The sequence below is a fragment of the Pelecanus crispus genome, chromosome 8 (assembly GCF_030463565.1).
Source record: "Pelecanus crispus isolate bPelCri1 chromosome 8, bPelCri1.pri, whole genome shotgun sequence".
NCBI lineage: Eukaryota > Metazoa > Chordata > Aves > Pelecaniformes > Pelecanidae > Pelecanus > Pelecanus crispus.
In genome coordinates, this window is record NC_134650.1 from 10,834,587 (window position 1) to 10,971,372 (window position 136,786).

The 136,786-nt window shown below is 50.8% G+C and overlaps 12 protein-coding genes across 15 annotated transcripts; 6 read left to right on the plus strand and 6 right to left on the minus strand.

The window, feature by feature from the left end:
• Window positions 1–3,912: 3,912 nt before the first annotated feature.
• Window positions 3,913–4,941, minus strand: LOC142594138 (alpha-2Da adrenergic receptor-like). Its single transcript, XM_075715494.1, has one exon. The coding sequence runs from the start codon at window positions 4,939–4,941 to the stop codon at window positions 3,913–3,915; it is 1,029 nt and encodes a 342-aa protein (XP_075571609.1).
• Window positions 4,942–5,925: 984 nt separating this feature from the next.
• Window positions 5,926–10,033, minus strand: SLC34A1 (solute carrier family 34 member 1). The gene is made up of 12 exons (XM_075715322.1): window positions 9,931–10,033; window positions 9,601–9,783; window positions 9,021–9,149; window positions 8,802–8,945; window positions 8,581–8,692; window positions 8,298–8,493; window positions 7,989–8,084; window positions 7,774–7,873; window positions 7,362–7,529; window positions 6,860–6,976; window positions 6,587–6,711; window positions 5,926–6,480 (listed from the first exon to the last, which is right to left on the minus strand). Exons 1-12 carry the CDS (start codon window positions 10,031–10,033, stop codon window positions 5,926–5,928), a joined length of 2,028 nt encoding a protein of 675 aa, XP_075571437.1.
• A 3,270-nt stretch (window positions 10,034–13,303) lies between these two features.
• Window positions 13,304–20,422, minus strand: RGS14 (regulator of G protein signaling 14). Its single transcript, XM_075715541.1, is given in 16 exon segments — window positions 13,304–13,539; window positions 13,846–13,960; window positions 14,177–14,235; window positions 14,423–14,504; window positions 14,837–14,963; window positions 15,143–15,219; window positions 15,322–15,525; window positions 15,602–15,726; window positions 15,815–15,935; window positions 16,125–16,274; window positions 16,442–16,585; window positions 17,161–17,253; window positions 17,361–17,515; window positions 18,696–18,717; window positions 20,224–20,346; window positions 20,348–20,422. Coding segments are annotated over 16 exon segments (1,908 nt in total).
• A 2,213-nt stretch (window positions 20,423–22,635) lies between these two features.
• LOC104037622 (ADP-ribosylation factor-like protein 3) lies at window positions 22,636–24,887 on the plus strand. Of its 2 annotated transcripts, none has more exons than XM_009491643.2 (6): window positions 22,636–22,803; window positions 23,119–23,319; window positions 23,408–23,524; window positions 23,693–23,743; window positions 24,555–24,740; window positions 24,840–24,887. In XM_009491643.2, the coding sequence occupies exons 1-6, from the start codon at window positions 22,636–22,638 to the stop codon at window positions 24,885–24,887; spliced, it is 771 nt and encodes a 256-aa protein (XP_009489918.2). The 2 variants fall into 2 exon arrangements, with proteins under 2 accessions (XP_009489918.2, XP_009489919.2); XM_009491644.2 differs by having other exon boundaries at window positions 22,786–22,803; window positions 23,176–23,319.
• Window positions 24,888–26,391: 1,504 nt separating this feature from the next.
• LMAN2 (lectin, mannose binding 2) lies at window positions 26,392–30,070 on the plus strand. The gene is made up of 8 exons (XM_075715089.1): window positions 26,392–26,533; window positions 26,610–26,728; window positions 26,852–26,969; window positions 27,293–27,372; window positions 28,519–28,680; window positions 28,877–28,991; window positions 29,296–29,415; window positions 29,569–30,070. The coding sequence occupies exons 1-8, from the start codon at window positions 26,392–26,394 to the stop codon at window positions 29,727–29,729; spliced, it is 1,017 nt and encodes a 338-aa protein (XP_075571204.1). The 3' UTR covers window positions 29,730–30,070.
• A 449-nt stretch (window positions 30,071–30,519) lies between these two features.
• On the plus strand, window positions 30,520–33,080 carry B4GALT7 (beta-1,4-galactosyltransferase 7). Its single transcript, XM_075715572.1, has 6 exons — window positions 30,520–30,566; window positions 30,686–31,042; window positions 31,744–31,969; window positions 32,243–32,326; window positions 32,506–32,610; window positions 32,788–33,080. Exons 1-6 carry the CDS (start codon window positions 30,520–30,522, stop codon window positions 32,941–32,943), a joined length of 975 nt encoding a protein of 324 aa, XP_075571687.1. The 3' UTR covers window positions 32,944–33,080.
• Window positions 33,081–40,275: 7,195 nt separating this feature from the next.
• On the plus strand, window positions 40,276–42,749 carry N4BP3 (NEDD4 binding protein 3). The gene is made up of 4 exons (XM_075714961.1): window positions 40,276–40,689; window positions 40,905–41,459; window positions 41,693–41,950; window positions 42,177–42,749. Exons 1-4 carry the CDS (start codon window positions 40,276–40,278, stop codon window positions 42,747–42,749), a joined length of 1,800 nt encoding a protein of 599 aa, XP_075571076.1.
• Window positions 42,750–44,269: 1,520 nt separating this feature from the next.
• On the minus strand, window positions 44,270–45,693 carry NHP2 (NHP2 ribonucleoprotein). Its single transcript, XM_075715063.1, has 4 exons — window positions 45,549–45,693; window positions 45,389–45,458; window positions 45,208–45,313; window positions 44,270–44,474 (listed from the first exon to the last, which is right to left on the minus strand). The coding sequence occupies exons 1-4, from the start codon at window positions 45,691–45,693 to the stop codon at window positions 44,349–44,351; spliced, it is 447 nt and encodes a 148-aa protein (XP_075571178.1). The 3' UTR covers window positions 44,270–44,348.
• Window positions 45,694–55,277: 9,584 nt separating this feature from the next.
• On the minus strand, window positions 55,278–71,660 carry BRD8 (bromodomain containing 8). Of its 3 annotated transcripts, XM_075715059.1 has the most exons (22): window positions 71,642–71,660; window positions 71,197–71,293; window positions 70,436–70,505; window positions 69,375–69,424; window positions 67,823–67,945; window positions 67,598–67,678; window positions 67,071–67,135; window positions 66,322–66,458; window positions 65,698–65,913; window positions 64,284–64,428; window positions 62,995–63,204; window positions 62,296–62,576; window positions 61,334–61,789; window positions 60,883–60,976; window positions 60,630–60,676; window positions 60,044–60,258; window positions 59,646–59,738; window positions 59,374–59,442; window positions 58,470–58,647; window positions 57,707–57,811; window positions 56,822–56,866; window positions 55,278–55,673 (listed from the first exon to the last, which is right to left on the minus strand). In XM_075715059.1, exons 1-22 carry the CDS (start codon window positions 71,658–71,660, stop codon window positions 55,614–55,616), a joined length of 2,856 nt encoding a protein of 951 aa, XP_075571174.1. In that variant the 3' UTR covers window positions 55,278–55,613. The 3 variants fall into 3 exon arrangements, with proteins under 3 accessions (XP_075571174.1, XP_075571175.1, XP_075571177.1); XM_075715060.1 differs by lacking the exon at window positions 65,698–65,913; XM_075715062.1 differs by lacking the exons at window positions 56,822–56,866; window positions 62,995–63,204.
• An 832-nt stretch (window positions 71,661–72,492) lies between these two features.
• KIF20A (kinesin family member 20A) lies at window positions 72,493–81,199 on the plus strand. The gene is made up of 18 exons (XM_009486990.2): window positions 72,493–72,651; window positions 73,140–73,229; window positions 73,361–73,480; window positions 73,949–74,087; window positions 74,174–74,361; window positions 74,452–74,596; window positions 75,320–75,520; window positions 75,781–75,892; window positions 75,992–76,063; window positions 76,655–76,798; window positions 76,880–77,045; window positions 77,300–77,464; window positions 78,143–78,282; window positions 78,372–78,474; window positions 79,133–79,340; window positions 79,733–79,824; window positions 80,115–80,252; window positions 80,923–81,199. The coding sequence occupies exons 1-18, from the start codon at window positions 72,493–72,495 to the stop codon at window positions 81,193–81,195; spliced, it is 2,655 nt and encodes an 884-aa protein (XP_009485265.1). The 3' UTR covers window positions 81,196–81,199.
• Window positions 81,200–81,317: 118 nt separating this feature from the next.
• Window positions 81,318–109,005, minus strand: SFXN1 (sideroflexin 1). Its single transcript, XM_009486989.2, has 11 exons — window positions 108,778–109,005; window positions 97,012–97,186; window positions 96,217–96,387; window positions 93,466–93,564; window positions 92,222–92,297; window positions 91,058–91,143; window positions 89,674–89,801; window positions 89,103–89,152; window positions 83,811–83,860; window positions 83,096–83,143; window positions 81,318–81,636 (listed from the first exon to the last, which is right to left on the minus strand). The coding sequence occupies exons 1-11, from the start codon at window positions 108,896–108,898 to the stop codon at window positions 81,540–81,542; spliced, it is 1,101 nt and encodes a 366-aa protein (XP_009485264.2). The 5' UTR covers window positions 108,899–109,005; the 3' UTR covers window positions 81,318–81,539.
• A 14,476-nt stretch (window positions 109,006–123,481) lies between these two features.
• On the plus strand, window positions 123,482–126,532 carry DRD1 (dopamine receptor D1). Its single transcript, XM_009486383.2, has 2 exons — window positions 123,482–123,521; window positions 124,248–126,532. Exon 2 carries the CDS (start codon window positions 124,256–124,258, stop codon window positions 125,609–125,611), a length of 1,356 nt encoding a protein of 451 aa, XP_009484658.1. The 5' UTR covers window positions 123,482–123,521; window positions 124,248–124,255; the 3' UTR covers window positions 125,612–126,532.
• Window positions 126,533–136,786: the final 10,254 nt, after the last annotated feature.

Genomic DNA, 136,786 nt, shown 5'->3' on the forward strand with positions numbered 1-136,786 from the left:
ATTGGAGGGCGAGGTGTCACTCAGGGAGAGCAGCCGCCGCTCGGGAAACGGATTGGGCGAGTGTCAACGGCGCCCACCACAGCTCGGGATCCGCCCCTTGCGGCATCTGACTGGGAGAAGAGCTGCCACTCCGCTGCTGACTGGGTCGTGATAGGGGAGTTTCGGGGGGGGTGGGGCCGAGCGGCTCCTTATAAAGGGGCGCTGGCGCAGGGGCGCCACAGAGCGTGTGGGCGTCGGGAGGTGTTGATTGTGCGGCTCGGCCTGGCTGCCGGTGGGGCGAGGGCGGGCTGGCGGCCCACGGTCCTCTCTGAGCTGTCCTGCGCTCCTCTTAAAAGCGGTTATGTGCTTAGGGGAGCCTCCCCCTCTTTGCAGCTTGGCCCTGTGTTTGTGGTGGCATCAATAAAGTCTTTCAAGCACCTGCGTGTCCGGTGTTGGTCAATTCCTGTGTCATGGGGCAGGTGACGCAAGCTCCGGTGCTGCGCCTGGGTGCTGCTGTGGTGGAGGTTTGGGGTTTCCTCATCCCCCAGTGCCCTTGGTGTGGCGGGGTTTGGCACCGCCAGCCTCGTCCTGCTGGGGCTGAACCTAGAGGCTGCTCGTCTGCCATTCTGATGTTTGAGCTCCTCTTGCTGCTCCTGCAGGCTTCTTCCCTCCATTGATTTGCTCTGAAAGCCTTTTTTTACTACAATTAGCAGCAGCCTTACCCTGTCTGAAGACCAGCTCCCTGCCTGCTCCCCAACAAATAAGTCACTGATTTCTCTGCAGAGCTCTGTCCTCCTCGAGCACTCCTTGGTGGTCTATCAGCCCTGCAGATGACCTTCCCAGCTTCCTGCTTCACCAGGTTTACACCTGGGTTTACACTGCTCATTAACCCTCTTACCCATTAGCAAATTGTGCCTGTCCCGCTTTCTGCTTCTGGCTTTCAGGTGAGGACATCACCTCTGCCTTCTGACAGCTCCCATCTCTTGCTCTGGCCCACAGGTGATGCCTCCCTCCTGCCTTGCATGCTGTGGCTGGTGGCAGTGGGGCTGCCCCGGGTGTGAGGTTGGTGGTGGCTGGGGCATGGAGGAGCACGTGGTGATGGGCAGGTCCCTCCACCAGCCTCTGTCAATGGTGACCTGGTGGTGGGGCCATGCTGGACCCCCCCCCAAGCACTGCTTGACTGGGCCGTGCTAGTAAGCCAGAGGGAAGAGGTTCATGTCCTCAGGCTGTGGCGAAGCTAATAATAACACTAATTATTCCAAGCACTCATTGCCCATGCAATCGGTACTGTGGTCCACCATGCCCTTCAGCATCTGCTGGAGATCAGGCATCGCATCTTCTGGTTACAAACCCACAGCCATAATGAGGAGGAGGATGCTTTGCCCTGCCATACCTCGGAGGTGATCTCCCATGTCACTCTGCCATGAAGCATGAGCTCACACTGCCAGCTTTCTTCTTTTAGAGCTGCTTTCCTTTTAAAGGTGGCACGCACTTATTTTGAGCTTCAGATGCGATGACTTTGTTTCCATGCATTTGCACACTTAACTCTTAGGTTGCTGCTTTCAGTTTCCTCCCAGCTGGCATTTTGCAGCACCGTTCCCCGCACTGGCAAGAGTCATTGGCCACGCTGCCGGAGCAGCACGAGTGTCCCGGCGTTGTGGTGTCCCCAACAGAGCCAAGGTGGTGGCAGCCAAGGTAGTGGAACCGGTGCTCTGCTTTTTAGCTCTGCAGAGGAGTTGTGGCTGGAGAGGGCTCCAAACCCAAGCCTATCAGGGGAGTCATTCAAAATAATCTTGAGAAATTGAAGAAACAGCCTGAAAATGCAGGATGCAATTCCAGGCAGATGAGTGCAGGTGCTGCAGTTGGGCAGGGGTAATCAGCGCTTTGAGGGGAGCCGCTTTCCCAGCAGTACTGGGGTCACAGCAGCTTGCAAGAGGGGCAGGAATAAGAGTCATGCTGTGGCAGATAGAGCAGGTTTTGTACAAACTTGGAATGGAAAGGGCTGCTGCAGAGAGATGGAGCGACCTGCTGGACCCCTCTGCTGCGGGCAGGACATTGTGCTGGATGGCAATGCAGCAGGAGATGCTCAGTGGGGGAGCTCTCCCCAGAGTGCCCCAGCACCCTGGTAGTGCCTGGGGCTAAGGGGGGTCTGGGCGCTCCCAGACCCCATCCATCCCTCGGGATTTGGTGTTTTGGACATCAGCCTGAAACTCCCTTTGGTGGCTCGGATGTTGCCCTGATGCCAGCACAGGCTGTATGTGCCGGCGTCTCCTTGCCCAAGCAGGGGGGTCCCTGTGTGCCCCTACTCCAGCTGGTCCCTGGCCCCTCCTGCCCTGTGAGCATCCCAGAGCTGTGTCCTCATGCCCAGGAGGAGGGACAGTGCCTGGTCCCCTGGTTGGCCCCAGCGGTGCCAGGCAAGGGTGAGGGCAGGGCTGGGCAAGGGTGAGGGCAGGGTGCATGAGCCAGGGTGCCGCAGGGCCCTGGGGTGCTGCCCAGGGGCTGGTGCCCCTCGGGCAGAGGTCCTCTGCCCGACTGAGCTGGCTTCACCGAGTCCCCATCAGACGCCCTCATCTCCCTGGGTATTTTTAGAAGCAAAATGCTGTTTAATTGTGAAAAGGCAAAAGGCGGTCTCTGGAGGGGAAGCCAGGCGGCAGCGATAGGGCAGCTCCTTCCGCAGACAGTGCCAGTGAGGCTCAAACCACTGGGGCTGGCTGCCTCTGGGGGGTCAACACCGGGCCCCCGACCCAGCACGATCACCGCCGGGAGCCTCCGCTGGTCCCAAAGCTCATGCCACGAGCCTCCACACACAGGGCCAGTGGGCACAGGGGATGGCCTGGGGGTCCTCACCACTGTGAGTACCCCCGTCCCTTTCAGACCCCCAGACCCTGTGGCTGAGCTACACCCACCCCGGTGGGGGTTGGTGGGGGCTGGTGGGGGCTGACGGGGGCCAGCGTTCTTTGGGCTCTAGCTCCCAGGCGCCAGCGGCTGTTTTTAGCCAAGTGAAAATCCGATGTTTTGAGATTTTCTATTTTGAGCAGCAAAGCTGGAGAAGTGGAGCGGCCCCTGACCCCTGGGTGTCTGCGCGGAGCAGGGCAGGGAGCTGGGCAGGGCGGGCACGGGGCGGCTGCTGCCCCCGGGGGGATGTGGTTGCCCCCAGGTCTTCACCCCATGGTTGCCCTCGTGGCCCCTTGCGCCTTGGACTGTGCCAGAGCCTGTTCCCACACGGTCCCATCTGCCACGCTCTCCCAAGGGAAGACGGCCTTTCCAGCACTGGGATGCCATTCCTTCTTTCCCTCCTGCAGCAAGATCCCAGTGAAGCCCCTGAGCAGGATATGGGGTGTCCAGCCCCAGCCCCACGCCCCTCATACTCCACCATGAGGTACGTACGTGCCTCTACGGAGCCCCCATGGCACAGCACAGCTATGTGCTGACGGGCAGCTGGAGGGGACAGCCCCAGCAGAGAGGCACAGGGCTCGGACTGGGCTGCTGTGGTGGCACGGCCAGCTCAGCCTGGTGCCGGTGATGCTGCCACATGGGGGCTTCCACCCCCGCCCCCAGCAGCCGTGGGGTCTGTCCCCTGGCAAGAGGATGCTGGGGGCCAAGGGCGTGCAGAGGAGCTGGGGTTCGCCTGGCAGCGGGGTGGGCTGGTGCTCATTGGAGCTGCCATGGCAAGTTGTCACCACCAGTGGGTCACCCACGCTGCAAGGGGGGTGGGTGTAGTGATCCGGGTAACGACGGGTGCCGGCAATGGGTGCCAACGAGAGGCAGATGCCAGCCCAAGGCGCAGGCTTTGGTCTTGTTTTATTCAACCCCACGTTTCCAAAAGTACCTCGAGATGCACACCAGCATGGCAGTCCAGGATCTGTGGTGGGGCCGGGCACTGCCAGCGACAAGTGGGGCTGGGGGCTGCGTCCCCCGTGTCCTGGTGGGGTCCTAGGTGTGGTGCTGGCGGGGGACGGCGAGGAGCCGGCAGAAGGCAGCGCGGAAGTCCCGGTTGAAGAGGGTGTAGATGAGGGGGTTGAGGCTGCTGTTGCAGTAGCCGATCCAGAAGAAGAAGCTGAAGAGGGGCTTGGAGACGCGGCAGCCCTCCCCACAGACAGCCCCCAGGCTGTAGGTGAAGAAGAAGGGGAACCAGCACAGCACGAAGGCCCCCATCACCACGGCCAGCACGATGATGAAGCGCCGCTCCTGCGCCCGCACCAGCCGCCGGCGGCACAGTAACACGCTCTGGTGCTGGCTCCGGCGCCGCCATCCCACCATCCCAACCCCCGGCCCCTTCTTGCTGGTGCCGGCGGGGCGCGGGGTGCGGGCGGCGAGGAGGGCCGCCGTCCGCCGGGCGGTCAGGTGGTAGATGCGGCAGTAGACGGCGACCATGACGAGGCAGGGGGCGAAGAAGGAGGCGGCGCAGGAGGCCAGCACGTACCAGGTCTCCTGGCTCAGCTGGCATTCCCGTCCCCCTGGCCGGGCCCGCAGGAGCGGTGGCAGTGCCACCAGGGCCGCCGCCGCCCAGACCACCCCGATCATCCCCTTCACCCGCCCGGGGCTGCGGCGCAGGTTGAGCCGGGCCGCCCGGGTGACGGCCCAGTAGCGGTCGAGGCTGATGGCGCAGAGGTGCCCGATGGAGGCGGTGCAGAGCAGCACGTCCAGCGCCAGGTACAGGCTGCACCACAGGCCACCGAAATACCAGTAGCCCATCACCTCGTTGGCCAGCGAGAAGGGCAGAACAAGGATGGCCACCAGGATGTCCGCCGAGGCCAGGGACACCAGGAAGAGGTTCTGCGGGGCCCGCAGGGCCCGGCTGGTGGAGATGGCCACCACCACCAGCGTGTTGCCCACCAGCGTGGCCAGCAGGACGGCCAGGGCGGCCAGCAGGATGAGCCCCGTGGCCGCGGGGGAGTGCGGGGCGCCACTGGCGCCACTGCCATTACTGGAGGTGTTGGAGAGGGCGCCGGCTGGCTCCATGCTGGCCTGGCCCCTCAGGCAGACAAAGCCCCATGGGGCTGCCCCCCGCCGCACGCCCCCTGCTCACCGGCCCCGCCGCATCTCGTGGCGCAGCCCCAGCATTGCTGAGTCCCCAGGGGAGCGTCCCAGCTGCCACCACTCCTGTACTGACCCGGTCTGATGGCAAGGCGGAGGTCGTCGCGGCCTGGTGGTCGCCTGGCCAGGCACGCAGGGCAGCGGCAGTGCCAGGAGCCCCAGAGCGGCTCCCGCGGCAGCCCCGCTGGCTCTGCTGGTCCCAGCCTGGGAGGAGGGCGGGCGGGAAGGAGGGAGGGAGGGACAGGCTGATATCGCTGGCAGGAGCCCAAGCATCTGTGGGCAGTGGGAGAAGCGGTTATTGCCAACACTTAAAGGGCTCCTGCCAGGGTCACCACAGTGGGTGGGCTCCTGCTGTGGGCATTGGGGTCCCGGGCAGGCCAGGGGCACTGCCTGACCATGCCAAGTTGACATCTTGCTGAGCCCCAGCCCAGCAGCACTGTAGCACCTCGCCAGCTGCCCCATGCTGTGCCCGGTTCACCGGCACACTGCCGTGATACCGCGCGGTGCAGCACGGACCCTGCCAGCTCAGCCCTCCGGGGACGAGGCGAGTGGAGGAAGATGCTGCCTGTGGTATGTGGGTACAGGCTGGCTGCAAACCGCAGGCGCAGGGTTCGGCTGCAGCATTGTCAGCGTGTACCCCTGCGGTCCCAGCAGCACATTTGGTACATCCCCAGTGCCAGGCACCTGTACGGGGCCAGGCTGTGCAGTGGCGGTGTATGGATGTGGGGGCGGATGGTGGGCGTCTGGAACCTGCGGCTCCGGCTGCAGCTCTGGCAGGGTTTGCAGGGAAAGGAGCCAAAGAGATGAGCACCCGGGGCATGGGCGCTTGGCATTTATTAGACACCAGCTGAGCGGGGATGGCAGAAACTGGGCGGCCATGGGAGCGGCAGCCTGGGCATCTGGTGCTGGCTAGAGCCGGGTGGCACCATGCAAGGGTGGGCGAGGGGAGCCCACCCGGATGACTGGGCTGGGCACCTCCTCGGGGTAGGAGAGCGCGGGGTTGTCCAGCCCCAGCCTGGCCTTGTCGCGTGGAGGGGCCTCGCACTCCTCCCAGCCCTCGGGGCTGCGGCAGCGGTCAGTACAGCAGAGGGTGGCCCGGGTGATGAGCCGGTCGAGGGGCTGCAGCGAGTGCATCCAGGTGGGGAGGAAGTCCCAGGTCTGCAGCCATTTGGGCAGGCGGCCGGGGCTGCGTGTCTGCAGTGCGTTCACCAGCCCCACGAAGAAGAGGAGGCCAAGGAAGGGTGCGCCCACCCCCACCAGCGCCTGCCAGCCCGCCATGGAGATGCCAAAGATGAGGGAGGGCAGGAGGAGGAAGCAGACGATGAGGTACAGCACGGCGAACCAGCGGTACTTGGCCGTGCGCTCGCCCAGCGCCTTGGCCATGCGGATGGGCAGGCGGGTGAAGGGCAGCGGGTACCACAGCAGGATGCCAGAGATGTTGAAGAAGAAGTGGCAGAGGGCGATCTGCAGGGATGCCATCCCCATTGGGCCAGGCACGCAGGCTTTCCCCAGCTCCTGCCTTGCCCGGTGCCCCCCCACCAGCCTGGCCATGGCCCCAGGCAGCCCATACCTGGAAGGAGCTAGCCAGCTTGTCCCCAGGGCTGGCCAGGGCAGCCAGGATTGCAGTGGTGGTGGTGCCGATGTTGGAGCCCAGAGTCAGTGGGTAGGCGCGCTCTATGCTGATCACCCCCAGGCCTGTGGGAGAGGCAGTCCATCCCATCCCATTGCTCCTTGCCAGTGCTGTCCCCACGCTCTTCCAGGGAGGCGCGGCTCCAAGCACCCCTCTGAGCACCCCAGCACCCACAGGCCATCACTGGGGGGACGAGGCTTAGCCGGGACTCACCGATCAGGGGTGTGATGGCCGAGGTGAAGACAGAGCTGCTCTGCACCACGAAGGTCATCCCAGCGCCCACCACCATGGCGAAGTACCCAGTGAGCCAGCTGAGCGGGTGTGGGAGGTCTGCCACGGCATGGCCATGGGCACAGGCATGGACACAAGCAAGCACACAGGCATGGATACATCAGCTGGGAGCAGCCCAGAGCTCCTCCATGGAGCTGGGGAGAGGGCTGTGGGTCCAGGCTCTGGGTATGGGGTCAGGCTGTGGGTATGGGGCCAGCCTGGTGGCCAGGATGGCTGGGGAGGGAGGATGTGGACACCAGGCCATGACAGTCATAAGAAGAGTGGGGATCAGGGGCAGGCAGGGGACATGGGAGTCCAAACAAGGATGGAGGTTAGGGCCAGACAGGGATGGGTCTGAGGAAGGCAGGTGGGGATGGGGCTGGGTGGCCATGGGGCCGGCAGGGTCCCATCCCACTCACCCCACAGCAGTCCCCGTCCCACTTACCAGTGTTGATGACCTTCTGGATGGCTTTGGCCACCTGCCCCTTGAGCAGGGAGTTGAGGAGTTTGACCAGGAGGATGAGGCAGGTGCAGAGCACGACGAGGGACCCGGCCAGCAGCACCAGCCCCACGACCAGGTCGGGCAGTGGCGTGTTGGTGAAGAGGTGCTCGCCTGCCCCACAGCACAGCTGGGCAAGGGGCTGGGGCCGGCCCAGCCCTGCTCACAAACCTGCCCCCCCGAGACAGCCCCCCACCTGGACCCCAGCCCCAAAATCTCCCAGCCCTGCCCCACATCATGACTCTAGCCCCATGCCCAGCACCCCTCCATCCCACATAAAGACCCCAGCCCCACCTGCACTTCCCCAGCCCCATGCCCCGTGCCCCCAGCCCTGCCCAAGTGCCCCACACCTACTCACACTTCTGCCTGGTGATGTTGTGGAGGCTCTCGATGCCCTTAGTGCTGCAGTGGCTGGGGGCCGTGCAGTTTGGGGGGGACCCAAGCCCCACAGCAGCCGTCTGCAGGGAAGGGATGGGCTGCAGCCGGCTCCACAGTGTCCTTGGCCAGTCCCTTCCCACCACCCACCCTCTGTGGGATTGTTTGGTGGCCCCAGCAGGGCCATGGGCCCCTCACCTGTGGGGGTGCGGGGCCACACCAGACACGGATGAGGCTCCGGTTGCGCAGGCTCTCGTCCCCCATTGCAATGCCTGTGATCACGGACTTGTCCAGCTGCAACAACACAGATGTTGGAGAGGGCCCTTGGGGGCTGATAGCACCCCTGGCTTGGGGACATCTTTGCTGGGATGGAGACACCACTACCAGCCTAGGGACATTTGGACATGACCACCATCAAAGGGAAACCAGCACTGGGGACATCACCACCAGCACAGGGACACCAATGCTGGGGGACCACCACCAGTCTGGGGACACCACTGAGGAGACCTGGATGATGAGCTTGGTGAAGGGCTCTGTGATGATCTTCAGCAGGTCAGGGGCGTCCTTCCCACTGCGGATGTTGAAGGTGGCCACGACCAGGCGAGTGATGTGGTGCAGGTACCCGCTCACCACCTCCAGCGGCAGCAGGACCAGCACTGACAGCCAGTTGAAGCAGTCGTGCACCGTGGCTCCGGCAAAAGCCCTGTGCGGAGGAGCCTGTTGGCATGGGGTGGCCCCCAGGGAGCAGCCCCAGGCCCCCTGAGTCCCCTCTGCCCCGACCAGCTCTCACCGTTTGAACTCACTGCGGTCACCAGCCTGCATGAGGGCCACGATGGTGTTGGTGACAGAGGTGCCAATGTTGGAGCCCATGATGATGGGGATGGCAGAGCGCACCTCCAGCACTGGGGACAGAGACACCCACTAGCCCTGCATGGCCCAGCTCAGGGTGACTCTGTCCAGCCACCCCATCCCCCAGCCTCAGGTCCTGGGGAGCCCCACGGGCGCACTCACGCCCCGAGGAGACCATGCTGACGATGATGGAGGTGGAGGTGGAGGAGCTCTGCACCAGCACAGTCACCAGGATGCCCACCACCAGCCCGGCCACGGGGTTGGAGAGGATTGCGTTGTCCTTGAAGATGTCCCCGGCCACCTTGCCTGTGAGAGAGCGTGAGCGGCAGGATGCCGGCACAGTGGGTGCCACCAGCCCCCCAGGTGCCCCTGCCACCCTACCTCCGGCCAGCTGGAAGGCAGAGCTGAGCACGTCCAGGGAGCACACAAAGAGGTACAGGAACCCGAACATCAGGGGCACCTTGAGAAGGGAGACACAGATGGACTGGACCCTGGCCCAGCACCCCAGCTCTGCGCAAGACAAGAGAGAGTGTTAAATGCTGGCCACGGCACGGCCCTGGCTCCCCAGGCTCCTGCAGCCCCATGCCATCCTCCTGTGCCCCTGGTGGGATGGGGCTCGTGTTCCCAGCCATGCCACCACTCCCTGGGCCCTCTCCACATCCTCCCACCCTGGAGTGCCTTGTGACGACTGCGCCTGTTGCCCCTCGGCTCTGCCCATGGCACCCCGGGGAGCTGAGGGTCTCCCCTGCCGACAGGCAGCCCACCACGCTGGGGGTCCAACTGGGGTGCCAGCGTGAGGACTGGCACAGATGGACAGCGGGGAGGAATTGCTGCCAGTCCCAGGGGAAAAGCTTGGGCTCTCCTGGCACCCATGTCCCCCCTGGGTGCCTCCAGCAGGTCTCCAGGGTACTCCCCAACCTGGGTGCATCGTGCCTTGGGGAGCACTGTCCGGGGGTCTCACCTGGCTTCTGCAGCTCGTCCAAGCCCAGCCGGGGCCCCTGCCAGGGCAGCGCCTCCAGCTCGTACCGCTCCCTGCCCTCGCCCAGGCGCCCCGGGGAGCCGGGGCAGGGGAAGCCATGGTCAGGGCAAGGCACCGCACTGACGGTGAAGGGGCAGGCGTGGGTGCCCGGCAGCCGGTGCAGAGCTGGGGAAGGGGGCACCCGTGTTACAGCCCCATCCTCGCAGGGACCCCCCTGCAGAGGAGAGCTGGGCACTGCCCAGGCCAGGGTCTGGCCAGAAGCCTGGTGGGGTGAGGAAGAGGAGGAGGAGGAGGAGGGCTGGGGGCACCTACCTTGGGGGCTGGGGCAGTAGGCGAACTGGGGCCCGTGCACCACCCTTCCTCCCCGCACTGGGCAGCGGGGCAGGGCCGGGCTCTCCCTCCGGTAGGGCAGCATCGCTCCTGCTGAGGCTGAGCAGAGGCGGTCGCACGTCACCACAGTGGAGCCACGGCTGTGCCGCGCCAACCACCACCAGCCCCCAGAATCCCCGTGGTCCTGGCATCACTGAGGAGGACCATCCCATCACCTGATGGTCCCCTGGGCCACTGGCCACCGCTGTGCCATCCCAGTGAGCTCCTGCAAGGGCAGGCGGCCTGGGTGGAGGGGACACGGGGAGGGGACCCCTCCTGCCCAGGGCCCTGCTCACCTGGGGCTGGCTGGGCACTCAGGGCAGTGCCATGTCCACATGCCACATTCACGCGTCCCTCCAGCAAAGTGTCCTGCTGGGCACCGCAGCCCTTTATATGCACGCCAAGAGCAAAGTCTAAGGAGCCCCGCGTTGCCCCTCGCCTCCGCTCGCCACTCACCTCCTCCCCAGAAATTCCTGCAGTTAATGGGTAACCCCGCGGCATCCCGCGTCAGCTGCGGCCCTGGGGCGGGATGGGGCACGCACCCCCGGGGTACTGCGCTGCTGGCACAGCCCGCCTCGCCTGCCCGAGGCTTGGCATCACCCCGGGGCAAGCAGCAGCCGGGCGGTGGGGAGTGAAGACAGGGCGGTGCTGGAGCACAGTGCCCGAGGGGAGATGCTGGAGCAGCCTCTGCTCTCTATCACTTGCTGCTGGGTGCTTTATCCCCTGCACGAGAGGAAGAGGAGGAGGAGAAGGGCTCAGTGCTGGCACTGCTGGGGTGTCCCAAACCAGAGGTGAGGCCACATACACATCCACCATCCTCAGAGCCATCTAAGCATCGGCTGTGAAGGACCTGGCTCTGCCCAGGGCACATGCTGTCCTTGCTGCCAGGGCGTTGGTGGTGGGTTACATCAGCACTGGCGCGGTCCCTGTGTCCTGTCACGGGCGGTGACGGTGGCACGCAGCCCGGCTCAGCCCAGAACAGCCAGCGGCGCTGCAAAGGCTGCGTGGGGCAGAGCCCATGTCTTCCCAGCGTATGCGATGCCGGGGCGGGCAGGAGCGGAGCGACGCCAGTGTTGCCGTCACCACCTCCTCAACACCGTTTATCATTACCCGCTGTTTACACACCTCTGGCCAAGTTTCCATCCGCCCACGAGGTGCCTGGCCAGCTTGTGTCCATGTCTGTCCAGGGGAGAGCCAGGGGCGAGCCAGGGGCAAAGGCTCCTCCAGCCCCAGCGCCTGTGGGGAGTGGGGCATGGAGGGGCTGCACAGCTGTTGCGTACCCGCTCCTCTGGGTCCAGGCACTCCTGGGTCCCACCACCACGGACAAGCCAGCTACGATTGTATGTGGGGAGCAAGTGGAGATCCCTTGGGTACCCCAGGGTGCTCAGGGACAGCCTGGGGACATGCCAGCCTGAGGACCTCCCTGCCACTGCTGGAGCATCGTGGAGCCTCTGCCAAGTCACAAACCGATGGAGCTGAATGCTCAGGAGGTGCCATGGCAGGGGACATGTCCTGCCTCTGCGGGGGCCCGGGGACCCTTCTGACCCTTCTGTCTGCGGACAGTGGCACCCACAGAGCCCTGTACCAGGCTGCAGCGGGCAGGAGGCCAGTGTCCACGCTTGCCTCGTGCCCAGAGCCTCTTGGCCAGCTGCCCCCGCAATCATTAACCCAGCGAGGCCCTGGCAGCTCCGGCTGTCACTCATTGACAGGGTCGGGGCTGAAGTCCTTGGCCGTGCCGGCCCCGCAGCTTCTCCTACACCATCAGCAGTGCCGGGAAAACAAGTTCCTGGCACTGCCCCTTGCTGCCAGGTAGGGTGGCACCGGGGCCGAGGGCTGGCTCCAGCCCTGCCCTGGCCCCACGGGCTCCACACAGTGTTGGGGGGGCTGGGGGGACATTGCTGCCGGGAAAAGCACCGTCCAGCCTCAGCATCGGCGGAAGGAGAGGGACACGCATCCAGGCAATGCTCTTTATTTCCCCCGGTTTCACACCACAGATGGGACTGAGCAGCACCACGGAGACACAGGGGAGCTCTGACCGGGGCTGCGGGGCCGCAGCAGCGTGGAGCTGGGTGGACATGCCCCCCGTCCCTGGGTGAGCCCTGGGCCTGCCCTGGGCCACTCCTCTGCCTCTGGCTGGGCAGTGGTGACAGAGTAGTGACCCAGGGAAAGGCCCTGGCACACGTGGACAACGGAGGGATCTCCTGGCTGCTGTCAGGGGGCTGCCTCCATCGCAGACTGGGTCTGGGACCTCTGGGGACAAGGGGCTGCCAGGCATGGGGACCCACAAGGCACAGCCAGGTCTGGAAGAGCTGTGCTCAGGGTTACAGCCCAGCACAGCCGCCGGCAGGGATGCCAGGCTGGGCACACGCTGGGTACCCGCACACCAGGCTGAGATGCTCAGCACCCAGGGGTGCTGCATTCATCTGCCACCAGGCAGGCCTGTCCCCAAGGGCCAAGCTCCCACAGCCCCAGCCAGGCCAGGGCATGGGACCTATGGGGACCTGCTCCTGTGGGTCACTTCAGCAGCCGCCCATGCAGGGTCTCCCTGCAGGGAGGAGGAAGGCTTTTTTGGCACTACCTGCTGGCTCTGCCTCTGTCTACTAGGGGCAGGAACCAGGTGCCCTGCTCCACAACGGCAGTGCTATCGTGGCAGGATCAGGCCCAGCCACACTCATGCAACGCAGACGGTAACAACCCGCCTGGGGCACAGGCCGGCAGGGCCATGCTCACCCTCCCCGGGAAGGGTAGACCCGCACATCAAGAGTGGGGGAAGCCCTGTTCCTGCGGGGTCAGGAACCAGATCCGGCCCTCAGCTCTGGACACACGTTCTCCTGACCCTGCCTGCCCACAGCACCGGGGTTCGGGGCTGGAGCCTGCCTTGCCACCCCACCCACCCTCTCTATCCCGCACGCCCTTCGCTTGGAAGGGTACTTTCCCCACCTGAACAGTCAGTGGGGCTGTGCCAGCCCGGCACAGGCAGGATTTGCTGGGGAGGCAGCTCTACCACAGGCAGAGCGGGCAGAGGCACTGGGCAGGACAGTGCCAGGCATGCGTGGGATGTTGAAAAGTGCTTTGTAACAAGGGTTCAAACTATGTACAGGACTCCCTTGACGTGCACCAGGATGTGACCCCACCGAGGGGCATGGCAGCTGCTCAACCACTCACAGCGACACGACACGACAGTTTGGGACAGGACGTGGACGAATCTGCGGTCTGGGCAGTGTCGGCGGTGCAGGGCAGGGGCCGGTCGGGCCCCATGTTGAACCCCGGCATGGCCCGGGGGTACCACGCGCCAGGTGCGGACGTGCAGCAGGACTCATCGGAGCTCATGGTCGACTGGAGGCTGAGCCAGCACGGGCTCTGTGGGCTGAGGATGGCCGCTTCCCTCGGAGCCTGGGTGAGGGGTGCGGGGTTGATCTGACCCTTCACAGGTGCTGTCGTCCTCCCTGGGGAGCTGGAGAAAGTCAGGCAGGACCAGGTCCTCCTTGGAGAGCAGCCCACGCTGGTCATTGGCCCGGCAGCTCTGGGCACGGTTCAGCAGCTCCACCAGCCCTGGGGGAAATGCAGGTCATGCACTTGAGCCCAGCACTTGGGCTCTTGTCCTAACACCTCGGCTGCCCTCTCCACCTGATGTGACCCTGAACATGCCCCAGGCACACACTGGCACCTTCTCCCTACTCCATGCTAGCACCCATGGGACCCTGCACCCATCCCCAGCACACTAGGGGACCCCAAGTCCCCCATAGCCCATCCCCAGCTTCACAGGACCCTGCACCCACGCCAGCAGACTGGGGGCCCTGTGTCCCTCAGCCCATGTTTTGCCTCAGCCCCTCAGGTTTCAGACATGCCAGGTCTCACCTTCCAGGTCGTATGTGCGGCGGTTCAGGTTCTTGGCAGCTGAAGAGCGGGGCCGGGAGAAGGAGGAGGGCATCTCCCACAGCGTGTCAGGCTCTGCTCCTGTCGGGCTTCCCTCCTGCAATGAGCAGCCCAGGCCTCAGCTACAGGGCAAGGAGGCAGCGCTCCCACAGCCAACATCCCCATTGCCCTCCCGCAGCCTGGCTCCTGCCTCGGCACCCGCTGCCCAGCCCCATGGCATGTGCCGGGGTCACAGCAGGGCACACCATCCCCACAGACCACGGCAGGAGCGGTGGGGGCATCTCCAACTGGGGCAGTGGGATATTGAGCTCACCTCGCTCCGGAGTGGGGAGGGGGCAGCTGCAGCCTCAGTGCTCTCCATCACTCGCACGTCTGCAAGATAAGTGATGCTCAGTGCCCCGTGCCAGTGCCACAGTCCTGGCCTGGCCAGTGACAAGTTGGAGCCCAGCCCAGGGAGCGGGAGCCATGGCCAGCAGAAAGCAGCCTGGCCCTGTGAGTGCTCTGGCAGGGGGACACAGCCTCGGGGGGGGGACATGGCTTGGAGGGGAGGGCACTTTACCTGCCAGCGTTTCCAGGACAAGTTTCTGAGCAGCCACCGTGCTGACCAGCTTCTCCAGGTCCAGGGCGGCTGGTTCACCTTGCTGCAATGGGAAGAGTCAGCCAGTGTCACTGTGGCACGGCAAAGGCAGCCAGGCTGAGGAGCTGTGAGCTCCCAGCCAGACCCTGCTGGGTCATGGGCTGCACAGCGCAGAGCACACCCACCGGGCCCTCCTGGCCCACGGCAGGGTGCCACGGCCCATCTCAAACACTGGTGACTCTCCACAAGCCCGCAGGCTGACCCAGCACAGACCCCTGCTCCCCACCACCTGGTCACTGCCAGCAGCCCCTGGCCCAAGTCCCAAACCCACTCCCCCACCACAGCATCCTGGCCGCAGGAGGCTGGGGCCGTGCCCACCGAGGTGCGAGCCCTCACCCGCCGCAGCAGCACCAGCTCCATGCTCATGCCATACTTCCCCAGCACGGGCTGCAGCGCTTCCCGGATGCGCTTGGTTGACTTCGCTGTGATGCGGATGGTCTTATTGAGGGAGGAGATTTCCAGCCTGCAGAGGGGGGAGAAGAGGCTGTCTGCAGGCAAACACAGACAGGCAGGAGAGGCAGGGGCAGAGCCGGCGCGTTTGGGACTGCCTAGGAGGTTGGGTGTGGGGCACCATCGGTAGCCATGCGTGATGTGGACCGGACACATGTGGGCAACAGCATCAGTCCTGAAGCTCCCACTCACTCAAAGCTTATCCTGTTCTCCAGCTTCACCTCCTGGTCTGCCAGCACGGAGCACTCCTGGTCCAGCACCAGCGCTTTCTGCAAGAGCCAAACAATCAGGAGAGAGCAAAGAGTGGCACGTGGTCCCAGCCTGGGGATGTCCAGCTGGCAGGAGCCCCCTCTCCCTGCTGCCCACCCTACCTGCTCATTCCCCACCAGGTAGACTTTGATGTCAGGGAGGCTGAAGCCACGCTTCTCGCATATCCCCGCCAACATGTCACGGATGGAATGGCCGGGCCGGATGGAGGCCAGTGAGGCTGTGCCGTCGGGCAGGTACACACAGCAATACTTCATGGGCTTGGCGGACAGCTCTGCCTCGCTGCCCCCCAGGCTCTTCCGATGGCCCTGTGGGAGGGATGCGGTGGGATGAGCATGGCCAGTGGCAGTGTGATGCCATGGGACTGGCGCGGCGACGACTCACCTCCGTCCAGGGGCTGCTGGCCGTGCTGGCTGAGGACAGGAAGCCCAGGTCCAGGCTGGCTGAGGAGTTGAGCGAGCCCTGGGACTCCCGCCACAGCATGGCGCTCCCACCGCCTTCTCCCCCCTCTAGGACAGACAGAGGGACGGTGGTGGGGACCATGGGCACCCTTCAGGGGTAGCATGGCCCCTCTGCCCCACTTGGCACAGCACCTACCTGCCCAGGAGGGCTCCCGCCGCTCTCCCTTCCGGAAGGACCGTCGGGGGCTGCGGTTGCTACTACTGCCTGCTGTCTCCACCCCCAGTGGCAGGGACTTGCCCAGCTTCAGCTTTGACTTCTGGGGCAAACAGAGAAGCATCTCAGCATGGGGACATCCAAGGCTGCCCCTTCCCTTTCCCCGGTCCCCTGAACCGCTTGTCCATCCTCAGCCTGGGGCTGGGTTTGCTCTGAGCAGCGGGGAAGGGACCCATCACCATTTTCTCAGGCCAAAGGACAGGTCCCTGTCCCCCCTTCCCACCCCGCTCACCTTGCTGAGGTCAGGTGGGGGGCTGCTGCTGCGGGAGTGGGGCCGCAGGTCGGGCAGGGGCTGCCCCTGGCTCTCTGCCTGCAAGCAGGCCTGGTAGAGCGGGGATTTCACAAAGCGCGTGTAGCTGTCAAACTTCATCAGGTTAAAGATCTGCAAAGGGAGGATGCATGTGCTTAAGACCCCTGCCCACCTACAGCTCGGTCTGGCCACTGCCCCGTGGCACAGCCCCACGGTGACAGCAGCAATGCTGGGTGATTCGCAGGGTGGTCCTGCAGCCCCCATCCTGTGGGTGGGGTGGAGCAGGGTGCTGCTCATACCTGGAGCTGCTGGATGCGAAACATATCTGGGGAGGGGGTGGCCAGCATGTCCTCCCCAATCCAGGCCTGCTTGTCGATGTTCACGGGACTGACTGAGTGGCTGGAGAGGAACTCATCGTAGATTCGCCGTGCCTCCTGGGCCAACTGGGGTAGCAGAGGGGTCAGGCTGGGACTAGGAACCCCCTCCTCACTGCTTCCCTGTGGGGACCCCCTGGCTCACCCCATGGAGCCACCTGAGCCAAGTCCCCCCTGGGACCAGCTCGGTACCTGGGCTTCAGGATGGACATCGGAGCCAGCTGCCCCCACCCAGCACCAAGCTCTGGACACAACACGCCGGTCTCTCCATGGAGTTACAGCCCGAGGTAGGAACTGTCCCCCCGCAGCCGTGTGGCTCTGTCCCCATGACTCCCCGTCTAGCTCTCCACCCTTGCTCTCTTGCCCTCCCAGCAGCACTCTTCACCCACTGGCCGGCCTGGGCTGGAGAAGCACCTCCTGCTCCATGGGGCAGGCAGTCCCGGCTGCAGCTTTTCAAATGCACATCACATCCGTCTCCTTATCACTCTCACAAGACACCCCAGCAAGCTCAGCCTCCCAGAACAGGGGTCTGCCAGGACCCTGGGACATGCAGACACGACAGCCACCGCCACCTCTGCTCATGTCCCTCCCAGCAGCTGTGTGACCCAGGCTCAGCTGCACTGTGCCTGCGCAGAGACTGGTACCTGCTGCGTGTCGCTGGCTGGGATCTGCTGGAAGCGCTCGCATGCCTGCCAGAAGTAGACGTTTTCGGCGCTGAACTCCTTCTTGAGGAACTCCTGTGGGGCAGAGAGAGTTGCTGGCCTGGCCGGCACCGCGGCTGTGGGACAGCCAGTTGCCAACAGTGGACGGGAGCGGGGACTGAGGTCTGGGCTGTGGCACTCACAGTGAAGTAGGTGACGGCCACACGGTCCTGCAGCAGTGTCTCAAAGGACTCGGCCCAGCTGACCACAGACCCCTGTGCAGAGCCACTGGCGGCCGGTGGTCCCGGCAGGCTGTTCACGCTGTGGTTGCTGCCACGGGCCCTGGAGGCGTTTAATTCTGAGAGAGAAAAAGGGTCAGTTCTGGCTGCCTGGGTGTCACTGAGTATCACCCCCCTGTTATCCCTCAGTATCCGCAGTAAGTTCATCTGCCCCATCCCAGTCGGAACTGGCGAGCCCTCGGGTAGGGAACGTGAGGAGCATCACAGCAGCATTCTCAGCAGATCGGGCGTTGTGATGCCACAGCTGGCACCTTCCAGCGTGGCGGCCCTCCCTGCCAGCGCTGGCTGTCCTCCCCTCCCCGGGGTGTCACCGTGACTCCACCTGTGACTCATCTCCCAGGGGAACAAAGCCGATATGTGGGGATGGCACCCAGCGGGGGAGGGAAAGCAGAGTGGAAGGAGACACAGGGGCACATGGCATGGAAGAAAGCTTGCAGGATGGGTAGAGGTGCCTGAACTTACCTTCTGTGCTCCTCTGGCCATGACAAGGAACAAACCCAGTGAGAGGAGGGCACAGAAAGCATCATCCCCAGCTCCCAACCCCAAGGAAACCCTCCCTTCGTGAAACCCAAGGTGACCTTGCATTCAAATAGAGTGCCTCTGTCAAAAAGACAGAAGTTCCCAGGGACAACCCCAGCTTTTGAACTGGTTTGGCTGGTGAGCAACTGGGAGCAGAGGGTCATTTGCAAGAGAAGGTAAGGGTATGCAAGCAGGGATCTCCCGGCAAAGCCAGTGGGAACAGAGGAGGTGGCAGGCTGCCGCTTTGCCGGGCTCCTTGCCCTTCTCCTGCTGTCCAAAATACAGGGTAAATGTGCACACCCTGTGCATGCAGGTGGGAACAGCAGCCACCAAGATGGGCGAATGGGCCATCTGAGATATCCAATGCACAATGAGACAGATGGACAGACAGACAGACAGACTCCCTCAGGGAACCTGGGGCTGACTAGTACCCAGGTTCTACTTGCCCCAGGAAGCCCCTCAGCCCCCAGCACCCAATGGTGCCAGCTGAGCAGCCAGAAGGGAGGGAAAGGCGACACGGGGCCATGTGGGAGGGATGGGGGGATATGGGGAGTCTCTGGCACAGGGGCCCGACCATGCACCCGCCCACAGCACAGCCTGTGCTGACACAGGGCCTGGCCGTCTGCCGGCTCCTTGCCCCTGGCACCAGGCTGGCTGTGGTCTTCCCCCTCCCCTGAAGATGATGCCAGCCTCCGGTCCCAGAGCAAAGAGCAGCCTTACCTCCATCCGACACAGCTGGGCCCTGCGGGGGTGGAGAGAAGAGAGGTGAGAGGGGGCACACAGCATCTGCCAGCCCAGTGGAGCGGTACCCAGGCAGGCGGCAGTGTCAGGGCAAGCCCAGTCTGAACCCAGGAGCAAACAAACGGGCTCCCAGCAAACACCACTCTGGTGTTAGCTGCAACCAGGATGGCTGCCCCACAGCAGGGGCAGGACATGGGGCTCCCAGCCCGGGGGTAGCAAGTGGGGGTGGGGGGTTACGGGGGATGCGCAGCTTTTCTCTCACCTCCCCGTGCATCTACTGCCCTGAGGCCAGGCCAGCAATTGGGAAAGGACAGATGCTATCAGATGTAACCCTGCCACCGCTGCCTGGGGAGGAGAGAAGCAGCCTCCCCAGCACAGGAAGAGGAGGGGAGGAGGGGAGGGGAGGGGAGGGAAGGAAGGACAACCACAGCCCTAGGCAGTGAAGAGCTTGCTCCCTCCTTCCTTAGGGCCTGGGGCAGATGCCCAAAAAAGAGGACCAGGTCCTGCCAGAGCTGCCAGCCCAGGGCACAGCAGGACAGGGTACCCTGCAGCATCCCCTGGGCCACCCCAGATACCTGCCGTGGGGATGTGGTACCCCAGGACCCACAGCAAGTAGGCAGATGGGCAGAGCCTCCACAGTCAAAGCCCAGCCAAGCACTCCCTGCACGGCACTGCCTCTCATTGCCCTCCTTGGGCCACGTTGAAGTGGTGCCCTTGACCCGGCTGGCCATGCCCCCCACCCTGCCAGCCCCACACACCCCAGCCTGCCCTGCATGCCCTTGCCTGTCCCCAGCCCAGCCCCACACACCCCAGCCTGCCCTGCATGCCCTTGCCTGTCCCCCCCCCAGCCCCACACACCCCTGTCTCTCCTGCCTCCTACCCCAGCCCCACTATCCCACCCTGCCTGTCCCTGCTACCCCACCCCACATGCCGCTGCCATGCCCCTTACCCCAGGCCCACACACCCCCGCCCTGCCTGCCCACTACCCCAGCCCCACACACCCCTATCTCGTCATCTGCTTGCTCTTCCCCATCCATCCCTGTTGCCCACACCCACATAGCTCTGCCCTGCCTGTGTCACGCAGTCCCATGCACCCCAGCGCTGCTGACTCCTGTTTACCCCAGCCCCATGCATCGCTGCTTGCCCGTCGCCCCCGTGCCATACATCCCCACTTACATCGCTGTCTCAGCCTCACAGACCCCCGCCTCCTCATTACCCCAGCCCCATATGTCCCTGCCTGCCCGTTACCCAGCCCCATACACCTTTGCCTGCCCTAATACCCCTCTGCAGCTCTGCCTGCTGTGGATACCCAAGCCCCATGCACCCCCGTCTGCACGATCCCAGCCCCACAGCCCCTGCCTGCCTGCTACCCGGCCCCACACATCCCTCCGCCTGCCCGTTATCCGCTCCACACCCCCCCGCCTGCCCGGTACCCGGCCCCGCGCCGTGCCGCCGGGCGGGGCCGCCCGAGGGTGGGGACGGGCGCCCGGGCCGGGCCGGCACTCACCATGCGGCCGTTGTGGACCAGCAGCAGCTTGGCCTTGCCCTGCATGCCTGGCACCGCCCGGCCCAGCGCGCTACCGCCGCGGCCCGCGGCCCCGCAGCATCCCCGGCCGGCGGCGCGGCGCGGCGCGGCTCTCCCGGCCCGGCCCGGCCCGGCGCTCCCCGGCACTACCGCTTTCGGCTGCCACAGGAAGTGTCGCCATGGGAACCGAGACCGCAGCGGGGGGAGCGGAGCCGCCCTCCCGCCCCGCGCCGCCGCCACCACCGGCCCCGGCCCCGGCGCCGCCCCGGTGGGCACCGGCTCCGGCTCCGCGCCAGCGGGCGCCGCGGCCCCGCCAGCATCCCCGTCCCCATCCCAATCCCCATCCCACCCCCATCACTGTTTCCATCTGCATCTGTGACCCCATCCACATCCCCGTCCCCATCCACATCCCCCCCTCGTCCCTGTTTCCATCTGCATCTGAGACCCCATCCCCATCTGCATCCCCATCCCAATCCCTATCCCTACCCACATCCCCATCCCCACCCCTATCCCTGTCTCCATCTCCATCTGCATCTGTGACACAATCCCCGTCTGCATCCCCATTGCCATCTGCATCCACATCCCCGTCTTCATCCCAATCCCTATCCCCACCCACATCCCCATCCCCACCCCTATCCCCGTCTCCATCTGCGTCCACATCTGTGACCCCATCCCTACCTGCATCCCCATCCCCATCTGCATCCCCGTCCAATCCCCATCCCACTCAGTCCCCACCACCAGCATGGCCTGCGCTGCCTCGGGGTCACCACCCCACGGCCACCACTCCCAGCAGCCTGGGCAGCTCGAGGGGGCTCCTCCCGGGCACCACGTCACCCCAGGGAAAGGGGTGCTGGGGCAGGGGGGCATCAGCACACCCAATGCACCCCTCCACCAGCCCGGTGCTGCTTGCCCCAGTTGCAGCCGGCCGGGCACACAGCTGCCTCCCGGCCCCATGCCAAGCAGTGGGTCTGGGGGTGGCCCCCAGGACCCTGCTGCTGCTGCTGCCGTCAGTGGCCGGCGATGGGGCAGAGCTGCCTGCGCCATGGATGCCGGCAGAGCCTGGCAGAGAGGAGTGGTGGACGTGCAGCCTGGAGTCACCAAACTGATGCCTAAGCAGTTTTGCCCATCTCCTAGGTCGGGGTTCCATGTTCATCAGCAACCACAAACCAGTCAAGGATATTTTAGGATATTTGTTAGGAAATATAAGTAACTAACAGTTACAGGATAAACCGCAGAGCACCATGGCAACCCACTCATGGAAATGCTAATAACTGGGACGTAAGGTGGGTGATTAACCTATCAAAAGCAGAACCCTAACATTAAGTTGGGTGCAGATCTATGCAGAGAAAAATGAAGTGTTCCCACCGTGAACATGCACAAAAGCAGTGCGGCATTAGCAGCTGCAGCCCTGGCATGGTCTGCGGGCAGGGGGTGGCAGAAGGTGGCTCCCGCTGCTGCCCCTCTGCCCCCCACCGCAGCACAGAGCAGCAATGGGGTGGGGGGCGATCCTGCTTCTCCCCTTCCCTTTGTCGGAGCGTAGCTGTGTTGTTTGGCTTGGCTTTGCAACGGGAGTTATAAATAAAAATGTCTCACCAAGAGTGCGTGACTCATGGTCCTCACCACAAGGATAACCTCTCTGCTAGGAAACCTGATCTGAGGACCGAGCTGCGGCATGCAAGAATCAAAGGCATTGCTTAATTAATATATTAAATCCAAATGGTGAATGGACAAGCCCCTCACCCCACCTGGGCTGGGGTGGGCTGCTGGGGAAGGTGCCTGTGCCCCTCTGACCCCTGTCCTGTGCCATCCCCAACCTCCGGCTGCCGACAGCCCAGCCCTCGACCTGCTCCAGGGCCTGGTGGTTTCCCTCGGACGGCAGCGGGGAGCTGCGGCAGTAGCTGACGTGGCCTCGAGCAGCTCCATCCTCAGCGTCACCTCCTGCCACCCTCCGAGGGGGCAGCTCGTGGGTGCCGGTGTCGCCTCACCCTGCTCGGGTGGGGGGGACGTGGGGATGTGCTGAGGGATCACCCCTCGCACAGAAGACTGCGTCAGCCCTGTGCACCAGGACACGGCCATGACTGTGGCCTGCCTCCGCTGCCTGGGCAGCAGGCAGCGGCCCCTTCGGAGGCTGGGTCTGCAGTGCCTCTCCCAGGACCACACGCTGGCTGCACGGCTCCGTCCCACTGCCACTCTCTGCCCACGGTGGTGCCAGGGGTGCCTGGGTACCGCATCCTCCCACTGTGCTGCCATCCCCGAGCTGGAGCCTGGCCCCGTGGGGAGAGGGACGCCCCGTGCCCCAGCCCGGCAGGACCTGGTTTATCCCGGGGGTAGGCGACGGCGGGGCGACAGCTGGCTGGGGGATTTGCCGAGGGCATTATTTAATGCTGTGGGTAAATGGAGAAACAACAGCTAATTCTGGAGCCCGTAATCCTCTTCCTCCCCCGGGGATGGGGAGTGTGCCAGTCACGCAGCCACCAGTCGGCCCTGGGGACAAGCCCCTGGCAGGTCCCCAGGTGTGCCGCGGGCCGGAGTGACTCCCAGACCATGGGTGATGCACAGAAGGTGAGCGGGGTCCGCTGACAGCCCCCCTGCACCGGGGTGGGTGTGCCGGCACAAGCTCCCGGCTGCGGTGTCAAGCAGCCTGGCAGAGCAGGACCAGGGCTTTACCCTGGGCTTGTCCCCCCAGGACACCCGGGAGCTGGCAGAGCTCCCAGGGCAGGGACAGCACACCCAGGGAGGGGATTGGGGCTGGGCGGATCTGCCGTGGGGCCACCCCGAGCCTGGACACCTTGGGAGCCAAGCCCTGCCGCTCGCTCAGGCCATAGACACAGGGTACCCATGGCCAACAGTGCACCCAGCTCCCCTCTCCAAAACGAGGGTGCTCTGCAGCCACCGAGCACCCCGCAGGGCTCCCCCAGCGCCCTGCGCCCCCAGGGGCTGCTCTCCGTCATCCAGAAGCTGAAGGGTTCCTCGGAGCAGGAGCTCCGCATTGTCCTGCTGGGGCTGGACAACGCGGGGAAGACCACGCTGCTGAAACGCCTGGCGTCGGAGGAGGTCAGCACCGTCACCCCCACCCAGGTAGGTGCTGCTGGGGGCCACGGGCAGCGGGAGGGTGGCAGGTCCTACCCTCCCCTTGGGTGATGCTGGGGTCTGTGTCCCCGCGCAGGGCTTCAACATAAAGAGCATCCACTCGCACGGCTTCAAGCTAAACGTCTGGGATATCGGCGGGCAGCGCTCCATCCGTCCATACTGGAGGAAGTATCTGGGCAGCACCGACCTGCTGGTGAGTGGGGCAGCCACCTGCAGCCCACCGCAGCCCCGCATGGGGAGAGCTGTGCCCTCTGCGCAGGGCCCTGTGCCCCAGCAGAGCCCTGCAGCCCCCGCAGAAGGCAGAGGGCTGTGCAGCCAGGCGAGGAGGAGCTGCTGACTGTCCCTTTTGTCCCCATGGCAGATTTATGTCATTGACAGTGCAGACCAGAAGCGTTTCGAGGAGACTGGGCAGGTATGAGAGGTCTGGTTAGGGGGTGGCTGTGGGGTCCTGGGGCTCAGACCTGGCTGGCACCAGCTCTTTTAGGACTGAAGAGGGGAGCAAGGCTGCTCTCTACTGTGGGGCAGCACTGCTGTGGGGGCCATGCTGTCCCCAGTGCTGTGTAGGAAGAGCTCATGATCAGGGTCTCAGCACCCAGAGCCACCCAACCCCATGGCAGATCTGTGTCCAGCAGCTCCCCCCGAGCTGGGTGTGATGCCCCAGGGGTACCCAACACGGGGGTGACTCTGCCCCTGGTGAGAGCAACCCCTCAGTCGCCAGCCTCACGCCCTCCTCCCACCTCCCCAGCACCAGGTTAGTGATATGACCAAGCAAAGGTTTACGAGTAGCAAATTCAGAGTTACAAACCCTGGGAAAGAAGCCGGAGAGGAGAAGGTGAGACTCTGAGTGCCAGTCTCGGCTGTACCGGCACCAGACGGCAGCGTGGGTGTGCCAGACAGCACGGGGCTGACAGCAGCCGCCTGTAGCTGCCCTTTGCCCAAGGCTCTCGGTGCTGGGAGTGCTTCAGCCCTCAGGTAGCACTGCGTGCGGCTCCTGGGCTCTCTTCAGGGCAGATGGAGCTTCAGGGGTGCATGTCTGTCCCTCAGGATGTTGAGACCTCACAGCTTTTTTGGCTGCAATAAGAGCACCAGAGAGGGGGGAGTGAGGTACTTTGGGGACTGAGGTGCCTCAGCCCGCCCTGGGCAGCTCAGGCAAGCGGCCGGGCAGCTCTGTGGAAGAGGGCAGCAGTGGGCAGCAGCCCTGGGAGATGGTTCTCTCTTGGCAGGAGCTGGCAGAGCTCACCGAGGAGGAGTCCCTCACAGGGGTCCCGCTGCTGGTGTTTGCCAACAAGCAGGACCTAGTGACTGCAGCACCCGCAGCCGAAATAGCAGAAGGGCTGAGCCTCCACACCTACCGGGATCGAGAATGGCAGATCCAGGCCTGCTCAGCCTTGTCTGGGGAAGGAGTGCAGGTAGGGAGACGGGGGCTTGTGGGCTCTGCAGAGGTGGGAGAGGACCCAAGGACCTGCCATGCTCTTGGGGCTGTGCTCATGTCTCCCTCTTCCCTCCAGGATGGGATGAACTGGATTTCCAGCCAGATCATGAACAGGAAGAAGTGAGAGCTGTGAAGTGCCAGACTGGACTGAGCTGCAGGTCCCTAAGCCATGGCCAACCCCCCTGGTCCCTAGACTCCCCTCGAGGGCTCGGCTGGGTCCTGAGCCTCAGTCTGCCGTGGGCTTCCTACCCAGTCTTTCACTAAGCAGTCGGCTTCCCCTCTCCCTGCCTCCTGGGCTTCCAGGGGCTCCTCGTACCCAACCAATCCTCCTGCAGTTGCAGTGCTGTCGGAGGGAAGCACATGTCCTATAGTGTCAAGGGCTTGCACAGCTCCAGAACGAGAACCTGCTCAGGACTTGTCCATCCGCACTGCTGGCACACCCCGCAGAGGCTGCTGCAGCATGCACACTGCCCAGGGCACGCCAGACACCCCACCATGGCACCGGCTACACCCTCAGATACGTCACGTACAGACAGCCAAATGGTGTGTATTCCCCTCCGCTCCCGTAGGATGTGACTGGTGCTGCCTCAGCCCCAGCAGCTGGCTTGGGAAGGCCTCGGTTCAGTATCTTTCGCTGGCCAGAGGAGCTCCCATGTGTGCACAGAACCTGGGACAAGCACAAAGACACAGAGGACCTGGCCATGCAGTCACCAATGGAGGGGTTTAATCGCCTGCTGACAGCCTTGGTTGCAGCCACGCTGTGCATGCCACCAAGAGGGGCTGCTCTGCAAGAGCCCCTGGGAAGCGCATTGCCCTAAACACACCCAAACTGGGGCTTCTGTCGCTGTGCTGAAGCTGCCCATCCCGAGGGCTGGATGATGCAGCTCCCTGGCCACCACAGCCACCATGGCTGAGTGCCCGTGCCACTCGGGACGGGTGGGAGACAAGCTGCAGCAGGGCTGGGGCCCTTCTGCTGTGCCAGGCCCTGGGCTGCAGCCCTGCCTGCCCACAGGCGGCCCTATGGCCCTGAATAAAGCTGCCTGTGAGCTCCGCGCTGCCTCGGCCCGTCCTTCCCGCGGTGCTGGGACACCACTTCTCCCCCGCCCCACCGCTCTGCGGCCCGGCGAGGCCTGCGGAGCCGCGCGCTGGGGCCCTTCCCGGGGCCGGGCCCCCCGGGTGGGCTGGGGCCGAACCCCATCCCCAGCTCCCGGCGCCATCTTGCATGGCGTTGCCATGACGACGGGCTGCCCGGGACCGCCGCGTCAGCGCCGCCGGAGCGGGTCACGTGTCCCGCGGGCGGCACGAGCCGCGCACGTTCCCGCGCGCACGTGACTGGCACGAGGAGGGAGAGCGGACTGCAGCTCCCGGCGTGCCGCGCGCCGCCGCGCCCGCGCAGTGCACGCCGGGAGGCGCGCTGCCGCTCCTCCCCCTTCCCAGCGCCCGCCCAAAGCACGGCGGCAGCCGCGAGCCTCCCCGGCCCCGCCCCCTTCTCTTCCATAGGCGGGCAGGAGCGACGCTTGCCCGCGGAGGCGGGAACGCGGTGGTGTGGGCGTTTCTGATTGGCGGCGCGGGCTGCCGTTCCTGGGCGGGGCCGGGGGGAGCGGCGCGCCGGAAGGCGGAAGCGGAGGATGGCGGCGGGTGCGGGCGGGCTGCTGGCGGCGGCGGCGCTGCTGGTGGCGGCGGCCGGGCCGCGCCCGGCGCCCGCCGAGCTCACGGACGGCAACAGTGAGCACCTGAAGCGGGAGCACTCGCTGATGAAGCCGTATCAGGGTGAGCGCGGAGGGGGGCGGGCGGGACGGATGCCCCGCGGCGGCCCGGGCTGAGCCGCGCTCTCTGCCCGCTGCAGGTGCGGGCTCCGCCGCGATGCCGCTGTGGGACTTCCAGGGCAGCACCATGGTCACCAGCCAGTACGTCCGCCTGACGCCCGACGAGCGCAGCCGGGAGGGCTCCATCTGGAACCGCGTGGTGAGAGCCCGGGGGGAGCCGCCGCGGGGGCCGGGGCTGGGGGGAGGCCGACGGGGGCCCGGGGCGGCCCTAGCGCCTCTCCCAGCTCTTGCCCTGACGCCGCTGGGCGGTCTCTCCACACAGCCCTGCTTCCTCAAGGACTGGGAGCTCCACGTCCACTTCAAGATCCACGGAGCCGGCAAGAAGAACCTGCACGGGGACGGCCTGGCCCTGTGGTACACGCAGGAGCGCCTGGTGCCAGGTACGGTGCCCAGCTGGGGGCCGCCTGGCCGGGCTGAGACCTTGTCAGCACTCGCACGTGCCCTGGGGCAGCCCAGGCAGATGCTGCCGTTGGAGCTGCCCCTGTCTGGGAAGGTTTCTTGCCAGGGAGGGCGTTTGAGCTCCCCTCTGTCTGGTTCCATTAGATTGGAATGGTGTGTCCTGCACGTTCCGCCCTGGAAACAGGCACGCACCCTTGGTCATCTGCCTGGCAATAAACAGCTCTCACAGCTCTTCTCAATAGAAGTCTCTGAGCACAAATTCCTTCTGAGAGCCTTCTGTTCCCTATGTTCTGCCCTGTTCCAGGTCCTGTCTTTGGCAGCAAGGACAACTTTCATGGACTGGCTATCTTCCTTGATACATATCCCAACGATGAAGCGACAGAGGTGAGTAGTTCAGGGAGCTTGTTCAGTGCCAAAGAGGCTGTTGCCTCACGGCTCCGTGCCCCGAGTGCTTAATGCCTGGACCAAGGAAAAGTTGCCTCTGTCATGGGAGTGGGCTGCTCTTCCTGTCATGGGAGCTGGTAGAGTTTGTACGTGCATTAATGGAGATAAGAAGGTCCTTGCTTTCCCTTCTGCTGTTGTTGACCACACAGATGTTTCCAAGGCCTTTTCCCCTCAGGATGAGAGGGCAGCATAGAGCTGCTGTAAACTATGCACCACATATTAAGTTAAATTTGAGGAATCCACCTGAAAGTATATTCATCCTGACTTTCATTTCTTGAACTTCTCTGTGCTTTGGTTGATCATTCTGCATTGTTTCTGGCCTTATTCTCTGTTTCTAACCTGGGTGTCTCTAGAAGAGAAACTCCTGGGCTGGCTTTTTGCTCCAGAATTCCCCATGGCTGAAATACAGATCAGTCCCTTGGGGACTGTTGGTCCTTTTCTTCTCTCTTGTTCCGTGTTTGTGGATGTTGTTACCGCACGGTCAGAAAACATAACTGTGTTAGTGAGATCTATTAAACCAAAAACATGTCACTTGAGTCATAAAGCACCTGGAAATGACCCCATCCCCCTCTTGTCTTGATGCTCACCGAGAGCTGAATTCTTGCCTCCAGTTGGCCTCTTCCAGTGTATGTAATGTGCTGACTACAAAGCCCTGAGTTGTGGTTCTGCTGCTCATGTGATATTTCTGCCCGTTCTGAGTCCTGTGCTGCTCTGTTCTTACACTTCTTACCTGGTCTGGTGCTTACTCAGCAAATCTGGGGCGGTCTCATTGCACTGGCCACGTGGTGGTGTGGGCTCATGGGGGGCCTTGGTACAGAAGGTCAGAAATGGCCGCTCTGCTTTAGCGAGACCAAGCTCTTGCTCAGTTTAGAAGCAGCTTTACATAGAAAATGAGCCTTGATTTCATTGTTCTGCCCTCTGTACACCCAACTGTGTGGCAGAGCTGTGGCTCTGTTGCTGTGCCTGGCTGAGATCCTGCTCTCGCTGAGGAGGATCTTCCCCCTGACCAGGCAGGGGAAGGTGGCTCTTGGTCTGCAGCTCAAAGGCTCCTGCAGACTGAAAGCACCAGCGCTCTCCTCCCTGCAGCGCGTGTTCCCCTATATCTCTGCGATGGTGAACAACGGCTCCCTGACGTACGACCACAGTAAGGACGGGCGCTGGACGGAGCTGGCAGGGTGCACCGCTGACCTTCGGAACCAGAACCATGACACTTTCCTGGCAATCCGGTATTCCCGAGGCCGCCTGACGGTGAGATATGGCAGACACCTGCCAGGTGTCTCACACGTTAGGCAGGGCAGTGCTGAGGTGTGGGTGTTGCTGTGTCAGTAGGTGACCTGGAGATGGTTTTCCAGGCTTGACCACCTGTGCCTCCAGTTCTGAAGTAGCTGCAGGTGGGCAGGATGGCAGTATGCGTTCTTGGTGTGATGCTCCCCTGGTCTTACAGGTGATGACCGATGTGGAAGACAAGAACGAATGGAAGAACTGCATTGACATTGCAGGGGTGCAGCTGCCAACCGGCTACTTCTTCGGTGCTTCTGCTGGCACTGGAGATTTGTCTGGTGAGAGGGGGTTTTGCTTGCAGGAATACCTGCTGTTTGGAGCCTGGAATATAATGCTATGGATTCATTGGATGGCTTCGTTTGCCTGAATTGTTAAAATCTTGAAACCCTGTTGGGTAGGGACCCGTGGCCTGAGAAAGGAGGCACCTAAGAGCTAAGGAACATCTCAAATTGCATCTGGGGTGTGAGGGTGGCTTGAGAGGGAAGGAGACCTGGACCTGGCAGAGCACAGACCGAAGGTGCTCTGAGCGTGTGGCCACTTCTCAGAGCTTCTGAGAGTTTGGTGCTGGTGGTTGTTTCCTAGACAATCATGACATTATCTCGATGAAGCTATTCCAGCTCATGGTGGAGCACCCTATAGAAGATGAGTCTGTTGACTGGACCAAGATTGAGCCTAGCGTCAGCCTCCTTAAATCACCCAAAGGTGAGTCTCGGCTTCAGCGAGCTTTGGTAGAGCATTGGGATGCTGGGGCTGGACTCTTAAAGGCCTGTCAAAAGCTATCGGAGCTGTGAGTCCCTGCGAGACCCCACAGCAGTGAGGCTGGGTCGGTCTCTGTAGCTGTTCTTGTCCTTGCAGACAACGTGGATGACCCGACGGGGAATTTCCGAAGCGGGCCCCTGACAGGCTGGAAGGTGTTCCTGCTCCTGCTCTGCGCACTGCTGGGCATCATCGTCTGCGCTGTGGTGGGAGCTGTGGTCTTCCAGAAACGCCAGGAGCGGAACAAGCGTTTCTACTAGCGGAAGACCTGGGCTGTGACCTGTGCCCAAACCCATCTTTTCTATGAGGAGCTGTAAAAACTGTGGTTTCTAAAAGCTGTTTCTGAGAAATATCAGAAGTATTTTCTTATCTGTCTGTTTGGCTGTAACCCCTGTCTGGCCCTCGGCCTCCGGCAGGTTTGGACCGAGGGGGATGATGCCTGCTGGGGCCCCTGGGGCTGTGGTGGGGGAGCCCGGAGGTCGCTCCCCCTGTTTTTTCCGGTGCTTCCCCCCCCACCAGATGAGACCTACTGTGCTGCCCGTGGCGGGGGGGGGGGGTGACTGGCTGTGGCTGTGAATGTGAGGGGGCTGTGAGCGGGGCATTAAAGGACTGACACCACCCGCGGCTCTGGCTCTGTCTGGGGGGGAAGGGGGGCTCTGCTGGAGAGGGGTAGGAAGCCCCAGGGGGGCTGAGGGAGCAGGGGGGTGTTGCCCCCGGGGGGTCCTGGTTCGGTGGTGGGTTGTCCCTGGGGCCGGGGGGCGGCAATCCCTGGAGGGTCCCAGAGGAATTGGGAGTGGGTGCGCCCCTGTGGGGGGGTGGGCACTACGGAAGGTGTGTGGGGAGGGTGTCCCGGTGGAGGGGAGGCCCCGGCCGGCGGTGGGGGGGTGTGTGTGTCCCCGCAGGCCCGGGCCCGCCCCCGGCCCGCCCCGCCGGGCGGAAGGGAGCGGGGCGGAACGGCGGGGCCGGGCCGCGTTTCCGGGCGGGGGGGAGCGGCGGGGCACAGCCAGCGTGTCCCGCGGCGGGGCCGGGTGGCGGGGCCGGCCGAGCGCCATGGGCCCGGCCCGCCGCAGGGCCGCGCTCCGCCTGCGCGACGGCGGGTGAGCGGGGCGGCAGCGGGCGGGGGCCGGCGGCTCGGAGGGGACGAGGGGGGCGGCCCGGGGGTCCCGGCGGGCGGGGGTCCCCGCCGGCCGCTGACTCCCCCCGCGCTGTGCCCCAGGTCCCCGCCGCTCCTGGGCCTGCTGCCCGGCCGGTTCTCCGTCTTCCCGCTCTTCTTCCTGGCGCTGCTCCTGGGCCTCGCCTCGCTGCTCTGGCTCCAGCTCAGCTGCTCGGGCGAGGGGCCGGCCCCGGGCAGCGGGCAGAGCCGGGGGGGTCCCCGCCAGCCCTGCCCGCCCCAGGCCCCCCTCCTGCCGGCGGAGGACGAGCCGTCGTGGGGTCCCCACCGCCTGGCGCTGCTCGTCCCTTTCCGGGAGCGCTTCGAGGAACTGCTGGCCTTCGTGCCCTACATGCACCGCTTTCTGAGCAAGAAGAGGATCCGCCATCACATCTTCATCCTCAACCAGGTGGATCATTTCAGGTAGCGTCTCCCCTCGCCGCAGCGAGCAAAGGCAGTGAGGGGACACTTCTCCGAAACTCTGTCCCCGCCGTGAGCGCTGAGAGGGTCTCTCGCTTGCCTCTGGCAGTGTGGAGAAGCATAGGGCCTGGGCAGTGGGGAGTCAGGGCTGGCGTGTGATGCTCTCCCTGAATTTACTCAAGAGCTTATAGAAGGACAAAGCGGTATTTTGCTTCTTTCTTCCTAAATAAGAAGAAAATTATCTACCCCCAGATATTTCAGCTTTCTCCTCAGTGTTGCAGGGCCATGGCTACAAACATCTGGAAGTGCTGAAATTGAAAGAAATACCGTGGGGTGTTTGGAAATGTAGTCACTCACCCCCTGCTTGCTGTCCGGTATCTGCGTGCAGCTCCAGCCGGTGCTGTGCAGCTCCCAGGCCGGCCTCGGGCAGGATGGGGTTTGCTGTAGCCCCTTGCTGTCTGCAGTGGCCAAACCCCTGCGCACTGCAATCGTGCTCAGCGTGTGCTGCCTGCGTAGGGAGAAGCAGGGGTGCAGTTTCAGGACGGGCAGCTGTGGCACCTGGCGCTGTGAAGCCAGGGAATGCTGTGTCTGTGTGTGTCCCTCTTTGGGGACCAGTTGAACATTTAGCGTTGAGGAGCATGGGAGATGGACGTGAAGGGACAGTGGCTGCTGTGCATGGCACTGAGTCCCTGGTCTTGTGACAGGTTTAACAGGGCGTCCCTAATCAACGTGGGCTTCCTGGAGAGTGGCAACGACACTGACTACATTGCGATGCATGATGTCGATCTCCTGCCGCTCAACGAGCAGCTGGACTACGGCTTCCCAGAGACAGGGCCCTTCCATGTGGCATCCCCAGAGCTGCACCCGCTCTACCACTATAAGACCTACGTGGGTGGCATCCTGCTGCTCACCAAGCAGCACTATGAGATGGTGAGTGAGTGGGTGGGACATCCCAGCCAGTTTGGGGCAGGGGCTATGACATTGTCTTGGCGAACAGTTGTACATTTTGTGCTCCATGCTTGGGAAGTCGGGAAAGGAGTCAAAATGGTTTGGGGACAGAGCCTGCGGCATGAGCTGGTGGGGGGCAGGAGAGGGGAGGCTGCGCTGGTGCTCAGGGCTTGTGACGCTGGCGTCTGCTCCTCTGCGGCACGTGGAGTTGTGCTGGACCAGACCTTGGCCGGTACGATGTCCCTCTCATTTCAGTGCAACGGCATGTCCAACCGCTTCTGGGGCTGGGGACGGGAGGACGACGAGTTTTATCGACGTATCAAAGGAGCCGGTCTCCAGGTAAGGCGTGCTCCATGGCCTCCTAGGTTGAAATTGCCCTTTTTTGTCTCCTCACCTGGCCCCTGGCCATAGCTGCCCAGGTCAGGACCCAGGGAAGGCAGCCCTTCTGCACTCCCCATTCCAGTAGCAGGCACAGCAGGTTTTCCAGTAGCTTTACAGAAGCTTTGCTCTCCTTCCAGGTTCGCCGTCCTTCTGGAATCACGACTGGATACGAGACTTTCCAGCACCTGCATGACCCAGCCTGGAGGAAGAGAGACCAAAAGCGCATCGCTGCGCAGAAGCAGGTGAGGCCTCTGTGTGGTTGAGGGGAACCACGGGAGATTCGAGTTGTGATCACCACATGCTCTGAGCCCTCCTTTGTCGTGTCCTCCCCTGCCAGCTCTGTGCTCCCTCCCCGGGCACTGGGTGCTTCCCCCTCTGCTGGAAGCCAGCGCGAGCTGAGTGGTCTTTCTCTTCCTCAGGAACAGTTTAAGGTGGATCGGGAGGGAGGTCTGAACAACGTGAGGTACCGGATCGAGTCACGGACAGCTCTGAGTGTGGCAGGAGCCCCTTGCACCGTCCTTAATATCTTGCTGGACTGTGACACAAGCGAGACCCCCTGGTGCATGTTTGGCTGAGCCCGTCTCCCGTGTGCCAGTCGTGTGCGCTGTGCTTGTGCCGAGATGCCGGGGCTGCCGCCAAGCTGCTTGGAGTGGAGCAGGTGGGATTTTTGCAGCAGACAAGCATGGCGGTGCTGGCAAGACGGAGAGGAACAGAAAGGGCTGGGAACTGGGCTTTGCTGGGACCAGTAGAAGAGGCTGAGAGCGGAACTCTGTGGCGTTGCTGCGGACACTGGTGCTGCCTCCCCAGGCAGGTGCAGGAGGCAGTTTTCCTGCGCTGGACATGGCTGAGCTGCCACTGAGCTCAGAGGACAATAAAGAACTATCAGGGCACCTGTGAGTTGTAAATGCCCTGGGCCACGCCGTGCCACTCCTTTGTCCTGCTCCCTTCACCTTACTGGCTTCAGTGTACCCGTTTCTGGCTTGGCCCCAGCTACACTCTGTCTGGACAGGCGATCTGCTCTGGTTTGGAGGCCAAGCCAGTCTGAAACAGGTTCCAAGTGAGACGGTGCCTGTCTTTCAGCTGCCACGTACCCCCAGGGCTGTGCTGTGGTCGCTTTGTTGCAGGAAGCGGTTGTGGTTGAGCCGTGCCCCAAGCCCCAGCATCTGCAGCTCTGCTGGATGTCAGCAGTTGAGGTAGCCCAGGACTTCTCTCTCTGTGGAGTAAGGAGGAGAGTTTTGGCCGAGCTGCTCCCTTCCTTGCCTGCTTTTTGTGGCATGTGCTGCCTCACCCTTTTTCAGGAGGTGTTGGAGAGCCCTGATGTCCCCCCAGCAGCGCTGAGGAGAACTGGGATCTGCTCTGGCCCTGCATGAGGTGTCCAGGGAAAGACTTGGCAGCCAGGCTCACCAGAGAGCTGGTGGAGCCGGGGCAGTGGTGTGGGTGAAGTGCAGGAATTAGGAATAACCCGCCTGAGTTGAGGGGAAGAAGAGTTTCCTTGGGCAAGGTAGGGGCTGGGATGCTCTCCTCGAGGTGGGAGCAGGAGGGTTTGGCTTGATGAGGGAGAGGCAAGGCTGTGCGGGGCCCAGGCTGCAGGTCTCACCTGCTTGCTCTAGCTGCCCGGCCCTGCCTTGCCACCAGGCCAGTTTCTCCCATGGTGTGGCAGGACGAGGACCTGGGCTGCCCCTTCCAGCAGAGCGGGGGGTATTTAGTAGCTGAAGGTATCACAGCGCTGGTCCCCTGGTGCTGGCAGGGCCTGCAAGGGCTCTGCTGTGGGTCAAGCCCCCCACTGTGGATGTGGCTTGACTGGGTCAGTGAACGGCTCAGGGAAGGTGCCCGGGCAAAGGGCTGTGTCAGCATTGGGGTGCTGGTGAGCAGGAGGTGGTCCGGGCAATGCACCCTGCAAACCCCAGGTCCCCAGGAGCCCAACCGGTGCGGTGACCTGGGGACCTGCTGCTGTCAGAGCAAGAGCAGCCCGTGGGAGGTGGCCGAAGCACTGACACTGCGTGCTGGGGGAGTGCCCTGGGACAGGAGACAGGAGGAGGAGGAGGTGAATGTCCTCTGGCTGCTGGGAATGTGCCTGGGTGCTCTGCAGTGCCGGATCAGGAGGTGGGGAAGCTGGGAAGGTCCCAACAGCTGAGGAAGGGCCCTGGGGGTTGCCAGTTCGTAGAATGCTTTGGGTTGAAGGGACCTTTAGAGATTGTCCAGCCCAACCCCCCTGCAGTGAGCAGGGACAGCTTTAACCAGACCAGGTTGCTCAGAGTCCCGTCCACCCTGACCTTGAATGTTTCCAGGGATGGGGCCTCCACCACCTCTCTTGGCAACCTGTGCCAGTGCTTCACCACCCTCATTGTAAAAAATTTCTTCCTTATATCCAGTCTAAATCTACCCTCCTTTAGTTTAAATCCATTACTCCTTGTCCTGTCACAACAGACCTGGCTAAAAAGATTGTCCCCATCTTTCCTGTAGGCCCCCTTTAAGTACTGAAGGCTGCACTAAGGTCTCCTCGCAGCCTTCTCTTCTCCAGGCTGAACAACCCCAGCTCCCTCAGCCTGGCCTCGTAGGAGAGGTGCTCCAGCCCTCGGATCATTTTTGTGGCCCAGTTGTTTGGGTTTGGTAGAAATCGGCCACACCAGCACCTTTTGCTGGGGAGTGGGATGTGCAGAGCTGGGCAGCGGGGCCACGTGCCCTGCTCGGCACCGGGCTCTTGAGCCCCAGGCAGGAGCAGCGGCCATGGAGCAGCGCCTGGTCCGTGCCTGCTCATGCTGGGAGCGAACAGGCGCTGTGACCCCTAGGATGCTGCCGCTCACCCTGATCTGCCGAGGGGTGGCAGAGACGCCCACTGACTCTCAGGGGAGACCCCCACCAGTGCCGGGCTCCTCTCCTCTCCTTGATCACCATCCTCTCCTGGCCGCCTGCTCGGGCTGCTGGGTGCAATGGTGCTGTGCTGCTCCAGAGCGGAGGGTGCTTGGGCTGGCTCACAGACGGTGCCACGTGTGGGACTGTACCGTGCGGGCTCTGGGATCTTGGCATGCATTTTGGGTGCTGCTGCCTCCTCAAGCTGGGCAGACCCAGCCAAGCAGCCGGTGCCCTGGCATTTACAAGCGCTGTCACAAGGCCCTCCATGTTTCCTGGCCCCTTCTGTCCTTGTCCCCTGCCTGGTGCTTCCTGGAGCAGTCGCTTTGCCGGGTGCCTGCAGACGTCCCCAGACAGAAACTGTCGCCATCCTGGGAAGCTGAGTGGCCCTGGGGATGTGGCATCTCCGGGGAGGAGCGCTGGGATGAGGGAGGCAAAAGCATCAGAGCCAAGTGTGGGGGTCATGTACTGAGTAGGGGCAGCGGGACAGGGAGTCTGGAGAGATCTGGCACCGTCTGGTCTCCATGCTGCTCTAGAGCTGGGTGAGGAGTCGAGCCCTGCAGACTGGGGTGCGAGGGGGGCTGCCTCCCGAGGAAGGGGTCAAGGTGGCAGTGCAGGGCAGTGAGGATCAGGCCGTGGTGCTTTGCATCGTCCAGGGCGCAGGCAGGCCCAGCACGTCTTCCTCCCCAGCTCGGGGCCTCTCCTTGCCCCAGGGTGACGCAGGGACGCGCTCCCAGCGGCCTCTCCAGCCTGGCAGCCCCAAAGCAGCACTGGTATCTGGCACGAGGATTGCAGGCAGGCTCGCACACATGGTGCACTGCTCCAGAGGTGTTCCCAGGACCCATCATGTCCCTTGCTGGGGTCGGCATGAGGGAGATGTCAGCCTAGCAGCCCTGCTCCTGTCTCTCCATTGCACAGGTTTTGGGATTGACAACCTGTATGCCAGCCACTTACCAGTACCTGAACCACAGCCAGGGCTGGCGGAAGCAGATCAAAGTATTTCTCTGCACCGTTCAAAATAGATGACACAGTTTTGGGCAGGTTTCATGAAGACGTAGATGTGCAGAAACAGAGAGCATATGTGCACCTCGCACTTCGCTCAGCGCTAAAGGCTCCTCTCCCGCTGCCTGGCAGCTATTTCTCAGCTCTGCTTGCAGCCCCCTCATCCTCCGGTTGCTTTTGTGGAAGAGGCGCCGTGCTGGAGACCCGGCTTCCTTTTATAGCCCTGAATGTGACTCGGGAGGTCGCTCGGCTCTGTTCTCCCCCCACGCACTTCATTATTAGCAATGGCCCAGTGGGAGGGGACGAGGTTTTTCCCCATCGCCTTTCTGCAGATGGATAACAGCCTGCCTGCTGCCCCGGGAGCCCTGCGGAGCCAAGCCGGAGGCCTCCCAGCGTTCCCGTGCTCTCAGCAATCCTGAGGAGGGGGTCAGGATGCTCGGGGGCAGAGAGAGCCCGTGGAGTCCCAGCCCTGCCCCTCTGCGACCCCCTTCTGCGGCCCAAATTGCAGTCAGCGAGGCCGTGCGGGGGCTGCCGTGGGCACGGCAATCGGCTGGCTTTTATTGCCAGGTTGTTTTAAAAGGGGTGGTGCCTGGAGCGATTTGCTGGTGGCCACATGAAATCGCTGTAGTATCGTGATGTGGGGGGACTGAGGTGAGCGGCGAGAGGGGGCTCGGGAAAAGCCGACGATGAGGCAGGAGCAAGTCTGCCCAAGGAATGGGGCATCCCTGGCCGCTGGAGTGTGCTGGGTAGGGCCGAGCCCCAGGGCCTGCGGGAGCTGCTGTCCCATGGAGATGTGCTCGGGGGAGCGCAGCCCGCGGTGGAGACGTGGCGGCAGGAAGCGGGGCAGACAGAAAGGAGGGATGAGGCTGTGACCAGCACCCGTTGAAGTCAGCCCGGCATCATTGCAACCTGCCCGGACGGAGGCCCCGGCGGGGTGCCCTTACTGCCTGCCGCCGCAGGCGTGTGCCCATCCCTCTGGCAGAGACCCAGCGGCCCCACGCGTGGCCGAGCTCCAGGCAGAGGGCCGGGGCATCGCAGACGCATTCCCCGTGCCAGCAGGTTGGGAAACAACGGCACTGTTGCGAAGGCCCCCCTATTCAGAGGCCACGTGTGCTGCCGCTCCGGCATGCAGCTGGGGGATGAAAAGGAGCCAAGGGGAACAGGGAGGCCGGGGACAGAGGGAGCGGCTGTGTGCCTTGGCACTGCACCGAGGATAATGCAAGCATGTGAGCCTGACGAGCAGGGACCGGGGACAGTGTGTGTGTGTGGGTGAGCACTGGCGGCACAGCTTGAGGACTCTGGTGTGCATCGGGGGGAGCTGGCAGCGAGCAGGGTGCCGGTGCGTGAGCATGCCGGATGCATGTGTCCCCAAACCCAGGCTGGGGATGGTGCGGGTGCAGTTACTCCCCAGGGAGAGATGAGCGCCACGCACAGGCTCTCATGGGGACGGAGCAGGGTTGCTGCAGGTGTCCCACTCCCCTGAGGAGGCCAGGACGCCTGGTGACCAGGTCCGGTCCGTGCTGGGATCCCTGTGGCTGGCACGCTGCAGGGGTGGTGAGTGACAAAACCGGCTGGCGGCCAGGATGTGGCAGGGCTGGTTGAGAGGATTGAAGCGTGTCGTGTCACACGGGCGCCAGGCCAGGTGCTGGGGCAGGTGGCAGCCCCACGGGGGGTACCCCATGCCCCCCGTGTGTGCCACGGCCCAGAGAGCTGTGGTGGGGGGATACGGGGCTGTTTTGCAAGAGGAGGGTGCAGAGAGCATCCCACAGAGCTGAGACCCTTCTCCCCTCCGCAGGGGCTGGGTGCAGCCAACGAGGCTGAGCAAAACGCTTCTCTCCAGCCCCGGCGGCCCAGCCTGTGCCTGGGGTGGGCGATATGGCCTGTTCCTACCAGCCCCCTCCGCCACGGTGAGGGTCACCGGGGGTCGGCTGGCGCCGCTGCTGCCGGTCCCGGGTCTGTAGCTGATGGGTTTGGGGGGGGGGGGGGGGGGGGGGGGTGTCTCCCCACGCTGGAGGTTTGCGCAAGGGGTGCTCGGCGCTGCACACAGCCTGCCCGCCCCGCCCTGCCCCGCCTCGCCGGTGGAGCACGGCCGGGCCGTCCCCCTTCTTCCTCCTCCTCCTCCTCCTCCTCCTCCCGCCCCACCGTGCCGCCGCCGCCCGCCTCCGCGCCGCGATTTGCCGGTGCCGGCTCCGCCCGCTACCCGCGCGTCCGCGGCCGAGGGGCGCGTTCAAACACGGCGAGGGAAGGAACGGGGAGAGGAGCCGAGCAGGATCGCAGAGCCGCCGGCATGGTGAGTGCGGGCCCGGTGCGGCTCCCGGTCAGCCCCTCCCCTTCCCCGCTACTCTCCGCCGGGTTCTGCTTTGTCCCGGGTTGCAGCGGGCGCGGCCCCGGGGCCCGGCCTCCCCCTCCGCCTTCTCCGTGCCGGAAATTCCGGCCGGGCTCGGTGGGGGCTGCGGGGAAGCGCGGGGGGGGGGCTGCGGGGAGGCGTCCGCTTCCCCGCAGCCCCCCCCCCGGTTGACCCCCGGAGGGGATGGGAGAGGGTTTGTGGCCGTATCCTGCCCGGGCAGGGTTCGACGGGGGCACGTCTGGGATTGGGACCAGATCTCCGCCACCCTGGGAAGGAGCCAGGCTGGCCGGACCGGTGTTTTGCCGCCTGGGGGGTGACACCCTTCCCGCCGCAGGCAGGACACCTTTGGGTTCCCCCGGCGCTTCCCAAACCTCCCACAACCTGACCTACTTCCTTGGCCGCCTGTGCCGGGAGGAGCTGCTGCGGGGCTCGGCCGAGCTGCTCCCAGCGGGTGCCCCAGTGCTGGGGGCTGGGTGCTGCAAGCTTAACCCCATGGGGACATCTGTGTCCCCCATCCCTGTGCACGCCTGGTGGCATCGCACGCAGCCCGGACTCTCCCAGAGGGTCCATCCCTGCTGCCCTTCGTGGGGTGCCGATGCCCGGAGCAGGTGCTGGGCTCATGGAGGGAGGTGACAGCGCAGGCCGGGAGCTGTCAGACAGGTTTGTGCGTGGCAGCAATTAAAAGCGGGGTGTTTGTTTACCTGGAGCGTGGTGCTGAGAACCAGGGCAGCTTCCTGGGTGTAACCCGGCCCGCGAGCCCTCGGCGAGGCTGGGAGCCGCGGAGGGGGGCTCTGCCTCACCCCTGCCACGCTCACCGCGTCCCCTCTGCCGGGGCTGCCCGTGAAGGGCTGCGAGGGTCATCGTCCCCTTCCCCGGCGCTGAGGAGCGGGAGCCAAGGCCGAAGGCATCCTCGTGTCCTTCCTTCCCCGGCCACCTGCGCAGGAAGCTGCATTGTCCCCGTCGCCATCCTGCCCCTTCCCGCCTCCCTCCCGCCGTGTCCGGCCACGGGGTTCCCTGCACGCACGCAGCAGCTGGGCTGCGGCCACCTCGTCCCTGCCTGGCGTTGGGGTGGGAGCACCTGCGGAGGGAGTGGGGCCGTGGGGAGGGTGCGGGAGCTCGCCCTGCGTGGTGTGGAAGCCCGTGCCGCGCGGGAGGACTCCCTGTGAGGCAGGAGAGGTGCCCGTCCCCTGCGCACCCTGGGGAGCCTGAGCCAACGACCCCCGGGACTGGGCATCCCCCGGCTCATTTTGGGGAGGTCTCCGGAGGGCGTCCGGACCCTGAGGTCCCGGCGGGGTGGCTCGGTGCCGCCAGGCCGGGGCTGGCGCCAGGCCCGGGCAGGTGCTGCCGGCTCCCGAACTCGCCTGCCTGGCTGGGCGGCAGGTGCCTGTTTTGGTGGCGGCCCGGGCCGCAGGCGGGAGGTGGGGCTGGGTGTGGGAGGGAGGCGCTGCACCGGGGGGGGGGGGGCAGCAGTGGGGAGCCCCCGCCCCGGTGCATGCTGCGTGCTGGCGCCCTGCTTGCTCCGCTCCCGGCTTCCCCAGGGAGCTGCCTGGGACCTGGCGGGTCTCTGCCAGCACCAGGAGTCCAGGTCAGTCCTTTGCGCCAGCTGGGAAAGAGGGTGCCGGGCAGGGTTTGAAGTCCCGGCTGCCTGGCGTTGCTGACTTTGTCTCTCCTTCGGCAGTGCTGGTACCGGGCTTTTCTCTAATTCTCCATGGCAGCAGCACAGGGTCCTGTGACCTGTGAGCCCGACACCCGCGTCCTCGGCACCTACCTCTCCTCAGAGCCCGTCGGCGTCGTCGGCAGCATGGGCAGCGTGGGCAGCCTGGTGGAGAAGCAGGATCTGTCCCCCCTGGAGCTGCGGGCCCCGCTGGGGGGCTCGCGGGGGCTTCGGCAGCCCGACGGCTTGCTGCGGAAGGGGCTGAGCCAGCGGGAGCTCTTTGGCTACCTGCACGGGGCCAAGAAGGAGACGCGGTCGGAGCGGAAGCACCAGACGTCGGGCGCCTGCTACAAGCGGGACTACGAGAGTGACCGTGAAAACCGGTCCCCCGAGCGCTGCTCCCGGGAACATCACCGCGGGGCCGACTTCTCCAAGAGCTCCCTGCCTGAGAGGGGCCGCTTTGACAAGGTGAGGCTGTGGCTATGGGCACCATGCTGGGCCCCGAAATACATCTGCGTGAGGATGGGGCTGGAGCAGAACGGTCTGTGCCAGGGATGGGATGTGGGGATTTGAGATGTCCAGGGATCTGGGGCTGGGAGTGAGTGGGTTCTTCCTGGCTCCAGGTTCCTGTGTGCGCTGGTGGGGGCTGTTGGTCTCATCCTGACCCCGCTGTTGTTTTTCAGTGCCGTATCAGGCCCTCGGCCTTCAAGGCGGTGGCTGGGAAGGGGCTGGTCTCCATGCAAGGCCTGTCCTCGTCCAAGGGGCAGAAGCTGTCCAAGAGCAATGGGAGCCTGCATACGCTGCTGTCGCAGAGCAGCACGGCACCCTCGCAGCACGGCCCGCTCCGCACCCACCTGCTCCACGCCATCAGCCTGGATGAGGCCTCCGATTCCAGCCACAACTCCATCCAGAGCTTCCCTTCCTACGGCTCCCGCCTCAAGCCTGCCCAGAACCAGTTCAGTGCCTCCATGGGCCACATCAACCACATCGGGGGCTCCTTGGACAGGGTCTCCCGGAGCCCCAGGGACCCCCTGGCCCCCGAGAAGGCACCCCTGTCCTGCAAAAGTATGGCCACGCTGAGCCGGCTGCAGAGCCCCGGGGAGCCCCCGCCGCCCTACGAGTTCACCTACTCGCTGGAGGATGCGGTGAAGCAGCTGGAGGACCGGCTGCAGGAGACGGGAGGAGAGCTGCGGCAGCTCAAGAGGAGCCTCAGCGAGACCGAAGACCCCTTCACGCAGGTGAGCCGTGGGGCTGGGGCTGTGTTGGGTGCCCTGGGCAGGGGTGTGGGGCCACGGTGCTTGGGTGTAAGAAGCGGTGAAGGAGCTGGTGTCCTGCCATGGTGGGCGATGGGCTGGGCCTGTCCAAGTGCGAGAGGACCCAAAATCACGGGACCTTCTGGGATCCCTCCCTGGGGCTGCCTCGCGCAGGGGCAGGCTACGGACCCTCACCAGCGTCTACCTGTGCTGGGCAGGTGTTTGAGGACAAGCAGCGGCTGTGGCTGGACGAGCTGGAGGATCTGAAGCAGATGTACATGGCCCGGCTGCAGCAGGTGACGCAGCAGGCGCAGCGCGGGCAGCGGGCGCTGCAGCTGCAGCTCTACAAGGCGCAGCAGGAGAAGAAGCGGCTGCAGGAGGAGCTGAGCATGCAGCAGTGCCAGTGCGAGGAGCCCAAGCTCCGGCAGCCCCAGGGCGAGCGCATCAGCCCCAAGCTGGAGGAGACCAAGTGGGAGGTGAGTCCCCTTCCTTCCCTCCCTGTTGCCACCTTCCTGGCCATGGAGCCAGGACGGGGGCAGCGTTTCCCTGCTCTGGTGTCACTCGTGGCCACAGGATGGGGGGCAGCGAGCCAGGTGTGATGCTCGTGGTCTCCCAGGGATGCTGTGATGACAGCTTGGGGTGCTGCCACCCCTGGGGTCCTGCTCCTCCAACCCTGCTTCACCACTTGCCCGTGCCCTGCAGGTGTGCCAGAAAGCAGCGGAGATCTCCCTGCTGAAGCAGCAGCTCCGGGACACCCAGGAGGAGATGGCTCAGAAGCTGGGTGAGATCTTCAGCCTGAAGACGCAGCTGCGGGAGGCCAAGGCGGAGGTCCAGGCCAGGGACTCCCAGCTGGCACAACTGGCAGACTCCTTCCAGAGCCCCCCGGAGCCCGGCGCCTTGCTGCCGCTGGGCGATGACCCCATGCCGGTGTGCCAGGAATTCCCTGGCTGCGAAACTGATGACTCCAAGTGCCGGGGCCTTCACAGCGACACGGCGGAGCCCCTGGAGCGGCAAGTGGAGTGGCTGTGGGCAGAGTTGCTGCGGGAGCGGCGCCAAGGTCAGCTGCAGGCTGTGAACTTTGAGTTGGAGAGGAAAACCTGGCAGGAGGAGAAGGAGAAGGTGCTGCGGTACCAGCGGGAGCTCCAGGCCAGCTACATGGAGATGTACCACCGGAGCCAGGCGCTGGAGCGGGAACTGCGGCAGCTGCGGTCAGAGCCCAGGGACGTCGGGGCCGACTCGCCGTGGATTGAGCGGGTGGAGTCCTCGAAGATCTGAGCGGCGGGATGCTGGTGGGACCGTGAAGGGGGAAGGTCTCTTGCTGCTGCAACGGGACGATCTCGGGGTTGGCACGAGGACCAGCCGCTTGGCGCTGCCCTGGGGAGAAGGACTGATTGCAACAAGGGAGCTTTTCCTTCTTGCAGTGCTTCAGGCCCTTCTGGGGGGTCTCTGGAGACAGGGGGGGTCATCTGTACCAGGGTGGGGGTCTTGCATGCACCCCATGCTCTGACTCCAGGAGCATTTGCCCTGTGATTCCTTCTGCCATGGGGCAGAAACCAAGCGCCCTGTGAGACATTCCCTGTCCCTCCTGCTCTGCCGCTCCTGTTCCCTACAACCCAGTAACTTAATGTCTTGCTAAGGAGAGGCTCAAGCCCTGTCCCCAGCCCCAGTGCCTTGCTGTGGGGGTTCCAGCTGCTGCTCGCAGCGGCTGCCCTGTCAGTGGGACCCTGGAGCTGGTGGTGCCCTGAGCCTGCACCGGTCTGCGTTGCTGCCACTGGGAAGGCAGAGGAGGAAAGCCTGACAAGTGCTGGTGCTGCTGGGGGCGGGGGGGCAGCTGCCCCAACACCTCTGTTGGGCTTTCCATGTCACCAGCATTGGGGCTGCTCTGCAATGGAGGGGGGTTAATGCAGCTTCCCTGCAGGGAGCCCTGGAGCAGGGAAGGGCGAGTGCCTTGTGCACAGGGATGGGAACCCGGTGCCCTGCCACACTGGGAGGCCTTTGGGGCAGGGAAAGAGGACTGGGGGATGTGGGCAGGGGGCTGGGATGCTCCCCGAGCGGGGGAAGAGGCTGGGGTATCCCCCCCATCGCCCTTCCCAGGGTGGGCGAGGAGTAGCCGAGGAGCTGGCCCGGTGCTGGCCGCAGCCCCGCGCCGTGCCTGTAACAGCGGAGCCGCGCTAAGGCCGGGCCCGGCCCCGCTCTCCTCGGCCTTCCCTGCAATAAACCCGGACTCCATTCTTCTGGCCCCTGTCTTTGCTTTCGTCTGGGGCGGCGGGGGGCACCGGGGCTCCCAGCCCCGCGGGGGGGTGCGGGCCGGCCCGGGCCCTGCTGTGCCGGGGGGGGGGGGGGGGGCAGGGGCCTCCTTCCCCCGGGGGTCCCCCCCCGCCCCGGCTGCGCTGCCAGACCCAGCGCCCGCCCGGGCTGCCGGGAGCCGCCGCGCCGGGGAGGGAGGCGGCCCGGGGCTGGCGGTACAACCAGTCGGGCCACGGCGCCGGCTGAGTCACGGCCGGGCCCCGCGGGGGCGGCCCGACAGGCTCCCGGGGCGCTGCCGCCGGGACGGGCCTCACCCCCCCCGCGCCCCCGGAATGGTTTGCCCGGCCCCATCTGGCTCAACGACGCCCGCAGGTGCCCGCCGCCCCCCCCCCCCCCCCCCCCCCCGCAATGGCTGTCTCCCGCGGGCCGGAGCGCGGACGCCCCCTGGCGGCGCGGCGGCCCCCAGCCGTGCGCCCCCCGCCCCCCCCGCACAGAGGGCCGGGAGCGCGTCCTACAAACGTCCGGCACCTTTATTCACCCCACAGCGCTCACCGCCCCCCGGCAGCGCCCCACAAACAGGGGGACACAGCCCCGCAGGCAGCGGGGCGAGGACCCGTCCCTGGCTCTTCACAGCGGCAGAGGCAGAGCCTCCACCTCCTCCAAACACTCATTGTAGGTCTCCTGGTACTCCTCGTGCGGCTTGATCATGATAACGCAGGTCGGGCGCTTTGAGCCGGCTGCGGCTCCTAGGTCCTGCGGGAACAAAGCAAGGCCGTGGGGGAGGCTGGGGGTGCTAGGTCCCCCCGGGAGGGGAGGCCCTGACACCCAGCCAACACCCTTCACACCCTGATCTAGCACAGGGCAGACGTCTCTGCCAGCCCCTCAAGCCCAAGCCCTCTGGACTCATGCTGGGTTTAAGAACCCTTTTCTCAGCTTCTGTCCTACATCCTGGAAGCCAAACGCTGGGGTGGCCCACACCACAAGAGGCTGGCCCCTGCCGCATGCCTTCCCCAGGGCGGGGAGCCAGGGTCTGCAGAGCTGCCTGCACTGGGGGGGTGGGGTGGGGAAGGGAAGTCCCAAAGACACCAACTCCCCCAGAACTTCCAATCTACAAAGGGGAAGATGTCCCACCAACACCACACCTTGGCCAGTGTCTTGTTTCTGCAAGCAGCCAGGTCCCAGCTCACAATTTAGGGGGAAAAATGTGTCCTGGCTCCATCCCAGAGAGCTCCGAGCCCCAAGTGCTGCAGGGATTGAACTTGGACAAACGGTTCTGCGGTCCCACAGTGAAACACTCCTACATCTGTGCCATGACCGCTTGGCCCTCTTGTGCCCTGGCCACGGACAAGCACTGGGTGCCTTAACTCAGGCACCAGATCTGCACCTCCCCGGGAAGGTTCTTGTCACAGCCCGGGCCAGGTGCTGCTCATCGGCTTCCCTCTCACTGAGGCCGGTTCCTCCAGGCTGCGCAGCCCCTGCCCCTTACCGATTTGGACGGGACGTATGCATAAGGAAGGCTCCTGTCCTCGCACATGATGGGGATGTGGCAGTACACATCGATAGGCTGCGTGTCGCCAGCCAGCACCGTGATCCTGCAAAGAAAGCCCTTGTCAGCGGCTGGGCAGGGCCGGGCCATGCCGGGGCAGCGGGGCCAGGGCAGGGCTTACCCCTTCTCGCCCTTGTTGATGAACTTCTGGACCTCCTTCACGCCGCGACGGATCTGCTTGTGCTTGGCCGCTGCAAGAGAATCACACCGTGAGGGGGCTGCGCCGCCACGGCCCGGTCTCTCCCGCCTCGGCCGCTGCCATGCCCCGGCGCCAGCCAGACCTTTCCTGATACACTTGTAGAGCTTGCGCGTCAGCTTGCGGGAGGCGAGGGGCTGGGCGATGGGGTTCAGGTAGTCGAGCTGCTCCCGGTACGAGCGCTCGGGGGTTCCCTCTGCCTCCACCTCCGCCTGCTTTTCTCGCGCCATGGCCGCGCCGCCGCGCGCCGCCGCTTCCGCTTCCGGGGCACGCGCGGCCAGCGAGGCGGGACGGACGGCTCCCAGTTCTGTGCCAGCCAATCGGCAACCCCCTCAGGCACCGCCCGCCCACCAGGCCGGCCAATGGGGAGCGGCGCCTTCCCGCCCCCCGGCCCCGCAGGTCTCCTGCCGCCCACCCCCCCCCTCACGCCCCGCGGGCGCCCTCCTCGCCGCCCCCTGGCCGGGGTGTCGAAGACGCGGGGCCAGGCTTTCAACACGGGCCTTTACTGGGGTGCGGCGGCAGCCCCGCGGGGCCGGGGCTGCCCTCACAGCCTGAGGCGACACGGGGCGGTAACGCGCAACGCAGGCCCAACCCCGACACGGCAACGCCGCAAGCGGACGGGGAAGGCAGCGGAGGACGGGGCTCGCCTGCGGCACCCCGGGGGCACAGCCGGCCGCTTTCGCAGGGCTGGGCCTGGATTCACCCCAACTGGGCACAAAGATAATTTTCTCCTTTTTTTTTTTTCATCCCGGGGAACCTTTTCTCACTGCAGGGCTACGCTGCTGCTTTTCCCAGGGAAGCAAGGAGGTTTCCCTTCTGGTGCCCCTCCTAGAAACCACTTTGTTCCTTATCCCATCAACCTGGCAGGCACTGCCAGGATAACCAGGTCTGCTGAAGGCCACGGCTGCAGTGTCAGCACATTCCGCGAGCCCCAGCAGACCTCTTGAGCCAGGGAGACAGCACTGCTCCAAAAGAAACAGGCCTCAGACATGGCTTGTTACCTTCTCCCCCACTCCAGCCTGTCCCTTGAGCACAGGAGGGCTTCACCCAACATCTGCAGCTGCTCCAAGACCTCTTGCTGCATCTCAGTGGCCATGTGGTGCACTTGGTGGTTGAAGCTGTTGTACATCACCGCGTTCTGGAACATGAGCATGAGGTCACGCTGGAACTGGACCATGGACTGAATGTGCCCCTTTGACAGTCTTCTCTTTATGCTAGTTAAATCCATGGGTCTACAAAAGCCAGAAGAATAATTAAATTGCATCCCAGGGCCAGGCATTCTTCAGGCTCTGCATGAACATGCTTATTCTCATTTCAGGGTGGCCCTAATGCACAGCTATTTTCAGTCAATTTTATTGCTCACGACAAAGAGGGGGAGCGAGAATGTTTTTCTTCTAAGTCAGACAAAAGTAAGTTTAGCCAATGCAACACTTGCTATCCAATCACCTTGGCAGGTCATTAGCAGTCACCTCTAAAAAAACTTTGATGTTGAGCTCCGGAGAAGGCAAGCAGAGTGATTCTCCTAATTAGTCTTCATGAAGTCAGTCCAGGTCTTAGCAGAGAAAGAAAAGTTACTAAAATAGGTATCTATTAAAACCCCTTAAAATCGAATGGTGCCACTAGCAAAAATAGCAGTGCTGATCAGGGGAACATGGTGGAGAATAAATATTACTTCCCTTATTTTGACAGAATGAGAAAATGAATGGCTGCAGAGAGGACAACTGTGACCAGAATAGAGTATGATTCAGCTCTGAAAAATGCCCTTAAATCTCTCTGGAAAATATTCTTATGACCCACTTCTCCACTGAGAATAAAACGTCTGGGGAACAAGCAGTGGATGAGGAGACGGTATTGCCTGAGGCAAATGCTTCCAACATGGGGAGAAGGGACTCCTGAGCTGCAGAAGCTAAATCCCCTGCTCAAGCAGGGCTTACAGCTGCATGGACTGTGCCTGGAGTAAGTCAGCCATGCAATGCCAGCAAAGGGCAGGCACAATTCCTACCAGCACCAGAGTCAGTGCAAGCTTCCAGATTCTCACCACCCGGAAGGGAGTTTTAATAAAAGAAATCACTGGGAGACACTGGTGACAGCCAAACTCTGGAAAAGGAGGAAGGAAACCGTCCCACTGGCCCTTTGGAAACCAGAGAAGACAGAAAAAAGAGAGAAACCAACTAGCGAGCACTTCCTCCATGAACTCACCTCTTTACCACATCCCCGTATCCAGGGGCTTGTTTCTCTGACACTGCCTTCAGGAATGGGCTACTGTACCTACAGGGACAAGCACAAAGAATTACCTTTGTCTGCCTCTCTGCTAAAGACAACACCGCAACATAGACCAGTGCTTGCCTCTCCCTGCTTGCCGTGAGGGCCACGGCTGATCAGCAACAGCCAGTATTCAGTGGCTGTCAAGACTTGGCATGGGAGGAGGCTGAGCCCCTCGCTGAAGCTGGCTGTGCCAGCTGTGTAGGAAGCAACATTTGGGCTCTGCCACATTAAGCAGAGGAAATAAATATGCAGTGTTCTCTCCAGCTTTGCAGCACGCAGCTGTTCTTGCTGTGGGGACAGCCAGAAGCAAAGCCATGGAGAGACAAGCCAGCCTGTGGTGGCTGTTGTGGAGGGGAGGACAAGGTCTGGTGACACAGGAGCTGGAATTCAGGGCAATGTGTTCAGGAGCCACGTCAATCCAACCCTTTGCCCCCATATACCTGTGACTGGCTATCGTCTTCCAGATGGACAGGAGAGTTCTTTTGAAGAGCGAATGCTGCAGGGGGTTTTCCCAGCTCAGCTGCACCCTGTGGATATATATTAGGATATACTGCCAGATCATCACACTCAAGTAGGAGGTGGCAATTCTGCTAGCACCCACCACATCCAGGTGGATGAAGCGCAGAGATCCTTTGCTGTAGCTACGCAAAGCCTCGCAGGGTGGGATGGTGGAAGCGTTCTGCATCTGAATGCACAACTAAACATCCAGAACGCAGGAAGATGCCAGGCAATAGGTAGAAACAAGATCTGAGCTAAGCAGCTCTAAAGGGCAGAATCAAGTTGGACAGAAAAGCTCATGCGACTCTGAAGTTCATAACTTTACTGAGGTGTTTTTTATTCAGTTTCTCATCCCAGTAAATTATGGTTTTCCTTCGAAAGGCAGCCCAGGTGATCATGCATGTGGCAGAGCCTGCATGTGACTGACACGCCTGCACCTGCCTAAAGGGGGCCAGTAATGCCTCTCTTAGGAGCTGGACCGGACATTGCCTGACAAAGCACGATGCCCAGCTCACACAAGGCGTAGCTGCCTTGTGGAAACATGTATTTCCTATTTAATCTCTTATTTAATCTCTACTCTTCTCACTTCAGCTTAGGATCAATGCCCAAAAATGCTGGCAGATCCACAGAGATAGCACAAGTTACCTCCTTCCCTCCTGTTCTCCTTGGCTGTCTCACCTTCCTGGAGGTGACCTGTGCCATACGCTTGTTCTCATGTGAGACAAGGGAAACAACTGTGTTCTGCTGCGCCTGCAAGAGAGCAGAACGAACTACTTACAGCTGCGTGTTGGCAGGGCTTGTGGAGTCCAGCACAGGGGCTGCAGAGGTGCTATCACTATTGTCTTGATCCTGGGCCTGATTACTCATCTCCTGTGGATGTGGCTCATCTAAAGCTTGTTCCCCAGGCATCACTGGAGTCTTGGCCTGAGGAGCACAGAGGAAGATACATCTAAAATGGCAGCCCATCACCTGAATCCTTTATCTAGAAGCCAGCCTGCTGCGCATCCTTTTACTGCATCCATTACTCTCAACCGGGAGCTAGCTTGCTCTCTTATTGTGGAGGATGATGTTTGACCTTATTCAGACCTTCACTGTGCTGCCCAGCACTCCAGTAACAGCGGGGTCTGATCTTTTGGATGATAACCACCTCTGGCTAACACAAACACTGTGGAGCTGACTGGTGCCCAGTGTTGCATCTGTCTGCTTTTCTGGGAAGAGTCATGGGATGTGAGAGGGCAATCAGGAGCTGAGGTCAGATTGCCTCAGGCTTGTTAAAGCTCAAGAAACAGATAACAGGATCCCCTAGAGTGCAACAAGGTTGTTTCCTCACAAACTCCCACATGAATATGAGAATAGACTCAGCCAGGAAGAATAGTGTTGCTGGTGCTGTAGTGATTTGCCAATAAAATGTTGAGAGTGACACGTGCAGGGAGAGAGGCTTTTTGGAGTCCAGAAGTGGGATTATGTGCAGGGGCACCTGAGAATCCTCAACAGATCTGAAGCACGGAGCAGACTCTTCAGGAAGAAAGCACACACTGTGCTGTGTTTGGCTTTGACCACTGCTAGGGAGTGCTGGGAATAACACCGTCATGGCTGAACAGGTGATGTGCGAGAACCCTGAAAGTTATTTCTGTCTCCAGTGTCTAAGTTTGCAAGGGAACAAATCTGAGTGTGGAAAAACGGCACTGTTCTTCCACTGCTATGTTACCTGTCCCAGCAACACCTTGCAGGCTGGTGAGAGCCCACAGCCCCCCTAGACACAGGACTGATGTAAACCCAGGCTAGACAGTGCCTGTTTCCAAGACATGACGGTCTCCAGGGGCAGATGGTTATTGCTATCACAGCCACGTGGGCCTGAAACCAGTCAAGCTGTGTGCTGCACAGCACAGCAATTAGAACAAGGCAAGTATTCCAGTCTTGCCTTAAACCTGAGAGCAGACTGCCAGCTCTCATGAGTCACCTTTACACTGCCAAGGAGCAATTCCTCCAACTCACATCTGAGGGTTTGATCTATAACAAGCTTCCTGTTCATAAAGATACATACCCATATATAAAAAACATCCTTCCCCTCATACATTTCTTTTGCATTCCCCTCCCTGATGTCTCCTCCGTGTCCCCATCTCCCCACTCGGAACCTGGGACTTCCACACCTCTTCTAGAGCTGATTTCCTTCACTGTCTCTCATCTCTCATCCAGGACCAGAGGCTCTCTTAGGACCACCTCTCCCCTACCTCTCTTCCTGGGAAGTGTTCTTTCTCATCTGCCAGGACATGTAGTTGACTTTTGTCTGCTCCTGAGACTGCTGTCCCTGTGGTCTTTTCCTGGCACCTCACATCTTCCCCATCATCCTGCTTCCCACAGTCACAATAATCCCACTGAGCCTGTGATGACTCTGTGCTGCTAATGCAGAGAGGTTCCATCATCTGGGTTACCTGCAACACAGAGATCTATTGCTTCAAATTGTGAAGGCAAAAGGAAGAAGAAATAAGCAGCACAGATGCTATTTTTGCTTTCACTCACGAACGCCTTTCCATTTTTAGGAATCCTTGCAAAATCTTCTGATGAAGCCCTGTGTTATTATTACAGTGTCAGTTCACTGACATCTCTGTGCTTTAGGGTGAGCTGTGTTTTGGCAAAGCAGCTGCCTGGTTGCGGTGCCAGCTTTAAATGGGAGGAAGGGCTAGGCTTGGGACAGGGAGCAACTGAACTCAGGGCATCTGCTCCTCCCCCAGACTGTTTCTGTGTGTAGGGATGGTGGAGGCCTTGAAAACCCTAAAGTTTTAGGAGGGCCTGAACTATGCCGCCCACTTTCCTGTCATCCAAACAGCCCTACCTCTGAGAAGAACTGGAGAAAATTCTCATCTTCACATGGTTTCTCTGCCTTTTGGTAGTCTTCACTATCATCGCCCCAGAGAGGCTCACTGAACTCCAGCTCACGGTCTGCCTCTTGGCTGCTCTCCTCTAGCTTCTCCATGGCCACCTCTTCAGTATTCCTCCAGCTCCCCATGTCCGGATCCAAGCTTGAATCCCAGCTGAGAAGCGACTGGAAGTCACTGTTCTTCTCTGACTCGCTGGGAGACTCCATCTCAGACTTCCACCACATCCAGGCATTGCCTGCCTGCAAACCAACAGAAAGAGAGAGAGAGCAGTTTCTTCGTACCCGGACCCAGAACTGCAAAGCCCAGCTCATTTCCTGACACAGTCAGAGAGCTGAAGCATGGGAAGGACTCCGTGAGGCGAGGAGCCTACACCTGAGCCCACACTTGACAGCACGTGGCAGGGCTGTAGCTCTGCAACACAAACTGTCATTTCAGAGCAACTGAAGTTCAGGTTTTCTGATGCTTTTGCTGTGCTGCCCAGGGGCTGGTGGGTTACCGTGCTTGGGGGATGCTGAGCTGGTTAGAAGCATGCGGCTTTGTCAGATACTAGACATTTAAGGTGCCAAAGGCAGCCAGCAGCAAGCTCAAAACCAAGTCATGCCGGGGCTCCTGAGCTGCTGACAGTTGTGAAAAACTGGTGACTCTGAGGACAACTCATTGAAATTCCCTTTTCTGCCCCGTGAGAACTTCTTATACTGGAAATAACTTACTACAAATACCACAGAAACTTTGTTTTGAAAGTGACAGATGTGATTTAGCTGGATGGTGATACATTGTGTACCTCAGCCAGAAGAATTACAACCATGCACAGTCACACACTGACAGGGGACAGTTCTACACATTTCAGAAAATAAAAGTTCTCTTGAGAAGGAAGAAACCATTCGTTTCATCTCTGTTCATTAGTCCATTCCTAAGTATCTTCTACTGCCTGAGTCCACTATGATTTCTCTAAGTCTGGGGAATTGCTTGCAGAGTCATAGGAACAACAGTAAACAGCTGTTAGAAAAATCTGTATCTTGCCACTGAACTCAGCTGCCTGGATGTTGTACCTATGGAGAATTCTATGCATTAATTAGCAGTGTCTTTAGAGTTTTCAGTTAATTATGTACAACCTAATTTTTCCAGAATTTTGAACAAGCACATTTCTCACTGACTTCCTTTTGTGTTCCCAGGACTGCTAGCACAGCTACAAATAAAACTTACGGTGCACACTAGGGAGAAATCAGGAATCCACTGCGTTTGGGATGAGAAACTTGTTTGCTTATTTTACGAACTTAGAAGCAGAGCTAGGATCCGAAAGGCGGTCCTTCTGAAACCTCTTTCAAAGTTAACTTAAGCAGAAGCAGATAAAATTTGATGAGGTAAGAGATAACATTACCTGCTCTCAGCTTGCAGCTAAAGGAGTTGGGCAAACCGTGATTTCATCTGAAGAGTGCCTAAAGCGCTTTCTGCACCATCAGCAGAGCTGGCCGCACATGTAGAACCAGCCACCGCAGCTCAGCTGAAGAACAGAAAAGCCTTAGCCTAGGGTAATCCAATCACTTGTGATCATCTTTCTGTACTCCAGTTGAGAGGAAGCCCAGGGAACTTGGGCATAAGCACCGATTAAAAAGATCTTCGGCCTTATGTTCAGTTTTACTACATCTTGGAAGACTCAGGACACCAGAGCGGAACAGTAGCATTAGTGCAAGACAAGCAGGATGAGTGAAACAATTACAGACTGCTTAGTTCCATACCAATTCTGTACAAAAAATAAGGGACAAAAAGATACAGACTTCAACTTTTAATTAAGAACTGCCTGACAGTTCTTAATTATGTTGGCTACATAAGTCACCAGCAACGAATCATTATTGAATTGGAAAGTTTTAGTTCACTTTGCAGAGATCAGACACTGCGCAACCCTCGCCGGTATGAGAAAAAGCTGTTAGAAATAAATAAGACAGCCTTTAGAAGGAACTTACATGTCAAAACAAGAAAAATGATAAAAGCCTGAACTCTAGTAAATGAAATGTAGAATCCACAAAAAAGTAGGCAAAAAAAAAAAAGAAGAAAAAACTGAGGAACAATTTGCTAAAGACATAAAAGCAAGTAACAACAACAAACCTCATCAAAAACATCAGAAGCAGAGAGCTGCCAGATGATCAGTGGGAATGACGCATGATCAGTGCCAAACGTCTCAGCAGAAAATAGGGCCAGTTGGAAAAACCAAATTAATCATCATTATCGGCAGTTGCCACAGAGGAGATCACATGAGACTTTCTCTTGGGATGGGTCTGAGAGACTGTTTCTAATTAAAATGTCAGTGGGGAGGTTTTAGAACAATTTGAAGGCTGGAGTAAACCTTAGAACCAGTTGGGATTCACTTGTGAGTCCTAAAGAAGCTTAAATATAACATGACCAAGCCTATGTGTGTAACCTGTCATTTAAACTAGCCACAGCACAAGAAAAACAGAAAGATGCAATTGTTATATGTCTGTAAAAGGGTGCATGTTGGGATAGACAGCACAGTAAGCCTGAGCTCTGCACTAGACAGATTAGAACAAAGGAAGAACAGAATTAGGAGTCAGATCATGAGATGATGAATTGGGAAAGAGGCCACGGGGCTCTGTACTATCTTAGATTTTTAAAGGTCTTAAACATCATTAAAGGCTATTAAAATGTCATGGGACAAGAGAAAAAGCTCTTTGAGGGAAAAATTCCTGGTTAAGAGAAGAAACCAAGAGTAGGAACAGCAGTGCCTTCCATACTGAAAGTGAGTTACTAGTGGGCATGATAAAGGTCCTCCCACGTGCTGCAACTTCAGCTGTTCAACACAGACAAAGACAGGGCAGAGGTATTACAGAGGAGACAGAGCCAGACTCTTCTCAGTGGCCAACAGCGAAAGGAGAGGAGGCAGTGACACCAAGCTGCACTGAAGGAAATTCAGACTCAATATAAGGTAGATGTTTACTCCATGGGGGTGGGTAAGCACTGAAACAACTTGTCCAGAGGGGGTTAGGGAATCTCCATCCTTGGAGATTTTCAAAACTTGACTAGACAAGGCTCCGAGCTACCCGATCTACCTCTGAAGCTGGCCCTGCTTTGAGCAGCAGGCTGGACTAGATAAATGCTCAGAGGTCCCTTCCAACTTAAATTATTCCATAAAATACCAGTAACCAAAAGAAACATGTAACTTTTTGTGCTATGAACTTACCCTGTAATCTCTGGAAACTGAGGCCATAAAAATTCAAATCAGAAATTTGCTGCCAATTTGAGTAGCAAAGGACAATTAACCAGTAAGCAAACCAAATGATTCTACATTTCTCCATCAAATGTAGAGTGATTCTTGGTGGAAATACACCTCAGCCAAACATGGGACTCAACACAGCACACACAACCAATTTCAACACAAAACTTGTGAAAATCAAGGTAAGGTCTGGTCCTAATGGCAGTGACTCAGTTTCCTGCAACTTCTATGTCAGAAAGCTGTGCCCTGTACAGGCTGCACAAGGAAGTGTAGACGACTCCCAGCAGCTGCAAGCATCAGGAAGCATAATGTGTTTTGTGGTTTCTTTTTCCCCTGGAAGGTCATGGGGGCAGAAAATATGCACATTTCATCTCACAGGTCACATGAGCAGAAAATAAGAAGGTGACTTGAAAATTGTCAGAAAGAACTTAAAACTCAGTTAAGCATCCATGTTGCTGAGGGAAAGAACTGCAATTTCCAGTAGAGAAACAGTTCAAAAGCTCCAGCATGAAACCAGGTACTAGCATGCCTACAGCTGCTGGAATGACAGATTTTCACTCTGACTAGCATACCCTTTACAAATCTCTGGGGAAGGAATGTAAGGTACATTTCAATACATTGGTCTCTTAAGGAAAGCTCCAACACGACTTTACTTCTCATGGTGAGATCTCCTGTTTCATCACAGCAGTACCATATTCTCACACACTCAAGCAGAGAATCTTCCCCTCCATCCAAGCACTATGCAACATTCCCATGATTAATGGATTGCCTCTAACGTCAAAGCTCTGCCACGCTTGTGTGCTGTATGGATAACTGGAAGAGAGTTATATTTGGAGATATTCAAGACAGGTAAGCACCCTTGTACAAAACCAGGGTTCCTCACTGCAGAGAGCTGTGATGCTCGGTACACTGCACACTGTACACTGGATTTGTTCCCAGACTTTAATATACATACACATTTACACATCACTAGTAAAAATCTGTACACTTCACATTACAGTACATACGAGCCACCAGTTGCTAGCTAACACCAGAACACTGATGAAGCCCAAGACGACTGCCCTAAAACAGGCAGGGGGGCCAGTCTTCCCCTCCAGGGAAGTTTCTTTGGGTTACACATTCCGATGAGATACTGCTTTCCAGAGGGGCAAGTGAAGAAGGTGGACCAGGTCCCAGAAATGGACCTGCAGCTTTTCTTCCTCCTCCAACAGCTGTTAACAGCATCTTGCTTGCACTCCAGCTCTGGATGCTAGGTGCTGGGATTTTCTGTCTGCCTGCAGCATCATTTCTTCATCTTCATGTCTGCCTCAATGGCACAGCGACGCCCTCTGGTGCCACCATCCTAGTCACAAGGCAAACAAAAAAAGAGAGTTACGCAACCTGAAACACAAAACTCTTCCTCCAGCACTCGGGGAGGTAAGGAATTGTGCATCTGCTAACAACTTTTCACGCCTTCCAAAGAGGAGAAAGGGAAGCTGCCCTAAGAAGGCCTGGGGAGGCCTGCCTGCAGACCTACCTAAAATTCACTCTGGTCACAGCACAGGTGCTGGGATTTGCAGCATCTCTGTGCACTGCTGGCAGCCAGGGCAGAAAGAGGCAATAAGGCTCTCGCCCAGACAGTGCTTTTGGAGTCTGTACAGTGCAGGCTTTCTCCTAAGCGGCAGATTCTAGCTTGGCTCTTAAGATGGGAAGAGGAAACTGCTGACTAACCTACCTTATCAGCTGCTGATCCCTATGGGAAGTGCTCCTCCAGTTGAGTGACCCTGGCACTAGCTCCCTAGTTTCTCCGCACAGCTCCTTTCCAGGAGTAGAAGGCGAGCTGAGAGCTTCCTTTGATCCGCTGCCCTCTCTCTCTGGCTGACATGCTGACTCTCCCGGAGTACTCCTCTGTCTTTAGATATATGCGAGAGAAAAAAACAACTCTCCATCTTCCTCCCCTCTCTCCTCCCCGAAACTCAGAGACTTGGGGTTTCCTGGAGGGAATATTTTTCCAAACACTTCCAGATCACCACAGGCACAGAGCAAGGTATTTCTGCAGAGTATCTTATTTCCCTTCTGGACCATGAATGATAAAGGAGTACACAGCTGACTCCTCACCTTCCCAAGACCCTTCGCACTGTCTCGAACGTGCGGAAGGGCAGCTGTATAAGCATGAGAGATGTTAAGAACTATAGTACTGCACCACATGGTCTGTCTTCCCACTTACATGGAAAGAAAGCAGGAGAGAAGTTGTGGAAAAAAGCAAAGGCAGATGACAAAACGAGAACACTTGGAACCAGAAGAAAAGACTGAAGCCCCACCCACTCACCCACGCTAATAAGAAGGGACCGACATGTTTCTTCTCTAATGATCATGGTTGTACAGCCCCTAAGTTAAACACACACCGCTGCAATGCTAAGGATGCTGTGACAGTGCAGTGATCACCCAGACAAGGAGCAGAGCACACCGCCAGCAGTACTGCAGTACCTGCTGGAGCCTTTCAATACTTACAAAGAGAGAGAGAAGGAAGGCAGGAGAGCCCATTGGGACACTGTCCTGTTAAAAGGCCAAACAGAAGGACTTATCAGATATCAGATACGGAAATGCACACACCACATAGAAGCACTGAGCCCACACACGAGCATAGAGAAACATGTGCCCCACTCCCCTTCCCGCATGGCATCAGTCTTATGCAGCAGGAACATAAAAACGGACAAAAGAGGGATACTGCAAGAGTCAGAATGCTAGGAAAGGGATATTCCCTCCTCAGCCATGGCAAGGCCTGGTCTACCAAACAATCTCTGCACTGTGCAGTTGCCACTAGAACTGAGCAGGCAGTCCTTGCTGTCACAATGTTGTGTGCATCAGCTGAGAGCACTTGAGATCATTTAATCAAGTCTGGATGTGTCTTTACAGAAGGAAAAAAAAAAAATCTACACTGCTGTTAGTTCAGATCAGTGTGGAAGTCAAAGGTTCTCTAGTGTGTTTTACAGACTGAAGTGATTCCCTGGTTCTAAAAATCTGAGTAGGAAGTGAAGAACATGGCAGAGGCTAGTCTTCCAATTCTCTACACCTTCACCTTCCTGCCACATCACGCCTCTTCCAATAGTCTGTTCATTTCCCTACAGTTTTCACCACTTGTTTTTAAAAAAAGGGAACAGAAGTATTGGGATTACAGAAATATTTTGTAAGACCTGCCTCTGGGATGATGTACAGCTCCAGAGCTAAAATCTAATCAATGGACACATTTAAAGAAAAATCTGTTCACAAGAAGTTGCTGGAGCCATTGCAATCTCAAAAAACACTCTGCCTATCTTTGGTATGGGAACTTCACGCAGTATCTTGGGATTCTCCAAAAGATACCAAGTGCCCTTCCACAGGGTGCAGGATTCTCACCTTCTCTGAAGCATCTTGCTTGCGAGTGGAGTCTCGCCCACGCAGGCTCTTTGCACTGATCCCCGACTCCGATGTTTGCATGATCAGTTGTGTGGCCAGAAATTGCTGCAAGAAAACCACACTGTTAAGATTCACAGGCAAAACAAGCTCAGTTAGTGCACGTCAGTTAACTATCACAAACCACAGGCTGGGAATGATTGGGTCAGAGGCAGTTTCAGTTCCTTGTTTGCTGCTCAGAATAAGTTCCCCCATCTACCTCAGAAGCCACAAGTCCTGAGGAACTATAAAACCCCAGTTCAAACTCCGTTAGCCCTGCCAGTTGGGACATTCTACTTCACAAGAAATTTTAAATGGCATATATTCACAGGACACAGCTTCATGTACACTTCAAACCAGCATAAACCAGTACAGCCACCAAAAGAAGCAATCGCGTCCCCTGTCATTCACCATTCTTGTTGCTTGTTTCTGTTCCTGAACCACACCCTGGTTCTTGCTGGCCTAAGCATTTCCCTGAAGGAAATTAGATTTGAAATTGGTCTGGGCTGAACCTAAAAAAACATTTTGCTGTGTTAGTTTTAAATTATCCACAATCTAGTTCACCACAAACACCTGAGCTACAACAAGAGAGATACAGGGAAAGATGAGACTACTTCATTCAAAGACACTGTGAGTGAAACTGTGATCTTACATCCAGAAGTCCTTCCCATACCTATGGACCAAGGCAGATGCTCTGTCCTGCACTGGCCCCAGCTCAGTACTTTACCTGGATCTGCTCCAGGACATCTCGCTGCATCTCCACAGCCATGTGGTACACATCATGGTCAGAGCTGTTGTACATAACTGCATTTTGAAACATCAGCATAATATCACGCTGGAACTCAGCTGTGGTTCGTATCAGCCCATTCTCAATGTTCTTTTTGATGGTAGATAAATCCATTGGTCTATGAAGGAAATGCAGTCAAAATAGCAACAGAAATATTTAACTCTTTTCCCTTCTCTTTTGCAAACAGCCCCAGGTCTGCAACATGCCTAGTTAGACCATCTACTTAATTTAGCCAAATAGGTTCTCCAGCACACAGGCTGTGTTCCTGAGTACCAATGCCTTGGGGTCGGAAGACAGAAGCTGTCCACCAGTTACCATGAATGGTAACAATGGTGTGACAGATGCCTCAGGAGAGGCATTTGCCTTCTGCAGGCATCACTGGAGGAGACACTAAGGAGCTAGAGCTGCAGCCACTGAACTGTTTAGGAGATTTTGGGGGCTAGCAGGGGATTCTGGTAATTTTTCCAGAGGAGTCCACTATTTGGGACAGTAAAAAAATGCTGATTAAAGAACATAGGTCTTTGGAATTTCAAAGATTAAATCCCACCCTTGGATAGAAATCGGGAGAAGCAGATCAGTCACATACCACCTTACTGATTAAAAGTGTTCTGTGTAAGTCAGTGTACTTCATTCAAAGACAGGGCTGCATAAACACATGTATCTGTTACTGAAGATGACCCTTTTCCTGGGGACACCTGTTTCTGACTGAATCATGCCAGAAAAAAAGAATTTTCAAAGTCTTGAGTCTGCATGGCAGCCAAAAACTACATTGCTCCTGCCAGAAATCCCTACACAAATATGCAAATATACCGAGTTCTAATGACAGAAGACTGCTGAGACTCACCTCTGCACAATACTGTGGTAGCCTGGTGCTATATCGTCAGTTACAGGCTGTAGGAAGACATTGGCGTACCTGCAGAGAGAAGGAGTCCACTTACTGCCCTGTCCTTGCTGGTAAATATTTGTTTCATGTCTCATGTTTATTTGTCTGCTACCAGTAACAATATGATTCATCATCTCCCGGTACCAAGGCAGATGAGCCTCCGAGATGGGAGAGCAGAGACTTGTCTAGGATTAGTCACTTCTTTCTGCCAGTTCTCAAGACATTAAACTCACCTGTGATTAGCTGCTGCTCTCCAAACTAACATGATGGCTTTCTTCCAGATCTTCTGGGCCTGTATTGCTTCCTGGTCCTCACTGCACACTGAGCTGGGAAGAAAAGAATAGGACTTTCTTCAGGAGTCTGCATACTGCCTCGCAGCAGAAACCTTATAGTTTATTTTGCCTTTGACATGCCTACACTAATCCATACCACAGACAGAAAGAAAACAATGGGACCTGGTACTATGGTGCTGTCTGCACACTTGCACTGGTAAGCAAGGAGAACCAGACAAATCATCAACAAATTTCCCCTTTGGACCCACTCAGCAAAACAGAAATGAGAATCCTACACTCCCTCCACAAAATAGCCTGGCATTTACACCTGCGTGCCCGAGAGCTTCACTGATACTCACAACTGTGAGGAGGCTGGGCTGCTGGGGATGGAGTCGGCTAGCGTGTGAGACTGTAAAGGTGCATTATGGACACTGAAGCCATCATCGCTCTCACTCACAGGGGGTTCGTTATCCATCTCTGATAGATATCCCTCACCCTGATCTTCTTCTTTGGGTTCCTCCAAACTGGCAGCCTCACTGGCACCATCCTCATCATCCTCTTCACCCTGCCCATCCTGAAACACAGAGAATTCATGAGTCTGCACAGCTAGCTACAGCAACAACTGACAGCCTCCAAAGCAACTACGGTTCAGCAAGCAAAGTGATTTTCTTGCTATGGCTGCTGACAACTGTACAGGCACTTTCACAAAATCCTAGTCACTCTGTCTTGCCCTGCCTCCCCCTGCAGAAACAGAAATACACATACACACAGCTTTATAGTGCCTGAAGCAATCTCCCCTTTAGCTCCAACTGCAGACTGCCCAATTCTCTTCGCAGTGCAGAAAGCTGAAAGCAAGCTTTGCTCTTCAGCAGATGGGAGCCAGGAAGCGGCAGCAGTGAGATGTTACTAATGAACTCAAGATGACTACAACCAATCCAGAATTACCTTCATCTGACTCCTGAACAGGGCTTGGGCCTCCTCCTTCATTGACTCTGTTAAAGAAAAGCAGAAAGGTTGATTCTCTAAAGCAGTCTTTCCTACAAAAGCTCCTGCACCAATGCCTACTGTCCTGCAGTAATTACCACTGTTCCTACACATATCTTTTCTCCCTCCTCCCCAAAAAACCTGAACCAGATCACTGACATCTATCCAGCTAATAATGTTGCATGTAAAAGATTTCCTAGCTGAATTAAGTTACCTGACAGCTCAAATTTGTGCTGAACATCAGCCTGTGAGGAGTCTTCACTCACATTTGGGACTTGTGGAGGGGATGAATCATCATCAGGTGGGGTCTGGAGGGAAGAGAAATGCACAAATCTAGATGTTTGTGTCAGCTTACTTCAGTGAAGGTGTGGGCACATCTCACTCACCCTAACCTAACTGAAGGCAATGAAGTTCACTGAGCACCTTCCCAACAGCAATTCTGCACATGGGCGGGGAGGAGATACATAAAAGTGCTGCCTAAAGCAGAGAGCTTCTCTGCAGATCGAACAGATCAGCAGCATGACTCCCAAGAAAACAGTCAGTCACATTCATTGAAGGGTCACTTCAACCCAGCAGTCATCCTTCCTCTAAACTTCTCTCCTACCTGCCACAACTGCTCCTTTCTTTCCCCACACCAGTTCCAGACAGCCTCTCCGCTCACATACCTCTGTCTTCACTGTATTGTGCACTGTGTCTTCTCCCTTGGACAATTCTATCTCAGTTTCAGAAGACTCTCCTGCTGCTACAGCTGCTCTTTGATCCTCTTCTATATCTTGACTTCTAAGCTCTGGTGATTCTGTCACTCTTGCAGTTGCTGGTATGGTTTCCTCAGGGCCCAGCTGATTCTGCTCCTGCTCTGCAGGTTCTGTCTTTACTTCTGATCCCAGCTCGCCAATGCCCATTAGGTCTCGAATTCCCTTTGCCTCTGGCTCCTCACACTCCAGTCTCTCCTGCTTCACAGTCACAGACACTTGGGGTATCTGGGCCTGTTTCTCGTGCTCCTGATGAATTGAGTGTTCCCATGGGCCAGGCAGGGTCTGAGGGTCATCGGTATCTTCACAGAAAGAAGACAGAGCAGCTTCAACAACTGCTGCATCCAGGACTTCAGGGTGGTCGTCTACCTTTATTGCCAAAACAAACACACAGCAGTGCAGGCCAAGGTCAGAAAGAGGGATTAAAAAAATGTTCGTGTTATTTGGTAATGAGACAATTGTGGAAAACCCGGTGTACTAGGTTTACAAAGTTGCCTTTCGCAGCCAGACTCGTATCACTCCCTGTGGAGTCTCCCGCGGAGCTTCAGTTTCAGAAATACAACACTCCTGGAAAGTATGCTGCAAGCAGCACTCATCTGTCTGCCAGAGATGTGACCCAAACCCTACCCAACATGAGGAAGAAAGGTTCCTTTCTGCACTCTGAAGAGGAGCACCAGGCTAAATGTGGCAGACTAGCAGCAGTGGTGTCACAGGGTCATTTCCTATTGATCTGGACAACGATGGTGAGAACGTGTGTTTTGGAAGAGTTATTTCTTGCTTGTTTAAACTATCTAAATTGGTGAACAGTAATCACTTGAAATTAACCTAACTGGATACGGAGCAAAAGGCACTGGCACTCTGCTTTGCCCATTTACCTTGTCCTCAATGATGGCTATAATATTTCCAACAGTATCGAAGTCCAGCTCTTCCCCCGTGTAGGACACTGCAATATCCATTTTCTCAGCCAAATCCAGGTCTTCTTTCCCATCCATGCAGTGATCTTTGGAAGACCCTGCAGTGCTGCCAGCCCCAGAACCCAGGCACTCTTTCTTGATGGAATCAATGATCATGGATATTTCACTGCTGTCCATGGACACTGTCACGGTATGGGAATCAGACACTGCCTCCATGGAAACACAGGCTTCTGGCTGGCTCACTGCACAAGGATGAGAGTGACAATCAGAGACCAATCTGGAGAAGTCAAGCCCACATAAACGAATACTGCAGCGGATAAGACCAAGCACCAACTGCAAGTATCCCAGGTCCACCCACAACAGCATGACTTAGAAAAATGAAAGACAAATACAGGTTTGCTTTCCCACAGTAGAGACAAAGTGAGATTCCAGCCCTTGAACCACAATCCAGCAACATACCATTAGCACCCCCACCCCCACCCAGCAAATCCAGTTTAAAACCATCTGTTTACTCCAGAACCCAGCCATAAGTGTCCTTTCATCAAGGACAGCAAATCTCAGGTGATAAAGGCCAGCTGAGAGCTCACTGGGTGCTGATCCCACGGGAATTTCTGTTTTCCAGCAGTGCATGACCTACGAGTGCGTAGTTCAGGAACGCACCTGTGGGTACGCTTTCTGGAGCTGCAGCTGGTGGCACAACGGATGGTGCTGACAGCGTGGGCATCATGACAATGGTTGCCTGGGACACAGGCTCTACGGGGGGTGGCAGGAGCTTAGCTGGAGGTTCGCTGGCAACAGCGGAGAAGGAAGCAAGAGGTGAGGTGAACTGTGCAGGACCAGCTTCTAAAAGCCGGGAAAGCGTAGGAGCACCTAACAGAGAGTAGAAGGGAAAAGCACATGAGCAAGAAGCAGCCACCACTGAAGTCCACAAAGCCACCACTGGGCTCTTCATTGTCTGGTGGCTTCTTCTGGGAAAAGACACTGAGAGGTACCTATAAATGGTCCCAAAAGCTGCACCAAAAACACATGACTCCTTTGTGTGTGCAGTCTGAGACAGAATCATGCAAGACTATGGGACACTGTGTTCAGTGTAAGGGCTGGACAGGCTAAGCCACACATGCAGAGAGATGCCCTTCCAAAAACTCATCCCAATACAATTACGGGAAATCCGAAAAACAGTGCTGAGAGCGCCACACAAGGTAAGCCAAGACAGTCAGTCATCACAATAGCTGGAAGGGAGCAGAGGGGATCTCTTTGCAGGTCTTTCATGGAAAATTCCTCTTTATATCAAAGGTTGCCACTCATCTTAGCTGTAATTTCCAGTCTGAATTTACTGAACTGTCTAGACCAAATTAACAGGTCTTAAAGAACAGGTTAGCATGAGCTGAGAAGAAACTTCACCTTAGTCAGGTTGCTCTGACAAGGTCCAATGCAAAGACTCTTGCACTGTCCCTCTCACCCCGCTCTGTGGAACTTACTCTGGAGTCCACTGTGGTCTAATCCTCAACAGACCTCTAAGCTAAAGCAGAGGCAAGACACATGAGTTCTCCAGATTCATAGGAAGCTGCAGTTTGAAACATTGGGAATCAGATACTGGACCATTTTTTCCCCAACTCCCTGTCAACTAGCCCTTTCTTTCTACACTGAAATGCCTGCTATTAGCCTGTGTCAAAACCAGAAAACTAGACTGCATGGACCAGGATCGAATCAAGTCTAATTGTTTTGGTCATTTTAGATCAAGGCAGCACACTTTTTTCTGTAAGGATTAGAGTCTTCTTAAAAAAAAGTAGGGGTGAGAGGGACGTGGGTACAGAAATAGCAATACAACTCATAAAGAAGCCCCAAAGCCAGCCAGGCTAGATGTCCTTCATCTCTCTCTAAAGAGAATTCACAGAACAGTCTGAAGGTACATCTGAAGGGAGAACTGTACAGGCAGAGTCCTGAGTTACCTGAAGCAGCAGGAGATGCAGGGACAGCACCAGGTGCCGACTGCATTTCCCCACTGTGCAGCACTGGAAGGACGCTTCCTACCTCCAGCAGGACTCCTGAGCTGTTCATGTGACCAGAAGCCACTGCCATTTCGTTTTCACCGACCTGCCAAAGGAGGACAGAACTGAAGTTCCTGGAGATACCATCACATCAGCGACTCACTGCCAGATATGCACCTCCATGAATATGTCCATCATTTGCTGTCTCAGGATTTTTTTGTGCTTTTTGTCCAGTCTAGTACCTGCTTGAGGCCTCTTATGCAAGTGCACAACATGACAGTCTGAAACTAGTTGTTTTCTTCAGCTACAATACAGCTGCAGTGCCACTTCCCTTTGAAGTTAGGCCAAATACATCATTTGCTATACCTTAGTTCCTCTGTTCAAGGACCTCACAGTCCTTTACAGGTACCAGTCTCCCTACCCCCCTGAGATGGCACGGAATTATCCCTTATTTTGGGTTGAGGGAAACTGAAGCACCAAGACGGAAAGTAACTCTATCAAGGTCACATAACAAACCTATGACGGACCTTGAAGCAGATTTAAAACAGTCCTGTTGATACAAAGAAAACCCAGTCTTTGACAGCCATTATCTTTCCTTGCTCCACCCTATGTTACATTGCACCCTGCAAACACAGAACCCAGGGAACATTTACCCAGGCTAACAAATAGAAAAGACCCCAACTCTGAATATTAAAAAAAGTAAGTCAAGAGCAATACACCTATTCCATCACACAAGCACTAACACAGGGAATCCGTGCCATGGGCAGGCTGATGGCTGCTATTTTCAGACTGGACTCGTTGCCCTTGTAAGACTTCCAGAGTCACTAACACCAGAATGGTCAAAGTGTCTTGTCATCACAGCAATTTTAATAACTGTCTACAACTATGAGAAGACTGAAGCGCTTCAATATTGGTCATGAACCCCATCAAAGGACTCCCTACGCCTATGCTAAGACCCAATACAAATACTGAAACTCAACTTCCTGCCAAGATGTAAATAATTGTGAGCCCAAAGCAGAAATCACCAAGAACACCTCCATGGAGACTGATCGGGATGATGCTACCATGCCCCCTCCCCTGGGGAAAACGATCTTCTCTAGCAAAGCCTGCAACTCCAGCTCCTTATGACTGAGGGGAGATAGCCAGTCCTGTGTGCTGAATAATACCTGCAGTCCTGCACCCACAGTACTGCCGGGAAAGGGTCCCACATCTGTGGCTCACAGGGGTAATTATATCTCTCAGATATCACTTCTGTTGGGACTCTTAAACAAAAACTGTATGTTTTTAAAAAGCCTTTGCAGCTCCCCCTTTTTCAGTGGGAGAGTCTGGAGCTAATTGTTTGTGTGCTTGCATATATGAGCAGAGAGCTCCATACCAGCCTGGGGCTTGTGGGCAGGAGACTGCCCTTCTTCAGCAGCTCTGAGAGCAGAGGGGAAGGAGGCGGAGTTGCTTTTTGTCCTAGCATCTTTTTCTGGGGTGAATCATCAGTGACTGGGGTCATGGGGGCATCCAGGGGAGCAGAGCCTGGAGGGGTGTCAGGGATTCCAATGAAGGAGGCAACTGGGGTGCTGGGCAATGTCCCTGGAATGACCTGAGAAAGAGAAAAACCACACTGTTCAAAGCCACACTCCACCACACGGACTAGCCCCACTTGCTCCTTCCCCCAAGAGCATTGATCCAGCACACCACAGACACCTACTCCATTCACTCGCTACACCTACTCCAGGCATATGCTTTCACCCTTTCCCTGCCCTGTAGTGCCATTTCCCAGGCACACACAGAAGACTGCCTGGCCAACCCACTGATGCCCCTACATAGCCTTTGATCCAGGCACCTGATCATCACAGACATGGAAGAGGACAACCACACTACAGCACTACCACAGAGAAAAGTCTGCAAAACAAGGTAAGGGCTTCTCCCCAGGCTCCTGTTCCATGACGGACACAAAGCCCCATGTCCCAAGTTGGTCTTTCCCTCTTACCATGGGAAGCATCCTTACCCCTGGACTGGCCTCGTCCACAGCAGGCTGAGACAGATCTCCCAGAGCATACTCTCCCCCTGGGGAGGTTGAGCCTGCAGGGGAGCGAACCATCACACCCGTTAATCGTCGTGGCGGATTCTTAATGGCCTGACGAGCTGGAGGAGAACAGAAAAAAAGGTGAGATTCCATGACTCTATCTTGGACAGCCCCTGAGAGTTACCTCTGACTTTGGGATAAAGAACCCTAAAAAACCAATTTACATTGTAGGCATTTCTTGCACCACACTAGACTCAGTTCATAAATACTACTAGCACTGGGTAATGCACTTTAATTTTAGACTTCCCTAGCAGTTGGGTATTCACCACCTCCCACCACTGGTAGGTTAGTTCACTGAATTGCCCCAGGAATTATAAATGAATTAAACATTCAGACCAAATCTCTTTTCCTTTTATCTTCAGACAATGGTAAAACTATAGGGAAAACTAAAGGGGTGAAAAGCCTGACATTCTAACACAGAGCTCCTTGCTAATCCTGCTTCCTCTTAGATATACCTTTTCTACAGAATTTGTTCCCTTCTCAGAAGTCTCTGCATTTTGCCCTGTTACAAATACAGTGCTGGAAAGAGAATATAATCTTTCTTTCCAGCTCCTAGGGTCACAGAATTCCTCCTGAACAGGTCTTAACAAGACTTAAATACTTTCCAAATGTCCTTATGAACATATGCATCTGTCTCTGAGGAAGAGTGAGGAAGCTCATTTCCAGCTTACCCTGGTAAGCAGCATCTGTAGCCTTCCTCTTGACTTCTGCCTCCTCCTCCTCCATTTTCTTCTTTCTGTATACAGAACCAAAACCTACTGTCACACAATGTGTCGCTTCCCCTTAGTTCCTCCTGCAGCTTACCTACCCCCACCCCATTATCTCCAGACAACGATGACCTGCCTCTGCAGACTCGGGCTCAAATCCTCTAAGGAGGGAAGCAGAGTCAGAGGCCAGTCAGAGAATGACACACTTGGTAGGAAACTTCACTTCCAGCTGATTATCAAAACAGAGGAGGCAAGCATGATGTTGCAAGCCATCACCGAGCTCTTCACTGAGAAACTCCAAAAGATGTTCCACACAAGCTGGTGCCCCCCAATCTAAACTAAGTCCACTCTCAGAGGCCAAAGCATCTGCCCAGCTACCCTGTTTCTCTTAACCCAATGTACATGGAGCAAGAGGTGTCTGACAAACACACAGTGTGAGGCAACTACAATCTCAGAAGAAAGCATAACATCGAAATAATTAAATAACCCACATCATAATCTCATTGCACAGCTCCTCCAGTCTGTTATCCATGTGTCCAGCCTGGATCAGCTCTGCATCCTTCTTGAGTTGCCTGTAATCAGAAAATCTTCTTAATTACTTATCACTGAACAATAAGCCCTAAGCAGCATTTTCACCCCAAGCACCATCCCAGTTAGGCCACTTTTTCAAGACAGCACTGTCAGGTGCACCACAGCTTCATGCCTCCGCCACATACCTGTATTTCTCCTGTGTTTCTTTAATAATTTTCTTCAACTCCTCAACTCGTTCTGCAGTCAGTTTCCGCACAATAACATCTTCCACAGTTTCCACAACTTCTCCCTTCTCACCACGTTTTCTCCTATAGAGTAAGAGAAAAACAAAACAGTTCAGACATGAAACACAGAAAACCCCAGTTCTCCTTGCATAAATGGCTGCTGTCTGTCATTCCTGACACAAACATGCACAAAAAAAAAAATCAACCTCCTGTTCCAATGTCTCTTAAATGATACTGGACAGCACAATGTTCCAACAATCTCTTCTGAAAAGTTTATCTAATTCTTAAATGTGTCCAGTGTTAAAGACTTTAGGAATAGATCAAAGATGCAAGCCCACTGCAAATTCTTAACCTGAAAAAAAATCAGTCATTCAACTTGTCCCTGCTCACTGCAGGGGTGTTGGGCTAGATGACCTCTAAAGGTCCCTTCCAACCCAAAGCATTCTATGATTCTATGATTCTATGAACTTCAGAGAAGATTCGTACTACCCACGAAGAAACATCTATTTTTTTTCCTCAATAACTCTACTAAGTCTTTTGTCTTTGCAACTCTAATGCTGAATGATCTTCAGCATTAATCACAAAGAAAGACTACTTTTAGACATCCTGTCTTTAATTTAATTTGATGTGAAGTCTCAAAACAAAATGCCTGGATATAGGAGTGAGATCTGAGACCACAAAGCTGTAGTGATAGCATTGATAAGAAAACTATAAGAAACCATTGCAAAACAGAGACCAGTACAAAACGTTTCCCCTTCTGACTCTTGCTGTCTTTTCTACCTCTAGTCTGAATGATAATTTTATGTGTAAAGCTTCTGATCAATAAGACTAATATGTACTGTTTTCTTCCAGCCAAATAAATGCTTCTTTTTGCTGCATTAAGTCCCCAAATATGCACTGCAACTATTACAAAAAGAGCTGTGGCAAAGAGGCCCCAATTACCCTGCCATGTATTGTAACAACAGTAGGCGCATATAGAAGACACTAACAAGTACACAGCAACCAGTTTTAGAACCATGTAATACTGAAATACTTCGGTCTTACGAAAAACAAGGATAGAAGATAAGGAGACATGGGAAGCATTTCTTCACGGAAAGGGTAGTCAAGCATTGGAACACGCTGCCCAGAGAGGTGGTGGAGTCACCATCCCTGGAAGCGTTCAAAAAACGGGTAGATGTGGCACTTTGGGACACGGTTTTGTCTATTCTACCCTTGATTGGTTTAGTGTGGACTTGGTAGTGTAGGTTAATGGTTGGACTGGATGATCTTAAAGGTCTTTTCCAACCTAAATGATTCTATGATTCTATGATTCTAAGAAATACCTTGGGTTTGCCAATCTTCCCTATCTGCCATATCCTGATCCCACTGCCCACCCATGCCAGCTATCACAAGTGAATTTCCTCATTCCTGTATGCTCCTTTTGGGAGGAGCACTATCGAGTCCTTTGCTGTAAGAACCGACAAGTCCACCCAAAATTGCTGCAGACTACACTTGCTTCAGAATTCGTACTCACTTAGGGGTCTCCGTAGTTTCCAAGAGCTCTGAATACTGAGATGCACAGTGCTAAGGAGAAACAAAGAAAGTCAGAGGACACCAAAGAATCAGCATCAGCAAACGCCTATCAACAAAGCCTACAGGGCACTTACTCCTACTTCTTCAGAGGTCTAACACTTTATGAACATATCTGACAGTCTTTTCCAGAGTTTCTCCCATGGCTATAATAGTGTAGTGCAAAGTGAGGAAGCATATTCACTCTTCTACTCTAGCCCTGCCCAGGCTGATCTCCAAATCAAAGCTAAAGAACCCATGCTCCCAACTAACAACTTAGAAATCAAAGCAAGCAGCATGATTAGGAAAACTGCAACTGTAACGTTTCTGTCTATGAACATGAACCAAAAATATTTCAGTGGAGAAAACAAAATAACATTGTATCAAGGCCAGTTTCATAGCTTAACAGAAACAGTAAGCAACAACCCCCAACTTCTCCTCCCTTGATTCTCTTAGTCTCTCTGGCTCTTATACAACAAAAATCTCAGGTGCTTGCCCAAACAGCAGGACGCACCACAATACATGGGCATCCACAAATTCTTGGGGCAATGAATTCCACAGCTTAATTATATGTCTGGTGAAGAACAATCTCTGCCTTGCTTTGAACTTGCCTCCTGTTAGTCTGTCTTACTAGCCTCTAAATCTTGTACTGGACAAAGCACTAACAATTAATGCTTATTCATCTTCAACTTCATGCTACTTCTGATTATGCAGACATCTGTTCTATCTCCCATTACTCATCTCTTTTTTATGTTGAGAGGTTCTACCTCACTTAGCCATCCTTTACAAGGAAGCTGTTTCATGTCTTTGATCATCCTTGTCTTTTCCTGAACCTTATCTAACTGTATTGTAAGCTCAAATTTAATTTCAGAAACAGAAATATTTAATCTGATTTATACAAAATTGATTTTTTAAAATTAATTTTGCTATCTTTTTCAAAAACAAGAAATATGTTATCTCAGGCAGCTGTCTTATATATCCTCTGCAGAATCCATTTTTTCCAAGACTCAAATGCCAGTATCTTACCTTCTGGGAAAACCAGTCAGGTGGGCGTCCTGGCTCTGCAAAAGGTTTGATAGCTCTGCTGACTGAGACCCTACAGGAGAGAAATGGCGAGTCACCGTCAACTTACTTTCTTCCCCAACCAACATGCAGAGAAAAGATGCTGACCTGTCTTGACGTTCATCACTGAATCCCCCATAAACACAAAGAACTTGCCAATGAGTTGTTACGTTTGGGAATTATCGCAGTACAGCCCTTGGACTCAGAAATACTTGCCTACTCCCAAACAAACAACAGCTTCCCTCCCTTGCTTTGAAAAGCAAGTTTCTAGCTTCGGAAGACACCATTGCATTTCCACAAAAGCTTTACTTTGGTGAGGTCAAAAAGGTAGCAAAGCAGACCTGCAAATGCAGAAGCAATGCACAGGAGTCTGTTATCAAATATCCTCCTTGACCACAACTCACCTCTTCCAAGTTATGTTGGAAGGACGTTACTCTATTCTCATTAACATAATTCTGTTTTCACACAGTACTTATGACAGAAGCAAAAAGATTTTCAAGGTACATGTCTAATGCGTCCACCTTTAATAGCCCAACTTTGTTTTGAACAGGAAGGGCACAGAAAGCAGAAGTGTTTATGACTAGCTGTTGCACAACGAACCAGCACAGAGAAAAGCCACGCACCAGTACAGCGCACAACGCGTGCTCTGCCCCGGGAGCCCAGTGCCTTTGCACACCCAAAGGCAGAGCAGTGCACGTAACCCTCGCCAAGCCCCGCTCCCTTACCAGTTCTGGTCCCCGCTCCGCATGACGGACGAGGCCAGGCAGAGCTTCTCGCGGATGGACCAGGGCTCCGTGGGGCCGGCGCTCAGCAGCTTGTGCTCTGCCGGGAGAGGGCAAGGGCTGCACCGACCCACCCGCCCCCCGCCGCGCAGCCCCGGAGGCGTCGCCGGGGACCCCAGACCTGGAACCCCGCCCCCGCCCGCTGGCCCCGCCCCCGCGGCGGTGACCCCGCCCCCGTGAACGCCCCGCCCACAGCCCCCCTCCCCCGGGCCGTTGGCCCCGCCCTCCTCGCGCCACCGTTGGCCCCGCCCCCTCCCTTCGGAACTGCTCAATTCTCCTCGGGCCGTACCCCTACCCCCTTCCCGCCCCAGCCCCGCTGCCGCCGCTCCCTCGCCGCCGCCGCCCCCCCCCGATCCCCGCCGCCTCTCCCGACAGGCCCCGCACTCACTGCCCGTCCCCGCCGCCATCTTCCCCGCCCGGCCCGAGGGAGGCAGGGCGGCGCCGCGCGCAAAGCCCGCCGGGAGGCGCGCGCGCGCCCCCAGCCGTCCCCGGGCGCGCGGGCGGCCGAGCGCTCCGGCCCCGCCCCTGCAGCCCCACGGCCGGCGCTGATTGGTGGCCGGGCGGGCGCGGGCCCCCATTGGCGGAGCGGGCGGGCAGCGAGGTTTGAAACCCCAACAGTAGGCGCCGCGCGGACGCGAGGTGGGTGCGCGGCGGCGTCTGTGTCGGGGTCCGTGTCGGGAGCGGGGGGGCCTTCGCGGTCTGCCAGCGCGGGGGGTGAGTGAGGGGGTCAGTGGGGAGCAGTGGTGGCGATTCCGTGTGTGTGTGCCTGTGTGGGCAGGCCCCGTGCGGTGGTATTTGGGGGGGGGGGGGGGGGGGGGGGTGTTGTGGGGGCGGCCTGTGTGGAGCTGTGCGTGGTTTGCGCGTGGGGGGGTCCTGTGTGGTGGTCTGTGTAGGTGCGAAGTCTGTCGGCTCCGTGTGGTGGGGGTGTCTCTTACGTGGTGGTCTGTGTGGAGGGGTCCAGTGTGGAGGGGTGCGTGTGTAGGTGGTGTGCCTGTGGTCTTGTGTGGTGGTGAGGGGTGTGTGCGCATTTGCAGTGGCATCCTGTGTGTCAGCGTGTGTGGAGGGAGGGTTCCGTGTGGCAGTCTGTGTTTGTGGGGAACGGATGGATATGGCAATGGTGGCAGACTGTGTGTAATGGGGTGTATCCGTGGGCAGCAAAGCTCGGACTCCCAGAAGACTGCTGCGACATCACCCTATCCTCACTGTGCCCCCTTTTCTCCAGGAGCCGTGTGAGACGCCATGGCGCAAGCACTTGCCTCCCCAGGGCTGCTCTCTGATGATGATGTTGCAGCCTCCCCTGTTCTTGAATCCACAGCAACAGGGTTTGGGGCTGATGTGCGCAAGGACCTGCTGTCGGAGTTCTCTGCCATCTCGCCAAATCTGGAGGGGTCCCAGCAGGTGAGGTTGGAGCTCTTCTGCCACAAACAGGGCAGTGTTTTGACTTGTGACTGCTGTGTCCCTGCACAAAGGTGTTGTGATGCAGGGCCAGCAGAGACTCTTCAGAGGAGGCTAGAACAAAATGTTGCATTGGGGGGGAGCAGTTCCTGTTATGAGTAGTGTACTACAAAGGCACAGTCAGTAAGTGCCTCTTAACATGATGCTGCTTAGTGTGGTGCTTGGTCTGGGGGCTGGTTTTGGTGTCAGGTCTTCAGGTTCTTGGTCTGATTCACTAGATAAACAAAAGAAATGCTGGTGTGCCTGGAAATGACTAAGAAAGGTTCTGGCATTGTTGGGGATTTTGGGATTGGGGAAGTGTCCATTAGTTACTGAGCACAAGTCAGGGCAGCCACGCGTGTATTCCATGCTGTGGTTCTTGTTAGTGTTCTGATAGATGGTTGTGTACTGCCTCTCTGGCTACCATGTTTAACCTGTCCTGATTTTTGCAGGCTGTAGCTGAAGACAATAATGGAAAACTAAAGGTCTATCTGAGAGTTCGACCTCTGAAATCTACAGAAGTGGAAAAAGGGGAAGACCAGGTGAGACACTGAATGAAGCAGTCTCTGAGCTGGTTGCCTGTGTGCCTGCTGGGAGATGCTATTATCCTTTGCTGTCTATGCTATGGCCTCTTGTAAGCCACTGTGATAATGGGGTTTTATGTGTTCTGTAGGGCTGTGTCTGCATTGAGAATTCAGAGACCATTCTTCTAAAAGCCCCTAAGGACTCCTTCACCATGCGGAGCACAGAACGTGGAGTGGGACAAGCGGCACACAGATTCACTTTCACTCAGGTAGGTAACTGGGACAAACAATCCATCTGGAAGTTTTTCAAGCTTAAGCCAGCCTTACAGCTTGAAAAGCTGGCTTACTAATGCACACTGATTCCAATGCACTGTGTGAACTATGTAGTCTCGTACAATCGTCTCTACTTAAGTTTGTTTCTATTGCTGTTTCCTTAGTTTTTCTCTTTTTAAGGTGATCCTGACAACTTCTTTGGCAGCAAATGGCCAAACTCTTGTTTTGTTCATGGGGCTCTAAACACATTAGAGGCTGTAGTGATATCAGATGTTACTGGATTAAGCAACGGAACAGCTTATTTTTGTAGGGGGCTTGGACTGGAATTACTGGTGGGTCTCTTGCTCATGATGCGGGGCTAGCAGAGGGAACAAAGGACTACGTAATAGCACTTGAACAACCAATTGCAGTCAAAAGATAGGGAAGATCTACATGAGGCCATTTTTCATATGTCTTGTTTGCAGATCTTTGGACCAAATGTGGGGCAGAAATTGTTCTTTGATGAGACAATGAAGCAGGTGGTAAAGGATGTACTGAATGGGCAGAACTGGCTGGTTTACACCTATGGCATCACCAATTCAGGGAAGACTCACACTATTCAGGGTAAGGAAAGCACTAGGTGTTAGTAGCCCATTGAAGGAGTTGTCTGCTTCTACACGTGAATCCTCAGCTTGCCGTTCTCGCTTCAGGCAGCAACAAAGATGGGGGGATTCTGCCTCGCTCCTTAGCAGTCATTTTCAACAGCGTCGGGGACCGGCTGTACCAAGCCATGGATCTGAAGCCTTCCCTCTCCAATGAGGTGGTCTGGCTGGACAGCAGGCAGGTGCGACAGGAAGAGACCAAGAAGCAGACCATGCTGCGGGGGGGTCTGTGGGAGGTAAGCATGCAGCTTCTCGGAGGTTTAATAATAACAGGGAAAGGATGGTGTCATACTACATACATGCTCACGTTCTTTGTTTCCTTCCAGGAGGAGCTGTTAACGCCACTGAAGAGGAGTCATAGTGCTGAATCTCAGCTCCAGGCCACGACCAGTGGCAGTTTTGACAGCGGAGTTGCTGGCCTCTCTTCATCTAGCCAACTCACCAACCATTCAGACATCAGCCAGACAGAAGGTATGTCTAGAAGCCTGTTGTGTACTACCTGCTGCTTGTTGTTGAGGACGGGGAAGAAAAGGGTGATGGGTTTTTGGATGCTGTGTTGTGGGTAGGGGAGCAAAGGTGCTGTAGTCTCACAATTTTCCCTTTGAAAGATGATGTCGGGGGCTGAAGAACTTTGTATGTATATCTTGCCAACATATGAAGAACTTGCTGCTGCATAAGAACTTGAGCCTTGTGAAATGAAGTTACTTGATACCCATTTACTTCATTCAAGGGATGGTTATTGAGCAGCTGAATGCCATGTGATGGCAATAGCAGGAAAGCAGGGTGCTAAAGTGACATGTTGCACTGAGCACTTTGCCCAGAGTTTCAAACCTAGGAACTACTAGCTGATTAGGTATCCAGAAGCATGGAGTGATTGAGGTAACAAGGACTATAACACTTATACTGGGAAGAGTTCATGTTTGAAATACCCTATACTTCTGGAGTCAGGATCCAGTGTATAAAAAGTTCTTACACAGAAAGGAGTATACTGTTAAGGGAATCTTAGGCTGTCTGACTGGGGAGAGGCATTAGTGTGGGCTCAAATGGGAGGAGGTACATAGAATAGCTTTGAGTCTGGGAAAGTGTTCCTGCTGAAGAAAGATATCTCAGTCTATAGCTAAACCATTCAGGTTGGACCCATTAAAAGCTGCAATCATGATTTTTTCACTTTTTCTTTCCTTATCTTTTCCCCAGAACTAGGCCCTCGCTGGGCTGACTTGGATTGCATTTCACTCACCAACACGGGAGATGTGCAGTTCTCCATCTGGGTCTCCTTCTTTGAGATTTACAATGAGCTAATCTATGACTTGTTAGAACCAGCTTTACCTGTCCAGAACCGCAAGAGGCAGACACTGCGGCTCTGTGAAGACCAGACTGGCAATCCCTATGTGAAAGGTAGATTTATGTGAAAGGTAGATTTATCTGAAAGATATTTTTAGTGGCCTGCTAGGGAGACTTGACGACTGAGTGGGTGGGTGGCTTAGCAGTGATGTGTTGGGGAGCATGTCGTCTTCTATGGCCTCTCAGATGTCTGGATTACAGGAATGTTAAGTTTGTTAATGTCAAGGAAATGCAATGGTGAAGTTGGGGCTGAGATAATTAAGTCTTCTGCCAGTCTCCTAACTGCCTTGCCCAATGCGTGCCTGCTTTTCCAGATCTGAACTGGATCAATGTCCGGGATGCTGATGAGGCCTGGAAGCTCCTGAAACTGGGTCGGAAAAACCAGAGTTTTGCTAGCACCCACATGAACCAGAACTCCAGTCGCAGGTCTGAAGGGGGAGGGGGGTTGTTTAGGCAGACATACAATCCTGAGGGGCTTTTAAAGGTTGCATTTCCCTTTTAAAATATCTGCATGTTTCTTTACAGTCACAGTGTCTTCTCCATTCGGATTCTGCACTTGCAAAGAGGTGGCAGTGAAATAGTTCCAAAAATCAGCGAGTAAGTTTCATGCTCTCTAGGATTTGGGGGTGTTCTCTGTGGACTCAACTTTCCTGTCTCTTTTGTTGTGGATCTGAGGTATGGGAAGTATCCTGGGGAAGGTCTTGTTGAAAAGTCCTTGGAAGGAGTAAATGTTCCTACTCTGAAGTCTTGGAACAGACTGAGGAGTTTGTAAGGAGTACTGCAAACTACAGCTTGAGGTAGTTCTCAGTTTTTTTTGAATGGAGGTAAACGTGCGTAACCTACCCTTGCAGCACGGCTGATCTGAGTGCTGCCAAGGCCTGTTCCTGGGATGTAGTTATCTGGAAATGGGTTGTCTCAGTACGGGAAGTGGCTGTCCTGAGGACTGGCAAAGTATCTTTGAACTTGATGCTGCACAGCTCATGTTGTTGTTATCTTGTGTAACACCTACACTTAGGGTAGGCCCTTCTGTCCAGCAATAGCCCATATACCCCAAAAGCTTTCTGTGCCCTGATGGTGAAACTGGGAAGGCGAGCAGGGTAGGCAATCACAGTGTGTCTGAATTGTAAACCTGGCTAGAACAGGACAAACCTAGTTAGGTCATGTGAATATCGCCTGTGTTTTCTTCAGGCTATCCCTGTGTGACCTTGCGGGGTCAGAACGCTGCAAAGACCAGAAAAGTGGGGACCGAATGAAAGAAGCAAACAACATCAATACCTCCCTCCACACGCTGGGTCGCTGCATTGCTGCCCTGCGCCAGAACCAGCAGTCCAAGTGAGTATCCAGAACTCCATAGGAAGTGTGTGGGCAAGCTGTTTTGCTTTCCCATGGGCTCACTCTTGTCTTTCCCCCTAGATTGAAGCAGACTGTGGTTCCCTTCCGGGACAGCAAGCTAACCCGTGTGTTCCAGGGTTTCTTCACTGGACATGGGCGCTCTTGCATGATTGTCAACATTAACCAGTGTGCATCCACATATGATGAAACTCTGTATGTAGCCAAGTTCTCAGCCATTGCCAGCCAGGTAAGTAGCACACACCAGGATCACAGCATGGTCAGGATACATCCTGCTTCTGTGGCAATGGGCCCCTTTCCATCACAAGGCAGGGGGAATCCTTGCACATCTTCTCTATGCTTCTCCAGTGGATTATTACCTTTACGGTATTTCCAGATTCTGCTAAACTGAAAGGGTTTATAGGTTGCAGAGAAGTGCCACATTTAAAGACTACGCAACTTCCAGGCTTTGTGGACTAGTAACGATGGCCTTTTCCCCTTCAGCTTGTTCAGGCGCCTCCCACAAAGATGGGACTTCCATCCATACAATCAATTATCAAAGAGCACAACAGGCGAACCAGCCAGGGTCCGGAGGTGGCGGCAAAGGAAGAAGTGGAATCAGAAGACGACAGTGAGGATGAAGCAGATGTCTCCATGTATGAGAAGGAGGTGGGTGGCAATTTGTTTTGCAGCCTTTATGGATACAGGGGTAGGAACATGACTGTTAGCTTTGGCCTGGGAGGTGGGGCTGGAGCTCAGCACTATACCAAGAGATGATAGAGAACCTCAGAAGGATATGGGACCCAGGAAATCGGGAATCCATGAGGAAAACGTTCCACAGGTGGTCTTAAATCTGAAGCACATGCTTAATGTGGAAACACTTTGTCATCTGTGGAATAGGGACAGTAAGAGCTTGGGTGCAGACCTATAATCCCTACTATGCAAGGGAAATCTAGAGATCAGAAAACATGCAAAACAGATGGCTAAATTGAGGAAAAATAATCAAACTTCCTAGGTACTCAAAGCGAGCACCTGGAATAGCTGAAAGATCAAGATGGAAGTCATATACTACAGAGACTTGAGTTGTAGTGTGTCAAGGTAGCAAATGCAGGTGCAGCCCTGGGCAATGCAGTAGGGGAAGCTGCTCTGGAGATAGCTCCACCTGGAGTGCAGTGTTGTTTAAGCTATCTCGTGGGAATTAAAAGCAAACCTGGCAACTGCTCTTTCCAAGTGACTAAAAGAATCTTAAACCCAGATCACCCCAGCCTACAGATATGGGACCACCTAGTTTATTCTAGGTCTTAATTCTGTTGCGCAGTGTGGGCAATGGAGTTTGTGTTCTTGCAGGACTTGTTGCGTGTAGTGGAAGCTGCACGAGAACTGCTGGTGCAAGAGCGGCAGGAGAAGCTGCAACTAGAAATGCGCCTCCGTGAGGAGATCTGCAATGAGATGCTGGAGCACATGCAACAGAAGGAGCAATGGTGCAGGTACAGCTTATGCTCATCTCCCTCCCTTTGTGAGCTACAGTACCAAGAACTGCCAGACCCTAACACGTAGTTGTTTGCTCTCTCTGTAGCCAACATGTAGATGCTCAGAAGGAGCTGCTGGAGGAACTGTATGAGGATAAACTGAATAACCTGAAGGAGTCACTGACTGACTATTACCAGGAAGAGATCCAGGTTTGTTCAGGGCAATGAAATGACATCAGGGAAGTGGCAGTGTGTTGGGAGGGGACTTGGGATACTTGGGTCCAGGAAGGTGACTTACACAAACTGAAAGATTTTGCTTTTTGTGGTATTTTTGTGATATTATTTGATAGCTTGATCCACAATTTTTGCTTCTTGTCTACTGCTTTATGTAGTTCACTAGGCTTTCTAATTCTCAGCCATTAATCTGGAAGCTAATGTGCAACCATTCTGACTACTCTTTGTTCAACATGATTCTCTCCCCCCCTTACTCTTTTTGCTAGTGGCTTGCTTTGCACTCTTCAGATTAACACAAGGTCTGTGAATTTCTCTTCTTACTCTTAGTTGTGATGATGGATATGTGCCTGTCTATATTTTTCATGCCACGGCATTTGAGCGGCCTCTGGGACTTGTTGCAGACCTCTCTGAAGATGCCAGCTCTCAAAAAATCCCTTGTCTTTAGAGGCTGTAAGAAAGTGGTTTAGGCTCCCAGGAAATGGGTTCAGTGTTTTCACTTAAAGGACATTAAAAGCTAGGTCCAACATGTGAAGTGTGTGATTGAGAAACTTTTCTGGAAGAAAGACATTGAAAGTTTCAGAAAAGCTGTGTTAAGAAAATTCTGTTGAATATTTGAACAAACTTGCTTTCTAAGGAACGTGATGAGAAGATTGAGGAGCTCCAAGCTGCTCTGCAGGAGGCAAAACAAAAATTGGAGAGCCTGGATACTAAGCAAAAGGACTCAGGGCAAGGCTTGCGTCGATCAAAGCGAGTGGCTACTTCATGTGCTCTGCAACAGGAGCTGGTGGATACTAAAGCCAAACTGGAACAGTGTCAAATGGAGCTAAATACCACAACAGCAGGTAAGGCAGCAACGGTGTGCTGGTTCTGAACTACGCCTAAGCAATCTTTGTAGAGGGTTAGAGATACCTTTTTCAGTAGGGTACACTGGATTCAGACATCCCGAAACCACTATTCTGAGTTGTAGATGATAGGAATAATGTGCTGGATGGACAAGGTTTCACATCATTTTCACATGAAAAAGGACCTTACGGCAGGATCTTCTCACTGTTCAAATTCTAAAGTCCCTTTGTGTAACTGAAAGGGAGAAGCCTGGAATGTTTATGCATGTCTGCACAAACTGAAAGCTTTTCTCAGTTTGCATGTGGCAGCTTGTCTCAAGGGAAGTCCTGACTTCAGAAAAACTGAAAGCTTATGAATGTACTGTTGCTCACTACTTCTTGTCTCTTCCTAGAGTTGCGGAAGTACCAGAAATTACTGGAGCCACCTCCCTCTGCCAAACCCATTACTGCGGATGTAGACAGGAAGCTAGAGGATGGACAGAAGGTAACTCCATCTGTGTGTTACAGAAAGGAATGCTTGCAAGGCAAGGTGGTTGCCAGTTTAAATGGTTTTTGGAGCTGCTGTTTCCAGGTTTTTAAACAAATGGTTGAAGTTGAAATGGGTCTGTTGAAAACAATCCTTTACTATAGATGTGGAAGGTGATCTGTGATCCCAGTGTACCTCACTCAGATGGGATCCTTCCTCAGTACTGCATGTCTGAATTACTTTGGAGTGGCTTTGTTTGCAGAGCAATGCCAAAGCTAGCTGTTGTATTAAATCTCTTTCTCCTGTAGAATGTCAGATTGCTGCGTTCAGAATTACAAAAACTTGGGGAGTCTCTTCAGTCTGCAGAGAGGGCGTGCTGCCACAGTACAAGTGCAGGGAAACTTCGAGAAGCCCTCTGTACATGTGATGACATTCTGGCAAGACAGGTAATGTGTCTGTTTTGTTCTGGATTGGAAGGGGATTTAGTCTATCTGCTCTGGCATAATCAGTAGAATAATCGAGGTTCTTGCAGCTGCAAATTAAAATTACTCATTCTCTAGACACATACTGTCTGTTACATTGAGAGCGCTATATTGCTAACTCTTTTCAATGGCTGAGTCAGACTGCATATTTAACTCTCCAAAGGAGACCCAAATTGTTCCTCTTCAGTTAACTGACAGCCTGCACTTAAAGTAGGAGAATTTGGAGTTCTTATTTCCTTATCCACTTCACTCTATCAGTTGCTATGGCAGCATGTTTGCAGCAGGATGGATTCAGCTTTTTCATAGAATCATAGAATGCTTTGGGTTGGAAGGGACCTTAAGAGATCATCGAGCCCAACCCCCCTGCAGTGAGCAGGGATTCAACCTGTGACCTTGGTGTTATTAGTACCACACTCTAACCAACTGAGCTAACCCTGCTGGTCACTAGCCTTACTGTTCCTATTTTTTTTTATCGAACTGCTACACTGTTCACAGCAGAAGCTTTTATGCATGGCCTTATCTAGCACACCAGTTAGTAAATTTTGGCAAAGGCAGTTTATCGTCATCAGTTCATAGTAACCAGGGAGTTGGGCAACTTGTCATATCTTTATATGTATTGCCTTCCCTTTCTCAGGACCAAACGCTGGCAGAACTGCAGAACAACATGATGCTGGTAAAACTAGACCTGCGGAAGAAAGCAGCTTGTATTGCTGAACAGTACCACACCGTGCAGAAACTTCAGGCTCCTCCAACATCTACCTTAAAGAAACGGTTCTGTGCCAACAGGGAAAACCTACAACCTAATCAACCTCCTGGTAAAAAGCCCCTCCTGCACAATCTTCTGTCACGTTCAGCTATCCGTTCTGCTGCTGGCAGAGGGTGGCAACTTCGTTCAGTTGCTCTATGACTTTTCACAAAGAGATCCCTGCCCCGCTATTACTGGAACAGGTGGCAAATCCAATATAATAGCATCTATTTTTCTTTGTGTGCTTGTTTATTATTGTAGCTGCTTGAGAGCTTATGTAAACATTTTTTGGATATGTATGGTTAGACTTTTAATTGATACCAAAGTGGACAAAATGACCTTCTGTAATTTAAACACTACAACGAGGAAAGTCTTTAAATATAAAATAATGCGGATGATCAAAGTTGTTTAACAAAAGGAAAAATTATCATCTTCAACTATGTTGGCACATAATTCAAAAATAAGTTCACAAGGTTGTCCTTGAAAGATATTTTCCCTTCCTTGAATTATAATCCTTTATTAAAATATACACGTTCTAGTTCAGGGCTGTTCTCTCGGATCTTGGCTTGCAATTCTGGCTCCAAGCGTGTTACAGACATAGAACTAAGCAAAAGAAACAGTAAAATGGTTATATATAACAAGCACTTGAATGTGAAATAAGATGGACATTGCATCTGGTTAAACTTCCTGGACTGTCAAAAGAGTTTTCAGATTTTTTTTTTTTAACTTACGAAAGAATCATGCCCACAGACCAGGGGCAAATCAATCCCTGCTTAAAAGGCAATAAGATAGTATACAGAGTCAAGAAATGGCTGTTGCTACTACCATGAGGACAGGAATCTACTTAGTGGCTTGAGGTTGTTTGCTGGCAATAGAAACTTACCTTCCTAAAGGTGTTTTTATTAAATATAATGTATTTGCCTATTTAACCTACTGCCTGATTTTATTCAGTTGAATAAAAGGTTTATTTTTACAAGAACCATCTCACAATAAAGTGAATTAAGCTGCCAGGTCATTTAAGCAGCTGCAACTTCTTAAATACAGTTTAACGTCTAGTCTTCATATGAAATGGAGAGCCCTGGTTAAAATCAAGAACTGTACCACACTTGCTATGCTAGTTTGTAAAGTCATCTTCAGGTAGCCTAGTGACACTTATTTACCACAATTCTCTGTTCTGTGCCAGGCAGGGAAACAGATGGTGTCAGACTGCTTTGCTGTACTCAACCAATTGCATTGGATGAGAATTAGGTACTGTTTTCTGGAAGTCAAAAACTACTTTAGTTGCTCAGTATTTTAACAGATTCAGCTCCAGCTTGCATTGTTTAAGCTACATTTGGCTGCTTGTCAAGTTTAGATAACCACTAATAATATGAGAGGGACAGCTTAGTTGAATTTAAGACCCTGTTCAAACTACATACTGCCAGTTGAGCTAGCTTTATTTGTAGGTAACCCATCCAGGTTTCATTATTATTTCAGCTATAATGAATATTGTTTCTAAGGCAGTTTTCAGTACTGAGCTATTTGTGTATTGATGAAGAATTCCTTCTGGAATATACTAATTAAATGACAAATAAGCACATATAGTCAAGTGCTGTTCTGTATAACCAGAGGTGTTTCCAGCTGAAAATGAACTGGGCTCTGACTGTATTTAATGAAGCCATAACCTTACTGGACATGAATATGTTGTTTGGACCACATTAGCCTTTTTTTATGAATCATTCCAGTGATTCCTAACTCTGTATTATCAAGCTCAAACTTCTCAGCATGAAATAGCATGGTTAAACTCCTCACACAAACCTGTTGTTTGCTATCCCTACGTAGCTGCATCTCAAGCTGCTAGGAGTTTGTAAACAAAGGAGCCCAATTCAACTATTATATATTACTCATGAGTAACATAATTATTACTTTTCTGAATATTCTCATGTTTATCACACTTGTTATATGGGAATTAAGACTGTATGCTCTAGGAGGCAATGACCACTTGTTTCTGTCTTTTTGCAGTACCTTGCATGCATCTGGGAGTATAACATTAAAGTAAGAATAATGTAATAGGAATACGTACCTTTTCTGAGGAAACAGTGCACAACACAGGGGTGTTGCAAACACAAGACTAGAGGAGACAAAAATGGGTTTACGATATTTAGGGTGCTGAAAGAAAATTCAAAACCCTTAGGTATTGCCTTCTAGGCAGAAAGTGGCTTTTTTTTTTTTCATACAGTGAGGTGAAGTTCTGTGAAGTGCTATGTAATCTTTATTTCTCACTGCATTATACCTTATGAAATCATTTACCTACTATGTAGTACTAAATGCGTCAATACCATGCTTACAAATGTGTATAAAACTATCATTTTATGTCATTTCAGTGTTTTGCATTGGTGTACATGACAATATAAAATGCTAGACAACAGCAAATGAAACTCTCCGTTAACCAAATGTTTCAAGAATTCATCAACCTACAGGATTAGATTCCAATTATTGTTTATGGAGGTAGCAGCCAAAAGCATGTTTTCTAATCAGGCTGCTACATGCCTTTGCCACTCTTTCTTTCTCCCTCCCTCGGCTGTTCTTGGCAGCTTCTTCATTACTAACAGCTTTTTGTTTTTTTTTTTTAAAATATGATATTATCAGTTACAGATGTGGAAGTGAAATAACTCTGTGGCCTCATTAACTCTCTCAAGTTTTTTCTTCTTTAAACAAAGTGCAAATATTGCCACTTCCTCCAAAAAACCTACAAGTATCTCTTAAAATAGCAGACACAACCCAAAGAAATCACTTACCAGAATCCGACTAGTCCAACTTGAATGGGAGCACTCATCCATGGAAATCTCTGTTAAAAATAAACCACACACAGTGAGTACGGCATCTTTTCTCCTCTCTCTTCCCACCTTCCTGGAATTCTTGTAAGAGACAGATTGCACCTAAAAGACTCTTGGACGTAAATGAAAGCAAAACAGTGACCAGCAAACCTGAAAGCTGAGCTCCAGTTTGAGAGCCCAATCCCTTTGAAAAGTAATAAAAAAATTCCCAGTGATATCAATGTATGCTGTTATCCTGAGCAAGCGTCCCTTAGAAACTACAATAGGTGGTTGACTGTTTTACTTATGACCTGATCCTGAGTATGTGGGCCATTTCTTTGAGTCACACAAGCCCACAGTAGCTAGTGCCACAGTCAAAGTTTGGAGCAGTGCTGCAGGTGCAAGGTGCTGCCACACCTCCTAGGGGCACAGTGAATTTTGCCTAGGCATCCCTAAGAAGAGCTAGGTCTCATTACAGCTCCTGTCTCTTCAAGTGACATAAATGGTTTTAACTTACAAGTGGAGATTTACTTTGTGAGCAACAGCAACTGCAGCCACCAACCATAGGTAAGGGAGGTGTCAAGGAAAAATGTAAGTCTGCTGCTCTTAGCCCTTTCTCTTGTCTTATAATTTGCTTTGATGTGTTGGAACTTGCCCCTGTAGCAGTCTGGTAGACTCTAGTTCTGCAAGAGCACCTTTTATTAACGGGAAAAAGGGTAGAAGAATTGGGGGAAACAAGGCTGAGAAAGCAACGCACAACCTATGGATGCATTTTTAGCATATTCCTTATTACTGTAACTTTTGCAGAACTTGAACATATGCCAAGAAATAGGATAGTTTTCTTGTAGGCCTTTAAATGACTTAGGAATCCACTCCCCCCATGTTAGAATTTTAGTTGACATTAATTACTAATGAAATAAAACTAGACCTGTTTAAATGATACTGCTGCTATAATATAATCAGTTGTCTCCAGTAAGTAGGACATACACAACTGCTATGATAACAGGAAGTTGATTCTAAAGCAAAACAGCTAATGAGTTAAAAATCACACATTACAGTAGATCATATTTTCAACAAAGATTTTTTTTTTCTGCAAGAAGCAGTTCTCAAGATGTAGAAGTTAGAGGGGAAACTGGTCAACAAAAGATGGGCACTATTTGAAAGCAGAAAAAAAAATTAGAAAGCTCAGTAGGACAAAGCTTGGTGCTAAGGAAGGTCACAGCAGCGTAAGAGGCATGGAAAACAAGCCTGTGTAGATTAAACTTTCTCCAGAGCCTGAGGGAGAAGAAATGATGTAGAAGATTGCTTCTTTTTCTTTTTTTTTTTTTCCTGGGGTCAATCTGTAATCCAGAAATGAGTGCAGGAAGAACTGTGCAATTCAGCAATAACCTGCAACAACAGATAACAAATGGAAAAGGACAGCAATAGCAAGAAGGATAAAGAGTGAATGCAGCAGTGCTCCACTATTATGGCATTCCACTAAACACACCTTCATTTGACTCTCAGCTGAGATAAATTCACTCAAAATGCTTTACATTTTATACATTGGGAGAATTCATGACAAGAGATGGTGTGACTGACAGCAGAAGGGGTGTAGGACTGTGGCATTGGTAAATATTACACATATTTGGGAACACAAGTCAAATTCTGTACTGCAAATGACTTCAGCCTCTGAGGAGGATTAAAGGAGAGGGATGCTATGCATTGCAGTATGAGTGTGGGACCTGAGATACATAACGTAAGATCATTTGGGGCTTTTCTAACTGAAAAAACTGTTGGAGGGTGTCATGAGAGTAATAGATGGTTTCATGCCTTTATTAGAGTTGGTCATTAATCTGAGGGGGGGGTGGGGTCTACGAGTATAGACAATATAAGCAACATTTCATGCGGTAGAACATTTTTTGCCAAGGTACTTGACCTGAGTTACAGACTTTATTTTTCAAGAATATTACCAGGCTGCACTAATCAAGAAAGATGGTGAGGTAAAACTCTAACACTGGGAGGTCAATATTAAGAATTGGAGTTGCCCAGGGAACAATGTAAAACAATAAAGCAAAACTCAAATGCAGGCTGTACTTCCCTATAAAGAGATAAAACGGAGAAGTACAAGACTGCAGGAGAATTTACTGTGTTAGAGAACTATAATTTAATTCTGGAAGAAGGCAGTTCCCAATGAATTAGGATGTAATTTCCAGATGTTTTTATGGCATCTTTAGTGGTTAGTGCAAACAGAAAATGGAGAAATCATAATTAAGCCAACAAAAGCCATAAGGAGACTCAGCTTTTTTCTAACTGCTTCCTTTCATTGTTGTATCTCAAAATCTGTCAGCTTTCCCGGGCTAGGTATGCCTGTTCTCAAAAAAAATGAATAAATGAAATGACAGTTAAATTAGGAATGCATGGAGGACTCTAAGGCATTAGACACTCAAGAACAATGCTTAAAAAAAAAAAACAAACCCAAACCTCTCTGTTCTAGTTTTGTAACAGTTTTGAATGCATATTTTACTTGCAGACTAAGAGACCCTAAGGAGCTTGTTTTAAGGATATATGTGGAAGTTTCTGGAATCAAATGTTGATACAGTATGCAGAACAGGAGAGACACAGTAGCTGCAGCTGTAAGAGTAGTAATACAAATTAAAACTTCAGTGTTGATTCGAATTTTCAGAAGTTTCTCTGGAAAAAACCAATTTATTTCCTTAGGAGAAAGGTTACCTGTAACTAAAACAAATCAATAAACGCTGTGCCGCAGAGCAAGGTTGTTTATGGATCTTCCAGCTGCAGCAGATAAAATAACTTGGTTCTGCACGGAGCTAGTCAAGTGTATGCCAGTAGGGATAATGAACAGAGACATTATACAGCCTAATCAAGAACTACTACACTGCGTAATTGCATAAAAGGCAGCCAAAGCCACTACTGAAACCTACAGCAAAAGCACATATATATAATTTTTTTTTTTCCAAGTCAAGAAATAATTAGATTCTTTTTCAAGCAGTAAGTATGCACTTGTGTTCTAAAAACATTCTTGAGTCATTTTCTAGCAATAACTTTTGGGAATATTGTTAATTCATACTAATGTTACTACCAAAATGTCCTTGTGCAAAACAATGTCAGAATATGGGGGATGAACAGTGCTATATAACCTACATCTTATTTCGAACATCAGAGGATGATAGCCTGCTATCACTGAGACCAGCATTCCAGAAGCATTTCCTTCTCTCCGTCTTACTGCAGAACATCAGTCTATTTTCCTCAGCATTTCACACCATTTGACAATTTTCTGGCCTTGTGTGTTGCTTAATAGGCTTTGGCAAGCATACAAGAGTTATTTTCAAGAGTGATGGTGTACAAAGCAAAGGCTAAGGAAAATGAGTTAGTAAAGCATCGTGTGGATGGTGTTGGAGTACTGCAAATGGGATGGTGCTTCTGAAACCTCAAGAGAACATGCAGAAGCTGCTTGTTAAAAATGCAGCCCATTCCTTAATGGTTTTAATACTAATCTCTACAATGTGTTACCACTGACTACCTGCAGAGCAGTGTTTCACCTGAACTCACAGTCTTTGAGGCTGAGGGGGAGGAACAGGTGAGCATAAACGGTCATGAAGGTAGCAAAGACCACTGAGTAGTCACTGAAGAAATCGCTCATTTTTGCTGATCTGAAAAATTCACAACACCCTTATATTGATTATACCACACAAAAACAATAGATATTTGTCTCCAAACTCTGAGAATTGTTGCAACTTCTTCACAAATGTCATGTATTTGCCAGTTAAGTTGATAGCATTTGTGACATTTCTCCCATGTCAAATACATATAAAATAATCTTTGTTCTAGATTTATTTTTTTTTTTTTTTTTAAACAGTGGTGTTAGTGTTCCAGGTAATACGTTCTCAAGAACATAACAACAGTATCACAAGCTGCTTAAAGCTACTCTGCAAACAGGGTATGGGTCAAAAGAAATGAGCAATTAAGAATTAGCCAAATCGGTATAGGGCTCTTTATACTGCAGACAAATAGTGTATTTGGATGCACTGCAGGGTCACTTCTTTCAGGAGATATAAGCAGCACACGCTGACTTTCACTCTAAAACTCAAATGCCGCGTTTCCTGTTTTTACATTCTAAGCAGTAGTGTTTTCTGTTAACAAGGTGGGGGAAAAAAGCAGAGTGCTTCAGGAAAAAGAGTTTTTAAAATTGGACAACACTTGGGACCTCTTCCCAATGCCTCATTTACATATACAGAAGCACTTTCAAATGGTGTATGTAACTGGGTAATCTAACTCTGCAGAAGAAAAATGAAGGGCAGAAACAATAAGAAATATAATTTAAATATTTTAGAAAGCTTTATCTTAGACAAACAAACCCAGGTAACTTCCCCTGCTTGTCCTCCCAGTCCCCACCCAAACCACTTTTCCAAGGGAAGGTCTGGAAACTCAGACTACACTTTCTTTTCCTAACTTTTTCTAACAGGAAGGAGACTATTGTTCCCAGCTTGTTGGGTGGGTTTCACAGGCAGAGGCTTTGCCTGGAGCTATGCAAGTAAGTAAATCAGTGATATCAGCTGGTGAGGACGAAACACCCTTTACTGGTCAAGAACTATAGAGTTCCTCATCTGAATGTTATTTCTGTTGTGTTAGACAACCCCATAATTAAATTAATTATTGCTCTTTAACCTTTCAGGCACACACAGTGCATAATGTTGATTTAGTTTATATATTTACTTACACCAGATGTTTGACTTCACACTACATTAGCATAAACACAATATAGGAAATACGTAATCTTTGATGAAACATGCCCCTTCCATGCCTTGCTCATCCAGTAAATTCTAAAGGGTCATTTTTAAAAGAGATTTTTATCATTATTGTTGTTTCCAATGTTAAATTGCTACTACAGCAGCTAAGCAAAGCCTCCTTATTGATATCCTGAGAAAAAAGCATTATAAAATTTTAATTTTTTTTCTGATAAACTGTATTCCAAGTCTTGGTACAAGGAAGGTTTATTTACTAGGAGGAACTCTGCATTTTAAGAACAACTATAAAAATAACACAAAAGTTCTTATTTTCTTAATGTTATTTTACACTGTGATAAAAAGAACCAAGCTATCTCTAAGAAAGGCATAAAGAAAGCAACAGCTGTAAAGCAAGTTCTACAGTGACATCCTCCCAGAGTGGAGGCATGTTTGAAAGGCAAATATGAAGACTCAGAAAGTATTTTAAATTCGTGAAAATATTAATTTAAGATATGAAATACAAGTATGTAGATTATCTAAGACTAACCTTTAAAAAGGCTCTCTTTTCCAGTGTATTCATTATGAAGGGAGGAATCGCTGCAAATGAGGGGAGGGGGGGAAAAAGCATTAACCTTGGAGAAAAAGGCACTTGGTTTTCATTTTCTGTTAAGATGAACTAATACCTTAATAGAATTTTCACAGCCTTTTGTTATTAACTGAGCTTTCATTTCACATTGCCAATTCAAGATACTGGATTGGTATTTACAGAGGTAAATTCTCCCCATAAGCAAAACTTCTAATTTCACACGTGACTAAACCTGAGCTCAGTAACTTGGCACTGGTGAAAGCACCTACTCTTTACTAAACTAATTCCACTCAAGCAGAATTTGCTACCGTTCCTTTGCTATCTGTATCTGTTCAGCAATAGCACCCCAGGAGCTTCTTCACCATAAGACATGTACATTTCTTTGTGGAACTTCTTAACAGAAATGTAAATACTGCCTGCATAACTGTAAGATAATTTGGCCTCTCAGAAAAATCACTTAGATAGAATTTAAGCTTTCTTTCATATTAGGAACTGATAATCAGGAACTGCACGTGAATGCAGTTATTCTTACCCATGCCAGGAGCAGCCATAAGAATCCTTGATACAACCACCTGGGTAATTGCCTGCTGAGCTGCTTTTGTTGATTCACCCAGTCTGTTTCCATTCTCATCTGTGATGGGGATTCCAAACTTGAGTTCCCTGTTGAATAAGGGGTAAAAACAAAGCATTGACTGACATGCATTTATTCACCTTTTTTGTCACCTTATCTTTGTCCCCTTAAAATTGTCAATTTTAACAGTTATGGGTTTTATTTTATTTTCCAAGTTAGCCTGTTTATAACACTCTTTGGCACAAAGACTTCAAAAGGCAGAGAAAGATCTGGGGAAAAATATACTGAAAAATAAACAACTGAGTATTTGTAACAGCAATCTGCTGCTTGCGTCTGGTCACATGCATTCCAAGGGGGAAGAAAGGAGATGTGTTATTTCTGTAGTCCACAGAAGGGAGAGGTTCCTTCAAAAAGCAATTCAGAAAAGTGGAATTTTCTGGATTGCTTTGGAAGTAGTCTGTCCTTTCCAGCAGGCAACACGGGGAATACAGGAAGATTAGTTTCACTGAACTAAAACAGAAGTCTTCGTGAAAATTCCCCTCTGGCATTCTAGTCTGAGTTTTCATTTTAACCACTAAGAACATATCTGAAAGTATAAAAGGATGCACAAAACAAACTACATTTCTGTAACTGTATTATTCTCTGTTAGGTCTTTTGCTCAAGTGCAGGGTTAGGTGTCAAACTATTTTGGGGAGAACTTCTAAGGGAGTGAGAAGCAGACAGAAGGGCAGATACACTGAAGACTGCCTTTATTCTTCTCCTCATCTTTTATAAGAGATAAAATACTACCATGGATTGAATTTCATTGTAAATACAAAGTTTAAATATGCCCTTTTCTGCCCATAACCTTGTGTTTATAAGAGGATGCTTTTCATTTATTTTTCCCCACTTCTATTCTTAGGCCTAGTCAAATCAGAATACACAGGAAATTTTGTTTCAGAGAAAGTGCATGCTTTTGTAATCTCATATAATTAAACAGAACTGCAGAGCCTGACTGACTTCTGCATGTGAGATTTGAAGCACCATTTTGCACCAAAATGACTGCCTTTTTCCAAAGTGGAGTTGGTATTTAAAGGGTCCATGTGATCAAGTTTTGAAGGACTGGTCCTTGGTTTCTGAGATCCAAGACTGAAGAACTCTATGGATATTTATCTGAAGAGAATGAGGATGTTCTCTTTTATACCTGTCCCAATCAATCAATCAAAACAAGATCATGCATGAGGTTTTCGCAAGGTTCTGAAAGAAGCTAAAGATATATAACTTTGCTTTATTTAGTAACTTGCTGATCTAAAAACTCAGTAACATCCTTTCTTCTAGAGTAAGTGATCTTTGTTCTTTTTCCTACCTTTGTCTCATTAGTGGAATATTAATGCAGTTAGCAGCAGCAACAGCAGCAAAAGGAACAAACCGCCCTATAAGAGGCGAGACATGCTGTAAAAAACACAGGGAAGAAAGAAAAAAAGAAAAGGAAAAAAAAAAGAAAAATAATTACATCATAATTTTCTTTCCCAAAGGTCATATTAAAATGCTTCATGTGCTAATGATAGACCAGACTTATTTCCTTTAAATTAAAATTCAGTGAAAACTCACTGGTGGCACAGAGGTGAAACAACAAACAAACAAGACATAAGTCATAAATACTTCTCTCAGACCAAGCAGTGGCAGGAGACTGGCAAAACCAATCTTAATTTAGTGGCATCACTGCAGAGAAATGTCAGCTTCTGAGCATGCCTGTCAGCCCAACGGCAACACTGAATAGACCTTAACTTCCCTGTCTCTGCTGGCAAGGTCACAGCCAGCAACATCCATATCAGCTGCTTTGCAGATGGAAGCTATTCATCCAGTCAATGTCTTGTATAATCTGAATTACTCTACTTAGAATAGTCTCTCAAATGACTTGTGAATGCTATACCACCCCCCAGTACCTCAAAGCATAAACAGAGGGGTACAAAAGAGATTTTTGCTGGTTTTTTTTGTAAAGGACCTTTTTTTCTTGATTGTGTTGTGCACTTGTTTAAAGAATTTGAGTTTTCTGCCTTTAAGAGCAGCACCTCCTTACAAGTTCTTCAGCCAGTCTAGAGCAGGCATCCACATTTGCAGAAGTGATACTGCACCTTAAAAACACATCTATAGAGTTTATGGGATAATGAGTCCACATTGTTGTAATTACACATCCACTCCAATTAACTTTCAAATGCTATTAGATACTTCGACATGTAAAGAAGAAACTGCAAAAAAGGCACCTTATTAGATACAGTTTGTATTAACAAAACACAAGGCTGTTTGATATACATATAAGGAGGACAGGCTGTTTGAAATACATATAAAACCAGCTACATGGGGCAAAAATAAGGTTGGGATCTAAAGAAGGGAGCTGCCAACGACCATTACAACTCGATACTGGGAGCCGTGCATAACATGACACAGATACACAGGAGGAGAAATGAGCCATTATCATCTCATAGAACACTAAAGTCTAGTTAAGAATGGAAAAAAATACCAGCAATACCTTTGTTAGTGCATTAAGTCCTAAAGCTGTTGCGACAGCACCCGTGGTAGCAGAAACATAGGCTGCTCCCAGCTGGCTAAAACAAAAATAGAAGCATTTGTACAAGCACAACAACTACATTTATGTCACTTTTAAAAGTAATTATATTTTACACATGTAGTTATGCCCCCCCCCAAAGTTAAGAAGCAGACCTTTCTGTGACACTGCAATAAGATGTAGATGGAAAATTCAAATAGGACATTAAATTAAACACTACTTTTACTACCAGTAAAAATCACACGCAAACAACATTTTAACATTGAATGAGGTTCTGCTGGTTCTGCATTGCTATCTGTTTGGCATTTTCTCATGTGTCTCAATGAACACCTTGAAGGATTTAGTTCTGTATTTAATTTCCTAATTGCTTAAACTAATAAAATCAGTTTGGACTTCTAAGGCCATGTCTACAATAGTAATCAAAATCAACTGTACTGAAATCCATACATGCAGACCAGCTACGCTGCAGACACCCAAATCCAACACAATCTGCCCTAAAACATACTTTACATACTTCCCATCTAAGAGCTGTCTGTATACCCAAATCCAACACAATCTGCCCTAAAACATACTTTACATACTTCCCATCTAAGAGCTGTCTGTATATCCTCGTATATATCCTGTATATGCCTTTCTCCTGGACATCTGTAAGCAAGTCAGCCTCAAACCCAGGAAGTCAAGTACTGCAATTCCAGTCTCCTATTCATGTTTTCTAGCTTTCTGCATCTATTTAGTCTCTCTTCACCTTCAAGCAGAAACTAGTACTGCGCAGAGCAGTTCCTTGAAGGGTTCTCTTTTTGTAAATAAGCACACAGCGTGGTGTGTGCTGTACTGCAGGGCACTGAGAAGATGACACAGAGAGACACCTGAAGGTCCACACAAAATATCAACTTAGAAATATCCTGGTATAACACCAAACTGATGAGGCACTTTCAAATGGTTAACTGAGCAGTGCAACACAGACTCCTATTAAATCCTACGTTGTTAAGTGCTTATCATCAAGGTGCTTAGGCTTATCTTTAATAGCAGAAATGGAGTTCTCGCCGCCATCATTCTCAGACTTCTTGTCTGTGCATATCAAATTAATAATAAGCATAGATGAAAAAAACTTATCTCTCTATCACCTCAAACTTTAAAGCCCAACCATGTTCCAGTACATCAGAGAACAATTCATAAACACATCAGAAGTATCTGGTTCAGTGTCTGACCTGACGGTAATTGGGGCATCACCGCTCCTGTTCGTGTAATTCACTATAGCATTGAAGGACTGGTTAATCCACTGCCAAAAAACCACTGCTGGTGTCGTTCTTGGAAAGAGAAACAATTATTATTAATAAAAATACAGCTGAATCAACAGCACAGAAAAATGACAGCAAATCAAGAAAAGCAAGTGCAGGCAGTAATCACGCAGAGGTTCTTGTTTACCTGAATGAAACAATACAGTCAATGAGATAGTGTCCTAATAATGAAAGTACAAGCTACTTCTAAGAATAGAATTTAAAAGCATTGTAATTAAATAGCAAGGTTCACTAGGGACAAAGGTTTGTTGTAATAACAAAAGCATTATAGCAAACCTATCTATAAGAAAAACACATGGAGAAATATGAAACTCTTTAATTTCTAGAACACTTTTCTAGGGTTATTATTCCTTTACAGTCTGCTAGTTCTCTTAGGAAGCTCCATAAATGACTGAGAGGTGGATTTTAGGAGACAGGGTTTATCTTCTCAGTCTTCAAAGAGCTAATACGATGCCATTGTTTTAATAAATCCCTGTGACATTAAAACATTCAGTTGCATGTAGAATCAAATAAAAAGACACAACTCCAAAATGAAAAATTATTTTCATGAAAGTATCTGCATCTTTAAGAAGTACAGGTACAGCACAGAAATTAATCTGGTTCAGTACAGCATGAACCAGATGACCAGTCATTAAAAAAAAAAAAAAAAAAAACAAACCCTCCAAGAAATCTTCATAAATGATGTCAGTGCCAGTATGCAGATGCCTTAGGACAAAAAGGTGCTAACTTGTGAGCACTGGTTGTCACAGAGTCCCCATGTAACAAGCTAACGTGGTCCCTGTTAAACTGCAGATATAATAATTTTACAAATGCTTATGCTGGTAATTAACAAAAGCAACAGTCAATTTGTTTCACAGTGTACAGGGCTGTCTTGTGGAGGTATGAATGCTTCTGCTTTCAAACCAGTAGTGTACTTAAACAATGGGACAAACTTATGAAAAAGAAAGCCACTAAGGACCTCTGGATCAGGAAGTTCCTGATCCACAAATAGTTGGAGGCGAGGAGAGTATCCAGGGGAAAAGTGTTTTTTTGTGCACTCAGACCACAAACTCTGCCCCCAGTGGAGAAACCGCTGAAAATTCTGCTCCACCAGAATTTCAGTCAGGCCACCAAAAATAACATTTGCTACTGAAAACTATTTCTTGACCATTAAAATAACTTTTCATAGGACTTTAAAGCTTATACGTCATTAAATTATTAAATAACACAGGTAGTAATTGTAACAGGAATGTGGTTCTCATTGGACAGCTGACATGGAAATTAAGAGTGCTGAAGAAAAAGCAGTAGTTGTACCAATTATTCTGTAACAGGCAGGAAAGCAAAGCGGAGATGCTAGAGTAGAAGGTGTGTGTCCATCATGAGGCTTTGGTTCTGAAATGGGAAGATATGTTATCTCTTTAAATTGCAAAAAAAATTGAAATATTCAGGAGACTTGAAAGTGTATTCTTATTCCCTCTGCTTTCCAGTATCTGAATGAGATGCCTAAGTAACAGTGATAAACTAGCTGGATTTTTCCCATCACTACTGCTGTTCTTCCCCCTTTCTTTCTGTGCATGTGCAACTCTTTTTCCTGACTCATCTTTTCCCGTTTCCTTGCTACTGCTATGTAGAGGATGTAAGGCTTGCTATAAACTTCAAGCATGGCTCACATTGCCTTACTGCACACCCAAGAGCCCTTACAGGTACAACAAGGAATTTGCTTCTTCCACTGACGTGCAGTAAGATGGATGCTACACTGCATCATCCAAGGACTTCTACACAGTCCTGTTTGCACTGCTGAGGGTTTGGTCCAAAGAAACCCATGTCTTCCAGGCTAATAAACCACCTAGTTTTGAATCTAAGTGACTCTACCAATAATGCAAATAAAAGGTTTATAGCTGCTACAGGTATTATAGATAATAACAGAACATGCACAAAAGAATAAGCAGTTAACAAGAAGCAGTGCTAGTGAACGGGCAGCTGTACTGATGGTTTTATTCATATTCTCGACTGTGTTTTAAACACACGTGTACATGCACAATTCAAAATGTCCGTGCCTTTCTGGAGTGTGAGTCAAGAATCTGTAAAATCTCAGCACCAAAACCACTATTGTTATTTCCCCTGAACCTCCCACCAGTTCCTGCTAACAAAGCATTGTGTCCCAAAAATGTTTCTAACATGGAGTCTACTAACAGATGATACTGACTTCTGCTGTGGACTTCACTGTATTGGTGATTCAAGAACTACTGAGGAAATGGAAGGATCAAACAGGAGCTGCAGAAACTCAATGATCAATGGACCAAAGCATACCGAGTACTCACTTGGCAGACAGAACATCCTACGTGCCAGATCTCTAAGGTTAGAAATTCCCAGGTATTGCCTCCTCTTTGTCCTCCACACAACTCTCCTACAAGGATGGGATTTTGGAACATAGAACTTTCCCAGTTTGAGGAAAAGCGGGATGGTGAAGGAGAGAGGCTAAGGGCTTATCTCACAACTACTTCTAGAGGAAACCATTAATCAGTGTGAGGGAATGTAGAGAGAGAAGAGAAAAGGAAGCAAAACTTTACATTTTAAAATATTTATCATAAATGTTCTAAAATGATCTTTTGACAATAACATTGATTTTCACTTATCTAATTTGTAGGCAAATGTTTTACGTGTTATATTGCCATCACTTACCTATAAAAGGTCATCATACAACCTGTGATAGTCATGTTCATGGGTACCTGAGCTGACATTCGGCCAATCAAGACCATCTTTTCACCAGTATCTGGGTGAAAGGCTGAATCATAGATATATTTTGCTCTCCACAAGTCATCTTCTGTCAAGCCAGGTGCCACAATGCCTTGCCTTGGGACAAGTTAAAAAACAAACCAAGAAAACAGCAAAAAGCACAACTGTTATAAAATGCTGCAACATCCAGTGACAAATGTGGCATCAGAGGGTTCTGGGACGTTCATACTAAGTTAATCTAGCCTCATCATTAGCTTGTAGATCTTCTGCTTTTAAATGGACTGGTGAAATAAAAAGAATCAAAACTCCCAGCAGTGGTTATATTGGCTGAGTTGATATATCCAGCACCAAATTTCTATTTACTCAAACCTGTACTGGATTTTAGAGCTAGAACATCAAGCTAAATCTCTGGAGTCATTAGCATGAAACTGCAAATTTACTTTGTAAGTATTTAAGAAACTACTTGCTTCAAACAATATAATACTTAAGAGGAAGTTTTAAACTCTGTTGTCATATTAACTATTTTCAGAATTAGACACTTCTGTATTTCCGAATACTTAACAGGGGTTCTCAGAAGACATAATTACCCCATTCATTAGTGAATTTGTTTAAAAAAAGTGTTTCAAGCTCTGAAATAAGAAAAAATGAGTGTTTTAAATATCTCCTTTTAAATATATAACTATGTACTTATCATTGACATGGACTTTTTTGGGCCAGCAGTAAAAGTGATCAATGCCATACCTGTAATCATGCACAATTTTTCTTGCATTTTCCAGTTGGGCATCAGATAACAAAATATTCCGGGGGTCTGTTACGGTAAAGAAGTGACTGGCTCGTCCAACAAAAGTGCTTTGATCCCATCGGGGTTCCTTGATATTAATATTTAATGGTATATCCGCTGACATCCTCAAAAACTCTGTGAGGAAAACATGAAAATTTGCAATTCAGAATTCCACTTATTTCATAATGTATCTACAACCTGCAAGATGAAAACTGGTTATGCTTAGAGTAAAAAAAAAAAAACCCAAAGAACAAACAACTTGCAGAACTGAGGTTTAAAGGGGCAAGTATATATCCAGAAAGCAGATGATGTCAGATATCATCATGGGTTTTAATGAGGTTGGTATTGATAGAAGTAAAAAAAGTAAGAACTTAGTTAAATGTCTACAGAAATGTTTCTGTGCCTGTTTCCCCAAAACATTTATACATTACATCTCTGTAAGAGTACGAGTAGCTGATTATGAGGTAGAGGAACATCATATACATGTACAAATATCTGAGGATGAGGCAGATGCAAAGTATAGAAATTTATTAATAAATAGCTGTGCTAAACAATATACTAATCAGAAGTGTGCTTTATTTGAATGATAAATTAGTGTTTGCTGAAAATATTATCTTGGAGGGAAGGAGAGATTAAATATTTCAAGGGATGCCTGAAGAGCTGCTATAAAGTGCAGTGACAGAAGAAGTATTTAATAAAATCCAGTTAACTTCACTGGCACAGCAAAACAAAACAAAAATTAGGAACACAAACCCAACAATTTCTTTTAATAAATGTTGTTTCTCTAAATCCATGTTTAACAAAACAAAGATTATATAATGCAACAATTTGCCACATTATGAACACATGACCAGATCTCCTAATGATATGTCAAAGCTGGTTAAAGAACTACAATGAAAGGCAGTGAACTAACATAGCTGTGCATTTATGGGGCCTAAACCCCAGAAAATTAAAAATTACTTCAGAATTACTAAGTTTACTTCAACATCTAATGAAAGAAGTACAGTCCCTGCATAGCACAAGCTATAGGAACTTTAACTTCCTTAGGAGAAATTTCTGCAACACATTTAATAGCCAGTTAAAAAGAAAGCGATCCTCCAAATAAAGCTTGTAATTCAAATATGGCTGAAGTAAATTGGACCTATAAAAATACAGATGATCTCACATAGCACTTTATCTGTTTTAATAGGAAAACCATCATCATTATGAGAACAACTGATACACATGGTGAAAGTGGCCACTGAAGAGTATTTTCATCTTAACTCAAGAACACTATGAAGTTGTGTGAGACATTCTGGTCAATTTGATGACACTTACATGATATAGAACAGAAAAAAAAATACAAAAAGAAAGTAACTAATCATGTAAAGTGTCTCCATCATAAAAAAATGTGAACTTCATGGGGAAAAAAGGAGAGACCATTCATGAAATTTGAAGAAGCTATTGCCCACCTCTCAAATGTAATTATGATCCTTCTCCTCTACCTCAAGTGGAAAAACTTGAAAGTCTTTGGGAAAGTAAATTTCTACAGAAATAAAGGCTTAAGTCTCCCCGTCTATCATAACCAGCCCTAAATAGGCAACTTAAAGCAACAGGAAGGAGGAGGAAACTAGTCAATATTTAGAAGACACTACAGAGCAGCATTTCTAGCAAAAAAACCCGCAAAACACCACCCAAACCCCCAAAAGTCTGTTCTTGAAAGTGAGCTAAAATCAGCTCGTAGTTGTACAAGAAGGAGATTATACATCTTTGTAACATCTCTCACAGGAACCATGAAATCAACTTTTTAAGCAGATGAGGACTGTGTAAAAATTATTTTGCCTTGAACCACTTATCAGTCAGAATTGCTCTCAGAGTGGGAATTATTCAGGGAAAAGACTGTCTTCCCTGCGTTTACCCAGACTTAGCATTTTTATGCTTATGTAATAGCACAAGCATGACTTTTATTTAGGACTTCTGTGGTTATTACTGTGATTTAATGACAATGAAAACCTAGTGGCCACATACTATCTTATGGTGTACCGTACAAACATTACGGGAAGTATTTGATTTTCGGATACATGATCTGGCAAGAAGAACTGCCGATGATGTTCAGATTGCTCAAATTCTTCCCAATGTTACATGTGCTCATGAAGTCAATAGAAACTGTGTATGCACAGGCAAGATGGCACTAGAGCACCAGACACGACTGTAAAGCTGTAAAGATAAGGTTGCAAAAATGCAGAATAACTGCATTATACATGAAGATAAACAATGTTTAAAGAGGATTTGGCAAGTACATTCTACTCAGCACTGCTGAATATTCGAGGCAAAGTCTCATGTGTGGTAACGAAGAAAGCAAAGTAACCTACTGCTAGTACACCAAACTTTTGAGAACCTAGAATGAATTAAATAAATAATAACGAAGGGTTGTCCTTCACAATCACAGCATGATTAACAGCTGAACAATGAAAATGTCATATCTCAGCTAGTATTACTAAATAAGTTCGTTAAAAATGTATTAGAAAATCCTGATTTGGTGCCACTCAATAAAAACATCCTTCCTTTTGTGCGTTTACTGCTAATGAAAGTTTCTTTTAAGTTAAATAATCACTTTCTATTAAAACCCAAGGAGTTTGTTTTCATCAAATGAAAAAACCAAAACAAAGCATTTAGGACGTTTATGTATTACTTTTATGTTTAGCTTGTATTATTTCTGATAGAACAGTGAAAAAACAGAAGCCTCAAATAAGAAAGATCTCTGCTTTCCACCAGACTCAAGCTCTTCCTTGAGCAAATAATCTCTAATTCTACAGAACAGATTTCATTATTGAATTTTACGCAAGCTAAATCAATTTGGTTGGAAAACACACAAAAATTATAACCTCACAAGTATCTGTGTCCTGCTCTCTAAATTTTCCTGACATCAGGAGAAACTCCGAGCTGTACTGGCAAAACAGAGCTGTTTGCCTTTGCAGTGTAGGTAGCAATTGTGTAAAAACCAAGCTGTGTTTCTACAGATATTGCTGAATTCTGGATAATCATGAACTGACAGCACAGGCTGCAGGTAGGACACCAGTAGGATTGCTTTTGTGTTTTCCTGATAAACTGTATTAAGGACTTAAATGCTCAACTAATCCTTTCCAGACAAGTTTCAAACTTCCCAGTTTCCACTCCAAGTCATCATGTGCAAGGTTGTTTCAAAGACTCCCGAATCAGTACAAGCTCTCACAGCTTTTACTGCAATAATTAACACCCCCCAGCTATTCGACAAAAGCATAAATCATTCTGAATGCTCGGACAAAGGAAAATATATTGAAGTATCTCCAGAAAATGGTACTGTTAAAAACATGGGAACATCTGAAATCACAAGGCCAGGGTTTTCTTATACCTCTCTCCATCCAATGCAGTGCTCTTTAGGTATTAATATGTGAAACCAGAACAAATGATGAAATAAAGCCAGTTTCTACTAACAAAAAGTAAGACCTTCTTATGACCAGCACCGACCTGAGAACTGAGCACACAGAGCTGGATTTAGCCCTTTCTCAAGAGTTAAAAAGCTCTGTTCACTTGGCACTGACCCCAGCCAGCAGCTCTGAACCCCTGGGTACGATGAAGACTCCCGTAGTGCAGTGTCGTCTTTCCCATCAGGTGTATCCTACATGGAATATGAGCTATTTGATGCAGTAAGTTATTGCATAATTTTAGTTTAATACATTAAAATGTACTGTGAGGTGCAACAGAAGAATATGCTGATTGTATTTGGTGAATGTTATGAATATTTAAAAGCTATTTGGTCTATTGTGTTTTACCTGTTAAAGAGGTGATCCACTACTGCATAGAAATAGTTGCCAAGTATGTGTTTCAATGATTAAAATGAACATTGATGAATTTATTTAACATTATTAGATCCGACCTACTGAATACACTTTCTTGCTCTTTCACTACGTCATTTTTCCCTAGTGGCCTTCAGTTTTTCTTTGGTACAAGAGACCTCAAGAAAAATATATTGTTCCAAAGGCCTGTTCATGTATTAAAATTTGCAGTCATTAAATAAGTAAGCATAAAGCAAGTATACAAGGAGCATCAGCATTGCTGCTCCAACTTAAAGTAAATATAATTGTGATTCAACTACCCTCATATCTTGAAGTTTCACCACCAAGTTAGGGAAGGTCCTAAAGCTTCCCAGGATACTAGAAGGCTAATATACGTGCTACAGTAGGGGAGACTAATCTTTTCCTCCTCCTTCCACTCCCATTTCCTTCACTGTTAAGTTCATTATTGTATGGCAGCTTTTATTAAGGTCTTTACTATATGCTGAGACAGGATTTCCCTACAGTGAAACAGTAACTCTTACAAACTTCAAGAAAATAAGGTTCCATAGCAATATATCATCTACTAAGCTAACCTTGAAACATAGAATCATAGAATCGTTTAGGTTGGAAAAGACCTTTAAGATCATCCAGTCCAACCATTAACACTATCAAGTCCACCACTAAACCAATTAAGCATGAAGGCATTTGTATCAGAATTATAAATAACTGACATTAGACCAGACAAATCTAACACTGTCTTTTTGCAGCTTATTCCAAAGACATTTAGAGGTGTTACCAGCGTTTCAGCACTGTTAAGGAGCATCCTTCTCCCCACATGCAGGTAAAAGAAAGAGACAATTAAATAACATAACTTGGCTCAAAACCACAGGTCAAGTCGCAAATGACAGCAGAACCTAGACCTCCTGACCTGTGCTCTAATTACTGCTGATATGGCAAGACACAAGTTATTATTTCACAAAAGTAACGTGGAGAGATGGAAAGGCACTGGGTAAGAAGCAGAGAATTAATCTTTCACTTCCAGCTGAATATTCTCGTCTTTCTATTCCACGTTCCTGTTTGCTCTAAGTACTTCCACAATTATGAAACAGTTTAAACCACCACAATGCAGAGACACCTGTGGATTAGGAGGATTATTTTAATGTGATACACTTCTCATCAGGCATGCTGCAGAACAAACACAGATCATGGAAATGGAAAAAGATTCAGGACAGATTTGGAGAACAGAGTTCTCATGCAGAGCATCTGAATAGCAGATGCTCCTTAGGTTTCTTTTCACTTTCTTAGTACTATACCATTAAAGACACCCTCCTGTGAACACTCATATATTGTGAAAAACCAGACCACCTTCTGGGCTAAAATGGTAACTGCTGGTTTTGCAGAGCAGTACCCTATGAAAGCAGGGTGAACGCATTTATTCAAAAATTCTTTTCCACTAAAAAAAAAAAAAAATCTGTACATTAGGGCTGCTAAGTTGTTCTATGAATGCTTCCCTATCGGTATATTAGTAGGAAAGTCCAAGTTTAAATATTTTTATAATTAAATTATCAGTTTCATTAAGAAAGATTAAAAACTGCTTAGGATAGCTTATGTTTATCTGTTTAAAGCTGTCTAATGAATGCTTAATAAAGCAGTCGATAAGTAGAAGCTCTTTTCTTTCTTTTCACTCTGATTAGCATATATACTACTGGGTTGTCTGTGAATTGTTACAATACTTATGATACCTCTGTCCATAAAAACAAGTCCTTTAGAAATAAGAAGTCTAAACAATAAGAATCTGCCTTCACTGCAGATGGTTCATGGTTCAATTCAGGATCATTTCACTCCATTTCATTTAGCCTACCCCAGCGAAGGTGGATCTACAGAAAATAGGACTTACCATTTTCACATCCTACCTTTATCCGCTCCCCACTTGATCTACTCTGTGTCCGCTGTGATGCTCCTTGAGCCCCATGTGCTGATATAACTTACTACCCTAGCAGAAAACTAATGCAGCAGAAAGGAAAGAGAGGCCAGCTCAGTCTCCTGGATTAGTATGTCGAACTGGCACAGTAGGTCTGGGAACACAAAAGGTCTGCACTCCCACGCTCCTTCAACAGACTAACCAGTGACCACCTTGGGCTACCATTTGGCTCAAGTTCAGGATCTGCAGATATGTGAGGAGCCAGATGCAATGCAAATCTTGAAGCCTAGCCTTAAATCTGCAGGGAAGACAACGGACAAGAAACATAAAGCATAGATAATTTAAAATGTTTTAAATGGCTTGCCAGAGTCAACAGACTGAAAGTCTACATTATAGACCAAGAAAATGGGTGCAAGAGAGACCTAGCTTGCTATAAACTGGAAAAACTCCCAGTCCTTGTGTGCCTACACAGCAAAAAAAAAGTATGATGGTAGCAAGAGCTAACATGATCTGAGTAGTAAGGGTAAGAGAGTAGCCAGGGTGGCCATAACACATGCTAGCAGAGTAAAAGCACCCCAAAGACAACACACAACCACTCTGGCTGCCAGCACAAGGTAAAACTCCTGTTTCGATGCCTTTCTCACTGCTGTTACATGTGCTAGCCAGACTAAGTTAGCAGAAGCATGTCATCACATGCTTTGGTCTCTCTTTCTCCTTGTAAATCCACCAAAAAAAGGGGTAGTGCTGCAGCAGCAAAAAGCAACCTAGCAGGAAAATGGCACACATACATTAACAGAGGACACTTGGCACGTGCTACAACAAAAGACCATGCTTGAAATCAGTGTGTCCGTTCAGAAAGATAGCAACAGAGAACATGGACTTTAATATTACTAACCATAATAAAGATAAAGGATAGTAGATAGCCTCCAATCCTGCATAGGATGGGGGGGGGGGGGGACAGGACAGGTGTCCACCCTGCAAAAGATTAGATCTCATGCAAAAAGGGATTAAAACTTTAGGTGACAGCTATTTAAGTATACAAAAACATCATCTTCTAAATGATGCGATTGACATAATTGACTTGCACTTTAAGAATATACGTAGGAACAATGCTGTTCTAAATAAGTTTAAAATAAAAATCATAAAGACTGTGGGCAGGGACAGACCACCAAGGGCCACAGAGAAGGAACAGATGTCATCATGCACACATGGGAGTGTAAAAAGTTCAGACACTGGAATAATACAATTTGGACACACATAAAACTTGCAGTGAAGTAAAAAAGGTTGCTGAGTTTGCCAGTCCCATGACTCTGAGTCACAGATCTGTTACAATGGTGCCTAAGAGAACCAGTGAATTTCTGTCTTGAAAACTTGCAAGTTTTCCAGCAAAATATTTTTAGAATAAAAGCCCCACCTCTTGATTTAAAGAGACTGTAAGGTCCTACTCATGACTTATCAGCCCCTATTAGCAAATGCTGAAAAGGGAAATAAATCCCATAAAGCAAAAACACATGCCAGTAAAATGCCTATGTACATTGAAGGGATCCTCTTATAAAACAAAATGCCCCACTATAAAGTAAAAATGGTGACTGTGCACAAAAATGGTTTCATCAATATATTATCCAACAGCCATGCAGTCATCATCATCATAAACTGTATGGCTTTTTTTAAATTTTATTTTTTATTTAAACAGTGAGACTGTAAAACTGCAAAAAAATAGGTACAACACCCTCAATTTACGTTGCTGCAACAGTACTTACCTAGCTGTCACCTTAATTTTCACATACAATTTTAGAGGGGTGCTTCTGTTTGCATTATCCATTCAAATGCTCAATAACAAAAGCACTGTAATACAACTATTTAAGATTTTATTATTATTTTAACTACAATGCTTTGTGAAGGGTGTAACTCCACTACCTTCAGTGATGTAATTCTCCATACACATTGTGTGCCCAAGATTTAAGTTCTCATTATCCATATATCCATAATAGAATTGTGTAAACAAAAAATAAAGGACATCTGGGTTAAATTTAAAAAAATCCATCTGAACCCTGAGATAAGTAGAAAGCGTGCAAAGGGACTGGAAAGTAAATGCACAAATCCTCTAGAACAAAGATAAAGATGTTTGCTTTGTTACAGTCAACTAATGAAGGCAAACTTCAACAACTACCTAACACTTAAGTGCCTATATATAAGCATCTCAATTTATTGTTCCCACACCTGTTGCTATTCAGTAAGCACCAACAGAGGGGAGACCACCTGCGAAATAGGACAAAACTTTGAATCAACAGCACCTTAAATTTTAAGGTGGAAAGGTAAGGAGCAAAATTACCCAATCTGATCTTGAAACAACTCTCTCCCTCAAACAACTCCATTAACAGAGGATTTGGGAAACAACATTAATTTTGCAAATACAAAAGTTACTGTAATAATCCACACTGAAAAGTCACTTTGCGGTCATATTCACAAGGGAGGATCAGCAGTACTGGAAAGGATAAAAGACAACATCACAATGCCGTCAAACAGTTAACATCTATCATGGAAAGTAGGCAGTAAGGAAGGAAATAATACGTATTTTTGGCGTTTCAAACAACAAACCAATTAGAAATGTATTTAGTAGAACCACTTGTATCTGCAAACCCTGAAGCTGGTAATAATCCGCACTAGAGTAAATTAAATCAGTAATAAAGAATGGACTATGCTCTCTGGCACATTCGTATCATTAAATCCTTGCAGTTTCCAAACTTGGGCAGCTGTATCCAAACTGCCCATGGAGAACAGCAGCTAAATCCCCCCTGGTGCTGCCGGATTGTCTGGGTGAGCATCAGCTGTCCTGGGCAAAACCTCTCCACGCTGCGCTCCAGCAAGTTAGCAATATGGGTGACCACGTTCCCATGACCAGGAACATTTTTTGGCACTGTTTAGCTTCCCAGCACTGACACAGAGGTTTGATTATTCATGCGTTTCACACTATGGCTCTTCCTATGTACGAAGGCATACTTTCAGAATCATAACTGTGATTGTGTGTTCATAAAGTTTTTCATAAATATCTAACTGTCAAACTAAAGAAATGGCCATGGCTTGCCATGTACTTGGCACCAAAAGTTGAGCTAAAGATGTGGTTCTGTAGACCAGAGGCAATTAGATGTGGTGATACAGATGGCAGATCACAGAGAGGACACCGCTGTGTGAAACCATGATTCCCAAGTGCTTTAAAGCAAATTTCACTGCCAGCCTCTCCTCTACCACTCTCTCTCTCTCCAAATCTCCCTGCTGCTGCCTCTCTTAAAAAATAATTACATAAAAACCAGTACAAAGTCTGATCAACAGTTTTAGTACAAAGGCTACGTTTAGATTTGCCACAGAACCAGCAATTGTAAAAGATTTTTAAACAAGGTTTAAAGGTTAACAGCAGCAGTTGCCGCAATTCTACAAAATGCAGATTCAGGAGTTGCCAGGAGTTCAACTCTCTGCTGTTCCTTTTCAAAGTTCACGTATTAAACACCACACTGAAGGTCATATAACCACTTTTCAAAACAAAGTGATAGCCAAAAGAGTAGCAATGACTATTTAATTTATTTCAGGCAGTAATATACCACTCAATTTTGAACAACCCAGACATTTGATAATTTATTTTAAACCCTGTTGCATGACTGGATAATCCAGATGGGCACATGATCTGGGAAATTCTGGGCAACTTAAACTCTTACAGCAGTGCATGAATGATGAAAAGCAGCTTTGCTACCTTCCTTGGAACCATTATATTTTCTTATGTTACTGACACCTTGTATTTTAACCCAAGTGTTGAAAAAAATCTGCTCCACAATTAAGAAACTTTGCCAGGTATGTCATTAATTTTTCCAGTATCTAAACTAAAATTGGGAATAGAGCAACAGAAAAAGAAATTTCTTGGTGGTGTAACTGTGAGCCCAACTCTCCATGTCTGATCTAAGCACACATTTTTAAAGCTACAGTTGCTGTTCCGAGTCAAGAAGCATCCCTAACGGCAAAATGGCCACTCCTCGAGAGACGCAGACCGCTTAGGTTGCCAGGAGAGCAATATCATCAGAGAGAATATTTGTGAGAGAAACTCGCCTGAGAACTACCCCAGAAGCAGGCTTTCCTCAACAGATACAAACGCCTGAATTCTCTTGAGTGAGGATCCTTCAGCAAACGTCCTTAGACTGGGTACCAGATAGGGTACTGCTTCACACTCTATACAGAATTTTCTGTTGCCTTTTGCTTTTATGGGGGCTGGAGTCCAGATTATAGCCTCCTGCACCTTCCCCTGCAGAAGGGGACTCTATTAATGAGAGCAGCCTTTCACCTCTCTTGCATGCAATTTCAGAAAGTCAGCAAACACTGAGCTGGGGGAGGGAGAAGAAAGAAGTCTAAGTCCAAAAGCAGTGCAGACATAATTGTGATAATGAACATTGCGACATCTTACTTCTTAGTGCCCAACTCCCAAACTACAACCTGCAACCCTCTGTTACAAAGCATGGGACACAATGGGTACTCTAGCTTAAAAGAGAATTCAAACCAGCCCGCATACAGCAGGGCGAGTGAGTAACGTAGCCAACACAAATGCTGAAAGAAAGATGTAACTTGTACCGTGTCCTTTACTGGGCCTTAGACCCCTGACTTCAGCTGCTGTAAAGATGCTCAGGTCAGATCATGATTCACAAAATCTCCTAGAGGCAACTAAAAGTTCCTTTTTTGAAAAATGATAGTGAGGCTTTTCCCTGAAAACCCAGTAAAATAGAAGGTAACAGCAGTACCTCTTTCTTACCAGAATCATAAAGAATAGGAATAATTCAAAAGCTAGAGCCAGGTGCTGCCGAAAACGTTTCATGTGCAGATTCACTGGGAGAGAGAAAAAAAGATTCGACACACTTAGGCCCCTAGGTCTCCATTCTTCAAAGCAGTCCCCTAAAAGCCTGATGTCCAGCTGTCAATGCCCTGGTCTGGGAAACGAGAGACATAGGCGGGAAAATCTTGAGGTTGAGAAAAGTACCTGCTGCTATAAAATGGGGAGAAGAACAGCTTCTCTTCTTCCTCTGACATGTTTATAAACCAAAGCGCCCATGGCCGCCTGTTTGTTTTTGCAGACTTGAGTTCTTTTGAAGCATTTCCCATGCTGCTTTGATAGAGAAATACTCAGGGATCCTGTTAGGCCTCTTTATTCCTCAGATAACACATTGGCCTTTTTTGGGACTCCTTTGCCTGAACAAACTCACATTTTTCTTTTCCATGAGCAATGCCCACCACAACAGCTGCTATGTTGGCTTAGGAGAAAAGACAGGAAATTAACTACCCTGTGATTAGTAAAAGGTGACCTATTCTACTTTAAAACTACAACACATTGGCAACGCAACAGCAGAAAGGGGAACCCAGCTACTACCCGTATTTTAATTGCTCTGGCAAAGAAAAGAACACAATGCGTTCTCCAGCAATGTCAATCACGGCAATACAATTAGTTCAAATGAGAAGCACTAATAGATTTTTAGGGGAAGAAAGCATTTTTGCATGATGGCAAAAGAGCACATATCAGACTTACTGGGGTCATTAAGCAATGGTATTCCTCTATTTGCACTATGTTTGCTACCACAGTTTGAAAGAAGCAGCACAGCTGATGAGTGGGAGAAGTATGATGCAATGTACTTACACCAAATGTTAACAAAGCCACTTGCCAAGTTTTCCTTCCCCAAAGCAGCTTCTATCAGTAAATATCTATTTAAATCACAAGGAAAAAAATTTTTGTCTACACTATGATTTTTCCTACTGCAATCATAAAACCAAATTGAACACTGGCAAAGGCAAATCATGGCAACACTACAAGATACTTTTTTTTTTTTTTGCTTATAAATGTACATCCCGCTTGTAGCCTAGCAACAAAAGCAGCAGTCTGTGCTAAATGGATAAAGCCTGCTGCTGGGGCTCTCTCCTCAAAACAGCAGCCATCTTTGGCCTGTAACTTGACAAGAGATTTCATCATTCTGCATTAAAGCTACCTCCAGATGTTAGAGGTTGCCGCAGCCAGCTCGGCGCTGTCGGCTTTCCATTTGCCACCTCCTCTCCCATTGCATGAGGTGTATCGCAGAGACATGCCACATGTTCACTTTGTCTCTTCATTAAGAAAAATAAAGCTTCTTTGCTAAAAAGGGTTAGTGCAAGCTCTTTATTTCAGTCCTGATTGCTGCAAGCTTGTCTCTGCTCCTTGTTTTTTAACAGCCCCCCCGCCCTGGTAAACTGAAGAGGAATTATCTGGCTCTACCCAGGCACATTCATGGCCCTCTTCTGCAGTTTTTCACTATTTCATAGATCTTTTTCTGATAGGACCCATACAGGTGATTTTTTAATTGCACGCTGGTACAAAGCCAGTCTTCACCCCCCCCCCCCCCCCGAATACCCACTGTAATCACAATAAATTATTTATAACTCAATGAATTAAAAAAAAAATACTCATAATTAAAACCCCTGCCTCTGGCTACCAGGTGCCTGACCTCCAAGTGACTCGTCGCGTTCCTCCCCTGGAAAGGACGATCCCTCAGCAGGGCGGCTTCTGTCCTGCAGGCCCGGGACCCGCGCCGCTGCCACGCAGCACCCTGCGACAGCCAGCCCACGCTGAGGGGCGGCTGGCGCTCGGGGGGGATTTCGGGCGCAGGGCGGGGAGCAGGGAGCTCTTACTGTGGTGCGTGCGGGCAGGCGGCGGGAGGGGAGGGCTGCGGCAGCCCCCAGCCAGCTGCCTGGCACCGCGAGGTCCCCCCGGAGAGGGGTGGTCCCCCCCGGAGAGGGGTGACCCGCGGGGACACCGGCTCTGCTCCCACAGAGGGGAGGGGGCGACACACGGGGTGGGACCCTGCGGAGGGGGCAGGGGTGACGCGCGGTCCGGGCCCCTGTGGAGGGGCTGGGGTGACACACGGGGCTGGGCCGCCGTGGAGGGCACCGGGGTGGCGGACGGGGCTGGGCCCCTGCGGAGGGTACCGGTATGGCACCGGGGTGGCAGCTGCGCTGGCTCCTCCGCCCGCTCCCCAGCCCGCGGCCCAGCCCCGCGGGGACCCCGAGCCGCAGGGACGCCGCGGCCCCGGTACTCACTTACCGCGGCCCCGGTACGCACGCACTCACTCACCGCGGCCGCCGCGCTCCGCCGGCTCCGCGCCGCCCCTCGCCCCGCTGCCCGGAAGAGGCTCGCTCGGCGCCGCGGGCGAGGGGCCGAGAGAGGCGGTCGGGTCGGGTCGGGCCGCCCCGCTCCGCTTCGCTCCGCCCCGGCGGGGCCGGGCAGGGCCGGGCAGGGCCGCCGGTCCCGCTGGAGGCGGCCCGGGTCCGCCCGCTCGACCTCCCCCTCCCTCCGGCCGCTCCCCTGGGGTCCCGAAGACGCCCGGGACGATGCGGCGGCCCCAGGAGCCCGGGCGGCTCCTCCCGCGCCCCCGGGAGCGGCGGTGCCGCCGCCCTTTGCTGCCGGTGGCCGCTTGGCGTTGCGGAGACGGCTCGGGCCGCGGTAGTGCTTTTATAACTAACGAAAGGAAAGCTGTCGGAAGGGTCACCGGGCCTGCTACGGGCCGGCTGTGCCGCCCCGGTTGGGGACAGGCGGGTCGCCAGTCGGCTGAGGGAGAGCAGCGGCAGTGACCCGCAGCAGCCTGGACAGCAAAGATGGATTTCTACTTGCTTGCGCATTTTCATCGCTCCCGCTTTAATACGTATTGCAGAAAACAGCCAGCAGTGGGGACACGTTCGTAGGAAACCACAGTGAAAGAAGCCTTAAAAAAAATAGCTTACTCTTAGGTCCTAAAAAAGAATAAAAAATAATAAAGCAACACATTCCTATGAAATCCATTCCGGCTGATGAGAACTTTCTTGGGTATGGTGCCTTAAAAATACCAAATAAACATGGGTCCTCGATTTTGTTGGAAGGCTGGGAATGGATTTCAGAGCATTTCTTTCCTTTTAGTAATTATGGTCACTCTTTATAGCATCCAATAGCTTCTCTGTTTGAGATTAGATGTGCAATCATTTGAGATGGCATAAAAATAGTAGGGACACTCAGTTACACTCTTTTTATTCTTTCTCCAGCCCATCTTCCTGATGAACATGGTGACAGATGCACAAATGAGATTACTGACACGTTTCAAGAATCGGCACGTTAATGCTTAAGTCTGATAGTGTTACAAGTCAGCAACACACAAGCTGGTCTTAGCCGATAACTGATGCTGAGTCTTCTGGGAATAGGGAACACGTGTTCAGATACAGCGGTACTGCATGCCATTTACAGCCTGCAAACAGTGCTAGTTTACCTCTTTTGTGGACCAGAATAACGTGCCAACACATAGAAGCTGATTGCAACTACCGTCTATAACCCAGCCCAGCTCCTCTAAGGTCTTCTGTTAAAATTCTCTTTGTAACAACACTGCTCTGTCCACAGGTCTCATCCCTGAAGGGGTGGAAGCTGTGCATGCAGAGCAATCCTACCTTTAAACACTTTGAATATGGGGCTGGCAAGCTCTGACCTCCCTGTCACTGCTCGTTGCAGGATGCTAAATGGGAATTATATATTAAAAAGCCAGAACTCTCCCCAAGTATTAAATATTTGTGGAGATATACTGGTGAAATCTTTGCTGTTAAAACTGAACATCTGTGAAAAATTGGATTTTTTTTTTCATAAAAATATAATTGTGTAGGCTGGAGTTTGTTTTCAGCTTTTAGCAAGCCTACTCAGTTTACGGTTTTCAATGAAAAGTTAAGATGCAACTTTCCTTCTGAAACAGACACATCAAATCTCAGATATCCACCTATGTGTTTCCCCCATGGCTCTGCAACTTCAGTCTTACAGATAGATATATCTATGACAGTTACAGGTGCAAATATACCAGGTGAGATTCCATCATGAAAGAGTAAAAACTGGCACTGATACCCTTGCACTGCATTTTTCTTGCACAACAAAATTTGTTTACAATTTATGTACTTTCCTGCTAGTGTCTTTAGCTCTTTTTAATCTTGTCAGGCTGACCCCAGTCTCCATGACCACCAACAGATCCAATACCAAATACATCTTTGATGGTATCCGGCCCTAACACTTGTTGCTGAAAACATTGCAATGACCAAGTAGGAAAGACACCTCATTCAGAAAATGGAGACAGCTGGATGTTGTGCACAGAAACAAATTAGTCGCCGGTGGGTGTAACTGATACTGTGATACATGGTTTACATTCTGAGGACTGATGTCTTCTGCCTCTAATAATTTTCTTATATGCCAAAGATACTAACTTGTAAATCTGCTTTAAAACCACACATGCTCTTTTCTGCATGTCACAACAGAAACTCTGCTCACAGACTCTGTAATGTAAAATATATTAATACCTAAATTCTTTCTCTGAGTCGCTACATGGAAAGCTACGGACATATTAATTCTTGAGTTAATAATTTGCTCTATATTCAGTGCAGAAGGTTTTGAACAGCTGTGTAACTTCTCTTTCACTAGACTAGTCATTTCTCCCATTGCTGGGAAACAAACCTGATTTTTTGCCATGAATCCTGAAAAGTCTTGAGATGGCTCTGACCAACCAACAACAGCTGCTCATGATCCACAAAACTGGAAGGTAAATGGGTGAATATGGGTATTCACAAGGAATATCTAATCTCTGGCTACATGTGTTTCTTCGTCTGCACTAATTTTCATGCTAAAATGTTTTCGTCTGCATTAAAAAATGCAGAGCCCAGGAGGATGTGCCAGCTCCCAGGTCCAGATGTGTGTTTTGGCCTGATGCTGCTTCCATTCTGAGGTGAGACCTGGTGCACGGATCCTGTCCGTGCTCTTCACGAGCAAGGAAGGTCAGGTGGGTGGCTGGAGGGGCTGCCGTGGTCTCCAGCCAGCTCTCTGCCTTGGAGGATCAGGAGGGACAGACCCCAGAATGTGGTTTTGAGCATATTGATCTGCAGCTAAATAATGCAGATTTGTTCTTCAAAAGTCCTGGTCCCCCCAAAAGACTCCTACACAGACAGACCCATGCGATCAATCCATGTAGCTTGGTCAGTGCCCCATTTGTAAGCTCAAGCATGTATTTTCCTACAGGTTCATGCAGAGTGTAGTATCTTGCTGGTTAAATTACAGTGCAAGTACTAATGGTACATATAGAAAGCATGTGCCTACAGACTACAACTGGATTAAGCAAATAAGCCCTACCTCAGCTCCTGCTGAAGCATTCCTTTCAGTTGCCTTATTTCCCAAGGAATACATTAATCTTGCAAACCTCCAGATGTACATTCAGTCCTTTGCATTTGTTGAACTAGGGATTAATTTAACCATCTGCTTGTTTCCACCTGGAAGAATTCCTGGACTATTACAGGGCAAATTCTTCCCTACGCTGACCAGAAAAGGAGAATTTCTGTTCCTCTACAATTACTACCTCATCTAGGAAATGAGCTTTATTGTATTTGCTTTCCCAAGCTTTCCTGTATGCATAATATTTACATCGGACATCAGTGCTTTTTAAGCTTTTTACCATTTCAAGTTGGCACTGGGAATCAACTGAGAAAAATAAAGAGCTGCTGTGCATTGCTTTTATTAACATAAATGTCCAGTAAGTGGCACTGCAGGACCAAGTTTTCTAGAACCCTGGCTCACGAACAGTGCAGTCCAATAGAGTAAAGGCAAGCATGGGGTATGTCAAGACTTTTCTGCTCCATCAAAAAAGCAGTTGTAGAGCAGGGGGGAAATGATGTGTGGTGACGGCTCTGAAGGTGCAGTGCAAGGAACTGGGGTGTATTCAGCTGCAGGCTCTGGAAGATGGCGTTAAGAACTGGCCTTGGCACCAAGCTGGCTGTTATCAGGGGTTTGCCAGAAGAAACCAGCAACATTTCTGGGAACTATTTGTTAGCACTCCCTTGATGGGAGGTGCCTGTGAAGGCGCTGTGCTGGTTTGGCTATCAGGAGCGGAATACTGGGTGAGGTGAACCATCTATATACAGCATTTCCTATGGTCTACTGACTTACTATACATTAATTTTACGTAGAAAATCCAAACCCCAGACTGGAAGGGATGTCAGTACAGTCTGAGGAGTGCCCATAAGTTCAAAGATTGTTCCTGTAAATGAGCTGGGGATTTCTGCAAGTCTGTGTCGGTATATCAAAAACCGCCACCCTGTTTTCCCAGTGTCAGCTAGTGATGAATAAACTATTATCTAGGGAAATTTGGTCAAACAGAGAAGTAACGCTACACTTTTTGGCAATATAAATTGTAATGAAACCTTATATAAGCTGATAGAGGATTACTTACAAAATCAGTTAAAGGTTTTGGCTCCGTCTGCAATATTTGAACCCAATTTTAGGTTACTCATGCTATACTGTGCCAAGATAAATGGATTCATACCCAATTTTCCTCTTTATCTAGATGAAAACATGCATAGTTATGTCAGATAAGACTGGAAGGGAATGAGCATGAAAAGCCAATCTGCATTTAGAAGGGACATAAAGCTACGTTTAAAGGGATAAACCAGCCTTTCAAGGGGATTAGGAAGCCATTTCCTTTATGATGTGGCTATTTTATAAATGTCTCTTGTGGGATCGTTCAAGCCCTGAAGCGTCTGTGCCAGCCGCTGCCTGCAACAAGAGGCTCGACTAGGCAGACTGATCTGGGATGGCAATATGCAGCTATGGATGTAGTATGGGGGCAAGAGGAGGTGTAGCACCATCCCGGAGGGCACAGGAAACAGCCGCAGGATCTCACAACTGCTTCAACCAGGCCTGACAAATTTTTTTCATCATCCTCTAGGGACCAGATATCACCTCTTGAGTCTTTCCAATGGCTTTTGAAAATAGCAATTAAAAATATGCCCTCTCAAATGTTTATTTCTGCAGCAACATAGGATGGCACTAGATAACCTCTGAGAGCACACAGAAGCAGAAGATGACACACACAAGAGCATGCCATAACAACATGGGGAGGCATGCAGCAACACGAGTTGATATACATACACCACAGTGTATGATAAAACAAGACACCACAGGATAACTCAGAATAGCACACAACATGCCACAACACAAGATAGCATGCAACAGTATGAACAGCACGGAACAACACTTGACGCCATGCCACAGCATGATAAATATACCTGGAAAGCCGATAGAAATGCCTAGAGAGATTCATACCAGCAGGAAATTCCTAGAAAGGTATGGAAAATGCCTAGAAAACCGTGGGAAATGCCTAGAAAGCTACAGGGAGCTCCTGGAAAATCATGGGAAATTCTTAGAAAGAAGAACGGAGTTCCTAGAAAGCCATGGGGGGACTCCAGGAAAGCAAAATGTGAATTCTGACAAAGTTGGCTACAAAATCCTAGAAAGCTGGAGGTAGTTTCTTACAAAATAAGGAGGAATTGCTATAAAGCAATGGAGGAATCCTAGAAAAAAAATGCAGTTTCTAGAAAGCTGTGGGAAATTTCTAAAGAGCAGAAGGGAACTCCTGGAAAGCAGAAGGGAATTCCTATAAATAGTGCATAATTACTAGAAAGCACCAGGAAAATTTCTAGAAGAGCATTAGGGATTTCTTGAAAGCTGCTTGAAATTCTTAGAAAGCAAATGTAAATTCCTAGTAAGGTGAAAAAAATATTTGGAAAGCAATGGGAAGAAATAGAAAGCAATATGAAATTCCCTGAAAGCTGTGTGCAAATTCCTAGAAAGCTGGAGGGGACATTCCCAGAGATCACTAGGAAAATCCTAGAAAGGCATGTGAAATCCCTAAAAAGATGTAGAAAAATGCAAGAAAGCAATGGAAAAATCCTGGTCGAGCTGTATATCCTGTAGTTCCTAAAGACTTGGGGGAAGTTCTTAGAAAGTAATGCTGAGAAAAGCACGGGGGAAAATCAGCCACTGTAAAGAGTGGGGGAAAAAGTGAAACCAGAAAGTAGATAGGATCAGATCTGATAGCCTTCCCTAAATGTAACCTGTACCTAGAAGCCATCCCTAATATGAACTTCTCCCGAATGGAGGAGCATTCAGCTCAGCCTGAATGCTTGTGTTGGTAGAGCTGAGCCCTAATGTGCACCAAGCCCAGCCCTGGGCAGCTGAGCTTTGAGGGAAAGGAGCAGGGGGAACTTGCTGACTTGGAAGGCCCCTGACCTTGAGACAGATTTTGACAAATGGGTGATGAAACGCAGGAACATTTCCAGCCTGGGAAAGTACTGTCTGTTAGAGACTGTCACAGCAACAGCTCTTCACCACACAGGGCAGGGAAAAGCCAAGGGCATCGAGGCAGGCTGCAAAGAGGGAGACATTGCTTATGCTGCTGGGACAAACAGTCCTGCTGATGTGGCGGGACAGGCACGGAGGCTGGAATAGGAAAGCGGATCCAGATGAGCTAGGGTGAAAGTGGATTTGGGATTATATCATAGTTTGGGGTTATCCAGTCACATCACTAGGTTTTTCAAAAATTTGAATGAAAGTTTTGGCAGGAGGAGTGAAGCAGCTGAAAGTTTAGACCTTGGTGTGGATTCTTGTTTGGAATATCATTCTAGTGTTTTATTTAACTTGGTGGAACATTTATCATTGCCATCAAGCCCAGACAGTGTGATTTGGTAAGGACTTTGACAACCAGCATCTTGCCTCCAAGAACAATTTAATCCCAGAACCTGAAGGTGAGACCCTGGGTTGGTACAGCTGCAACATTGCAATGGCAGCAGGGATGTCCAGGGAGCTGCAGAGGGAAAAATGCTGCTGGAGACAGCAAAGCTCCAGGGCTGGGACATTTGGAGTGGTCTGGTCGTCGCTGGACTGCTGGTGGACCTGCTGCGCTCCTGCGTGGCACCATGGGGCTGCCCCCCTTGCAGAGAGCCCTGGCTGGGCGTCCCTGGCTCCCGCGGCTCCCTGCGGCACGGGTGTGAAATGCTTGCGGCCAGTCTTCACTACAAGCAAGAAGTGATGCTCTGTGCAGTGCCAGCTTCTATTTTTTTGGTAAGTATTAGTTGAATTATCTTTAAATCAAGGATTTGTAGCCTGCCTATGGCTGTGGAGCCTGACCATACTGGATGTGCAATAATGTGGACTTAAAAATAATCAACTGCAGTGCAAACTATTGCTCACTTGCTCCACTAAGCTTTAGAGGCAACGGGCTGCCGCAGGTACCAAGCACACTCTTCATCGTTGCACGTCCTGCACCAGAAAACCACAAAAATCTGCTGGTAGAAGTTAGACAGCTCTTCTCCACCCGTCAGTCAGGGGCTGGGCTGGAATATGAGGAAGGATCCATTTTATGCTGGCACGCAGCTCAGGAGTAAATCTGTAACACCAGCTTAGGAGGGGAGAGTGCCACCTACCAAGCCATCTGCTAAGAAAATTGTATTATCTGCAGTCTCATCCACTGTTGCTAGAAATCACTGTAGCACTCATCTGTGAAGAGTTTTGCTGCTAATATATCTATTTGCATTCTTTTTATCTATCCACTCAGAATTAATTATTTCTCAGACTAATTTCATTCTAATGAATCATTCTGTATCACTGGCTTTATTTCATTTCTGAGATGCTAATTAATATGTCAAAGCCATCTTTAACATTAAAAGTGCTGTCATTTTTTCCGTGACTTTTCTTTTGATTCATATATTAAAACTCAATTTTTCTGAGGGCTTAAAATGTCCGTCCAGTGTGGAGTGAAAGAAAAAAATGCAAGCTATACAGTATTAAAAAATTATGCATATGCAGATAAAGCATAAATTGGGAGGCAATGGCCCAGTCTGTATTTTTGTGTTGACTTACTAGTTTATGTGCATACAGTGCATACAGTAGGTCCTCAGCAATCTGCTGTGTAGGGTGTTTATATACATGGATTAGAATATAAAATTCAGCAGTACATCGAGTGCCTACATTTGTTGGTGAAATGATCAGAAATTTTGAGATATTTTGTATTTGTTGGTTTAGATTAGGTTTTAAAGAAGGAGTCTTGTTGCTTTGCTGTGGATTTCCTGGCACTGTTCTGTCGTGCCGCAGGGACGAGGCAGTCGGAGGAAGAGTTTTTCTTTCCTTAGAGCTCTCATCTTCTTTTAGCTATAATTTATTCTCATCATCCTCTGCAGTTTGGCTCTCTACCCACTCTGGAGGGAAGTGTTGGCAGGGCAGTAATCCCTCTCCTGCCCCGTATCTGCAGCAGATGGAAATCCCAGAAAGAGAAGGGGTGAAATTTTAGGCTTCCCTGCTTGAGCGATTTCCAGGGTGATTTAAGATCCAGTAATGGCCTTTGGTTTGATGAAGTGGGTTGAGCTGTGAGAGGAAGGGTCACTCCACGCGTTCATTGTGGGAAACTTTTCTTTCTCTGGACCTGTGGGAGTGAGTGGGTGGAACTGGCAAAACCCCATAAAAAGTCACTGCATAAGCTCTGCCAATTAAGTAACACAGTTATTGGCAGCACCACACCGAGCTTAAATTACCCATGGCTCCTGCATGGCAGGAGGCTGGGGACTGTTTAGATGACAGCTTCTGCTTGGATCCCTGGCCACAGGTTTGGTATTTCTCTTTCTTTCCTGTCTTCCACTTCTCCCCAAAAAGAGCCATTTTGTTGTAAAATCTGGGGGGTTACAGCTGAACCCAACCAGATTTGCTCTGTGCTTGCACTGCAAATGTAGAGAGGGAATGCTAGCGAGGGAAGGAAAGGGGAACAGAGCCTGAATGGGCTCTGAGCAGTAGGGTGGATGGGAGGGGAACATCACTCCTTTCCCTTTACAAACAACCAGATTATGGTTTCCACCACTCCTAAAGCTTGTGTGTGCAGAGCCCTGCAGACACAAGGCTGCTTTTTGAGAGTCCGCTGGCTGATCTCCCACAGAGCAGAAACCCTTTCTGCAGGCTTCCTCCACTGTGGCCCAGGGATGGAGGTGGGCTGTCCCGGCTGGGACCAGGGCTGTGCTCTGCCAGTGGAGCATCAACGTACTGGAGAGGGGAGATGCCAGAGGAGCAGCAGCACCTGGTCCTGCCTTGTGAGCACCCTGCAGCCAGTGCATGAGCTCCAGATCCCAGGAACCAGTAGCACTGCCCAACAGATCCTTCCCATTTACACCTTCCTTGCATTACCCCTTGTGTCCAGCCCTGCTGCTGCCTGAATTAGCTGCCTCAAGTGAGTTATTTAAATTCAGACTTTCAGAAATGTTGTTTCTGTTTGAGCTTTTTTCATTCTCGTTTTCCCTGTCAGTGTCCAGACTTCTGCGCATACTTCACCAGTGACCTGATACCCAGGGATGCTTTGTGGACTGGTTGCCACTGGAAATGGTTCAGAAGTCAACATTCACAAGGGCACTCACATGCTTTTTGAGATCAGTCCTACTGAATCCCCCAGACTCTAAAGTCCAGCTGCAGATGGATATGCCTATAATCTACAGCCAACAAAAATAGTGCCCATGCTCAATACTGAATATTTAGGCCTCTTGTCGTCCGAGTTTAGGGACTAGAAATAATTTCTCTCACTGATCCTTTCTCCCTGCTGGTGGATCTTTATCATTCAAGAATGAGCTTCAGATCCTTGGGGATGTTTTTTTTTTAGCAACAAAGTAATAGTTTTTTCTGCTGCTACTCTTTGCTCTGTGCTTTTGTACTCACTACTGCAGTTTTCCCTGTGGAATGCCCAACATGATAATATCAATTTAACTAGTGTGCTTCACTGATCTTTAAGAGAGTTCATAGCTGTTGTTCGATTTCCAGGAACCCTTGATTTTTCCGAGAAGGTTACATTGAGGCTAAAGTTATCTTGGTTTATTAGCATCACCAGTTATTTAGAAACCTGACAGCTCTTTTAGATATTGTTTCTGCTAACATGCCTCAGCTGATTTAATGTTTAATAAATCCCATGCATGAAGACTCAAAAAGTCATCCTGAGAGTGATGTGAACACAATTTGTATCCATGTACTGTAATATTATTTTGTAAATTAAGCTGCCTTTCTCCAGCTCTAGTATGTGCGCTATTTTGTAGATTAAACCATGTTTATCTCTGAATGCAAGATCTGGACTCTGTTCAACTCTGACTTGGTCTTCCAGTAGCTAATTACTGTTTGGATGAAGATAATTTGGATCAAGGTGCGACTCAGTATTTACATTTTAAATAGGATTTTCTCCAACCAGAGTCTCCTGGGAGGAGCAGGTGCCTCGCAGGGTGGTAATAGAGACACAAAAGCTTTCCTTTGCTGGGCGTTGCTTTGATTCCAGCATCAGTCAGTAGTGATTGAAAAGCATTAAATAAAATTAAGCAGCTGTTTTATGTGGGTACCCAGGGAGAATTAAACAAGCTCTGTGCTTATTTCTGAATCTCCAAGAAACACCTGCACTGTTGTCCTGTTGCTGGCAGTTTTAGGCAAGTCCTGACTTGGTTGAGAGCAGATCCTTCTCGCACTGACTGGAGGCAGGTTAGCCAGAGAGCAGCAAAAGGAAAATTCACCCTACACTTTGTATAACTGGCTCCCAGAGTCATGTCAATTGGCTGCCTAATCCCACCACTAAATTTACCTAAATAATAATAGGGGTTTAATGGATTTCACTTTTGTTCCTCGCCTGGGAACGACTATTAAGTCATGAAAGTTTTAAAAGCTTACAAATTAGCTGAAGTCACAAACAAGTATGGCAGGGTGCCCTGCATGAAATGCTGGTGTTTGAAACCTGCGTAGCTGTTGAAGGGGCTTTGCTCCACTCGTACGGTCTCGGCTGAGCCAGACCTCATGTTCATCCCTGAACTGATCACAGAAACTTAGAGATGAGACAGGAGAGAGGCTCTGTCTTCTGAAACAGATGCTTGAATTACCAAACAAATAAAGGCTGGGAGATTCTTATAGGCTGCTGTGAGTAGGAAGCTAAAAGGCTTTTTTAAAATGTCAGATTCAAATGAAAATTTTAAGCCCTCACTCATATGAGCAGCATTAGGGTTTTCCAACACTGAATTTGGCCTCTTCCCCAGGAAAGGCTACTCCCTAGCAAAAATGAACTGAAAAGGAGTTTGCTCGATGAGCTGATGAGCAGATTATTGAGAGCAGAATGCTCTTTTCTGCAACATGTACCTCTGTTTCTCTCCAGTATGCCTCGAAGGTTGTGCTGTTTGTGTATTCTGGAGTTGTGATTTCTCCTGGAATAATTCAGGAGGGCTGTAGTAGAAAGCCATTTTGGGGGAGCCCCTTGAAGTTGTTACAAATAAAATCAAATGTGCTCAGTGACTTCTTACGCAGGCAATGTTCCCCTCAGCCTAGGGTTTCTACTGAAAGGCAGGAGCGTGATACATTTTCAGAAGATGAGTATCACACAGTAAACCTCACCTGTATTGTGCTTTAAGAAGAACAGGAGAAAAAAGAAAAAAAAAATCTTGAACATCGAAAAAGAAAACTCACAATGAGTTTCATTAGAGATCTCTATTGCCAAACAGCACACGATTCATTTTCTTGTCTATTTTCACGCTCCTCTAGGGATGAATGATGATTAAAGGACAGGATAATAAGAAGGGGGGAATGAGAACTTGCTGAGAAGTGGTTAAAAAAAAAAAAAAAAGAGAGAAAGACAGGGGAAAGAAAAACAAGTGTTTTAGCTAGTCAAGGTTAGCTTAGCGCTGTATTTGCTTTAACTGACATTATGAAAAATTATAGATGGCACAAAAGCAACTTCACTAGTGCTGAACCCTATGAAATTTATCTTGACAACTTAGTGAGCTTATTTGTTCTTCTAGGAGGTTTTTAATCTCCCCATGGTGTCTTTCATCCCCATTTTCTGATTTTTTTTTTTGAGAAAGACTCCTATACAAATGTAGCAACTTGCAAATCAGCACGTTCATCTTCTTTCGTTGTCTATTGTGGGTAAGGTAAGAAAGAAAAAAACCCTTGTGGAGAAAGAAGGGGTTTGAGATGTAACCGCTCTGGTTTTGGTGCTTAACTTGAAGGGCTTTTGCAAAGAAAACACGGTGGGAAGAGGGGCAGGTTTTTGTGCCCAAGGACGGCACTGGGTTTTCTCTGCAGACGCAAAGCCAGCCGCCCCAAACTCCGCAACTGCTGTCGGGGGGTGCCCGCTCCGAGGCTCCGCGGGGTCCTAAGAGCCGGAGCCAGTTGTTCCCCTGCTGTCCCCTCGCCTAAGTCACGATGCGGGCCCCCAGCCAGCCACGTACCCCTGGGCTCTGGGTGCCCCCGCCCCGCTCCCGCCTGCCCACACGCGGGGACAACGACGCCCTTCGCCTGCGTTCCCAACCCCGGGTTTCAGCGCGGCGGCTCCGGGCCGGACGACGGGGGCCGCGGCGCGGCCCTGCCCGGCCCTGCCCCTCGGGCTGCCCGCGGCCGCCTCCGCGGGGCGGCGCGGCGGGGCGCGGGGCCGCGGCCGCCCAGGAGAGGGAGCCCGGCGGCCGCGGCTGCGCCGGCAGCGGCGGGGGCGCGGGGCTGCGCCAGGCGGCGGGGAGGCGGCGCGGAGCGGAGCGGTGCCCCGGCTCCAGCCCGCCGCCAGCCCCGGCCCTCCCGCGCCGGTGAGTGCCGCCGCCGCTGTGCCGGGAGGGGGTCCCGGCCGCCCCCCCCTCCCTGGGGCAACGCTGCTCCCCTGGGGGTGCCGCGGCCTGCAGCCCGCCTCCTGAGCGTCGCCCAGCCCGAAGTTAGGTGCCGGTACTTACTTTCCGCATCAATTAATCGAGCTCAGGTGGCTCGCAGCGCCGAGGCATCCGCAGCACCCCAGGCGTCCCGGAACTCGGCGGAGCTCGGGACGGGGCACGGTAATCCCCTTGGCGCTAAACTCCAGGACAGGCGCTCCAAGAGCCCGGCTTTGCCTCTCGCCCCGGCCGGCCGGGACGGTTTTTTTCCCAGGAGGGCGGAAAAACCGGGGAGAGGCTGCCCAGAAGAAGCTGCGCTCGACTGAAGATGTTAGAGGAGGTGAAGGGGGGTTCCTTTTTGCCCGCTGCGTGCCTCCATGCCTGTCTTTCCCTTGTCTTATTCCTTTAGGAAGGAGACGCCGGGCAGACAGACCTTTCCCGGAGGGGCGATGCTGCCTTTGCCCGAGCCTTTGCCGCCGGGACCCCCCGGCACCGGAGATGCGCGGCCAGGGGCAGGCTGCGGGAGAGCGTGAGGAGCTGCCTCCGCCTGCGCTTTTCTGAGAGGGAAGAAGCATGGTAAAAGCTGGACCCGATCCCTGGAGCGCAGCCCCGCTGAGCAGGAGGTGGGATTATTCCGGAGTAGTTACGGAGAGCTATATCCTGGCAGCGGAGCGTTGAAGAGACTTGTCCCTGCTGGAAGAGGAACCCGCTGCGGGCACCGCCGGCGTGGCACCCCGCGTCGTGGTCGAGGGGAGGTCACTCAGGTCCTTCTCCTCCTCTCGCCCTTCTTTCTCCTTCCAGTGAATGACAGAGGAAAGAACTCGGCTCTTGCCAGTGTTGGGAATACCGTGCCTTTTGCTTGGGATGATCTGTTCCCATGTACCGCTTCGAGGGGATGTACAAAGTGCGACTGGGACTGATCCGGCCAACAAAGTTTGCAGAGTGATCAGCAGGGACTGTGGGATGGAGGTAGCTGGGCACATGCCGGCAGGGTCCGTCACGCATGATCCGACAGCACAGACCTGCTGCTCCCTTGAAAACTAACTCCTGATGGTCAAACTCTAGCTCCTGTTTTTACTTCTCCCCTGCCAATTTGCACTTTCAGGGAAAAAACCACACACACGCCCCTGATGCAATGCAGCGTTTCCGCGTTGGTTTTGTATATAAGATTTCCTATGCAATTCCAAAACTAAAAGAGGAAGAGAGCCAGCCCTGCATCCCAGAGCAAACAGAGAATCAGAGGTGAAAGGTAGGAGCCTGCATTTCTTGTTTAAATTAAACTAAATAACCTGAGCTACTTCTTACTGAAAACCTTTAAAACACACCTACTGTATGTTTATTTTCTTTGTCTCAGAAGTGTAAAACTTAAACCAGTTTGAAACAAAGTGAAGAATTGCGCTCTGATGCTGCCCAGAAACAGAGAACTAATGCATTTTGTAACAGGAGAGTACCGAGGAGGAATGATGGAGTGTTTCATCAGCAAGACATTTAGGAAGCTGAACTAGAGAAAAAGCACCTCATATAGTACGCTTCAGTAAATATGAAGGGCTAGTGCAATGGACGCTGGAAACACTCGATCAATAGCTTATTTAAGTGGGAATATATACAAGCATGGAAAAGTGATTGCTTTCCTGTCTGTGGGGTATGTTTGCAGAGGACAGAAACAGAACATTTGCAGGTGAGCTGTCTGAATTAGCCTACTTCTGGGGTGGTGCAGTGTGTTTCTGAAGGGATTGCTTAAAAAAACCCAGTCTGTAGGGTGGACTGTATTTGTGTACTTTCAGTTCCTGCTCATAGAGTTTTTGGTGTTCAGGGAGATTCAAAGTGGGTGAAGTCCATCTTGGGGCGAAGGGACCATGAGAAAGGACCTTTGGTCTGTTTGGTGATGAGTAATTAATGGACGTCTGATGTCTCTGATCTCTGCAAGTAAAGGAGCTGATGTCGTCATGAAAATCATGATATGATTTTCCCTCAGGAGAAACTATGACTTGGAACGACACCACTATGGATGGGGAAGGGTTGCTGGTGGAAAGGGACTCTTCCTTTCGGATCCTCACAGGCTGCTTCCTCTCGCTGCTGATCCTCTCCACGCTGCTGGGAAACACGCTGGTCTGTGCAGCTGTCATTAGGTTTCGCCACCTCAGGTCCAAGGTGACCAACTTCTTCGTCATCTCCTTGGCCGTGTCAGATCTCTTAGTGGCAGTTTTGGTCATGCCGTGGAAAGCTGTGGCTGAGATCGCCGGTTTCTGGCCTTTTGGTTCATTTTGCAACATCTGGGTGGCCTTTGATATTATGTGCTCAACAGCCTCCATCTTAAATCTCTGTGTCATTAGTGTGGACAGATACTGGGCCATCTCCAGCCCATTTAGGTACGAGAGGAAAATGACGCCCAAAGCAGCCTTCATCATGATCAGCGTGGCGTGGACTTTGTCTGTGTTGATTTCCTTCATCCCTGTGCAGCTGAACTGGCACAAGGCTACAACCACAAGCTTTTTGGACCTAAATAACAGTTTACAAGGTATAAACATGGACAACTGTGATTCTAGCCTAAACAGGATGTATGCCATCTCCTCTTCTCTAATTAGCTTCTATATACCTGTGGCCATCATGCTAGTAACTTACACGAGGATATACCGGATTGCTCAGAAGCAAATACGACGCATCTCAGCTTTGGAGAGAGCAGCAGTGCATGCCAAGAACTGCCAGAACACGAGCGGCAACAGAAGCAGCATGGACTGCCAGCAACCAGAGAGCAACTTCAAAATGTCCTTCAAGAGGGAAACAAAGGTTTTAAAGACTTTGTCAGTGATCATGGGGGTGTTTGTGTGCTGCTGGTTGCCATTTTTCGTATTGAACTGCATGATTCCTTTCTGTGAGCCTACCCAACCATCCAAGGGAGCAGAAGCTTTCTGCATTAATTCCACCACCTTTGATGTTTTTGTTTGGTTTGGATGGGCTAATTCTTCCCTCAACCCCATCATTTATGCCTTCAACGCTGATTTCCGCAAGGCGTTTTCGACCCTGTTAGGATGCTACAGGCTCTGCCCTATGTCCAGCAATGCTATAGAGACTGTTAGTATTAACAATAATGGAGCAGTTGTTTTTTCGAGCCAGCATGAGCCCAAAGGGTCCAGCCCCAAAGAGTCTAATCTGGTTTATCTGATTCCACATGCAGTTATCTGTCCGGAGGAAGAACCTCTCAAAAAGGAAGAAGAGGGTGAACTGTCTAAGACCTTGGAGAAGATGTCTCCAGCACTGTCGGGTATCTTGGATTATGAAGCTGATGTTTCTTTGGAAAAGATAAATCCCATTACACAAAATGGGCAGCATAAAACCTGAACAGTAAGGTTTACCCAGCAAGACCCAATAGTGTATATTGTAATAATCTTTTAAAGAAAAAAGATGTACAAGATTTTTTAGTAAGAAACTAAGCTCTAGGGAGAAATACACATCTATGCCAAGCTCAGAATTAATTTTCCTGGCATTCAAAGCAAATTTAACATTTAAAACAAAACCAGAAAAAGATACTGAAAATTGGCTAAAAAAAGGATATTAAACTGTGCTGTTCATACTGAGGAAAATACACAAATTTAGATACAGTGCAGTGAGAAAGAAAACACTGCTGCTTCTCCACAGAGAAAAACCAATTTCTAGCTTAAAATGAGGCAAAAGATAAATGTTAAGTATTTCAAGATTAATGTTTACTAGAAGTTAAAAGATTGCTGTGTCTTGTGATAGTGGGTGTTAACAGGTCCTAATTAAAGACTGAGGGATTGTAAAAGTAGGTAGATGCCTTCTTAAAATTATTTCTGACAAATAATTGAGCCTTATAATGAGAATGGTTATTTTTAAAGCTTTTGGAGGTACTATGTTGATAATGGTTTTATTTATTTATTGTTTTAAATTGATATTTTTCATATGTTATAACAGATCTAGCTTTATTTATGTTATTTAAGATGTCTAAATAATGGGATATTTTTGGAGTGTCATAACTGCATTTTGACCAGTCAACCAGTCAGCACTTTATTATAAGCTCTGATAGTCTGGAGAGCTGGTGAGGGGAACGAAGGAATGTTAAGAAGCTCAGCAAGAAATGAAGGAATCAACAAAACCGATGCTGTGTGGAGTTCATTTGCTTGTGGGCTTTTTTTTGTTTTAAGTGGGATTTCTTTCAAAGGATAGGACCAGCGTTGACTGAGTTGTGAATTCTCTTCCCTTATAGAAATACAAGAAATTGCTGCTATTTATTTTTAAAAAAGTTTCATGGACTTTGCTAGAATGTCAAGTTTGTGGATCTGTAAATACCTTAAATATGACTACAACCTTAAGAAGAATCCAATTTGAGAAGAAAAACTTCTTAGATAACAATTCTTAGTATATAATGTTTTGTATTTATGTAAGATAAACAGCTTTCTCAGACTTTTCTTATTTCAAGTCTTGGATATCTTTTCTGAACAAACACAATTGGTTATGATGGTAGTAAACATGCCAAACCTCATTATCATCTGTATTACTGCAGTACCACCAGGGTCATGCTGTCTGTCTGCTACTGTATCATGGTCAGAATCAAAAAGTGAGGTACCTAGTGCTTTACTTTGGCAACTAGGAGGACGTTACATTTTAGTAATTACCATGTCAATAGTCTGTTCAATAAGGAATAGTGCCTCATTACCATTTTGGATTAAGACATTTCTAAATATGGATGGAACTGCAGCCCACACCTCCAAAACATCCTGTGAGCTCCAAAAAAGTTGCCAATGTTTAATTCAAAAAACTGCTACTTTTCCATCGGCCTTCCCTGCTGCTTTCCCTTTGTAATGCCAAAAGCAATCAGTGAACATTAGCAACAGGAACACTGGGTGTTAATATTCAGGAGCATTCAAAGAAAGCTATTTGTTTTCTGAATGGGAGAAAATACCCTTTGGAGCAACTTTTTCATCACATATATCAAAAAATGTGTTGTCAGGAAAAGAGAACTGAGAGGAAAAAAAAATTTAAGTCTAATGAACTATATACATCCTGCATCAGGTCTGTGTATTTATGTATTGTGAATGTTTTCATAATTTTATTGCCTGTATGCTGCTTTCATACATATAATAAAATTATTTTGTGAACAGAAGGTCAAATAAAGCAATCTACATTGCATTTATTAAATACATGCTGGTTTTTGGCAGTTGTATTGATTGTGTTAAAGGCAAGGACAGTTCCTCTTTTTCCATTTGCCCTTATTTGGGATCACACCCGTGAGGCAGATGGGAATTTTTATTAGAATCAGGAGAAAATTCTCTCTACTGAGAGACCTCTCAGCCTTTGCTCTAAACTGGAATTTGAAAGCAGTAAACAGAGTTTGGAAACAACCACGCTCTGCTTTACTGTGACTGGTTACATTGTGTAAAGCTTGGCCTACTGGTGACTCTTATTTCAATGATTTTTTTTTTCCTTGGTGTAACAGAATACTGAATTTGGTTTATAGCACACTTTTATTGCTGCTTTTTTTTCTCCACCCACCCCACCCCCCCAAGCTGTGTAGTACTTTTCAAAGCCTGAAACAGCTCTACTGCTAGTGTCTGTTTTTTGGAACGAAATGAATCATTTCAGAAGTGAGATGATGGTGGGTGCAGCTGAGGTACAGCAGTGCCCCTCTTCATGGCAACCCTCTACTTTGTTTTTGCCTCTGTCAGCAGATTCATTTTGAAATGAAGAAACAAACAAACAAACATGGTCACTTTTGTCTCAAGCGTTACCAGCATGACCCATTCGGCAGCTGGGATCTGAGCTGGTGCATGAACTGCGGGGATGGCCAGCCCAGCTCCCCCTCCTTTAATGCTAGCTTCCCTTGGGCAGTGAATGCCCCAGGTGTCACGGCTGCCTCTAGGCTTTCGTAGCTCCTTGGACAAAATTTCCTTGCGTGGTGCTGATGCCTGATTTTTTTTTCTGTACCTTTGAGGAATTATTTTGCTTCTTAAACAGTACACAGGCCAAAGATGAAGTTCTGTGGTTGCTTACTCAAATATATCTGCCTTCAAGAGCTTTTATTCTCAAAACTCCCAGCAGTCTGATAAACCAGCAAACTACAAAATATGATTTAAGCAGATCATGTAAAGCAAGATGCTGTATTTGTACTAGTTTGTATGGGGATGATTTGTATTCTGAAACAAATGGTTGCTCTAGTGTGACCAGGAGCTGTCCCAGGACCTCCCTTCCTTGCAGGTGGACCCGAGTTTCAGAGGGGCTCTGCAGAGGTCAGTGGGGAAATGCTACCTGCTACTGCTGCTGGGTGCTTCCCTTCGGTGTGACAGGCTCCCTGCTAAAGGCAGGGGCAGGAGAGACACTTTTCTGAGTTTATTTTATTGTTTTCTCTCTACTTCTATTTAAACTAATTTTTGCTTCTGCCTCCTTTCCCTTACATACGTTTTAGAATACCATGAATTTGCCTTGATCCTCATTTACTGACGTACGCCATTTACCCCTTCATTTTCCAACCTTCCCAGCTCAGGTTTCTTTATCTGCCCTCTCTTCCTTTCCTCCCACTGCTGCCAGAGCTGTTCTGTCACCTTGTTTGGCTTTGTTGGCCCCAATAATCCTTTGCTTGGGAGAAAGCCCAGATTAAAATCCTACACCCCAGCACAGCCAAGAGTCCCATTCCCACAGCCTGCACCCAGAAATGCCTCTCTTACCTGTTGCAGAGCCTGGAGATCAGTGTCGGGGGTGACTAGAAGGAACAACAGCATGTGCCTGCTAACTGCTACTCTATTTATGTGCTGAATTAATTGCTCAGAAGCTGTATTACCTGTTCTGTGCCTGCTCCCCAGCTGCTTGAAACCAGTGGTCTGCAGACGCTACTGGTCACACCAATGTCAGGGTGCACCCCAGGGGCTGGGGACATGCCAGACCCATGCCGGGCTCTGGTAGAGCCGATAGCAGGGAGCTAACTAATGAAGTTTGGCTGTAGTAACCCTGCGAGTAGCCTGCGAGGAGTGCTTACTGCTCTGTGCTAGCAGGCAGCAGCAGCCTCTTTGCTGTTCTGGAGGATGAGAGCAGCAGAAGTCCATTTGCAAGAACGTAATCTTTGAGGTAATAGCCACTTCAGTGAAATACTTCCCCAGGAACGTTTTTCTCACCGTGTGTTGCAATGTGTGGCCGGGCAGAGGCAGAGCCACTGAGAAGCATCGAGGTGCCAGGACACCAGGATGGCCACCTCATCTGCCCCGTGGGCGTCAGGCTGTTTTCTCCCTGCCTTACTCCCCCTCAAGCAGTGTTTCCCACTGTGGAGCGAGCCTTGCTGTGTGCCTTTCCGATGTGCCTGCAAATAATCCATGTAACCTCTTTTTTGGCATTGCTTCCTTGTGACTGAAGGTATTTTTCTATTTGTGGATGGAAGAGGTTAATAATTCACCTGATGGCCTTGAAGGAGCTGTTTGCAATGAATGAACCATAATCACTAGATTAAATCTGAATACAGTTCTCCCTTCCCTTGGCAAGTATTTTATGCTGATTTGGGTTTCTAATTTAACAAAGTGTACAAAAGATAGAAGATGAAAGAGGATATGCCTTTGCTGATGTACAGTTTTAATAACACAGTTATTGGGAGCCAGGACTGGATTTTTTCAAATCAATAGTTTTCAGAAGCACCCTAATCTGATTGAAATCGCAAAATACTGCTTTGATTAGTATCTTGAGAGACAGATTATTCCAGTAAAAATTTTGCAGTTTTGATATAACTATAGTAGAATATGATCCTAGCAATACCGCTTATGTGGCCACACAACAAGAGTAAGGAAAATAATGGTATCTGTTTCTTAACTTTGAAAAAATTGAAACACGTAGTGTAAAATGTTCTTGCACTGTTCTCTTGCAGTAGCGATGGGCTGAACTGAGGTTTGGGCTCTCACCACAAGCCTCGGATCAAGTTGGTGTTGATCCCCTCTTTGTGAGTGGGTCTGGGCTGTCCGGCTGCCTCCTGGCGCCCCGCGGGCGGCTGCTGGGTTTGCCCAGTGGTGCTCCTTCCCCACCCCAGATCTCAAAGTCTGGGATGCACTTGTGAACACTGGCCTTCCCAGACGGATGTGCAGAGCCCCGTGCTGCTGGCCCTGCTGCCCTCCCCAGCCAGGCACAGCTCTTTCCGAAGCACCACTGGAAGCGTGTTTCTACAAATGTAGTTTTGAGGCTGAACATGTAAATCGAGTATACGGTGGCTATTTTCATGTTGGTTGTCTTTACAGTCATGGTCAGAATGAAATGGCAATTTTCTGCCATGCCTGTTTTTATTCTATTTCCAGGAAAAAAACCTCTGGGCAGTGATACAGGAGAAGGCTGCTGGCCCTGCTGTGCTGATGGCCATTGCTTTTCTATTTTGATTGCATTTGCCTTTTGGTCCAGCCAGGCTGTTCCTCCCCCATTCCAGGAGAGATGTTCCTGTCGGGCAGCAGTGATGGATGGCGCTGGCAGGGCAGTGCAAAGCCTGCTACCAGTCATGCGGAGCAGCGACAACAGACCTGGGCTCCAGGTTGTGCACCGAAATAATGTGATTGATGTCAACAGCATTGCTTTAGCTTCTGTCCCTCTGGATAGGGTTTGTTTCACCCAGGAAGGCAACGTGGGGATCAAAGGGATACTCTGGGCCTTGTTTATCATCACCCTGGGGACCTGGTGAGAGGGATGATTTGGTGTAAAAGAGCCATAAAAGAGCAAGTGGCAAAGGGGCTCCAGGGTTGGCTGCAGGGGAGCAGCACTGGGGATGGTGGCACCAGGGAAACCCGGTGCCCCAGCTCCCCTGCCATGGTCCTGGGCAGCCAGAGGAGACAGATAAAGAGCTCAGGTCCAGCCCTGCCCCAGCCAGACCCAAGGACTAAACCACCTCCAGGTCCCTGCATCACCACGGGGCCAGCTCCGCTGGGAACATGGCTTTCTCTTTGGGGCCAGCCTGGGTACAGCCACCGTTGCCCCAACGCCAGCTGATCCCAGTCCAGCCTGAAAACAGTGAGATGCCATGAGATACTCAGCAGAGGAGCAGGTCCGGCTTTGGGCTGTGATTTGACTCAAAAAGAAATGAAATTTGTAAAAGGTGTGTGGTAGGTAATTTGTACAGCTAACGTACACTTTGCTTCGGGATATGGTTTAGTCTAGTCTACCCTTGATTGGCTTAGAGTAGACTTGGTAGTGTAGGTTAATGGTTGGACTGGATGATCTTAAAGGTCTTTTCCAACCTAAACGATTCTATGATTCTATGATTCTATGATTCCAGATAACTCACACATTTGTTTTTCTCACATCTCCTATATTTGTTATGTCAGTAGCTCCCCTTTAAATCAGTTGGATTTTTTCCTGTTTGAATAGTTCCCACCCAACAGATCTGTTTGTGGGATATTGCAAATAACAAAAAATACAGAAAAAGTGTTTTTTCTATGTATCATTAGAGGATGTTTTTACATTTTCAAAATTAATTTCTTCATTTTTAATTTACTTAACTTTTCAGTTTGCAGTGTTAGATTTTTAAAACTCAGATCAGCTCTCTGGTTTGAAAATAGTGACAAAAAGTTAAATATTAAAAATAAAATGAAATAATTTGACTTTCAGTAAACAATTAGATTGTTCAAAGCTTTTTCCTGTTCTCATCGCTTGATTTTCAGATCATTAAATGCCTATTAATTTCACATTTTCCTAAGGCAAGGAAATGTTTTGAAATCTTGAAAGAAGACACAGGAGAGGAATATTTGCTTCCCAGATTCTCTTTCCACTGATGTGAGAAGTCAATCGTTTCACTGAACTAAACTGCCATTGCAAAGTTTCTCTTGATTTCAGAGAGAAAGAAGTACAGATTCAAACACCCAGACATTTTCCTGAGTTCGTTTTTATTTTCTTTCTTTGTTAATAAAGGAGTTTCTGATGGTACTGTTTTTCCTAATCATTTGGATGTCATTCTGTATTAGTACCAATAATTTTGCTTTCATATGCACATACGTACACATATACAACATACATTGCTCTCCATCAGTAGATTCATGGAGCGTGTGGAAGTGATGAGAGGTGAACTTAAATTAATATTTCTTTGCTACAGAAGCAGACGACAGAAGATGAACCAGGCCTGTATTACCTGCATTAAAAGGACAAATCTCTCAGGACTGATAGATCTTTAATGCCAGCGATCCTTTGTGTATGACCTTGGGCTCAGGAGCACATTTCACCAGCAGCGCGCTGGAAACGGGCTGAGACTGGCAGGGGCTGCACCGCAGCCAGCGGCTTGGGAAGTGCAGTTAATTAGAGCTGGTTGCGCTCTGCCTTCTTGGGAGTGCATGTGTGCCCAAGAGATGAAACGTTCAGAAAACTGTAAAAACACGCACTTGGAAATTGCTCAGTAAAAGGTGTTTTAAATAATAAAAAAAAGACTTAAGTATGCTATTATGTACTTTTCCACTTCCTAGTTTTCTAAGGCTTTTGTAACTATTTCCATAATGATTTCAAAGTTGTAAATGGTACCATCCAATTTCCTTCTCTTTGCTCTTCTGTGGTTGTTTTAGACTCTGATACCAGTTTGTGTTCTCAGCTGAACAGCCTCCGCTCCAGCAGCTCCTCCAGCCTGCTGATGCCTGCAGAAACCCTGGATCCCACCAGGTCTGTTGGGATGTGGGACAACAGTGAAAGGAGCCCCCTGGAAACGGCTGCTTTGGAACACTGGGAAATTATTTTTGAGCAAAAAATTCAGTTTTCCAGTTGATATCTATTTTGTAGGCCCTAAACCAAGTCAATTTTCCTATTTTTCCTCATTTATTTGCAAACAGTTTGAGTTGATTTTCTCAAAAGCAAGATTTATGGCTTAAAGAACACTAGTATTTTCTAAGTGAGAAAGATATTAACATTATAATAGTTAACATTTCAGAAACATTTTAATTAAATATCATTAGAATCCTTATAAAGTAGAACATTTTCAATGCATTTGTTCGCATATAACATTCTTCAAAATAAGAGAACTGTTTCTGATGAGAAGAGTTTAATGCAGAAACTTCCAGTTATATTTCTTTCTTGCTTGAGAGGATAAAATATAGCGATAGGTAGCTTTGTGGTAGTGTATAGCACTAGTAAAAACATGTCCCAGAAAACAGTGTAAGCAGTCACATTTAGACATTTGGTAATTCCACTTGTGCTATTTAGTCCTCCTCATCGTGCAATATTGATTATATTTAAAAATAAATTAAATAATTATCTAAAGGTAACTTCCATCATAGTAAATGCCATTAATTGGCCTTTTGCTGGGAGCCTCAGCAGACCTCCTGAGGATGGAGCCCTGCCCAGGACTTAGGGGGACTTTTACCCCTCCAAGTGGCATTTTTGCACCCAGACTACAGCACATGAATTCCTGCCCTCTGTGTCCATCTTGGCGCCTTTCAGCAGGAGCAAATTCCTTCTTCCCCCTTCCCTGTCTTTTATGCATGTTCTCTCCCTTCTGCCTCTTTTTCCCTTACTTGTTAGGATAAAATAAGTTGTAGCAATGTGATTTGAACTGATACAGCGAACAGTTTTTTAATATAACAGCACAAGATCCCATCTCTAACTCAGCCAGTCCTGGTGTAAAGACAGCCATGGTCTAAGCTTGACTCTGATCCTTTTCACAGCCCCTGCCCACACACACGTGCATGGATGCAGCGTGCCGGGGAGCTTGTTTGTTGGTACCTCCCTACTCACAGCCCCGAGGGGAAGGATGCACATTTTGAAGTGGGATGGGGAGAGCCCCAGCCAGTGTATTGATTGAGACATTCTCAAGAAAAGGCTAAAAAACCGATGAGCTCATATCCTTTTGGCAGTGACAGTATACTTAACCCCTGAAACAGCGCTCCTCCAGTACCGCCAAGCATCTCCCCTTCCCACCTCAGAAAACATTTCCAGCGATTGATTTTATTTTGCAGTATTTACTCAGCTCTAACATGCAAACATACATATCTCCTACATGTAGTTATGTAGTAAGTAATGACCCAGCTGCACGATGAAAGCAAATAGAATATAGTCATCAGTCGTGACACCCAGGAAAAAAAACATCAGTGAAGGGCTGGATTTCCACCCCCTTGATGCAGGTGTAAACCAGGGCAACCCCATCAAAACTGTGCTGACCTGACACGGTGTGAGCAAGGAGTCAGGCAGGGGTCTCACCCAGCGACAGTGCCGCAGTCTGGTCTGCAGTACACATGCATTTCCACTCTGAAAACAACACAATAAAAGAAACACTTTACGTGCCACAGGCTGCAATCAATGGAGCGTTCAATATTTCAGTCACTTTCTTTTTGAAAAAGACTGGTGATTCCTTTCCACCCCCATTTGCTGGCTGTGCTCAAAATTAAATGTAGGAAAGAGTCACCAGGAAAAGCCTCTGGGGTTTATAGTGCTGCCGAACTGTTGCAAAGAGGGATGTGGGGGGTGGGGTGGCTGAGGAGAAAATGCACTTTTCCTTAAAATGGAAAGGCTTCTGTGGTTTATTTTATTTTATTTTATTATATTTTATTTTATTTTATTTTATTTTATTTTATTTTATTTTATTTTATTTTATTTTATTTTATAGCTTTTCCTTGCTCACAGCCAACAGAAAATCATTCTTGAATGCTCCTTTCCTATGTGCTTTATGTAATCTTTTAAAACTATTAACACCTGTAGATAACGAAGGCATCAGCTTGCTTGCTAAGGTCTGCCCCACATGCTCCAGAAATGGTGCCCCAGGAATGGTGTGGACAAACCTGGAGACACTGAGCTGAGGTGGAGGGTAACGTTAGGAAGAAGGACCTCCCTTTCTGAGAAGTTGTTTCTGGCCCCTGAAGTGAGGATTTCCCTTCCTTGGGCTGAATGTCTCATTTATTGTGAAGGACTTCCTTATTTGGAGTGTATTCATGGGTTTTCCCCCTCCTCACTCAACTGACTAGAACTGGGAAATTCAGCTTTGTCTTGTGATGTTGCTTCTTTTGATAGCGGCAAGTAGATGTTTAGTTGTATCCACAACTCAAGTGTGCTAAACAGACTGTAAGTGTTTCGACAGTTAAGTTAATCAAAATGCCCCTTACATTTTCATTCATTAAGCAAAATAAAAGAACAATATGTAATGCTGCAGAATAGTTCCTTGGTCTTGAAGTTATAGAATCATAGAATCGTTTAGGTTGGAAAAGACCTTTAAGATCATCCAGTCCAACCATTAACCTAACATTACCAAGTCCACCACTAAGCCAATTAGTGGGGTAGAGTAACAACCCCATGCCTCCTGGCTTGGTGGCTGGATCATTTATAATGAAAGTAAAAACTAGGAATCATTAAGGTTGGAAAGGCCCTCTAAGATCATCATTCCAATCATCAACCCCACACCACCATGCCCACTAAACCATGTCCCCAAGTGCCATGTCTACCCATTTTTTGAACACTTCCAGGGATGGTGACTCCACCACCTCTCTGGGCAGCCTGTTCCAATCCTTGACTACTCTTTCTGTGAAGAAATTTTTCCTAATATCCAACCAAAACCTCCCCTGGCGCAGCTTGAGCCCATTTCCTCTTGTCCTATCACTATCTACTTGGGAGAAGAGACCAACACCCACCTCACTACAACCTCCTTTCAGGTAGTTTTAGAGAGCGATAAGGTCTCCCCTCAGCCTCCTCTTCTCCAGACTAAACAACCCCAGTTCCCTCAGCCGCTCCTCATAAGGCCGGTGCTCCAGACCCTTCACCAGCTTCGTTGCCCTTCAAGCAATCTCTCAGGCACATGTGAATGACAGTTTGCAGTGATGCACAGTCATAGCATGAGTTGTCACTTGTGTGTACAGTGCATGGAAAAACTGTACAAGAAAGATAAACAAATTAATAGGCCTCATGATACACAGTCCTGCTCACTACAGACAGATCTGGGGATATTCACAGTGCTAAGACATACTTAAATATTGATTTCTGCAATTGTTAATCAAGCCAGCTTCCTGCAATGAAGGTATGTTCTTTTACTGGGGATGTCAGGGAGGACACAGTTACCATTTGTTATATCAGATGCAGGGTATAATGCCATTTTATAGTTTAATTCCAGCTTGTTTCAATCTATCACATCTGTCTCAGTGGGAAGCTGAGATGGGAGGAACATGCGCAAGGAGGTTTTAGTGCTGCTTTCATGTCATTATTTTTGTCATTCTTGGAGGAGCCGTTGCTCCTGTTATCACAGCAGTCCTGGGCGTGTGGATTTGGGGGATGCTGCTGTTAGATTTGCTATGAGGACATCGTTGTAATGCTACCTGATTTGTCTTCATTGCTGCTGTCACGCTGTGCCCCATGCTGGCATCCCAGATGACTTCTGCTTCCTCTGTTCCTTTCTGAAATCAGCCTCTCCCATAAAAAAAATGAATCGCCTCTAACAGTCCCTCAGCAGACAGCTTCTGGGGGGCAGGGTCAGCTAATCCTGAATGCTCCATTTTGAGTAGATGGAGACATTCCCATCCACGTGGATGGTATCTGATGACTGACAGTGTGGGTGCTACCAAAGCAACCGCTCTGTGGTCCTGTGGTGCC

Coding starts and splice junctions, on each gene's coding strand:
- LOC142594138 (XM_075715494.1), bottom strand. CDS start 4,941: ATGGAGCCAGCCGGCGCCCTCTCCAACACCTCCAGTAATGGCAGTGGC.
- SLC34A1 (XM_075715322.1), bottom strand. CDS start 10,033: ATGCTGCCCTACCGGAGGGAGAGCCCGGCCCTGCCCCGCTGCCCAGTG. Junction 8,085..8,297: donor TCACCAAGCTCATCATCCAG/GTCTCCTCAGTG, acceptor GTGTTGTTGCAG/CTGGACAAGTCCGTGATCAC. Junction 6,977..7,361: donor CCAGAAGGTCATCAACACTG/GTAAGTGGGACG, acceptor ATGCCGTGGCAG/ACCTCCCACACCCGCTCAGC.
- LOC104037622 (XM_009491643.2), top strand. CDS start 22,636: ATGGAGAAACAACAGCTAATTCTGGAGCCCGTAATCCTCTTCCTCCCC. Junction 22,804..23,118: donor CCATGGGTGATGCACAGAAG/GTGAGCGGGGTC, acceptor CTCCAAAACGAG/GGTGCTCTGCAGCCACCGAG. Junction 23,525..23,692: donor TGGGCAGCACCGACCTGCTG/GTGAGTGGGGCA, acceptor TCCCCATGGCAG/ATTTATGTCATTGACAGTGC.
- LMAN2 (XM_075715089.1), top strand. CDS start 26,392: ATGGCGGCGGGTGCGGGCGGGCTGCTGGCGGCGGCGGCGCTGCTGGTG. Junction 26,970..27,292: donor GCAGGAGCGCCTGGTGCCAG/GTACGGTGCCCA, acceptor GCCCTGTTCCAG/GTCCTGTCTTTGGCAGCAAG. Junction 27,373..28,518: donor CCAACGATGAAGCGACAGAG/GTGAGTAGTTCA, acceptor TCCTCCCTGCAG/CGCGTGTTCCCCTATATCTC.
- B4GALT7 (XM_075715572.1), top strand. CDS start 30,520: ATGGGCCCGGCCCGCCGCAGGGCCGCGCTCCGCCTGCGCGACGGCGG. Junction 31,970..32,242: donor CCAAGCAGCACTATGAGATG/GTGAGTGAGTGG, acceptor CTCTCATTTCAG/TGCAACGGCATGTCCAACCG. Junction 32,327..32,505: donor TCAAAGGAGCCGGTCTCCAG/GTAAGGCGTGCT, acceptor CTCTCCTTCCAG/GTTCGCCGTCCTTCTGGAAT.
- N4BP3 (XM_075714961.1), top strand. CDS start 40,276: ATGGCAGCAGCACAGGGTCCTGTGACCTGTGAGCCCGACACCCGCGTC. Junction 40,690..40,904: donor AGAGGGGCCGCTTTGACAAG/GTGAGGCTGTGG, acceptor GTTGTTTTTCAG/TGCCGTATCAGGCCCTCGGC. Junction 41,951..42,176: donor TGGAGGAGACCAAGTGGGAG/GTGAGTCCCCTT, acceptor CGTGCCCTGCAG/GTGTGCCAGAAAGCAGCGGA.
- NHP2 (XM_075715063.1), bottom strand. CDS start 45,693: ATGGCGCGAGAAAAGCAGGCGGAGGTGGAGGCAGAGGGAACCCCCGAG. Junction 45,459..45,548: donor CTACAAGTGTATCAGGAAAG/GTCTGGCTGGCG, acceptor ATTCTCTTGCAG/CGGCCAAGCACAAGCAGATC. Junction 44,475..45,207: donor CATACGTCCCGTCCAAATCG/GTAAGGGGCAGG, acceptor TTGTTCCCGCAG/GACCTAGGAGCCGCAGCCGG.
- BRD8 (XM_075715059.1), bottom strand. Junction 67,136..67,597: donor CTGTGCAATGAGATTATGAT/GTGGGTTATTTA, acceptor TTCTGTATACAG/AAAGAAGAAAATGGAGGAGG. Junction 57,812..58,469: donor ATGTCCTGGAGCAGATCCAG/GTAAAGTACTGA, acceptor GTTTTCTTGCAG/CAATTTCTGGCCACACAACT.
- KIF20A (XM_009486990.2), top strand. CDS start 72,493: ATGGCGCAAGCACTTGCCTCCCCAGGGCTGCTCTCTGATGATGATGTT. Junction 73,481..73,948: donor ACAGATTCACTTTCACTCAG/GTAGGTAACTGG, acceptor TCTTGTTTGCAG/ATCTTTGGACCAAATGTGGG. Junction 78,283..78,371: donor CAGAAGGAGCAATGGTGCAG/GTACAGCTTATG, acceptor CTCTCTCTGTAG/CCAACATGTAGATGCTCAGA.
- SFXN1 (XM_009486989.2), bottom strand. CDS start 108,898: ATGAAGAGACAAAGTGAACATGTGGCATGTCTCTGCGATACACCTCAT. Junction 92,298..93,465: donor GATGCCCCAATTACCGTCAG/GTCAGACACTGA, acceptor TTTTTGTTTTAG/CCAGCTGGGAGCAGCCTATG. Junction 83,861..89,102: donor AAAAGAGAGCCTTTTTAAAG/GTTAGTCTTAGA, acceptor TATTTTTAACAG/AGATTTCCATGGATGAGTGC.
- DRD1 (XM_009486383.2), top strand. CDS start 124,256: ATGACTTGGAACGACACCACTATGGATGGGGAAGGGTTGCTGGTGGAA.